This window comes from Psammomys obesus, unplaced genomic scaffold (genome assembly GCF_907164565.1).
Source record: "Psammomys obesus unplaced genomic scaffold, mPsaObe1.curated_primary_1811, whole genome shotgun sequence".
Taxonomy (NCBI): domain Eukaryota; kingdom Metazoa; phylum Chordata; class Mammalia; order Rodentia; family Muridae; genus Psammomys; species Psammomys obesus.
Window position 1 is genome coordinate 17,842,243 of NW_026585895.1, and position 137,670 is coordinate 17,979,912.

Sequence of the window (137,670 nt, forward strand, 5' to 3'; positions counted from 1 at the left end):
ATCTTTCTAATTAATAGCCTTAGCATGATGCTTAAAGTTTGTTATTTAAAAATAGGTGTTGAATGGGTAGGTAGTGTGAGTTTTTTAGGGTATACATGGAAAATATCATACTCTATTTTAAGTACCAAATAGGGTCATGGATGCTTTCATTGCCAATAAACTCTAAGTGTCTAACACTTTCTTGGTTTTTAGTGCACCTTACTTGGCTAAGTCATCAAATGTATTAATTACTCTTACCCAAATTTGAAGACCAACATGCCGTCTTTACAAAGAATACTCAGAACTAACTTCTATCTTGGAATAAGTTGTTATTTTCTGCTGCTTGTAACACCTTTGTCTCCTGAGAAGCCAAAGAGAGAACCATGTTTCTGGTCACTATTGCCAAACTCTGAGTAATGCTGTTTCTATTTAATTAGCTTCACATGGGATATTAGTATGAACGTTACTTGTTGAGGAGAAAACTGACTTTCCCATGCTTTTATTGATCTGTCTCTGAAACACTTTAGGTTCTAAAATATTTTCCAATAATTGAGGCTATTTAATCAATAGTCTAAGTTTATTTGTTTATTGATGTATTTTTGTCATCTTTTCTCCAAAGGGCATATGGAATATAAAAATATGAATACTTTTGTAAGAAATTATTTTGATCTTCTGATCTACCTAACAATGAATATTATAAATATAAATGAAAGCAACAGGTCACATTTGCTCAGAAGTAAGACAGTGTTAAAGAAATATATGTAAATGTTTAAAGGCAAAATAACTTAATGACTGCTATTTTCTTTTAAGGTAGACATTCTCTTAGTTTCATTCCTTTTCTCTCTCCTCCATACTCCTACAAATCATTACATCCTCCCCTTTCTCCAGTCCATAGGGTAGAGGTTTCCTCACTACATGATGCTGATGGTCATCTGTAAAATCCCAACACAACACAGAAATCTTATTGGATGCAAAATTTTTGACAAAATGAATCAACACGAAGGTTTTACCATTCCTTCTTCTGAATCTCTGTTTTACTCTAAATTTACAGATTACGTTGCCTCAAGAAAAATACAAAATAAATTCGTGCTGACAATCCCTTGTTGGTATGCCACTCATCAGGGAATTAAATTAAAGGAATTTGCTTTCTCTGTCATTTTATGCACAGAAACTCAATGAAAGCAGCAGCTCCTCAGAAGGGAGCACGGTGGACATTGGAGCACCTGCAGAGGAACAACCTGTCATGGAACCTGAAGAAACCCTTGAGCCTGAAGCCTGCTTCACTGAAGGTAAAGATGAGGGGGTCCTTGCTCTCACTGTACCTGCAGAGTAGAGGCTTTTCAGCTGATGACCACGCACAGTGGGTTGATTAAATACAGTAAACCTTGGCGATAGGCCCATTTCTAGTGTTTCAAGAATCTGAAATCCCGTACTGCGCTCTGATTGTTTCCTTCCATGCTGTAGCAAATATTATGAGTCCGTAGAAAAATAGTTTCATTTCATCAAATATCATGATTGTTACAAGCAGATGTGAGAGACCTAGCTGACATATTTAGTGTTTATTATGGTTTCATGCCTTTGCGACTTGAGTTTGGTAATGTGAGTTGTGGTGGCAATTGTCTATTTGTTGCTCTTTTCTTTAGAGGCTTAAAATGTCATCAGTCTCCTTTTGTCCCTTATAGAAACTATGCACATCATCAGTGTAAACTTTTCTCTAAACTACCTTCATACTTCATTGAGATGTCTCTTGTGTGGCTGACCAGCTCTAACAAGAATACCCATTTAATTCACCTGGCAATTTGCTTATGAAAAACGTTCCTCTTTGGGTGTTGGCAACTTTCCTTCCTTTTCCTTTATTTCTCCATTCCTTCACTCTTTCCTGCAATCCTTTCTTCTGATCTTACCTTTTTTTTCTTTCTCTCTATTTTCTTCTGACATCCATCTTCTTTTCTTTCTTTTTTGTTTGCCTCAGGGCAGGGTTCCTGTGCTTATCTCTTTTCTTTAAAAATTTAATGTCAAGTGTGTAAGCACGAGAACATATGTAGTACCTTTCACATTCATCCCCCTTTAGTCTTCTTCCACCTGTGTGCTTCAGTAAATTAAAGCAATGAGAGGAAGTCAAAGACACCACAAAGCAGGAACATGCAAATCACCTGCTGGTGAGCTCAGCTAAATTAGAGAACCAAGTATACCCTTTCCGGAGCACCACAAAAATACACATGTGCTGATGCTACTCTACACACTCCTTAAGAGGGAACATTTCTCTCCAGTCATTAATTTCATTTTGAAGTTCTCTTCTAAAGTAGCTTCAGCATAATCCAGTAAATTCACATAGTTAAGCCAAACCACTTGCATCTACTTGTAATTTATAAAGTATTTTCTTTGAAGGCAACATTGTGTAAAAGAAAAGGCAAAACATGAAGCTGCTGCATGGTTCCTATGGATAGTGACTGCTCACAGACATATACTTGTTACTTTAAGCCTATAGTGTGATGGCAGCAAATTAGGGATAGCACCAGCAGTGGGAGGATGAACTTTGGCTTGACCAGACGTGCGGTGGAGGTGGCAGAGCTATTTTTTTTTTTATTCCTGTTGGAACCTTATGCTTGCAGGCTGTGTACAGAGATTCAAGTGCTGTCAAATAAGTGTGGAAGAAGGAAGAGGAAAACAGTGGTGGAACCTGCGCAGAACATGCTTCCGGATAGTTGAGCACAACTGGTTTGAGACCTTCATTGTGTTCATGATTCTCCTGAGTAGCGGCGCCCTGGTGAGTGCACATTAACGCAAAGAACTTCAGTAGCGCCTTTGAACATCTCCTCACCCCAGTGACTGGGGTCAAGCTTTAAAAATATACAAACAACAACAGAAAAAAAGTGTGTAGACTGAAAAAAAAATAATTGAGAGAGGAGTGTCTTATTCTTTTTCATTCCCTAAATGGTGATTATTTTTCCTCTTTCTTGTCTCACATGCTTACTCAGTATTTCTTGTGGGAGGTCTTTTTATATTATGTCTTACATCATCAGCTACAGTGATAAGAAACTTGGTCAGTGCACAGTTTTGTGCATCTGCTTTCCTAAGAGAAATCAGGCAACAATGTACAGTGGTGGGAACCTGTAGTTTAAGCCATTCTATTGCGCACTTATTTTTTAAGAAGTTAAAACTTGACCATAATCATCAGTTACCCTGAGCTTGAGAATCACCTTGAACATCTGATCACTCTTTATTAGACAGTAATGTCTACCCAAGTGAGTATTAAGATCAACATGAAATACAAAACCATGGCAAACAAAACGTAGTGCTTTTAGGTGCCTTGCGTCTGTACCCCACATGGCTATGACCAGGTCATGAGATATTTGCTGAGGGATCTTCATGGGCATCACAAACTTGTCCAACTCTTCCAGCCTGATCAAAGCCCACTCCCTCTTCTCCCAGTCCTACCCTTATGCTCCCCTCCTCCACTCTCCTCTTCTTCTCTGAGGAGATGAGGCTCCCCATGGGTACAAGTCCACCCTGCAACATCAAGTCAAAGGACTAAGCACATACTCTCCCACTGAAGCCTGACAAGGCAGCCCAGCTAGGGGGAAGGGATCCCAAGGCAGGCAACAGAATTGGAGACAGCCCCTACTCCCACTGTTAGAGGACCGAAATGATGACCAAGCTGCACATCTGCTACATATGTGTAGGGGCCCTAGTTCCAACCCATGCATGCTCTTTGGTTAGTGGCTCAGTCTCTGTGAGCCCCTATGGGCCCAGGTTAGTTTACTCTGCAGTAGTTTACTCTGTGGTGTCGGGACTCCAGGTGGATTCACTATTCTCAGGCTACTCAGGAGCAATGGACATTGGTAACAATAAACAGAGAGTACTGTGCCTGAGTGATTGTGTAAGGGCTGGATTTTCTTTACAGGAAGGTGTTCATTGCATCAGAATCTATTTAAATTTAGATAAAAATCATGTACATATGTGCAACTATATTGATAGCATTTTAGAATTTTAGATATAAAGACGTATTTATGCCATAAGATGTTTGATAGAAAGAGGATAGACAGATGTTAAATAGATATATAGTTACATAAATACAAAGGTGATATATACAGAGATAGATTTAGATAAATGATAGAATGTATACATTCATAAATAAATAAACACAAAGTACTTACCTGATTGAAACACAATTACAAGTTTTGAAATCAAGTATATATTTTCCTGTAAAACTCTTAATGGAATAAATGTCTTCTACATATCACGTTAGACAAAAAATACCTTTCCTCATAAAAGAAATATGTAGCAGAAGCAAAGAACCAGCTGATGTTTATATTAGAACAACACATAGTTAAATCTAACTCAAAAGTAAGGTCACATTCCTATTAAATAATGTCACACCATCTCTGCCACAAAGTAAATTATCAGCCAGGCATGATGGCACACATCCTTAATCCCAGCACTTGGAAAGCAGAGGCAGGCAGATCTCTGAGTTTGAGGCTAGCCTGATCTACAGAATGAGTTCCAGGAGAGCTAGAGCTACACAGAGAAACCTTGTCTGGAAACAATCAAATAAACAAAACATCCAGCAATCAGTTTGACAGGCAAAGTGTTCACACTTTTAATCCCAGCACTCAGGAGAAAGAAGTAGTAGGATTTCTGTGAGTTAAATGCCCGACTGATCTAGAAAGGAGGACAGCCAGTGCTGTTATACACAGTAACCCTATATCTTGAAACAAGAGAGAGAGACAGAGACAGATTTTCAACAAAACAACAAAAAGGCAGCTAACTAATAAAATTGGACAGTGTGTTGATAAACCATAATTTCTGCTTTATAAAAACAATTATTTATTTAATCTTTTTTCTATAGAAAAAGAACATAAGCAATAATGAGACAAGTTGATTTTTTCTTCTCATAGTGTGGAAGGTCAAACACCTGGTCTCACATGTCTTAGTCAACTACTCTAGCCACTGAGTGACACCCAGAGCAAACAAAAGAAAGGAAACACAATGGCTGTCATGCAAAATGACATTAAGAAATATTTCCTGGACCAGCCAACTGGCTAGGAAATTCTAATTTCACTTTAGGAATAGTGGAGTCATGAAAACCCCTCTCTGGTTTTAGTAAAGTATAGCTTTCCCTCTGGTTTATAAGGAAAAGACCCAGAATGTAACAGAACAATAATAACACCATGTCTCTGCTCGCCTGTCTTTCGGAAACACCATGTGCACATATAATCAGAAAAACCTACCTTTAAGACTACAGTGTCATTTGAAAGCTAAAATGTATAATGTTTTCTTTTTAGGCCTTTGAAGATATATACATTGATCAGCGAAAGACCATCAAAACCATGCTGGAGTATGCTGACAAGGTCTTCACTTACATCTTCATCCTGGAGATGCTTCTCAAATGGGTAGCCTACGGCTATCAAACATATTTCACCAATGCCTGGTGTTGGCTAGACTTTTTAATTGTTGATGTATGTATCTTTCATAGTGTGTCTTTTGTTTGATTGATTTGTCTTGTTTGTGTCCTAATTCTAAAATGGCAATACTCTGGCCACTGTTGTGATGACAGGATAGGCTTGCCCAGCCCTAAACTTTCTCACAGAATGATAGCATTGAACTTGCAAGTTCTGGACTAATTTATTGACTAAGTTAAAAGGGAGATAAAGTCTGTTAGAAAGAACATTTTTTAAAAAAAATCATATTGTAATATATAAAGTAAGTGATGGAAAAGGGGATTTAAAGGGTTTGGTGTTATGTGACATATTATGAACCACAAAGACTCTAGTTTGAATCTCCACCCATTCATTGATTGGTTCTCTTTCCCAATAGTAAAGAAAATCGATAAACAGGAGGAACAGTGAGTACGACTGTAATTTTTTAAACCTTTGTTGTCTACTGGAAGGTTTTATACAGAGATTTTTAACTACATTACAAATAAGATTGCAGAGGGTAAGGAAAGATTTGCTTACTTTATGACAGGGAGGAAATTTTCGTTTACATAAATGAGATTTACAGAAAGTCCTTGATATACCAAATATCCTTATAGAAAATTTTAGTTAATACTCAATATTTTATCTACTTAAAACAAGCAGCAAGACCACTCAGTGAGGTCAAAATGAATCAAGTGACTCAAAAGAAGCCTGAAAGAAATGTCACTTTTACAGTATATAGAAAAAAAATAATCATTAGAAATTAGCTCATGTTTTCATCACTCATAGTTTGGTTTAGGGTTTGGTATTTTGCAAAGTCTTTGCTTTTAATATTCCTGACAACTTCAGTTTTAAAAAAAAAAAAAAAAACAAGAAAAAAAAGAAAAAAGAAGATTATAAAAGTAAAAAAGAAACAAAAACAAAACAAAAACCCACCAAACTTTAACAAAAAAGCACACAAACAACAAAAACAATAAAACCTTAGTCCATTTTGTGTTGGTCTTGAGTACTGCCCTGGAGTGTGGTTCATATAGCCAATGTCAATCCATTGAAACAAACAAACAAACAACTGATTTTCTTTCTCCCAGTAGTATCAGTAGAAATAGCTTCTTGATTAGAGTAGGCAGGAAGGACTTTCTGCTCCTGCCTGCTCCTCCCTGCTGGGACTTAGTCTGGTTTAAATTTTCTGAAGGTCTTGTGCATGCTGTCACCATCTCAGTGAGTTCACATGTGCCTTGCTGTATCGGGAAGACACTATTTCCTTGAAGTCATTCGTCACCTGTGGCCCTTAAACTCTTTTATCCTCCTCATCCACAAAGCTCTCTAAGCCCGGGAGTGGGGGTAATGAAGACGCCCCGTTTTTTGGCTGAGTGTTCCAAGACCTCTCACTCAACATTGTGGGTCTCTGTGTTAACCCCAACTACTGCAAAAAGGAGGGTCTCTGATGAGGGTTGAATGAGGCGCTGATCTCTGCATACAGCAATACGTCATTAGACCCCAGTCTTGCTATCTGTTATATAAGCTGATAACTGCGTACTGAACGAAAACAGTCTCATTCATTTATTTTTATTTTCATTGCGCAGGTATCATTGGTCAGTTTAACAGCAAATGCCTTGGGTTACTCTGAACTCGGGGCCATCAAATCCCTAAGGACACTCAGAGCTCTGAGACCCCTAAGAGCCTTGTCACGATTTGAAGGGATGAGGGTAAGAAAATGAAAACTCTGGAGCGTTGTCTAGTGCCAAAGATAGACTGAATTCAATTTAACTAACAAAAAAATACCTGCATGCAAAAGGAATGGCAGCCCTTTGCAAAACTGCTACTTTAACCTTTTCTCTGTTGCATATTTACATCTTGGTGATATGCAAGAGAAAACAGGCCTCTCTGAAAATGATTTCTATCATTTACCTGCTTTGCTAATTAAAATGATCTTATTTTATAATCGATCCTGGGAGTTTCCTTATAATCCCTAATACATTTTTTTTTAAAAAGGCAGATACTCTCTTAGAGAACTAAATGGAGTTATGCAATAATTGCCTAAAGATGATTTTGTGTCATGTCGTTCTCCTCTGATGACCCATCTGTACTTAAGGAATCTTATGGAAAACAATGCGAATCACAAATGTGTATGAGTACAAAGGAAAAAGAAATGAAAAGGTGTTGAATGTTTTGTCTTTAGAATGCCAAAATTTTCATTATTTGAATATATTCAAGGACAGACTTTAACCACTGACTGAATTATACCTAACACGGCCTCAACTGTAATTGAATTAATCTTAATGAATAAGTAAGACACTAATTTAAATATTATATATACCTACACATCTTAGGACAATAAAATAAAGCCCTTAAGAATAAAGAAATAGAACATGTATTTTTTTATTCCATAGATGACTCACTAAAGAACCTTAACATAACTCTCATTTCTCAGTTACACAAAATTTGTTTCCCTCTTGAGCAAAACATAACTCCCTCTCCATAATTCATCAAAGGTTCGGATTTTTCATTTATTGGCTTATTGTTATTATGATTATTTTAAAGCATAAAACAATCATTTATATAAAATGCATAGTGTAGAAATTGATTCTCATTTGTAAGATCCAAAATTTATGTTTTCTAAACAAAGCTGATAAAATGTATAAACTAAAGAGTAAGCGTTGTCCTGTTAGTCTCTTGGGTTCACTTACACTTATAAACCACGTAACTACAGGTTCTCTCTGCAGCATGTAGATTAGAGGGCATATAGCATATCTTCCCTTGCAAATTAAAAAAAAACTTCTATAAATCTTGTTATACAATACTTTTTAAAATTTTTTTCTGATTATTATTTTTTAATTAACTGATTGATTAATTATTATAATTTATTCACTTTGTATACCAACTCCTCCCTCATGCCCTCCCATCCCGCCTTTCCTCTCATTTCTCTTCCCATGCCCTCCTCCAGTCCACTGATAGGGGAGGTCCTTCTCCCCTTCCCTCTGACCCAGGTCTCATTGTCTTCCTCTGTGGCCGGGTAAGGCTGCTCCCCTCTAAGGAGATGGTGATCAAAGAGCCTGCCGCTGAGTTCATGTCAGAGACAGTCCTTGTTCCCATTACTAGGGTACTTTTTGTAATTTTCTTTTTTACAGTTTATTCACTTTGTATCCTGGTTGTAGCCCCTCATCTCCTCTTGGTTCCACCCTCTCTCTTCCTCCCTTATGTCCCTCCCCTAGTCCCCTGATAGGGGAGGTCCTCCTCCTCTTCTACCTTATCCTAATCTATCAGGTCCCATCAGGACTGTCTGAATCCTCTTCCTCTATGGCCTAGCATTATACTGTACTTTAAGAAACTTAATAGTCATTTCTAATTTCTCTAACACATATGAAAACTTATCTTCATTAGTAAGCACAAAGAAGTTTTGATTTCTCACACAGGTATTCACATCTGTATTAAAAATACATCACGAATATGCTCCAGATTATGCAAAATTTAAGGGTTTTTTCCCAATTAAAAGAGCACTTTTATTTCAGAATAGCAATTTCAGCTGTCAAAGAAAACATCATTTTCATACATTTTATATCAAAATATGGTAGCCTAATTAAACTCCACATTTCAAAAGGCTCTCCAACTCTAAATAATACTAAACATGTAAGGTTGTTAGAAAGCATTTCAAATTTGACCTTTCAGGAAATTATTAAATCCACAGTCATTTATTTTTATATGTAACACTTACTTTCAAAAACAAATGGGACTATTTTACTTTCTTATAGAAATAACTTTCTCCATTATTATTAATAATGCTTTAAAAAAAAAACTAGAGTCATAGAAACAAAAATTCTGTATCGATGCCACGGAGTTGATTTCTGAATATAACACCTTGGCTCACAGTGAGGCCATCAATACCGTGCAGCCATGACAACACCTCACCATCAGTTTGGCATTGTAAAGTCAAAAATAACCTTTTGTTGATCATCTGTATATATATTTTAATTTCTAGTATGAGAATCCTTCTACTTTGTAAAACTGTAATTGGGAATGACGGTGAGGTTGGACGTGATGATGATTGTAATGAGAGTAGACTGTCTTCAGAAACTCTCATTTTACTCTCCTTGGCAGCATAGACTCGCATTAGCTGTGTCACAGCGTAAACCAGGCAGCCATTTTGTTTTGGGTTTTCTGTCACTCTTTCAAAGCATGTGCTTTTATGCGACACTACTGAGTAACGCATGCTGCATAGTGCCTGAGAAGGAGTTAGAAGGTACTAAATGAGTTATCATCACGTTGCAATTTGTGTTTTGCATGTTTTATGCACATTTTTGGCTGACAGCTTATGAACATTTATTGTATTTCAAATTTCCAGTCCAAATTTTTCAACTTGTGAAATTGAACTGAATGAACTGATGTCGTGAATACCTAGGGTCAAATAAAACTTGTATTTAAATTAGTGTTTTTAATTTCCTAATCTGGGAAATAGTAAATACCTTTTCAAAAGAACTCAAGTTTTAATTGCTAGGGAGACAGTGAGCATCATAGACAAAGAGTAAAACCAAATGTACTGTCATATCAGCTCTCTCTAACTAATAATAAACTATATATTTCTATTTTATATAGGATAATCTTGCTCCAACTTGGATGGGGTGGAGCGATGGTTCCTCCCCTCAGCCCTTTATTATGGGTACTGTATTACCCCTTTTGCTACCTTTAATCCTTGCACTGTGACTTATGTGTAGTGGGATGAGGGAGGGAATGGGAAGGGTATGATTGCACCACAGTAGAGACAATACAGTATTTACTACCAAATTCACTGCTTTCAATGAGCTTAAATTTCTTTTGGGAGAAAGAAAAAAAAAAAAAGAAAGAAAGAAAGATCTTTCTGGACTTACCTTCTGTGGATTTTAACCCCAGTAGTACATATCTTTATTTTCACTGAATATGATTTAGCTACTGTATACTTCATTGTCCATTTATGGGGAAATTACTTGATTGGTGAGGGTGGGGGACCCCGGTGTAGGGTGATTATGAAAACGTTTTAATTTGTCAAGCTGATGGTAGTGACTGAGACAGCTATCCCTTGCTTTTGAATACACTGCTCGGGCCCCTCAACAGACCAGCTACATTCCATCAGTTGATTGTTGATGTATGTGAGCAGAGACTAACTTGCAACATATCAGGTATCATAGGGTTGTTACTGATTATGATCATTCTCATTTTTTTTATTGCATAAAAATGTGTTATTTGCAAGAGGTAGCAAGGCAAGATAACCTGTGAAACAGTGGAATGAAAACAATGTTTTAAGTTAGAAAACCAAGAAATGTGAAAAATCAACTTCATTGAACTATATAGAATAGAGTATTTATGTAGAAACAAAATATCTTGAGAAGTAAGAAATCAGTGTATACACCAACTCCTTGTAAGCCACACCAATTAACTTCTCAGAATCTTAGAAGACATGACGGTGATCCCCAAAATAAAAACAAATCTGCATTTTTGTTTCCTCTTAAACTTTTGGAGTCTTATGTAAGAAGAAAAATTTTTATTATTTGGAAGAAGAAAAACTTGTTCTGATAATTGAAACATTCATCTATCAGAAATATTCATCTTAATATTTCATCTTAATAAGATTTACGTGTCAGTATTTTTTTAAAACCTTTTTGCTTTTCATATTCAAAACTCATGATATCTACTTTCCTATTTTTACTTTCATATTCACATAATTTTTCTGTATTTCTTAGAAAACCTATAGAACCCATGATTAATATTGACTTGAAAAAAATCAAAACGTCTCCACTTAATTATGATGGTTTCTAATGCATTGAAATTACTAATATCAATTAGCATTTTTTTATGTTTCTCACCTCATTTTTCATTGATTTAATCAGAAGTATGAACCTTAAAGAAGGAATAGACTCTAAGAGCTGGTTGTGTGTGCTACAACACAGAAAAACTACTGGGAGATTTTTTTTTTTTTAATGTTGTTAAAAGACACAACCTCTACTATCAACCCATTAAGTACGCTTCTTTCTTAGACATCTTTTTATGTACTTTGTAACATCAATTTGTTCTTTCCAATTTACTTAGAACCTCTCTTCCCAGTGCATCCTCACATGGGAGCCAATTACTGACTCTCCCTAGAGACTGCAAAGAATTAATACAACTCCCTTTCTGAAGAACCAAGGGATAGTTGGGCTCTTGGGAAAGGCAATCCTTTTGTAATCTTTTGTTCTGTACGTTAATTAAATCACAACTTTAAGAGGATTTTGAGTGGCAAATTTTCCAATGCAATGCCAAATGTTTTTCAATACAAAGTTTCTTGTAAACTGAAGTGTCTCATTGGCCCAGATTTATGGCAAATCTGTACATGTTCTCCTGAACTGCATTCTTATAATATTTGACATCATCACAAATAATGAGGATGAATTTTAACTCAAAGCCAGACCTCGTTTCTGAGGAAATCTTTCGCATCTGTTATATTATGCCTCCACGTATGTGCATGCTCACGTGCACCCATGTATGTTGTCACTTATAGACATACATAGTCACTCAATACATACACATTACAGCATCAAAATCTACCAGTGATATAGGAGCAGTCAGAGAAACCCATAAGTGGTTGAAACGCTTGAATAAATCCACAGGGTGAGCAGGAAAGAGTATGAGATGCTGATTCTGGTCCACTCTCTGAACCTAACTTGTTTTAACTTCATTTGTCTCATTTTCCAAATGAAACTCCTGCACTAAACTAAAGTTGTAACTCCCAAAATTCAGAGGAGAAAACACTCATCTTTGCTAAGGAGGCTGAACTGAGAGTTAGTCTCAAAGGCATGTTTATGTATGCTAAAGCCCAGAGAAGGGAGATTATTTCACAGGCAAATACAGATCAGTGAGTTGCCTGAGTCTCAAATCTCAGGCAAACACAGTAGCACTTGGTGCTCATAGAGGGGGAAGTTAGGGAACCAGTTAGAGAAGCAGAAAGGGGAACTGTCAAGTGATGCAAATAGCAAAGAGGGGAAAATGTTTACTAATGGCTTGAGATCCACAAAAGAAATTTTAAAATGGGACTTGGGGTAGATAAATTCTTTCTATCTATACTTAAAGAAGGGAAGAGAAAAATCTGGCAATAATGTAACCCCTAAGGTAACTGAATGCAGAAGCAAGAAGGAGATCCGGAAGGTGGACAAATGGCCAAGGTGGAAAGGTTTGAAGAAAGCAACATAAGACCTCCAGACTGGTGTTAAAATGTTCAGTGCCATGACTGTTAAAGGCCAAAGCTCAGACTTTAGTGTGGACTCTGTTCTCGGCAGACATAGCACCTCAGTGCAGAAGGGAGATGAAGTATTCAGAAGAAAAGAAGCGATTACTCAATTGCAGTGTTCATATCACGAATTCAATAAAATATAACTTTATGGGTACATTTAAAATTATATACAAAAGGATTTTTAAATCCATTTGCTATAAATAGTTTAAAAATTGAAGATAACTTTAAAAAAACAGATACAGGAAGTCTTACGAGGTAACTATTTTAGGTAGCTATAGAGGGAGACAGTTGCAATCTATCAGTTTCCACATAGACCTATCTTCTGCTTCTGCCTGGATAGCTTGATCTGAATTAAGCCTTTCATGTTCATGCCTCATCTTTATTATTACTGGTTTCATTATTTCCTTTTGCCCACTTAACACAGTATTTTACAGCCCACCTTGGATATTGTCTCTGACAGAGTTCAAACAGGGCTCAGGTGTACAAGGAGTTGGCTCTTATACTTCTGTCAGACAGGCAAAAAGTTTATTCTAAAATTATACTGTAGTCAAAAGCAAATAAAATATATTCTGAATCAGACTGACAAGAGTGGCAGGTGTTCCCGCATGAATGGAATTAGCCTCAGACATTCATGTTCAAGTCTGAGACACATCTGCCACTTAAGAGCATATTAGGGCCAGCCTTTACCTCCCTACTAACGTGCTGTTAGCTACTTATGTGCAGCTCAGTGGAGAGCTATGGAGAAGAACACCAGGGCTACAGTATGTCACATTTTTAATCTGTAGTCCTGAATTAAGAATAAGAGGGAGGCAAATAACTTTTTCGTAAAAAAAAAAAGGAGATAATACTTTAGGGCAGGACTTTACATAATCACGTCAGAGCTGACAAGCACAAATGGCATCCGTCCTTTTCTTATTTTCCCAAGAAAATGATCTCTCTAGTGTTTCATTTAAAGTAAGTTTATTGGATTAAACTCAGTAAATGAAACAACTGACATGACTGGAGCTTGAAATAAACGATGTGATGATCTACTGAAATACATGATGCTAAATTGTCTTGCTTCTTCTGCAAAAACTATTATTAGTTATAGCGATGCATGGATAATTAAGGCCAAAAATATATTAGGTGTTTAAAATAGTTTTATATTTATACATCTGAATTTTAATTTATTTTGAAGTATATTGGTCAAATCAATTCATGCCCAAATGTTTTAGTTCTATTCTTTGACATACTTTTTTTTTTTTTTTTTAATGAGCTAATCTGCCTAGGAGTTCCTATGTCTCTTTTCTTTTTCTAATAAATTACATATCTGTTTTCATCCAGTAGCTAATTCCTCTGATTTTCCTTTTTCTTTAATTTTTTTCTTATATTAAACTTCTTATTTTTCTCCATTCCTTTGTGTATTGCCTATATTTATTTTCTTAAGCATAATATTTGAAAAGAATGAGTTTTATTTTAAGATTTTTTTTTTGCTTTGCTCTTACACAAATAGGGTAAGCAATCTTGATAGAAAAATAAATAAATAAAAATCAAAGATTCTTAGGGGAATGTCTTTCTGCTTTTAATCAATAAGAACTCTGACTTTTCTTTCTCTCCATTTGTGTATTAGGTGGTTGTGAATGCCCTGTTAGGAGCAATTCCATCTATCATGAATGTGCTTCTGGTTTGTCTTATATTCTGGCTAATTTTCAGCATCATGGGCGTAAATTTGTTTGCTGGCAAATTCTACCACTGTATTAACACCACAACTGGTGACATGTTTGAGATCACCGAAGTGAATAATCATTCTGATTGCCTAAAGCTAATAGAAAGCAATGAGACAGCCCGATGGAGAAATGTGAAAGTAAACTTTGATAATGTAGGATTTGGGTATCTCTCTTTGCTGCAAGTTGTAAGTGAACACTATTTTCTCTGAAAATTTTATTGCTTGGAATGATAATGAAGTGATTGTTACAGGTGTTATTTGGTTAAGAAGAAACTTTGTCATATCTTTTGGAGTTATTTGTTAAGTACAAATTTGTGAGCCCAGATGAACAGAAACATTCTTACATGAACAGACAGTCAACAGAAGTCAGGCATTTGAATTTTTTCTAAAGGTCTTACTTTCTTTTTCTCTTGTTTTTTTTTTTTTTTTCAAGTTTGTGTCACTTATAAAAAAGTTTGTTAATACTTAAATAAGGTCACTGGTATTTTTTTTTTTTCCTATTTCAATTGAATGCTTGTTTTTTGCAGAGAGAGAGTGTCGTTCCACAATGCACATGCGCGCATGTATTCAGGGGAGAAATTTACTTTGTTTAGTAGAATAAGTCTTCAATTACTCAACCAGACTAAGCAAATAAGCCTATATTGTTCCCAAATTCATGCAGTTTTCACAGACGTCCTTATGATTATTTTATAAATTTACCTCATCTTTTTCTTGGAATCTTCCTTTCTCCCATAATCTGTATTCCACTCTGAATGTCTATAGCTTAATGTAATGATTTTTAATGCAGCAAGAACGATTTCTTAAGTATTTCACTAGATTTCACTACCTTTCCCTTGCCATTCACCCTAACCCTAGCTGATAATTGCAGTGATACATATCTCCAAAATGCATCACTCTATTTATAAAGCCAAGGAAATAAAAGTTGGACATTTTAATTGATCCTCTGAAATGCTAAATGTTTAGAAAGTGGAGAAGGGATTTTCTGCACACAGCCCTTAAACATGTGCCTCTACCCAGTAAGCAGATCCTAAAGTGCCATTTCATACTAGACTCACAGAAGCTCCTGTTTGTGGGTCATCCACAGCAATGGTTCAAATCGCCCTTTTGTTCCTGACTGAAGTGGGTGATACAGGTTCAGTAACTGACGTAAGCCACTGACACATGCTGCATCTTCCTCCTTGATATGAACAGTGTTTCTGTTTCCTGACTAAGATGCATTAGTCTCCCATCACACCGCCACTTCATCCATCATTCGACAAGAGTCAGTGAGGTATAAACAAAGATGTATCACCAAAATCATGCCTGGCTTCCTCATTGACTAAGGAGCATGCTTTTCAGGTCCCCTGGCCTCCAAGTTTGTGTTCTAAGATACATAGCAAATGACTGCAAGACATTACAGGAGAGATCCCTCCCTCTTCAATGTGTGAATGACAGATGTCAGTCCTTTTTTTCCACATTTTTATTATTTATATTAACTCATTCTCTTCTAGGATTACAACACAGAAAGTGAATGTAGGGTTATTTCTGAAATTTTCTTCAAAGGATAGCTTCAATATGGTTGATCGACGGTAAAGAAAAACCTTAAGTGTTGTCAGTTTGATCACCTGAAAGACAAGATTTCTGCAGAACATAATCACACCTAATTTGTCATTGCTGTAGATATTACCAAGTCCCCTTACATTCGTAGGACTCTACCAAATTACCATAGCATGTTAAATTTGAGGATTACTTTAGAGCTGGTTGTAAAGTAAGATACACTGAATAGCCATTTTGTTTACTTTCTATCTTCATTTAAACTCTTTGTTCTACCTTCATGGAAGATTTGTTTTGAAATGACTTTCAGATACTTTCTTAAATGTGTACAGTAGGAATATTTAGTAGGTATCAGTTTTGAATTTTAATCCAAAGTAACACATGCATGTCCTTTCCAATAGGCCACATTTAAGGGATGGATGGATATCATGTATGCAGCGGTTGATTCCAGAAATGTGAGTATTCTTTGTGTCTTACACCTTCCGGAAATATTGATCAGGTGCCAAAATTAGCCAAGTTAAATTGACTCTATTTTAGCTGAAAAAAAAAAAAATCAGGTAATAAGTATGTCGACCTTGTACTTAAGGACAGCAATGTTGATCAGAGAGATTGTATTGAGTCCAACCAAAACCTGAAGTCAAAGAAAAGAAAAGCAATTTCAAACCATTCATTTAATAGCCAACAGATATTCTCCTACGTGTTTTTTGTATTTGTTGTACAAGAGCAAATAGAAAAAGTATTTGACTGTCATCAATATGTGAAACATGTAGGCATCCTCCATACTGGGAAGCCTGGAAAGCTAGAGATACTGGCCTAGAAATCTTAGATATATGTCAATCTTTTTCAAATCCATCCTTTATATGAAGAACATCCATGCATTTGCTGGAGCCTGTATCAATGCTGTTACCACTTCTACGTTATTGGATTCCACACTTTTTCTGGACTCCCGATGTACCTAAAATCTCAGGCTTTCTCTAAGATTAACTCCAAACTGTAAAATTTAGTGGGGTTTTTTTTTGTTATTTTTTTTCCTTGTTCTTGTTTTACTTTTTTTTAGCTCACTTTGCGGCCAAAGATAATTGTGAAATCCTCCTGATCCTCTTCCACACATCTTGGTCACCTCTAGGATTGTGTCATTTCACTGTGTAGCATACAGTTTGCCTAATTTCAGCGGTTTTTGTTTTATTGTTTTTTGTTTTTATTGAGGCTATTTATACGGGAATCAAATCTACTGACTTGTTACTAAGAATACAATCCTCCACTCTTGTAAAGAGCCGCCAATGTGCTCTCAACACTTAAGCCCGCTCTGGCAGTAAACAAAATGCTCTCCTTGGCAGGTTGAACTACAACCTAAGTATGAGGAGAGCTTGTACATGTACCTTTACTTTGTCATCTTCATCATCTTTGGGTCCTTCTTCACCCTGAACCTGTTTATTGGTGTCATCATAGACAATTTCAACCAGCAAAAGAAGAAGATAAGTATTTTTAAAATATTTCCTAACATAAGGAAAAAGAGCAATTTGAATTTGAATTCAGGGTGAGATCTTGAATTCAGGAACCAAATAACTTACGGACTGTTCCCCAATGTTTTATCCTTAACAACTCCTTACTCACCCTTACAAGGTATTTGCAGCTGAAAGATCTTTAGAGGCTGGAAAAGCATGTGGGAAGATGAAGAAAGAGAGGTTGGGTCTGATTAAAGAACACTGTACATTTGTGTGTACTAAAATACCACACTAAATCCCATAAGTACACACAATCAATAAATATCCATCAAAAATTCAAAATTGGATTCGGTGTATATACTTCTTTACTACCCTTTTCCATCACTTTTATAATTTCTACTTCTTTTTTTTCTAGTTACTTAATTAAAAGCAATCATTTTTAGTTTTAATTTGAGAAAACTTTATTTTATCTGTTACCATTTATAAGGCATGTTTGACTATTCCAACCATATATGTGTATTTTTAAAAAAGCACATTATCAAGCCGTAGTAAGCATGGCCCACGTTTCATGTTTTTCTGCTCCAACTGTTTCCATGAGAATGCTCCTTTTTGAACTAGGTCTCATTTGTGTTCTTCTTCTCAGACAGCCTCACTTTACAACTCAAGCTGGCCTGGCCTCACGATATAGCCCTAAATGACCTAAAACCAGTAGCAATCTTGCATCAGTCTCAAAAATGCTGAGACTATAGGCACATATCACTCTGTCTGACCCTGAAATATTCTATTTGCATGTACAGCTGTGTGTGTGTGTGTGTGTGTGTGTGTGTCTGTTTGTGTAATGTATTGTATGTATGTGTGTGGGTGTGTGCAAGTGTCATGTAAAGGCCAGTGGTAGACATGTTATCTTCCTCAATCACTACCCACCATAATTTTTAAGACAGGGTCATGGAACCTGCAGCTCTTCAGTTCAGATAGATGGCTGTCCAGTGAGAGCACTGGATTCGCCTGTGTCTGCATCCCCAGCACCGTGATCATGAACACATGTTGCCATGCCCACACGAACACGGGTGCTGGGATCTGAGCTTTGACACTCATACCAACAGTCAACTGAAAGGAGTGTCTGAGCATGACCTGGTTCTCTTTGGTTTTTAATATTTGCCATTTGTGAGATGGAAACACAACTTAACTTTAATTTTTGTGCATTTCATGGCTAATAGAGATGAATGTGGTTTAACTGTTCACAGCCCATTGTGTTTCTTTGTGTCCCATGACTTTGTAGTATTTGTTCAGTATATTTACATATTGATGCTGAGGGTTTTTATACTACAAAGCATCATCCTTAATACTGATAAATGCTTATTATTAACAGTATCCCCTGCTCCATTTGCATTTATCAGCTGATGTTTAATTCTCTGCCTCCTGTCGTGTCTCACAACTGTCGTTATTCTGATGTTCACTCTTCTACATTCTCCAGGTTTTTTTTTTTTCAGTCCCTTCCCTGACCCACTTAAGGAAACATTTTATAGGCAACTTAAATATATGTATTTGTCCTTCAAATACAGTACATGTGTGTGCACGTGTGCTAGTGTATCTATGTGTGTGTGTGTGTGTGTGTGTGTGTGTGTGTGTGTGTGGTATTCAATTCTTTTCTACATCTGAATAGAAAGATCAATGGATTGCACTCAGAAACATAACTTGCACTCAGAAAGGTAACTTGCTTAATGAAAAGAACCAAATATTCAGTGCTCTAATGAGCCAAGTTTCACTACTCATGTATATGGTCTTAAGTAACCACTTAAGAGTTTCTGGGCTTCTTTTTCTCAAAATAATAATAACAGTAATTTTGATTTATCTTAAAAATTAAATATGACTACAATGAACTTTTAACTTTTTAAATTAAAAAATCACAGGAATAATCATGTTAATTTCTTGAAATCTGTTGTTATAATATAGAGAACATATGTAGGAATGGACACAATTTTAACCAGTTTTAATTTTTCTTTTCTATACTTTGGAGGTCAAGACATTTTTATGACAGAAGAACAGAAGAAATATTATAATGCCATGAAGAAGTTAGGATCAAAAAAGCCACAAAAGCCCATCCCTCGACCTGGAGTAAGGAATATCAAACAAAAATCATATAAAGCAACAACCTTAAATGAATTTTGTTACACATGGAAAATCAACTATCATTTTCAGCATGCATACACAGGGACACACACACAAAACCTATGCACTTTTTGGGTATCTTTATTCTATATCTTTCTAATAGTTTTCTTTAAATATCAAAAAGAATAAGAATATACAGGAAATGAAAATTTGTCTTCAAATGACCTAAAACTATACAACTAGAAAACAAAATACATAGCAAAATGTGGTCCTCACAATAGTTGTGTCTTTGCAGTAGCTGCTGTACAATGTTAAGAAAGGCAGAAGTATTGGGTGGGGTTAGCATCCATTTGGCTTTCTTCCAGAGATAAAGAGGTAGACTCATAGGCAAATTTTGGGCCCAGTACAGGGATTCTTATGAAAGAAGGGAGAGCTAGAAAGACCTGGTGGAGATAGGAACTCCACAAGGAGAGCAACAGAACAAAATAATCTGGGCATAGGGGTCTTTTCTGAGACTGATACTCCAACCAAGGACCATGCATGGAAACAACCTAGAACCCCTTCACAGATGTAGCCCATGGCAGCTCAGTCTCCAAGTGGGTTTCCTAATGGGAACAGGGACTGTCTCTGACTGAACTCAGTGGCTGGCTCTTTGATCACCTGCCTCTGATGGTGGAGCAACCTTACCAGGCCACAGAGGAAGACAATGCAGACAGTCCTGATGAGACCTGATATGCCAGGGAGGGGAGGAGGACCTCCCCTATCAGTGGATTTGGAGAGAGGCATGGGAGGAGATGAAGGAGGGAGGGAAGGAAGGTGGGATTGGGAAGGGATGAGGGAGGGAGCTAAATTGGGATACAAATCTGAAATTAATATAAAAATAAAAATTTAAATTTAAAATAAAAGAGGTAGACAAAATGTTCAATGGAATACCACATCCATTTGTACTTATTGTTTAATTAGTAGAAATACAAAGCATTTTAGAAGAGGTAAGACTTCCAGAAACTAATATATTTATTTATGGCTCTAAACCCAGAAATTACTGCTGTAAGAGTGATTACATTTTGTGATAACAAATAGCCATCCTCATATTTCTAGGATGAATTCTACAAACAGTAAAAAAGAAGCTTATCTTATCATGGTGTTTTTTACGGCAGTGATCTTTAAGCTTAAAGTGTTTCCAAAATTTAATCAGAGAAGAGAATCTTAGTAAATATTTCTATTATGTTAGCCAAGCATTTTGTTTGTTTGTTTGCTAGGTTGGTTTGGTTTGGTTTTGGTTTTTTGAGACAGCGTTTCTGTACATATCCCTGGCTATAGACTCACTCTGTAGACCAAGTTGGCCTTGAACTCAGAGATCCACTTGCTTCAGCCTCCCAAGTGCTAGGATTAAAGGCATGCAAAACCAAGGCCCAGCTCAAGCAGCTGACTAGAGATCAGAACCAAAAATGGGTAGGAAAGTTCATGTGTTCACTTTGTCATAACGTAACAAGAAATATCTTCTAGTCTGATTATCCCTGTAGAAACTCATCATTGTGTATCTGGCAATATCAGCAAAGACCATTTGCTGGGGACAAATTAATTTTGCCAAGGTGGGATATAAATGTTTCAGATGTATCCTTGAAGTCACAAGATTCTTTGATAATTCTCTAGGAATAAAGGAATGTTAATATTAATTTTGCTACATTTTAAATTGCCACAAGGTCTATCTGATCAACTGGAAAGTACTGCAGCCAGTGAAGCTAAAGTTTGGTGACACCAAATCTAACAGGTTTCATACGCTCCTGTAACCTTGATGGGTTAAAATTCACTATGTTTTTTTGTATAGACTATACAGAGAGAAACCCTTCAGCAAGGGATTGCTCTTCTCAGGAATACACATGCTTAAAGACAATTTAAATAACTAGGTATAAAAATACACCACAAGGCATCTATTACAAATAGTTGGGCCAATGGGTAGGTACTATGTACAATACCAGAGAGTAGGTAATATTGGAAGTACTTAGCATACATGCCATGTCTACCAGGAAATTTCTCCATTGCTCAAAGTGTCTTTGTTTCTCTGCAGAACAAATTTCAAGGGATGGTCTTTGACTTCGTAACCAGACAAGTGTTTGACATCAGCATCATGATCCTGATCTGTCTGAACATGGTCACCATGATGGTGGAAACAGATGACCAGAGTGATTATGTGACTATCATTTTGTCACGTATCAACCTGGTATTCATCGTGCTATTTACTGGCGAGTGTGTCCTGAAGCTCATCTCCCTCCGCCATTATTATTTTACCATTGGATGGAATATTTTCGATTTTGTGGTTGTCATTCTCTCCATTGTAGGTAAGTGTGGCCCTTTTAAAACTATTTTATTTTCATTTCTTATATCTCTGCCTCCCTTCTCCACCCGAATCCCTTCCAACTTCCTAACACCAGTTCATAGAGAAAGAAGGTAAGTAAGAAAAAGCGGTGTAAGTCTCTTAGCTACTTCGTGCTGGTTACAGTCATTGGGTTCCTTGGGGCAAGTCCAATCTTCATTTCAGGATATTGCCAACTTCTCACTAAACTGCAACAATGGCAACCAGGAACATCAGGGAGGAGGCAACAACATTCTTCTTTCTCAGAACCGCCTTTCTCTCTCTGGGCCCTGACATATATTCCCTTTCCTGAGTCCTCAGATTTAAACTATCTGCAGCTTGCAAAGAGCCCCTCTCAGAGCCTGCACAAGGCAAACAGTTTGCTGCTGTGGACTATTTGAACCAGGCCTATATCCCACATCTAGGATTAAAACAAAAACATGTTTATATAACATAACTGAGTTTTTAAAGACACCAAAACTTTCCACTACATGTAAGAATTGTGCAAATTCTGCCAAATTCCACCTGATAAAGGAGGGAGTTGGAACCACAAATTTAGAATGGAAGTCACTTCACTATTCAAAGTGAATATGATGATGATATGATGAATATGATGATAGATTTTTTTTCATGGTGTATTTATTTTTCTTCCAAAATTGGGCTTCTAACATCAATATGTCTCTCACTGCTTCTATTTGAAAACTAAGTATTTATTTGTCAATTAGTAAAATCTTCTTTATTAAGATATATTATCTTATGTAGAATTATGCTATGAACCAAAATAAAAAGCATGTTTAGGTAGTTGAGATTGAATACTTTATGCCCTATCTAGATCATCAGTTTTCAATCTGTGGGTTGTAACCTTATGGGGGTTGAACAGCTCATTCACAGGGCTCACCTAAGACCATTGGAAATCACAGATATTTACATTACTATTCATGGCAGTATCAAAATTCCAGTTATGAAGCAGAAACAAAATTTTATGGTTGGGGGTTACCACAATATGAAGAAATGTATTAAAGGGCTGCAGCATTAGGAATGTTGAGAACCACTGATCTAGTTGATTCTGGTGGAAAGAGCATGAGAAATCTGGTTGAATGGTTAGAAAGACATTGTATTAGAGATTGGGTTATGGAGTCTCCAGCATGAGGACTCAAATGTGGATACAAAGTAATGGGAAAAGAAAATAAGGGATAAGAACCAAGTGTTCACCTTACTAGGGAACTGACTTGGATACTGAGCTGCCATAGGTTACATCTGTGCAGGGGTTCTAGGTTATTTCCATGCATGGTCCTTGGTTGGAGTATCAGTCTCAGAAAAGACCCCTGGGCCCAGATTTCTTGGTTCTGTTGCTCTCCTTGTGGAGCTATCTCTGACATGAACTCAGTGGCTGGTTCTTTGATCACCTCCCCCTGAGAGGGGAGCAGCCTTGCCAGGCCACAGAGGAAGACAATGCAGCTACTCCTCATTAGACCTGATAGGCTACAGTCAGATGGAAGGAGAGGACCTCCCCTATCAGTGGACTTGGAGAGGGGCTTGGGAGGAGATAAGGGAAGGAGGGTGGGGTTGGGAGGAAATGAAGGCGGGAGCTACAGCTGGGATAAACTGATAAAGTGAATAAACTGTAACTAATATTAAAAAAATAAAAATTTAAGAGAAAGAACCAAGTGTTAACAAAGACTAACAGTAGTTTCTTGTGGTTGTCTTACAGTAACTTTAAATATTTCGGTCTTTTAATTTTTTTTTTATTTGTTACAGTTTATTTACTTTGTACCCCAGCTATAGTCCTCTCCCTCGGCCCCACCCTCGCTCTCTCTTTTCCTCCCAGGCCCCTTTCTCAGTCCACTGATAGGGGAGGTCCTCCTCCCCTTCCATCTGACCCTAACCTGTCAGGTCTCATCAGGACAGTTTGCATAATCTTCCTCTACCATTCACGGAGATAACCTAGAACCCCTGCACAGATGTAGCCCATGGCAGTTCATTCTCCAAGTGGATTCCCTAGCAAGAGGAACAGGGGCATTCAATATCCACAAATTCAAACACATTTTTATGAACCCTGATCCTCTACTGACCATACGGAGATTTTTTTGCTGTTATTTTCTATATGATAAAAGGTAGAAACTCCTTAAGTGATGGTGTTTTCATTGTTAAATATGATAAACATTTTAAAGGTAATTTAAAACTTTCAGAAGGCTGTAGATAGGTTATATGCAAATGTGAAGCCATGTGTGCTAGGAGAGGCTTTAGATCCTTGAATGTTGATGTTTTCGAAAGGGCGTGTTCACCGTGTCACATATCTGCTGCAGATACTGATTGTATTATATGTGTGCCATTCCCAAGATTACACAATTGAATCTCAATACTCTGAACTTGATCTTAGAATTTTAATAAATCAACTATTTTAATGGATGACTTTTTCACTGATTGACATTCTAATTATTTTCCCACAGGAATGTTTCTCGCGGAGCTGATAGAGAAGTATTTTGTGTCCCCTACCCTGTTCCGAGTCATCCGCTTGGCCAGGATTGGCCGAATCCTCCGCCTCATCAAAGGCGCCAAGGGGATCCGCACGCTGCTCTTTGCTCTGATGATGTCTCTTCCTGCTCTGTTCAACATCGGCCTCCTGCTTTTCCTGGTCATGTTCATCTACGCCATCTTTGGGATGTCCAACTTTGCCTATGTTAAGAGAGAAGTTGGGATTGATGACATGTTCAACTTTGAGACCTTCGGCAACAGCATGATCTGCCTGTTCCAAATCACCACCTCTGCAGGCTGGGATGGACTGCTGGCCCCTATACTAAACAGTGGGCCTCCCGACTGTGACCCTGATAAAGTTAACCCTGGAAGCTCAGTGAAGGGAGACTGTGGGAACCCATCGGTGGGGATTTTCTTTTTTGTCAGCTACATCATCATATCCTTCCTGGTTGTGGTGAACATGTACATCGCCGTCATCCTGGAGAACTTCAGCGTTGCCACTGAAGAAAGCGCAGAGCCCCTGAGCGAGGACGACTTTGAGATGTTCTACGAGGTCTGGGAGAAGTTCGACCCGGATGCCACTCAGTTCATGGAATTCGAAAAATTGTCTCAGTTTGCAGCTGCTCTTGAACCCCCTCTCAATTTGCCACAACCAAACAAACTTCAGCTCATTGCCATGGATCTGCCCATGGTGAGTGGAGACCGCATCCACTGCCTGGACATCTTATTTGCTTTTACAAAGCGGGTCTTGGGTGAGAGTGGAGAGATGGATGCCCTTCGAATCCAGATGGAAGAGCGGTTCATGGCTTCCAACCCCTCCAAGGTCTCCTATCAGCCAATCACTACTACTTTAAAACGAAAACAAGAGGAGGTATCAGCTGTTATCATTCAGCGTGCTTACAGGCGCCACCTTTTGAAGCGAACAGTAAAACAAGCTTCATTTGCATACAATAAGAACAAACTCAAAGGTGGGGCTAATCTTCTTGTAAAAGAAGACATGCTCATTGACAGGATAAATGAAAACTCTATTACAGAGAAAACCGACCTGACAATGTCCACTGCAGCTTGTCCGCCCTCCTACGATCGGGTGACAAAGCCGATTGTGGAAAAACACGAGCAGGAAGGAAAGGATGAAAAAGCCAAAGGAAAATAAACTAAAGCAAACAAAAAAATAATAAATTCGGTGACAACTTGTTTACAGCCTGCGAAGGTGAAGTCAAAAGGACTCCTCTAGGAGGTCAATGCCAAACTGACTGTTTTTACACAAATTCACTTTAAGGTCAGTGCCTCAATAAGACAGTGACCCCCTTGTCAGCAAACTCTGTGACTCTGGGTAAAGGGGAGACGGCCTTGACAGGAGGGTACTGTTCTCACTACCAGCTGACACTGCTGAAGACCAGAGACAAATGGCTATGCAAACTGTAGGGACCAGTCCAAAGGGGTGCAGAGCTGTAATTTGGGGGTTAATGTGAAACACTTTAGTGTAGTTACTGTATCCACCGTTTGCATTTCAACTGCCACGTTTGTCACGTTTTTTACAAACTCTGCTAGTGGATTCATCTTTTTTTTTTTTTTTTTAATCCATAAGTTGTTTGTTACATGTGACTATATTTTGTAAACAGGGTTTCTGTTGGGAAATAGACAAAAGGAACCCTTCTCCAGGTGTGTCACCTGGAGGTGTTGGCATCTATCATGGCCCTCCCCTCTGCACACCGATGTGGTTTTTGCATGAAGGCATGTCGCACCTTAGGATCATGCATCAGAAAAAGTCAGGAGGAAAGCAAAGACAGTTCTTCAACAGTTCTTTATCACCTGTGTTTCTGGGGTGGGGGAATATGGGGGGTACTGAGGTGACCACATCATGGGCTTTGCTGAGCTGGTTTTGTCAAATCTAGCAATTAGTCCAAGGAGATTGTTCAGATAGGTCATTAAGTCTTAGTAGGTGCAAACTTCATTCAAAATATCTGGAGTCATGTTATGTTTCTGTTCGTTGTCTCGTATGACTCTCTAAATAATGAGTAGGACTCCCTACCCGCAACCCCAGAAGAGCGAATTGACCAAAAGAACCCTTTATAAATTCCCGCTTAAGCCTGCACTTTGTTTAGCCATCTTCAGCTCTCAGCGAGGTTGACACATGTATGTGTTAATGAAATGCTATTTATTATGTAAATAGTCATTTTACTCTGTGGTGCACGTTTGAGCAAACAAATAATGACCTAAGCACAGTATTTATTGCATCAAATATGTACCACAAGAACTGTAGAGTGCAAGCTTTCCACAGGTAATATGCTGTACTCTGTACCATTGTAGATAGTATGGATGCTGTCCGTGCATGTTGATAATCCCACGTTGCGGTATCTAGTTCCTCCCACCACTCAGAATTTCATTCACGACAAACCACAGGTCAGTGGCTAAGTCAAGGAAACCATTCAGCAGATTTCATTTCTTTAAGTTATGAAGCAATAGTTTGCAGCACTTTTAACAGTGTTTGGGTTTGGTTTGGTTTGGTTTTCAGTTTTAAGTGGGTAACATTCAGTGTCTAGCCAGGCTGTACATACTTGTTTGAATAAACCAACAACCCTGCTTAAAACATGTTTAGAATTTTATAAGCAAATATAAATACTGTACAAAGTCACTTTATTTTATTTTTCAGCATTATGTACATACGAAGAGGAAATTATCTTCAGGTTGATATCACAATCACTTTTCTTACTTTCTGTCCATAACAGTTTTTCATGGAAGATATTTGCTAACTAAGAAATGAAAACATGACTGGGTAGTGGTAGATCACTGCTTTTTTTATTACATTTGTTAATTTTAGATTGTTTTATAATTTGAAGGGGCAAACTACACTCACAACTTCACATTCAAATTATGATTTGCAGTTAGAAAGGGTATAACATGTGATTTATATTCATTGCAGTGTCAGGCTAACTGTGGACCACAGTGCTTGCTCATCGTTTTTGTTCTTTATTCTCTAAGTTCGTTTAATCATTTCTCTTTGCTTTGGAAACATGCTTCTCTAGACTGTTCTAAATATAAATGTGGGCTTTGTCATTTCTTTTCTTCAAAACATAGAGAGAATTACACTTCTATAGTCAATGACATCACGCATTTTGTGTTTCTTACAGAAGCAGACCATAGGCACCTCTTTTTCTTAAAAAAAAAAAATATTTAGATGAACCGTATTCATGAACTGCATGTTGGAAAATGCTACTATTACCCAAAATGATGCTAATCACAATTACAAATGTGCAAAACTAATAAAAAATAATTTTTTATTTTATTTGTTTGTCCAATTACTTTTTGTTAACAGAATTTTATGACATCATGGAGAAGCTTTTATCTACTTATGGTAAGGAGAGCTGTACACACACATGCAGGAACACACACACTCACACAACACACTCATGCATGCACTGTATGGATCAGGAGTAAAAATGTGACTTTCTAGAATGACCCCTCAGCAGCTAGCAGCAGCAAAATGTGATCTCTGTGGGAACAGAGAGCCAATGCCAATACATAAACTGGAATGCATAGGAGGGAAACAGTAATGCAAGCCAAAGCAATGGTGATGGCCGCGTGAGATACAAAAAGAAGCCTTTAAAGCCTTATTGGGCAACTCAACGTTGCTAGGAGTGGGCTTCTGTGCTCCTCTGTCTTTCCTGCACCCTCTCTGTATTTCTTCTGCGAGAAGCAACCTTTGCAAGAATGCATATGTTTCCCTGTCCTTTAGTTTCCAGTTTCTTTGGCCAGCTGCAAGCCTAGGCTGGTCATCAATACAAAAGTGTGAGACAGGAATATTTAGCCACCTGTTCCTTCCTTGCAGGCCTCACCCATTTGAGATCAGAGCAGTCCCTCCTACAACTAGAGCAACTTCTTGTGGATCCTAATAAACCTTCTTCTTTGGATCTGGGGTTGTTTCCTTGTTCCTTATGACTTTCCCCTAAAGTTACTGATACCCTACTAAATTGTTTCTTTATGAAACCCTGTCTGCACCTCATTTTAACATGCCATGTGTTCCCTGCCAGGCTGATACAAAACGATGAACTAGTTCCTCAAAGTCAGCAAGACGCAATGACTTGCCTTAGGTTGGCTTAGACATGTCAGATAACTGACTTTCGTAAACACAGATCCTGTCACTGAGAAAAAGACAACATGGTCAAGCTTAGAATTCACAGAAGTTATTAAAGTGGTTCAGGGAGCAAAACTGATCATGGGAATTATCTGCATCTCTGAGGAAAGAGAAACTTTCATTTAACTTCAGCAGTGTACCACCTTAGTCTTGAAACCAGAAAGGGCAACAAGAGGTTTGGCTAGAAAAGAAAGAGTAGCCCATCTTTCTACACGTTATTGACCATGTTTGTTTGCAAGACAATATCCAACTTAATAGGGTGGTCTCATTTTAGAAGTGGCTGAAAAAAAATTTCATTTCCAAAGAAAGACAATTAGGACAATGAGCTTACACCAGGCATCACCAGTACTTTTCCAACAGAAAAAAAGAAGGAAAGAAGGAAAGAAAGAAAGAAAGAAAGAAAGAAAGAAAGAAAGGAAGGAAGGAAGGAAGGAAGGAAGGAAGGAAGGAAGGAAGGAAGGAAGGAAGGAAGGAAGGAAAAGAAATGTAATCTTATAAATCCTCCTTCTTTGGTATAGTTTTTTGTAATATATGCTAAAATGTAATTTATGTGCAGAGAATTATGAGGTTTATCAATAGGATAGAAGAGGCACCTAGAATATTCATGTCATAGGCAAAATCTGGGCCATGCTGAGCACCCAAATATATACTAATAGAACATAACACATGAAACAAATATAAATACCAATGTATGTAATGAATATATATATATATATATATATATTACTAATATATATATATATATTAGTAAAGAAAAAGAAAAACATCTTCCTTATAGTAGGACATTAGTGAATAAATGTAGAAAAATTAGAAAATTGCCATTGGACATCCATTACAATTACTTCACCCAAGAGTCATCAAAGAATTCTAGGATTCATACATATACATTTGGAGAGGAGCAAAAATTTTGCATTTCTTCAAACTATCTCTTTTTTATTAATTAAAAAAATTGGGGCTGGAGAGACGGCTCAGAGGTTAAGAGCACTGGCTGCTCTTCCAGAGGTCCTGAGTTCAATTTCCAGCAACGGCTCACAACCATCTATAATGTGATCTGATGCCCTCTTCTGGCATGCAGGCATACATGCAGATAGAGCACTCATATGTTAAATAAATAAAATTTTAAAAAATTAAAGAAGAAAATCAGCAGTGGATAAATTCAGCATATACAACCATCAAAAGCAGTGTCAGCTTTGAGAAAAAAAAATGATACTATATATCATTTAAACCAAGTTAAACCAAGAAAGCCACATCACTTCACAGTCACCATTAAGATTTCATAACCATAGTCTTAAATATTTGCAAAATAAAATAAAAGACATTCTATTAAAGAAGTGGGTTTACTCTTAAAACATCAGTGTCATGGGAAAAAATTCTCAAGGAAATGCTTGAGGATGAAGGACTATGGAAGCTACACACCATGGAATAATAGACTAGGAAAAGATAGAGATAAAGATTATCATTAGATGCTGGCTAAATCTGAGTATAAACCACTAATTAGGTATTGGTACTTTAACAGGGTTAAATGTCTTAGTTTTTAAGGCTAGTATTCCCATTACAAATAAGTAAAGAATTCCATTATTCTTCCTTCTTTTTCCTCCTCATTTCTCTCTCCTTTCTTTAACTCTTAATTCATCTGCCTCACCTCTCACTTGGGTTCATTTTTCCTTCATTCCCTTTTGTCTCATTGTCTTCATCTTTTGCAATGGAGATTCATTTCCCCAGTCATTTCACATTCTCTTTTATCATTGTTTCTTACATCTTCATTCTTTCCCTTTTGACTGATCCTTTTTTGTCTGACTTTGGGCTTTCTAAGTATAAATTTCTTATTCAGAAAAATGGTTCTATTTGACCCTGATTCGTCTTTATCCACTCTCTCATTTTTTAAATTGAAAACTTGGTTGCTTACTTATCCCCTCACTTGCTTATAATTAAAAGAAATAAGATGAGAAAATTTGTCTGAGAATTATCTTGTTGATATAACCACTTTAAGCTTATCAAATGTTATGCCACATGTTATACTTCCTATACTCTTTTTTTAAAATGTTTTATTGACTCTTTGTGAGTTTCCCATCATGCACCCCAGTTGCATTTATCTCCCTGTCCCCTCATATCTGCCCTTCACACACACACACACACACACACACACACACACACACACACACACTCAGAAAACAATTTAATCTCAGAAGCTATAGTGTGTCACAGCATGTCCCACAGTATATTTTTCCAGTCCACACATCTTCACTTGCAAATGTTCATTGCAATGAGTCACTGGTCTGGTTCAAGGTCTCTGGTCTCTGTGACACCATCAATACTGGATCCTCACTGGGTCTCTTCCTGGTTATCCTGTTGTTGCCCTGTGTCATGGAGATCCTGCAGCTTTGGACCAGCAGGACTAGCCTTTTCACATGTCCCAACTGAGCTGTTCAGCTTGCCAGCTTTCCCTTATCTACACCACTAAGACAGGGCACACTCACCCCAGTGCTGCAGCCTGTAAGGACAGCTCTCCTGCTCTCACACCCTCGTGGCTGGCTCACTCATACCTTCGCCATCAGGGCCAGCCCAACTATGCTGGCCTGGCGAAGTGTAAGTGTAGGGTCTGCTCCCCCAAGTGCTATCGCTGGTGAGAGGTGGAGTCAGTTCTCCAGAGCAGAGCACGGTAGCCAGTGGGGGGAGGCGGGGCCAGTTCTGCACAGATCTGGAACATCCGTGTGGTCCCTGGTGGCTGCCCCCGGCTGGGGAAGTCCCCATGTTCTCTAGAGATAATATGACCCACGGATATCAACCCCGACCCCTTCCACTGTGTAGCCAAGGACCCAGACATGTCCCTCAGTGGCATCTTGGGTTGGGACCTTGCCATGGCCCCAGGTGGCAGAGCTGGTCACTCTCAAAAGGCTTCTCCTCTCCACCTCTCTTCATAATGCTTAAGCGGTTCCACTTCTCTTTCCCATCTGACCACTGAATACTTGCACATTGTGGTGGCCCAGCTGCAGGCTGGCCACACAGCTGGCAGGGCCCTGTGTGACATCCCCCAGATGTCTCTAGCCCTCCTGTGCTGTGCAATGGAGGGACGGCCTGGGGGTGGCATGGTGGTCCACAGGTCTCTCTCTCTCTCTCTCTCTCTCTCTCTCTCTCTCTCTCTTCCTCCTCCCGTACTGTGCTGCCTGGATCTGACTTGATTTGATTTGATTTTTATGTGTCCTGGGCATAAAACAGCTTTGGCCACCAAACCAGGCATCAAGCTAAGATGAGCAAAAGGTTGCCATCTTCTCTGCCCCGATTGGTATAAGAACACCACCACCACCAAGGCGTTTTTTTTTTCTTTTTTTTTTTTTTTTTTTTTTGCCCATTGCCCTGGGTGGGGAATGGTTGGAGGTGGAGTCTATCCTCTTCCACTGTTAGCATGAGGTAAGGAGCTGGAAAGCACAACGGATGTGGACCCAGGAACAAGGAATGATAGACTTATGAGGAAAGGCTGTACAATTTCAGCTTCTAATTGTGAATTACATTTCTTCTATTCAATGTTCACTAGGAAATGAACAATGCAGGGCTGGAGAAATAGCTCACTGTTCAAGAACTTGCTTAGAAAGACATAATTTTACCAGATTGATCCAACTGTTAGCTGTAGGGAGTTGGTACTGTTTTTATTTTTCACAGGCCTTTAACCCCTATTTTGACAGTATAAATAAAACTGTATAGGAAAGAATAACTTAGTGGTAAATACCTCATGCGAATGTTGCTATAGAAAAAAACAGATTTTCCTACCAACATGCTAATTAACTTGTTTCCCTCACACTAAACTTGCCATTGTGTGTATGTCTTAAACACTAAGACAAGTGTTATCTTCCTCCTTTGAGTTATTGGAAATGAATTTGAAGCCAGGCAATTTGACTGTGGTAGCAGACAGTTTAATATATCCTCAAGTGAAAAATGAATATTGCCAGTAGCTATGAAACAAGCCAAGGGTCCTGCGATATATTGAAGGCCATAGCTGCACAGCATGAGCTCTGCATCTGAAATTGCACACAATGGAAACTAAAATGTTAACATATTGCTAAACTTTGCTTTTCTAAAGTAACCTTTTTTTTTTCCTCTTTTTAATGCTCTAGTGTATGACTTCTGTTCTCCTGGTTTGTAGTCAGGTAGATTCAATGATCTTTATTCAGTCTTAAATGAATATAAGATGTTTCTGAGAACTTGATGGTCATGATTATTCCCATCTCTTTCTTTAAATTGTGTCTTTATTATCTTTCAGAAAACCAGAGCACCGTAGGGTTCTTCCCACGTGTCTGCTTATTTGTTTTCGCCCTCAGCTTTTTCTCTTTAGATTTATAGTGCAGTCAGGATTGGCCATTTCGCTGTAATTCCAACTGTCTGCTGGTGTTTTGTGCTAATATATTCAGCTGCCGTGTTCAGTTTAGCAGGTCCTGCAAGAGTTTCTTCACATTAAAGCCCTGTCAGTCTCCAAGAAGACTATCTAGGAGCTGGCAAAATGGCTTAGATGGTAAACATGCTTGCTGCCAAACCCAATAACCTGAGTTCAATCTCCAGGTCCCACAGTGTTCTGAATGTCCCACATTCAGAACAACATTCGACAGCTGAATGTTGTTCTCTGGCCTCCACATGATTGTCATGGTTCATGTGCGCACGCACACACACACACACACACACACACACACACACACACATATCCATCACCACCCCTACCACCACCATCACCAGCAACAGCTAAACGGGTATATAAATAAGTAAATAAACAAACAACCGTAAGTAAACCTGCTTTCCTAACAGCTGTTATGGGGTTACTGTTCTAGTTCAGAAAAAGGAAAAGGAAGAAGAAAAATTATAAATTATAGTATCTAAGGAATAGAAGAGCAACTCAAAGCCAGGCTGTCTAGTAACTTCTGGATTCTACTGAATAAAGAGGGTAGGAATTAAAACATAAAACAGATGCAATCATGATCAAAATCATACTGTCTAGTGTTAGACCACCTGAATTCAAGTTTCAGCTGTACAAAACTGCTTGCTGCCTGGCTTCTGAAGTTCCCTTAATGTCTCCTTGATTCAATTTTACCACCAATAGAACATTAATGATTACTCTCATGAAGATGACTCAGTACAAGTGTTCATTACAATCATTTTATCTTCATGTGAGAGACCAAGAGCAGAACTAACTCCATCTTGTTTCTCAGACACCATTTTGAATGGACCTCTCCTTTAGGTGACCCAAGTTCTCCCACCAGGAACTTGGGCAAGTAAAAACCCCACAGAAGGAAACTAGCAAGTGAAAAACCACAGGAGGAACTTGGCTAGAGCAAATTGGCCCATTGGAGGAACTTGGCAAGAATAATTATGCCCTGTATCTGTAGCTAACCAGTGAAATAAAAGTATATACATAGTTCTGGGCATTGCCCAGGTCAAGTTGTTCCTTTTTCAATAGCCTGTTTCCCCCTGACCATTTGGCCAGTTGGCCTGAACCAATCAGCTTAAAGGGACAATCTACCTCAATCTTCTCCCTCCCTTCTTACCCAATCCTGTAATGCCAAGGCTTGGAATTCCCTGCTTGTAGTTTTTCCCTCTAAAAACTGTACCCTCCTTAGGCCGGGGCCATTCTTTTTGAACTGCTACAAAGGGTAAGATTGCTGGCCCAAGCTCAAGCTTGAATAAAGACCCTTGTGTGTTTGCATTGGACTCATGTTCCTGGTGGTCTGTTGGGGGTCTTGTGATCTAGGCATAACTGTACAATGATGTATACTCATTACTGTAGACATTTTCAATCAGATGCAAAGATAAGGTGCAGTGTGGTGCAGTGGTAGTATTTACAAAATGTTCACACTCACTAAATAAAAAATGAATACTGTCAGTGACTGAGAGACAAGCAGGGGTCACAAAATAAAAGAATTTAACTGCATGCTGTAGAGGAATTTTAATCCAGCAACATGGCTGCTCTGGCAAGGGGTAACATCTGTGTGATCCTGCTGGAATGCAGACATGCTACCCACCTTTAATCCCTCTGGCTAGAATACAGACACGCCCTTAGTACACACCTTTAACCCCAAACAATACAGGTAAGGTTAGTTTGTAGAAGGAAGCAGCCATGTTTGAAAGTGGTGTTTAATTGAGGGGCAAATCAGAGAAGTATTTGACAGAGTGAATTAGAGGTAGGATATATCCAACTCTCAGAACAGGCATGATTTAGAGAGTGCAGGAAAGAAAGAGGAGAGAGGCAATATGGTAGAGTAAGGTACAGTAGAGTGTTCAGTAGAGAAGACAGTAGAGGAGTTGAGTACAGTGCAGAACAGTACAGAACAGGCAGTTTGGTGCAGTTCTTTAGAGTGTAGTTGAGTTTGTGCAGTTTGGTACAGTTCAGTTCATGGAGTTCAGAAACAGAACAATTCAGGAGGAGATGAAAGAAGCTAGTTTGAATCAGTCAGCTTGGAGAGGCATTTGGAGCCAGAACAGCTGAGATGAACCAGCCAGCCAGAGTTCCGAAAGAACTAGAAAGGATGACCATATTCAGCAGTAAATTTCAGTAAGCTTCTGAGATGACAATTACATTAGGAGAATAAAAGTTACTTTTATGCCATGTACGAGTGCTAGTAATGATGACGTAGATCTGTTAATGTAATGTGGGCAGGTCAGGAACAATCAGGTTTTAACCTTAAGACAGAAAGAAAAGGGGAAACAGAAACATAATTGAAGAAGCTCCTTGGAGACTAAATACAGTCAGGAAGTAGTAAGACATAAGCTTGAGTGCCTTCTCTGTCATGATTCTGTGGTTTGTTTGCCTGTGTGGAAGAAGTTTGGGTTTTATAAAAGAAAATGGATACTCAGATTTAATGTTGAGTGGTGCCTAAGGCACCATATACTGTGGCGAAAAGGAGCCTAGTTTGTGAGACCAATTATTTCGAAATAAGTGACGTTAGGTATTGTTTCTAAATGATAAGTAGAAATAGGGAAAATAGGAGTTGTGAGAAACCTGATAACATATAAAATGAGCAAAGACTAGATAGTTACTTTTTATTTCACCTGCACTCAATCATTGTTAAAGTTTTAATAAAGATTATAGAGATACATATAATATATCAACCACATAGAGAAATGTTGGTAGAGTTGTTTATTCAAACAGACAAATGCTTTTTCTTCAAATACTTTCTTAAGCACTCTTTCTACCAAATGGAACCAAGTCTATTTGTCAAGAACAAGTAATGTTACTTAAAGTTGGAAAACAAGTGTTTCTCTCCGCAGATTTCCTGTGATAGCTTGTGAACATGCCCAACCCATCCCCTGTGAAAAAGAAGGCAGTACTAATGACCATGCTACCACAGCGTATGCTGGGGCTAGTCTGGCAGACCACGACACAAGTTTGGTCTCCACATATACGTGTGCAAAAGAACATATATTATCATCACCTGTACAGAAACTCAGATAAAAGTATATATATATACATGTTTTTCAAGACATTAGTCCCAGGACCTTGGACTATACTGTATACTGATGAGTAAATTGGTATCCAGAGAGCCTGAATGTACCAAGTCTCCAGGGCCAGTGTATAACATCTGCCACCTTTCAGTATCCTTTACCTCTTCCTTTAGTAAGTACACCTAGAGTTTACCGAGAGAAACCAAGCTGTAACAGCAGGAGCATGGCGAACTGTTACAGGGCTTTGGGAAACTGGGAAAATGTGTCCGTTTCCTCTGTGAGAAATGGCTAAGCACAGGACAAAAGAATCTACACCAGGCGCAAGTACAGGACATCTGGACCGCTCTGAGGACTTAAGATGAAACTGCCAGGAACAAAGAAACGCAGGAAAGGGCACCACCTCAATCACTGTTGTGATAATTTAAGGACCGAGAGTCTTTTATTTTATTTTTTCAATGACAGAAATGTATCCTATGATAAACACAAAATATAAACATCACTTACTGGGAATGGGGCCAGCATTCACAACGATTGTGCCAGGTCTGTAGACTTTATTAAAAATTTATATTATTTCCTGATTAAGCTGCAAAAATAATGCATATAAATAATTTACGGGGGGAAAAGAAATCACCCCAAAATAGTGCAGACAAGCAGAAATACTATTATCTTACTCTTGAATAATTATCAATATAAGATAAGTGCGTGTATTTTTAAGGCTTTTATTATAAATACAATAAGACTTTTATGCTTTGCTGCATTACCATTTCAATGACATTTTTTTTTCACGTGACCCATATATGAGGCTCATTCTCCTTGAAAGGTGAAAAATATATATTACATAATTTAATAATCATTTATTGATGGACCTTGAAAGTAGGTTTGTATCAGTTTTTCTTTATAGTTAGTAAGAATGCAGGAAATATTTTTATTCCTGTTTCCTAGAGATACGTGAGCTTTTATGTTGAATAAATTTCTGTGTGCAGTTCTCCTGGAAGCAAGGCCATCACACCACTCTATAACTTTTTGTTGCCAAATATCTCTTTTAGGACAAATAATTCTGCAAATTCAATGTCTATGAAGTCAGATCTGTACAGTACAGAATGTACCCTGCCTTATACTATTGAAAAATTGAATAAGATAAGCAGTGACAGAGTGGAACACCAATATCTTCCTTTGATCTACACACACACACACACACACACACTCACACACACACACACACACACACAAACATTTTTTTAATTAAAAAGAAATATTTTTTTTAAGAAAATATACACAGGTTCAGGCAACAGCTCAGTTGGAAAAGGGTTTGCTGTCCTGTCTGTGTACCTGAGTTCAAGTACCCAGCAGCCAGGTAGGAAGCCAGGTGTTGTGGTATCCATCTGAAACCCCAGTGTTAAAGGATGAGGTGGGTAGCTCTGGAGCTTGGTAGCAAATCAGTAAAATCTCCAAGTTCAGTAAGAGACACAATCTCAAAAGAATAAGGTGGAGACTGACTGAGGAAGACACCTACTGTGATGCCTGGCTGTTACACATACGCTCACACATATATGTACTCATAATCATACATATATGTACAAACACATACAACACAGAGAGAAAGAGAAAGGAAGGGAAGGTGAAAGGGAGGAAGGGAAGGCCTAAGGGAAGAAGGAACATAGGAAGGAAAAAAGAAAGAATGAAAGAAAGGAAGGAAGGAAGAAAAGAAAGAAACAAAGAAAGAGAAAGAAAAAAGGAAAGGTTTCTTCTGAGGAAAAAAAAGTAAAACTATTCCGTACATGTGTACATGTTGGTTTTGGAACAGCCATTTGGGGGGAAGAAAGTACCAAATTTTTAAACTGTCTTCTAGGTCTTAGAAATTGGTAGAAGATGGCATTTTTCGACACTTATCTGGGAGGCTGTGTATTACCAAAACATTCGAGTCTTAGTGTTCAATTCATTCCTCAAATTGAATCAAACTCTGGATTCCCCCGGAAAATATAGTCTCTCAATATTATCTAGATTTTTACTTGGAAATGAATGATTTATTCTATAGTATTTTCCATATTCAAGGACAAACCATTAATTTTTTTTTCCTATACCTATAGTCTGGGGACCTGGCTGTGAACTGAAGCCAGTTCAGTTTTAGAAGTCATTAAAGTTTCTGGGATCCACAAGTTGGTTCAGTAGGTAAGGGGTTTCCCATGAAAGTGATGACCTGTATTTAATCTTGCCTCAAAAACAGAAGGTTGGAATACAACTCCACATAGCTGCCCTCTGATTTCTTCATTGTGGCACATACACATACACATGATAAAAAAAAAAAAAATCGCTGTACATCATCCACACACATTTTCTCTTCATCCGTATAGAAATTGTGACTTTATGTATTCTCTCACTATTGACATACAAAATCTTTTACAAACACAACCCCTTGCCAGGCAAAAGACGACACTGATGTGTGTGCCCACTGAAATGATCTTATGATGGAGCAATGTTGATCAGTATATGGGGATAATACGACACTTACACAGAAATGCTGGTTCTCAAGGTGTGATCCTCAGACAGGAAGCAGCAGCAGCACTTGGAACTGTGTTATAAATATGTGCTTTGCCTACCTGGCTATGCCCACTAATCCAGACTCCCATCAGTGGCTAAGCAAGCCCCTCCCCACCCTGAGAACACTAAGTGATTCTTACTCAAGCCCAAGCTTGACAGTCATTGTTCATAAAGCCTTCTTTGCCTTACCCATGGGACAACAATGTCCTCCAGGGGCCAAAAACATGTATACTGTTCTAAGTGAATCTATCCGTATATCATATTTTAAATGATGTACAAATCAATAGACAATAATCACTATGTTTGTAAATGAGCATGAATCTCTGTCTTAGAATTAATGTATATACAAGAACTTTTTATTTCTTTTTCTTCCTAATTTAATTAAATTAAAGAGTCATCACTAGTCGTAACATTTTTTTTTTTAAGATGGTGTGTTTTTCTAGTTGCCTGTCTTGAACTCATGGGCTCAAGTGGTCATCCAGCCTCAGTTTCACCTCTATCTGGGACTACAGACATGTACCATAGCTCTTGGCTCGGGACCCTAATCCCTATGTAGTATCGTGATATCCTTTCTTTCCCAAGACTCCAGTAAAACCCAAAAGGTTTATATAATGCTCAGAAAAAGAGAACATTGATAACTGTGCAATGCGGCACAATGTGATATTTCAGGGTACACATATGGTGTGCAATGTGCAGTGATCATATTGGGGTGATTAGCATTCCTATCACTTTATCATGAGTTTGCGTTCCTCTCTTCTTGATTTGATAGAGCTCCACAACTTTCTACCGCTTTCTGCCTGTTTTTTTTTTAATAGATTCTTCTCTCATACAGTACATGCCAACCAGAGTTTCCCCTCCCTCTGCTCTTCCTAAATTTCTCCCACACCTCCCCTCTCCCATAGATCCATCCACCTCCCCCACTTTGCTTCTTCTGAAAAGAGCAGGCTTCCAAGAGTTAACAGCCAAATAGGATAAAACAAGATACAATAAGACAAGGCAAAAGTCCTCATATCAAGGCTAGACAAAGGAACCCAATAGAAGAAAAAGAGTCCCAAGAGCAGGAAAAAGTCACAGATATACCCACTCCCACTACTAGGAGTCCCACAAAAACACCAAGCTAACAGCTACAACATATACACGGAGAACCAGGAGCAGACCCACACTTGCCACTTTAGTCTCTCTGAGCTTATGTGAGCTGACTCAGTGGGCCATGTTCTCCTACTGTCCTCCATCCTCTCTGCCTCCTACAGTCTTGCTCTCTCCCACACATTTCCTGATCTCTGAGGGAGGAGACCCAGCGGAGATTTCCAATGTAAACTCTCCATGTGTAATGCCTGTCTGTGGGACTGTATCTATGCTGCCAGAGGAAGCCTCTGAAGACAACTAGACATGGCACTGATGTGAGTAAAGCAGAATATCATTAAGAATCAATTCATTGATTCACCACCACCACCGTTTATTTTGGTGGTGGTGGGGTTAGAGGTGGAGATAGTCACGGTTGGTTCTACCCTAGGTCTCTGGGCCATCCAGTCTCTGGTTCCTGGCCATTCGGCCAATGCATGGTATGGGATTCCTCTTGTGGGGTGAGCCTCAAGTTAAACCAGATATTGGTTGGCCCCTCTCACAAGCTCTGCTCCATTGCCCCAGCACAGCTTGCAGGTAGGACAGATTGTAGGTGGGAGGTTTTATGGCTGGCTTGGTGTCTAGCATTCTCTTTCTATAACTTGCAGAGTACCTTCTCTCACCACAGAGCCTAAAACTTGGAGTGAAGGGCCCGAGCTCACACCAGTTTGCCCTCTCTTTGTTCAGTGGGCTATGTGGAAATTGTCCTTGGCAATGGAGCCCAACTGTCAGTTTTAAGAGAGTGACTTTCAGTCCTAGCATCGGCCTCTGATGTTTAGGGATCTTCAAGGGACCTCCTCATTTCTGCCCATTGTTTGTTTGCTTGTTTTGGATTTTTTGTACATCCTGCATCCAGTCTTCCTCTATTTACTCCCACCCTTCACAGCCTCTGGTAATAAGCATTCCACATTCAAGGTAGTTTAATGCTGCTTGCAGTAAGAACTCATAAAGCCACCTTCATCTTTGGGTGCCTCATTTTCTCAGTCTGGGACTGTGAGTCCCCAAACTAACATATATGTGCGTTCTATCCATCTCCTATAACCTAACCTCAGGTAGATGATAGAAAATGTACTAAGACAATCGGTTGCTTTTTAAAAGTTAAATGTAAATTCAAACAATTTAGATAGTCTCATGTTGCTAGTGACAACATTATTATGTGACACAATTCTAAAAGCTCTTGCTTCCACCTTGCTGCAGGAATACTAATGGTCTCAGCTGAGCTTGGGAGACAGAAGATGGAGATTTCAGAAGTCAAAGTCAGGGGTCACATAGCAAGCTCCATCCTAGCCTGGTCTATAGCTTATGTCTCTGTTCAAATGAAGCAGAGCAACAAGGAATAACATACAAATAGTCTTAATTGTGTACTTGAAACAATAAAAATAAGGAATACTCAGAAAGATACAAAATAGCATTTTAAAGTGTTCTCTAGTGATGAATAGTGGGGTAGTCATTTTCCGTGTGATTAGCAGTTTTGGTAACAAAAGTTTGAGATGGCAGAGGGAACCATACTGTCACATATTAAAATTTGGTTGCAAATAGCTTCATGAACAAATACGCTGAGCTGTTTTCATTCAGCCACGTAGACAGTGGGGAGGCTGTGAAAGGGGGTCTTCACATATGAGGAGGAACTACAAGTGAAATGTGAAGAAGGAAAGCATGCACATTTAAGGGTGAGGAAAGAGTCCTAGCTTTTGAATGGGAGGAATCTACTTTGCCATGGATGGAAAGGCTCTTGTCCTGAGGGAGTCTGAGCAACAAAGTAGAGAACAATGCACACATCGCGGTACAGGGATACAGAGCATTCAGACTTGCAAAATAGTAAGGGTTGTTCTCCAGCAAACTGTAAAAACAAGCTACAAAGAGACATGAAGGGCATCAGAGAGTGTCACGCCATAGCATGCCACTTGGACACAAGCATAATTTTGAGCTAACCCTTTCAGAACAGCTGATGACAGAAGGATATGCTAATTCCTGCTCTTCTTCCAGAAAAATAGTCAGATATCCTCCCTGTACGGGCAGATAATGCACACTTTCCCAACAGAAGCAGTAACTACAAGAATTGTGTACAAACAGATTTTATTATGATAATGCTGTTTTCCTTAATCCTCCTTGGATAGATTAATTTCTCTTCTGTGACGCTTTTACTTCTGTCTTCACGGAACCATTCACATTTCCTCCACTTTTTTTTTTTAATCTGATGCATGATGATGCAGTTCAAATATAGTTGGTCAATATAAGAATCGCAGAGGGAAAAAAAAGCCGAATAGACATGATTGAATGTACTGATTGCTGCTACCCATCACATATGCTATATGCTTATGGGATCAATAGGATTACCATACACCGGAGACCACGTCCCAGGAAATTCTCTTTGCAAGTCACAGAAGTTCAGTACATAGAGCAGCTCTACCTCAGGCCTGGAGACCAGATACCCCACCCCCTGTGTTTTTTCTCAGACCCATCCAATTATGGCAATCTTCACAGATGTCACAGAGAATGGATTAGAGCTCTCTCTGAAGAGACAGTAAGTTTTGGTTGGTGGTAAAAAGAGCTTGGATCATGGAAGAAGGCATTCAACAAAACAACAATCACAAGAAAAGAATCCTTCCTCTTGAATGGGGTAAAGACTCTCTGAAGGGGAGGCCAGACAAGACATGGAGGTAGTCTTAGCCGCCGGGCTCAGACATTTGTAGCTAACAATAGAGAATCGAGAGAAGTATTTGTGTTAGAGAACAGACCAGTGTTTCAAGACAGATGCAGTTTTAAGGAACTCCCTGCACAAGACTATCTGTAATATCAAGTCACTATCAGTAACTAATGTTTGGTGTTAAATGACTTACCGTCTAGAAACTCGACCCGGATCTAAGTTAATATGCTCCAGTGTGCAGCTCCCCACTGGTCTTCACTCACTTGAGGTTTAAAGATTTCAGGCTGATCAGCTATCACTGTAACTGTGATCCTCGGACAGACTTTCCCCTTGTATTCAAGTTCGCAATCTCAAGATTACAAACACCATAGCCCGAGGTTTTCTGTGCTGCATACATTAAGAACCAAATCAGTAGGCATAACCAATTGCCTGTCACCAGAGCAATTAGCAACAATCCCCATGACCACAGTATGTGCCCCATTGGGTATAATGCACTTCAAAGGAAAACTAATAAATAAATAAATAAATAAATAAATAAATAAATAAATAAATAAATAAATTCTTGCTTCGTTTTAAAGCCTGCAGTCAGCGCTATCCCCCTCTAAAGAATGTCCTGACATAATCTACAAACAGAAACAAGTTAATGTGTCCTGACTCTTATGTTAGTCAGCTTGCTGGCTCTCATGATGAATGTTTGTGAACATCTTCTGAAGAAGAGAAACCCTTGACGAGTCAGTCTCCATTTAGGCCTGTGATGTCACAGAACAACATGTGGTAACTCACTGTGGAGGGGACCCACTCTGGTGCTGCCAGGAAGCAAACTGAAAGGGACACAGGGTCATGGTCTCAATATAGTCTTCAAGGGAACTCAAGAATCTTCTAAAGTCCTTTCACTAGGCCTCATATATCAAAAATTCCACTGCTTCCAATTACACCACAGGCTGTGGAATGAAGCATTTAGCACATGGGTCTTTGAGGGACAGTTTAGATACCAAATATAGGAAACCCTTAAGAAATGAAAATCTCCCCATGGCAGCTCAGTCTCCAAGTGGGTTTCCTAGTAAAGGGAGCAGGGGCTGTCTTTGACATGAACTCAGTGGCAGGTTCTTTGATCACCTTCCCCTGCGGGGAGTGCAGCTGTACCAGGCCACAGAGGAAGACAATGCAGACAGTCATGATGAGACCTGATAGGCTAGGATCAGATGGAAGGGGAGGAGGACCTCCCCATCAGTAGACTCGGGAAGGGGCATGGGAGGAGAGGAGGAAGGGAGGGTGACATTGGGAGGGCATGAGGGAGGAGACTACAGCTGGGATACAAAGTGAATAAATTGTAATAATAAAAAAATAAATAAATAGGGCTGGAGAGATGGCTCAACGATTAAGAGCACTGTCTGCTCTTCCAGAGGTCCTGAGTTCAATTCCCCTGTAACCACATGGTGGCTCACAACCATCTATAATGTGATCTGATGCCCTCTTCTGGCATGTAGGTATATATGCAAATAGTGTTCTCATATACATAAAATCAATAAATTTTTAAAAATAAATAATAAAAGAAAAAAAGAAGATCCTTGTGATCATCTCAATACACAAAGAAAAATAGTTTTAAAAATAACACCGGATCATAATAAAAGATTTAAGCTACTGAGGAAAAAAAAAAGAAATAAAAATTTCAATTTGGAAGTCAATCTGGTGCTTTCTAAGAAAATTGGGACTATCTCAAGACCCAGTTATACCACTCCTGGGCTTATACCTGAAAGATGCTCCACCATACATCAAGGACATTTATTCAACTATGTTCATAAGCAGCTTTATTTGTAATAGCCAGAATCTGGAAACAACCTAGATGCCCCTCAACCGAAGAATAGATACAGAAATTGTGGTACATCTATCTACACAATGGAATACTACTTAGCCATTAAAAACAAGGAAATCATGAAATTTTCAGGTAAATGGATGGAACTAGAAAAGATCATCTTGAGTGAGGTAACCCAGAACTAGAGAGATATGCATGGCATATACTCACTTATAAGGAGATATTAGCCATATAATATAGGATAAACATACTAAAATGTACAGACCTAAAGAAGCTAAACAACAAGGAGGTCCCTAGGGATGATGCTTTATTCTCTTTCAGAAGGCAAACAGAATAGACACCAGAAGCGGCGGAAGGGAGGGAATAGGATGGGAGCCTACCATAGATGTCCTCTGAAAGGCTCCACCCAGCAGGAGGAGATCGAAGCAGATGCAGAGACTCACAGCCACACTTTGGGCAGAGCACAGGCAGTCTTATAAAATAAGGGGGTGGGGAGGCATCGGCACATAGACGTACCTGGAGGAGACGGGAGTTCCACAAGGAGACCAACAAAACCAAAAATTCTGGGCCCAGGGATTCCTGCAGAAACTGATACTCCAAACAAGGACCATGCATGAAGAGGACTGCTCAGATGTAGCCCATAGGTAGCACAGTCTCCATGTGGGTACCCCAGTAAGGGGAGCAGGGTCTCTCTCTGACATGAACTCGGTTGACCGCTCTTTTATCAGTTCCCTCTGATGGGGCGACCTTGCCAGCCCATAAAGGAAGAGGATCCAGGCAGTCCTGATGAGACTTGATAGGCTAGGGTCAGATAGTAGGGGAGGAGGCCCTTCCCTTTTAGTGGACTAGGGGAGGGAGATAGGGGGAACAGGGAGGGTGGAACCCGGAGGAGATGAAGGAGGGAGCTACAATCAGGATATAAAGTGAATAAATTGCAAATAAATAAATGAAACCTGAAAGAGGTAACTACACGTTCCAAGTAAGACTTTAGGGTGGAAATCTGGTGGGCCAGTTTAATAAGTACTAGAAGAACAAAATGACAGCAATGTCTGAAAAGATTTAAAACAAGCCCAAGCCAGCCTTCACTTTTATGCCAAACTGTGATTTTTCTGCGCCACTTTGTGGCCTCGACACGATTACTACACGGGTCAGGTAAATCCTTTTCCCTAGTCAAGCGTGCCACTAAGCTGCATTGCGCAAATCGGCTTCCCCAAAAGTATGCTGAGAAAATGGAGTCTGTCTTTGTTTGCAGGGATGAAAAACAGCATTGCCCTTCCTCCTATTTTCCTTCTTCATCCTCTTTATTTTTTAACCTCCCACCTCTAGCTCCACCCACCCCCCTCCTCCTCGCGATGTTTTTCTTAGCTGGACCTTCCTCCAGCCGCCCCACAACTCAGTCACACTCGTTGCACAGCGGGTTCCAGCCTTAGCCGCCCTCGCAGTCCTCCCTCGGGCTTCCCTCTGCGCCTGCTCCGGGGACCCCCTCCCTCCTGGTCCTGAGGCCGGCCCCGCCCCCTCACGCCGATAGCCAATGGAGACAGGGCCACGCCCCTCACACCGCCTACCGCGTCCCTTAGGGTTTGAGGGCCCGGGCAGCGGGTCTGAGCCCCTGACCCTGCAGCGGGTGGTGATTGTCCACGCGCCGGGTAGCCGGCGGCCATGGACTCCCACGGGCTGAAGGTGAGCGGGGGCGCGGGGCGTGGGCAGGGCGAGCGGACACTGAGTGGTGGTTGGTACCCGGGCAGGATGGCATGTGCAGCGGCCACTGATGGTGAGGGCCTGCGGCCTTGGCCGGGATGCCGCGCCCCCGTGGAGGATCCCGAGGCCAGGGCGCAGCCCCTGCCTCGCCGTTAACGGCCAGGCCCCAGCCCGTTGCTTGTAATGGCTTTGGACTTCTGGGGAAGCTTGCTTGGTCTCCAGGTGTGATTTTTTTTTTTTAAGGGACTTGACAGCCATCCTAATGTCTGACCTGCGTTCTCCTGTAAAGGAGCGGGACAAGCTATGCAAGTCGATAAAGACAGGCTTTAAAAAAAAAGAGAGAGAGAGGATATTTAGTTTACAAAAATGGTTTCTGATTGACGCATTCAGCCAATATCTCAGAAATGGATAAACAAGGACGAGGCTTGGACATGCAAGAACTTTCCTTTTCAGATGATGGATTTTGTTTGTTTTTGTTTTTTTTCTCTCTGTTCACTCCGGGACTTGTTCGGTATTTGTGGAACACGTCTTCCAGGATGACTCCTGGAAGTTGGAGCTAACAGAACCAACTCTTGGATTCGTCCATTTGCAATCTAATGCTGGAAAAATCCCTAGTGCATTTAACAGGCATTGGTTGACTGCCTTCTGTGTGGCTTGCACTGTTGTCTAAGTACTTAAGATGTTGCAGTAGAACATGCCTGATCTTGCGGCTCACACTTGATTTAGGAGGGCTGAACACACAAGCTGCTAAATGCATGCATACCATGTGAACTGCCAATAGTAGACGAGAAAAAAAATTAGGCTCTGAAGGTTAGGGAAGACTGAAATGTTTGGCTTTTTTTTTTTTTTTAATAAATTTCCACATTACCTTTCAAGTTTTTCCTCCAACTCTTTTACATTTTTCATCCCTTCAGATTTGTTCTTCAGGTTGCCCGGTTGAGTTCTGCAATAAAACCGCTTTACGGACAAAACCACTCTTCCATTTCTCATCACTTACCAGAGGAGTAAGCCGTGTCTTTAAAATGGGAATGTTGACCCTGCCTTCCCTTTCCAGCTTCACCAGTCCAATCTTTACCTAGAACAGGATTCTTGAACGAGGGGTCGCAAGATGGTACCTATCTTAGGATCTCTGTCCATCAACAGTGTAGTTGGGAATCAGCTGTGGATGTACTTAAATGGACAAAAACCTTTATGAGCTGTAAAATTCATCCATGAAATGTTTGTCCTGGCCCTTCCTCCCTAACCATCTATTTTTTAAGCTCACTAGCCATACAAAACCAAGTTGGAACACTGTGGTTCCCCACCATGTTGTAGAATAAGGATTGGCTTTTAGCTCTGCCCTTCACCTTACCCATCCCAGGTCCCACTCACCCTTATCTCCACGTGCCTGTTCCTTTTCTGTATACACACCTGGGCCTTTCTCAAGAATCATCAGAGCGAAATGTAGTGGTAGATGTGGGAGAAGAAGGAATAATGGACTTACTAATTGAAGAATCAGCTCTAAGACCCTTTGCAGGAGTGGGTTCTTGGTCACCCACAGTTATCAAGCTGTGTGCAGTACTCTATATTCCTAATGTACTGGCCTCTTCCCTACATGAATTACAATGTTGTGTCTCTGCTGGTATTCAGATTACAGTTTCACCAGGGCAGTGACCACTATTACTAACATTTCTTGGACTCTTATTTACAGTTACTCTCTTCCCCGCATCTCAGCCGGTACCTAGTACTAGAAAGTAGAAAGTCGGCAAATGTTTTCATGACTGCTGAGCAGGGGGATCCATGACTAGTCTTGGCATTCTGGAAACAGTGGCAGGAAGAGAGCAAGTTTGAGCCAGCCAAGGCTACCTAATGGGTTCCTATCTCAGAAATCCAAGTTTGTTGGACTGAATGCTGTAACTGGAACCACATGAGTAACGATAGGTGTAGAGAGTAATAGGAAAGCCAGAGAAATGGGTGCATTTAACAACTGCTTTGGTTAACAGGGCTGAGTAAATGGGAAGGGAGGGTCATGGGTGATTTGATGGTTTAGGCGGCAGGTTATAAAATATCAGTGTGGTGTTGAGGAGAGAGATACTGGCAGGACAGCAGTATTTGGCAGAACTTACTCCTATTTTGTCAGACTATGACGTTGACCAAAGTGTCAAGTAGGCCTCACAACCACCTCTACGTTTGCTTTAATAGCTGTAACTTACATATGAGAAAAAGCGTAACATAGACTAGACTTGAGGCCGTGTCTTCACACCTTTATGCCCATGTCCTCTGCGACGCCACACCACTGCAGTTAGTGAATGGTTTAGAGTGCAGCGTAGACATCAAGAAGGATCATGTTGTTACCAAAAATGTCCATTTGTGACCCTTGAGGAACTTGGAGAAAACAAACTGAACTTTGCTGAGGTGTGTTGTAGATGTCTATGATATGAAATATGGGTCACCCTCTCCAGAAATGAGGTGGAGAAGGAGCATGGAGCAGTAACCACAGAAGAGGAGCAGAACAGAAGTTCTAGAGAACATTGCGTGAATGTGATCTAAAAAAGGCAAAGTGTAGCCAGAACCCAGACTGAAAGAGCTGTCTGCACACACATAGGAGCTTCCTGGTTTTTGTTTGTTTGTTTGTTTGTTTAATGGTGTGTATTTGATGCAGGCAGACACTGGCACAGAATTCCTCACCTTTGTTTATGAAATAAGGGACTCGGGTGAGAATATGGCTTCTCTCTTTAAGTAGGTCAGCAGCTAAACCTAAGATACATTTCTAAGAAAAGTAGACCCAACTAGTCACAGCTTGTGTCCTGTCTATGAAGATTTGACACACCTGGGGTCATCTGTGAATAGGAACATCCGGTGAGAAAACATCTCATTAGATTGCCTGTAGTCAAGTCTCCCAAGGATTTTCTTGATACATGATTGTTGTAGAAGGGCCCTTCTCCCTGTGGGCGTGCCCTCCTGGGCTGGTGCTTCTCTGTGACATAAGAAAGCAGGTTGAGAGAGCCAGTAAGCTACACTCCTTCATGGCCTTCTGACCTCCCTGCACTACAAGCTGTAAGATGAAATAAACCATACCCTCCCTAAGTTCTTTTGGTCATTGTGTGTTATCAGTGTAGAAACTTGAGAAAACATTCTGGACATAGGAACTGAAGCAGACACCTTGGTTGTCTGAGTTAATTTTCTATTGCTGTGAAGAGACACAATGACTAAGGCAACTTTTATAGAAGTGTTTATTGGAGGCTTGCTTATACTTTGAGAGGGTTAGAGCCCAAGACCATCATGGCCAGGAACATGACAGTAGCTGAGAGTTTGCATCCTAATAAGAATGTAAGGATGAGAACAGGTAGAGAGACAGGGTGGGTGGGAAGCAGAAAGAGAGCTAAAGACAGGCAAAAGCTGCCATGGACTTTTGAAACCCGGAAGCCTCCAGAGACACACCTCCTCCCCCAAGGCCAAACCTAATCTTTCCCAAACAGTTTCACTGACTAGGGAGCAAGAATTAAAATATGTGAGATTATGGGGGCCATCTAATTTATCCTACCACAGTGGAGGAATACTGCTTCCTAGGTTGCTTTTCATTGCATATTATATATAAAATCCATGACTACCTGCCAGGGTTGGCACTATCCAGAGTGGGCTGGACCCACACTCATTAACCATTTAGTCAGGGAAATGCCCCACAGACTTGCCTACGGGCCAATATGATGTAAGGATTTTGTCAACTGAGGGTCCCCCTTCCCAATGACCCTAGTTTGTGTCAAGTTGACAAATCCAAACCAAAAATAGCAAAACACTAAACAACTAACCAGCCATAGACTCTTCATTTTCTTGGTCCACATTTTTTTTTTTGTTTTTCTTTTTTTAAATCTTTAAGAAAATGTAGCCAAAGGCAGAAAAATGTAAAACTAAATTGATTCCAATATTGTTTTAGAGAAAAAGAAAAAAATTACATTGAAAAAAAAAAAAAAACACTGAGTTTTCAGTAATTCCATGATCATTCTGTTTCATTCTTACTAGTGCGTGTCACTTTCAAATGGTTTTTATGGAGTAAATAGAAAATTATTAAGTTCTAGGTTATCCAAGATTTTAGATTGATGTCTGCTTCTGAATATTTTTCAGAATAAAAGACTGTTAACCATTATTTCCTTTTAGACACTGATTAATTACTATTGTCAAGAGAGATATTATCACCATGTGCTACTTGTTGCCAGTGAAGGAATGAAGAAGTATGGCAGTGACCCCATCTTCCGGTTTTACCATGCCTATGGCACACTGATGGAAGGTATGTGCTAATCATCCAACATCTTCCTTGTTCTCTGAAGCCTGGATTTGAATTAAGAACATTTTTTTTTCACGTCTTAATTTTGATTTCCAGGTAAAGCTCAAGAAGCCCTTCGGGAATTTGAGGCCATTAAAAACAAACAAGATGTGTCACTGTGTTCTCTGATTGCACTGATGTACGTCCATAAAATGAGCCCCAATCCAGGTATATAGTATTTAAATTAAACGTGGAGTTGAGATAGATTTTCTGTATCCATCTCATTTAGACTTAATGATTTTTAGTTTTCTATCCATGGTGCTGCTTATATAATGTTTTTCTCTTCCTGACCAGAGTATAAATTCATGTCTCATGCCGCTTTCTTATGTCCTATGGCAGATATTTCAATGGTGCTTAACAATGATGTGAGTTAACAAAGGGCTCAGACAGTTGCACTTCTGTGGCTCTGCCACTTCCGAGCACAGGCTCAGCCCAGCTTCCCCTGCTGCTCTTCCTGGTTTTCATCTCATGGCACTGTTATCTCCAAAATGCTGGGGCCTTCACTACACCTAAGCTGCATCTTCACCAATAGGCTCTCCCGGGCTCACTTCAGGGACTCTGACCTTGCCACATGGTGGCAAGCCTCAGCTTCGCTCCATGACCCTTTCATGCCTTCAAAACCATTGCCACCTGGGAGACTTACAGAGTACCAAGTTCATCTGCCAGCACAGGTAAAACTGCGGCCTCCCTGGACCACAGTTTTCTGTGTGCTGACTCCGAGGAAACATGTCCCAGGAGGTCTTGCCGCAGTGATGCTGGGCTCTTCTTACTTAATCATCAAAAATTTCCATGGTCCAGCCAACCAGCAGCTACTGTCGCAGTAAAACTAACATTTAAGTTGACTGGTGCTCAGCTACTGTCAATCATGTCTCATTTATTTCAGCCCCAGCTGACCAGAACCACAGATTCTTAGTTTAAAATATCAAGCTGTCATGATGGAGTCTTTGAGGGACTCTCTAAGTTCCCTCTGAAATTTCACAAATGAGGCCTTCGTCGTCTGCACTGCTCTCGGCATCATCTTTAAGTTACCATAGAACAGCTCACTGAGCTCTGAGTACTGAGCACTCAGTGGTTTTTCCAGCCCAAAGTTCCAAAGACCCTGTACAGTCCTCCTGTAAACACCGTGGTCTCGTCTCTTACAGTAATACTTCATGACCTGTTCTGTCACACCTCAGTTTCTATTCCAGCTAGGGTTTTCATTGCTATGACAAAACACCATTTCCCAAAGCAACTTTGGGAGAAAAGGGTTTGTTACATCTTACATTTTATAGTCCATTATCCGAGGGAATCAGGGCAGAAACCTGGAGGCAGGAACAGATACAGAGGCCATGTCCAGGGAGTTGGGAGTGAGGAGAGGGTGCTGCTTACCGGCTTGCTCCTCATGGTTTGCTCAGCCTGCTTCATCAGAGCATATGGAACCACCAGCCCAGATTTGGGCCCTAGACATAAGAGACATGGCCCTCCCATATCAATAATTAATCCAGAAAATGGCCCATAGGCTAATCTTGTAGGGACATTTTTGTCAATTGAGGTCCCAAAAGACTCTACTTTGTCACATTGGCCTTCAACAAAGCAGCCCAGTCTGTCCCCCATCTCACTTCACTGAGTACATGCACGCCACCACATCTAGCCTTTGACATGGGTTTGTGGAACAAACCTGTGATAGCAGGCTTATGCTGAAAACTCTTTTACACACTGAGCCAGCTTAACCAGCCCAAATGTTAGTTTTCTTTTTAAATTTTAATCTAACACATGATCCCGTTAGAGACAAATTATGTATGGAACAGGTTGAGTGTACTCATCTGCTTTTCAGTTCTGTTTGATGACGTGCGCATTTTTTTTCTCAGCATTAGAAGTTCATTTCAAAGATTGAGTTTAAAAACCCAGCAAACTCATTACGTATATCCACTTTCCATTTCTGATGCGATCAGTATTTAGATAGCATGTGTGGCGTGTGTTTTGTTTCTAATTGTGCTGCCCTGGAGAGAAAAAGTAAATTCCATACCCGGTTAGTCATCTGAACTGTCATAAGCACTTGATCTAGAACTTAAGTTTAACATCATTTCCCTCTCTCAGATAGAGAAGCGATCCTGGAATTAGATACCAAAATGAAGGAGCAACGGAAGGAAGCGGGACGCAAAGCCTTGTACTATGCAGGCCTGTTTCTATGGCACATTGGCCGCCATGATAAGGCGAGAGAATATATTGACAGGATGTCAAAAATGCCACATGATAGCAATGAGGTGACCACTTTTCTTATTTTATGTTACCTTTATCTGCACTTATTTTATACTGAATTTATTCCTGTGCCATCAGTTTTTGTTTCTTCAGTTTCTCCTGGGATAAGTTTTTCTTCTGTGCAACCTCTTCTGGCTTTTGAACAACGTGTTCCTTTTCAGTGAGGATCATCTCCATGAGGCAGGGAGAGCTCCTGTATGGGTTAATCTAGCCATGAGCTCTTTAAGTTCGACAGTGCTTCTTAGGTTGGATGCCTAGAGAATCAACATCTAAACCGTTAAGTTCGGCATTTCTCTCTGCATTTTTAAGCATGTGCAGCAAAAATTCAGGACACTTTTTTTTTCCACCAACCCTGAGTCCAGGCCCACTGTTTGGCCTGTGCACACCTCCCGACTCCACCATGATACTGCCAGAATGGCACACACTGCTTCTTTAAAGTAATATCTTTTAGATACTTGGTGGCTTTTCAGATATGCATACCCTTGGTGCACTGGGTAGTTTTCCGGATGTTCTTAAAATGAACACGAAGACTTGAATCTCTTGATTTGCATGCTTTTATAGGGTTTTGGGGTCAAGAAAGTAGCGAACCATCTCAATGGGTCACCTCTGGCCGTTTTGAGGAAGAGCCATTTTTCTTAATTTAAAACAGTGATATTAAAGGAAGGAAAGTTTGTGTTATTATGTAGTACTATCCTTTGTTTAACCAACAAATTACACTATCTGAAGTATTCATAAATAGCATGGTTGGACCAAGGATTCTTGTACCCGTACTGTAAAGAGAGTGCAGGCTTTGTTCTCTTGGTGAATCAGCGTGGAGCACATGCCTAACTTACCTTCTGAGAAGAATCTGAAGGAGTATGAAGAGATATGATTGAAGCACACAGGGAGATAAGGGTAGCATTTATTGCTTGCCTGCTGTGTATTAGCCATTCCTTTCATAAAAGCTTCATATGTAAGGGCAAGTGATTGAGGGGAAATAGTTAAAAAGGAAACAGCATGTCAGCTAAAACCACCAAAACAAATCCTCAAATCTGCCCCCGGTGCAACCAGTTTCTCCAGTAAACCAGGAAATGGGGTGTAGTTACCCCCACGTTGGAAATAATAAGTAGAGATGAAGATAACGAGGTTTCTGCTTACCTTGAGAACTGTAAATTTAATGGGACATGACTAAGTGAAAGTAAAGTATAAGTGAATGTGATAAAACCATGGTGCAATAGAAGGATCATGCTTGCTAGGTATAAGCATCTATAGATAATTTGATAGACATTAAGAATCCTTAAGTCATGGAAGTTACCTTATTATAGTGAAGATCAAGAAGACTGTTTTAATAGTTTCTGGGATGAACAGATTCAGACGGAAACTTAAATTTGGAGAAAGGACTATATTCTGGCAGAAGGTTTTGAGAGTACAAATAAGAAATATTAAAGACCAACCAGGATTTGTCCGCTGATACACAAAATGAGAGAAAGAAGGAGGCATGAGCTCAAGGGTGTGTCAGTGTCCCCGCATCTAGTGATAACCTGGTTTACATGAGAAAGTGTTGACACTGACCATAGATGGAGATGACCTGTTTGTCTTTACACGTGCTGAGGTTCAAGGCCTGGCAAAACAGAAAAGCAGATGAGCTTTGGAAAAAGGAATGTCAGATGCTAAGGTTTAGAAGGTTTGGGTCCAGAACGATAGATTACCAATTACTCCACAGAAGTAGCCTTTGAACACCATCCAGATGGTAAAGTGGCTCCTTAGTTGAAAGGGTTACTGGTTGAGTGTCTCAGCCATATTTCCAGGTGAATATGCAGAGAGGCAAGAATAACCTTTATTAAATGCCTATATGTTAATCTAAAAAACATTACTAGAATATATCCACTTTTATTTATTTTTCTCTCATACCATATCCCATTTCTTATTTGACATTAAAAAGAAAGCATCTGCCTTGCAATCCTACAGACATTCCAATCCATTGGAAACATCCACGACTTCAGTTTTTCATTTCCCAAGACTTTCTCTGCTTCACTAGACTATTGCATTGCTTGTGATGGCAGCTGTGTATTTGTCTTGGTCTTTATCCTGTGGGAAGTAAGGTTCATCTCTGTTCCTAACCCTAGATCTCTGGGACTGTATTCAAAGAGAAGTAACACATTCTCACAGAGTGAGCTATTATGACATGGTAACTATTACAATGATGGTGATGATTTCTTAACAAGGGCTCAGGGAAGGACAGCAGTAATATACCTGCTGACAAACTTCTTGCTCTTCATAATAACCACAGCAGTAACTTTCTTTTCCAGGGGCCAATTTTGAAAGCATGGCTTGATATTACAAGAGGGAAGGAACCTTATGCCAAAAAAGCCCTAAGGTATTTTGAAGAGGGATTACAAGATGGAAATGATATTTTTGCTTTGCTGGGTAAGGTGAGTGGCAATCACAGTGAAGAAATCATGTTTTAAAACTTAAAAGGCCTTTACTCTAATAAAAGTAAGTCAATCACAGAGGGTGACATGGTGGTCCTGTTGTCAGCTGTTGGAGGGACTTACATCTGTGTAGGACACAAAGAAATTACTTTTCTACCAAAGGGGCTTGATTTCTGGATTAGTGTCATGTCTGTCGTTGCTGGTTCTTGAATTGGTTGCTGCACAATGTTTCCCTTACATCTGTTCTGTGTGAGGCACCACTGGGGGAGAAACATGACCCAGATAAGGCAGATGCCATGTTGTGGGGCTTCTCTTCTAGAAGAGAGATGAACAATGAGTACAATGGTAAGTTAATTGCCTAGTGTATAACTAGATGGTAGGTGATGAGTCCAACAAAAAGTAAAGCCGGGATGGGAGCCGGGAGCTGAGGCATGGATTTGCTCAGAGGGTAAAGGGACTTGCTGTAAAGCCCCAAAACCTGAGTTTGATCCCCACAACCCACATAGTGGGAAGGGAGAACCCTGCAAACACCTCAAAGCTGTTCTCTGACCTCGATTGGTATGCCCTTGTACTCACCTGCAGGCACACACATGCATAATAGACAGACAGATTAGATAGATAGATAGATAGATAGATAGATAGATAGATAGATAGATAGATAGATAGATAAAATAAAAATTATTGAGACTGGTGAGATGGAAGAATGGGTAAAAATGCTTTCCATGCAAGCATAATAACTTGAAGTTTATCTCATAAAGCCACACAAAAAAATTAGATACAATGACCGAGACCCATAATCCCAGCACTCTCTGGTAAGATTTGGAGAGACGACAGGAGAGTCATGAAGAAGCACCCATGCCAGGAGACCCACAACTTCCTGGGACTTCAACTCCGACAACACTGCTCATGTGTACATACTTCGACAAAGACATACACACATACACAGTTAAAAATAAATCTTAAAACAACAGCAGTTTTGGTTTATTTGTTTGTTTGTTTGTTTTAACAGTGCTTTGAGCCTCAAACAAACCCAGGGCTCTACAACTGAGCTATATGCCTAGCAGTTTCTTTCTTTCCTTCCTTCCTTCCTTCCTTTCTTTTCTTTCTTTCTTTCTTTCTTTCTTTCTTTCTTTCTTTCCTTCCTTTTTATTTTTTTCTTGGCGAGCATGGCATGGTGGCAGACTCTTGTAATCTGAGCAACTGGAAGGCAGAGATGGGAGATCAAGGCTAGCATAGGCTAAATAGTGAGATTGTCTAAATAATGTCTATTTGAAAGGCTTTATTATTTATGAGAAAGAAGAAAAAGAGGCAAGGGCTACTGTTTGTTTCTTGTTAGGACCCCCATGTGTCTCCTGGCTGGTTTTGAAAGATGATGTGTATGTTCAAATTTTAATCAACCTGTAAACTAGTATTCAAGAATGAGTTTGGGTGGTCTTTCTCTGTATGCTGTTATAGGAGATGGGCATTGTTGAGTTTTTAAAATTTTCTTGATTGTTTTTCTTTGCTCTAGTCTTTAAAGGAACCTGAGTTTGTACTCTTCCAAGGTTAGGCCATTATAGGTGATAATATGAAGTACTTTAGACTTTTACTATGATGCCTGTGATTGGATTAAATTATTTCTGTAAGTTATCATGGTGTGATCTGTTTTGTGTTGTTATGACAAAGACCCCGAGACATTACAGTCATGATAATCCCAGTACTTGGGAGGTCAGAAGACTTGTGAGTTCAAGGTCAGTCTAGGTCACACAGAAAGCTGTTTTAGAACACCACCCCCATGAAAGGAAACTAAAACAATTAAGTCTGAGGTTAAGTACTTTATATGGAACAGATAATTATTTCTCACTGTTCTGATGAAAGTTGAGGCTCCAGCAAGTGTGATATCCGGTAAGGGAGCTGTGTCTGCAAGATGGCCCCTTCAACAGTCTTTCCTAATGGAGACGTTCTGTGCCCACATGGCAGAAGAGCAGAATAGCGGGCACCATCACTACAGGCCCTTTTAGAGTGGCATTGTGTTTTCCTGATGGGACTGCCTCCAGTCAGACCACCCCTCCCAGCACTGTTAGTGTGGGAATTTGGTTTCAATGTCAATTTTCAAAGTTAGAAAATTGAAGATCTGGCAGATCCACTGTTAGTATGTACTTACTTTTCTATTAATTCAGTAGAAGGGCCACATTGACATTTCAACTAGGAGTATATACAGGCCTGTTTAATGTGGCTGACGATTCTGCTTTGTGCTCCTCTGGGAGGGGCAAAGGAGCAGAGCACAGATCTTGACACATCAGCTCTGTGGAGGGCTTCATTACTTTCAGTACTAGCTATGTAGGTAGATTCAAGAGAAAATGTGTACTGAAATTTATCCTAGTCTTTCTTTTATTGTCAATTATATGAAAGTTTATATATTTTATTTGGGCATAATGGATTTCTGGGTGACTATACTTTCCTACAGCTATATGAAAATATGTGTTCATACCATATATATTGCACTTTTATATTAAATATTGAGACAAAAATGTTAGCTTTTCATTGAGACAGATTGAGGCAAAAAGAAAGATAATCTAGAAGGAAAACTTAAGATTTGTGAATGTGCCTTACTTTAGTGTCTGTGTGTGTTTGTGCACACACATGTATATGGAGGTCAGAGGACAAGGTACAGGAGTCAGTCCTCTCCTTCTACCATGTGGGTCCTGGACTTTGAACTCAGGTCATCAGGCGTGCTGGCGTATGCCTCACTGTGTGGAGTCATCTTTCAGGTGCCGTTGTGTATTTTCATTACATTAATTACACTCACAGCTTATTTTCCCCTGGCAGTAGCACGTACAATACACAGACATTTTAAAACTATTTCCAGAAAGAAAAATAGTAACATTTGAATAAGAAAATAACTATCTCTGCCTCACTAAGCCAACTCTCCTATACAAAATGTATTCTTTGTCTGTGAGTAGAAGTTGCACCTTTCTGCAGTCCTTCTAAAGAGCACCTGAATGTCTGTTAAATAAATGTGCTCTTAGTTAATGACTCATTTGTGCACATCGTGGGTTATTTTTATTTATCTCTCACACACCTGCAGTTGGGCAATAACCATCATCGGTGGGCCTTTCTGTGGTGTCTTTCTTTCAGTTACTTCCTTTCTGATAATTCCTAGAACTGACGTGGGCTCGTGACAGTTGGTGGAACTTTATTTTGCGTATTATTAACCTAAAGTAGCATTTTCAAATATAGTGCAAAATACGTAAAATCTCTTTAGTTTTATATGCTATTTAACAATCTCTCAGGGATATTTGAGTCTGTAAAGATAATTTTCGAATTCTAAGTAGCAATATTCTTTGTATTAAAAAAAAAAAACACTTTTCTTTTACTTGCTTGAATGAAGACCTTACTCTGCACGCTATCTAGCCAGTCTTCACCATGTAAATGCAGACTGACCTTACATGTTGGCCATCTTCCCATCTCAGTTTCCTAAGTACTGTGCGTATTATTTTAAGTCTTATCCTGTTATCAGGTTGAGCAGTACGCTGGGTCTATTTTAGAGCAAAATTGCTGGTGTAACGAGTTAATTTTTCTGTAGCATTTTAAGATGTTTTGATAAAAACTGTATTTTATCTACAATAAAAATTACGTGCTCCCTGTTGAAAACAATGTCAAAAAAAGTTAGGCGCCACAGCCTGCGCTGCTCTGGACCTTACTCTGTAGCCCAGGCTAGCCTTGAGGGCGTGCTGTACAAGGCCATAGTTTTGATGTCACTTTCTCCTCCTATTAGGTACTGTGCCTTGAGATGCGCCAGAATTACTCTGGAGCCCTGGAGACCGTGAGCCAGATAATTGCAAACTTCCCAAGCTTCCTTCCTGCTTTTGAGAAGAAAATGAAATTACAGCTGGCCTTACAGGATTGGGATCAGACAGTGGAGACAGCACAAAGGTCACTAGAAAATGATACCACAGCCTCTTTGGATCTGGTTATCCATGAGAGAAAAAAGAAAATCTGGTTTTGTTCTGTCTGTTACAAGATTTTCATGATCAGCTTAAAATTTAATTTTAAATTAATTAAATTTAATATAGAGTGATTTTTATTCCAAACAGCATAGAATTAAAGCACTTTAAGTTGTATAGCTTTTTTAAAACAAACGTAGGGCTGGAGAGATGGCTCAGTGCCTAAAGAGCTAGCTGTTAAACCTGATGAATCTGAGCTCCTTGTTAAAGCTGGGTGGGTGCTTTGCCCCAGTTATAATCTTCATGTGTGGGAGCACAGACAGGGAGTCCCCAGAGCAAAAGACACTTTCTCAGCAGATAGGTGAAGAGAGATTGGGGAAGACCCAGGATGTCAACTTTGGGCCTCCACATGCCTGAGCACATATACATGGCTAACACACATACATGTGCTAACACACATAGCATGCAACACACACCTACGTAAACCATCCTGGGTTTGTTGATTTATGTCAATGTCTGAGCATCTAAGCTAGATTCGTATAATCAAGAAGTCTGTCTACCGTTGGGACGCTAATGTTAAAGTGAGAGGAACCGTATGCTCAGCGGCACAGTCATGCTATTAGGAGGTGGCCCGGAGGGCTTCGTGGAGGAATGGTGTTTGAGCAGAAACCCAGAGAAGGTTGTAGAAGCAAGCCACACAGATATTCAAGAGCAGGTCTTGCACAAGGAGGAGCCTGAGGCCATACCACCTTTCATCTGTGAGGAACAGAAAGGGGTTAAGAGAAGAAGGGACCCTGTGAGAAGGTAATGGGGAAGGAGTGGGTGCTGAGCCATGAAGGAGCTTGTGGACCAGTGGAAGGCTTCAACATTTTTTTTTCTGACATGCAAAGGTCATGAGCATTTTTAATAAAGGAGTATTATGGTCTGAATTACATTTAATAGAATACTTGCTATTTTGAGAAGTGTATGTGAGGAAGGGAGCAAGGGCCAAAGCAGAGAGACCATTTTCCTGCCATTGCCATAATCTGAAAGAGAAGTGCTGGTGAGGGAACCAGGACAGTTACTCTTAGGATGTTTTGGGAAGTGACTGGAATTTGGATATGTTTTAGCTAGGAAGGCAAGAGTCTGCGGGTAGATGACCCCAGACTGTTTGGTCTGCACATCTTGAGTGAAAATAAGTTATGGGTGGCCTGTTAGAAACTGCTCAGAGCAGCTGGCCAATGGAAAGGTAGCTTATACCCATGTTGTAGTCAAATTAAAAAATGGCTGTTGGGCTATATAATGTTTATTATTAGCCCTATGATTTATCACAGCAGTATTATCTAACCTGCTATCACAAATAATAAGACACAGATACCTGTTCGATTTTATAATTGCCTCATTTACCTTAGGCCAGGCAAATATTCCTACCTAAGCTGTCTGAATCACCTCACCATCCATCTCCCAGCCCCCATCTAGTGCCATCCTCCTTAACTATCCAATCTTCCATCCATAATCTTATATATACTTGCTTTTATTCATCATCTGGGCCTTTCACACCATTATTTGAGTACTTCCTCCCGGCCCCGTGTGATTTCTTCTCCAGGCTAACCCAGGAGTCCTTCTTCCTCTCTTCCTGTTTGTCCTCTCCAAGCCCAGGAACCTTAGCCACGCTTACTCCATTCTGCCCTGCCCAGGTATAGGCCGTTTGATCAGCCAATCAGGTAGGTTTACACAACAGGATTAGATGTGCCCAGATCTTGAGGGCTAGTAACAGGCACCAGACCAAGCTCCAACATACCTGAGAGGTAGATACTATTAGTATCCCCACTTTGCACATGAACAAAGAAAGGTACAAACTTGTTAACGTTTCATACAACATTACCAAGAGATTATTTGGGGAAACTTTTTTAACCCGAACTGAGCAGTATCATATCAGACAGCAATTGTTGTAAAACAAGCAACTGTACATCTCAAGGAGTAAACTGCATTGGTTTCTCATTTGAGTATCAGTAATCTACATTGGCTGATCTCAGGCATAATTTGATTTGCTGGGACACTGCTTTAAAGTTTCACACCCCACTAGCCAACCGTAACTGTACAGACACAAGAGATAAGACAGAAATACAGACTGTCTGTCCTGCCATCATCCCATTGACTGATCCAGGAATGTAGCCCGGTCTGTAGCCACAGTGCCACAGAGCACACTCCACCTTCAGGGAGGAACTGCACGGTTGCATGGCAGCAGACATGTTTAGAAGGGAGGAAAGGTGAATCAGAAGTGCTTAGTTCCGTTCACTCATGAGGGGATGCCTTTGTGTGAACAGTTGCTCAGAATGACCGTCAGTAAAATTTCCTAAGAATTCTTCTTAGCGCATAGAACATGTCTTTCTATATTTATGCCTTTTGTTCTTTTCTGGCGATTCATGAACGTTTGCAGGCTTTCCAGCTTGTATTTTATCAATAGGAGTCTATTTTAAATATTATTAATACATATTTAAATACTTCACTCATTTTGGCATTCTTAGAATCCCTTTAATAAAAACCTGCTTGAGGTAAATTCACTTCTTAAAATTTGTGTTTATTTGCTTATTTTTACTTTATGTGTCTGAATAAAAACATTGTAAGTGCCCCACATGCATGTGTTCCCATGGAGACCACGTGGAAGTGTTAGATCTCCCCTGGGACTGCTGGGAACTTAGAACTGAACCCAAGTCCTCAGCATGAGCAGCAAGTGCTCTTAAACACTGAGCCATGTCCTCAGCTCAGGAACTCACCTTTTAACAAACTGTTAAGTATTGCTAATTTTTTAATCCTTCAAGTAGCAGTGCCACAGTATTAAATGAGGCAGGTACAACTTCTGTTCATATTTGAAGACATTAAAAATTATGTTCCAGATAAGTTTTTAACTTTAAGTAATCATTGTGGGGTTTTTTTAATGAAAATTTCTTATCTCATTGGAGTAGAAGAACCAAACATTTAAGCTCTTGAAACAACAACAAAATCAAATTTATTTTATTATTAACTGGCATGTTTTCCCTGCAGATTGCTGCTTCAGGACAGTCACAATGTGGAGGCGCTCAGAATGCTGGCTCTATATTATCTGTGTAGGGAAGGGGACATAGAGAAGGTGAGTTGTATTGTGTGGTTTGTTGCCTATATCAAGATAAATGTCATCACACATCATTATACATGCATATGTGAGTATCATTAGAAGCTTGAAGTTCTAGCTTAGAATGTTTAATATAGTTATTTATTGGTTGCCAGAAATACAAAGACTTTAGCTTCTTATACTAACTAGTAAAGCAAAAGCATGGAGGGAAATTTCTCTCAAATGTTTTTAGTTTGTTTATGGAGTATGTTCATTTTTAAATAGATAGGAATGTTCATATGCAAAGTATAATTGAGAGTATATCTGCAACTTAGGTGGGTTTAAATGAGTTAGAAGAGCTCAGGATGAAATCCTCATATGAAGGTACACCTGTTTCAGTAGTACTACGCCCACTCATTAGACACTGGCAAAGGAGTGCAAAATCTGTTCTGCTGCCACCCATGCTATAAGAGGGCTATGTGTTTAACTGGGGTAATGTGACAGTACCTAAAAAGTAATTTAGGTCAGTGGTTCTCAACCTTTCTAATGCTACAACCTTTGAATACAGTTCCTCATGTTGTAGTGACCCCAAACATAAAATTATTTTCATTGCTACTTCATAACTGTAGTTTTTCTAGTGTTATGAATCATAATATAAATATCTTGATGGTTTTTTGATGGTTTTGGATGACCACTGTGGAAGGGTCATTTGACCCCCAAATGTCACAACCCACAGGCTGAAAAACACTGCTTTAGAAGACACTTAGAAGAACCTCAGTAGATCAAATAGTCTGTGAACTTTCCATTTATTACTGGGAGCTGAGGCTATAGCTGAAAGGGAGGGATGTTTGCCTAGCATGTGCAAGGCTCAATCTCAGCCCCAAAAGTAACAAACAGACCAGAAACAACCACAAAAATTACTAACCATGTTCATGATTTTTCTATTGCGGAAACCATTTCAAACATAAGTTCGGCCATCTATGCAGTTCGAAGGCTCATGTAATGTTTTTGTAAATGTATTATCATTCAAACAGCCTTTGTGGCATGACTTGATTATGACTATCTTTACCTCTCCAGAGGCTTCTGTTCAATGATGGGTATTAACAAGAAATTATGTATAATTACTGGAGATTTTTAAAAAACAACAGAAGCTTTCAATAGATTTTAAGTTATCTTTCAATATATAAGATTCCATTAGGGGACCTGAAAATACTCAGTATTCAGAGTGTTTTCTGCACAAAGATGAGGATGCGAGTTTGGATCTCCAGTATGCATAAAACATCAGGCATGGTGACCCAGGCTTATGTTCTAGCACTGAGGAGGTACACACAGGAGGGTGCCTGAGCTCACTTAGCAGCTGGTCTTGCAGAGGTGATAAGCTCCAGATTCAGAGACTCAGTCTCAAAGGTAAGGGAACAGTAGATACCCAACTCTGGCTTGCCCACACTCACATGCACACAAGCATTTGCTCATGCCTACCCCACACGACAGCACACATGCACACATGCTGGAAAGGAGAAATGTGTCAAAATCAAGGTCTCTTAAAATACTAGAAATAAGAGGCTGGAGAGATGGCTCAGATAAGTACATGTTGCCCTTGCAGAAGACTGGGTTCAGTTTCCAGCATCCTCATGGTAGCTTACAACCATCTGTAACTCCAGTTCCAGGGGATCTAACACCTTCTTCTAGCTTGCACAGGCAGCAGACACAAACAGTGTGCATACATGTAAGCACTCACACATACACATGAAATAAGTAAATCTTATCAGTGTGTGTATATGATATACATATATCAGTAATAGCACATTAGAATATATTTTTATGTATTAGTTTGTTTTTTCTTAATCTATTTTAATATTAATTCTGTTTATGTTGTTTTAGGCTGCTTCCCAGCTGGAAAATTTAGGAAATGCATTGGATGTGATGGAACCACAGAATGCTCAGCTTTTTTATAAGATTACAATAGCTTTCAGCAGAACCGTAAGTCTGCCTACTAGCCAGACTCTATCATTACGATTCACAGTTAGTCAGTGGGTGGAGCTCCGAGGAACATATGACCTGGTGGGAAACTGATATGATCTAAGTATGTCATCTGTTCCCAAGAAAGGAGACCCAGGAGATTCTAGCTGCTACTTTCCATCCTTCAGGGACCGTGAGGAAGAGGGGCTCTTGGAACTAGAGGGTGCCTTCCAGGCAGAGGGAGCCAGAGTGCAGTGTTTGGAGTTAGGGTGGTCTGTGCTTCTGTTCTATTAGAAACCCTTCAGGAAAATCCATTCAAATGGATAACAGAGGGTTTCAATGGAGAAAAGGGCCAGTGTCTTGTGTTTTTTGTTGGTATAATAAAGGCATGCTTTTATTATGAGCATTCAGTAAAGGCAAAATGACAGGATGGAAGAAAAAATAAAACAGAATGACAAAGCCAGTAAAAGGAACTAGAGCTTTGAAAGTTCAATGAACTATCAAAAAAATATATGGGAGAAAATAAGCATAAGTAAAGGAGTTTTCAAGTTAACTTGAAATGAAAAAAATAAGAATGTTAATTGCTAAACTGTATAAATTATCTTATTTTAAAACATGTAGGATGTATGAAATTTAGAGAAAAAAAATTCTGAAATTATAAATTAAAGTGGTTTTTTTTTTGTTTTTATATGTGTTACTACCAGACACAAGTTCATTCTTCTTAGAACGATTATAGAATTGAGTTTATTGAAATATTCAGAGGAATGTTTTACTCTTAAAAGTCAGTATGTTCAACTGTTATTTTACAACATTGGCATAAATAAATTTTTGTTGATGTTTTTTCCAAAAAGATGTAAGCCATGTCTTTTAAAAATATTTTCCCTGTTGGTACAGGCAGTCTTTAAGGGGAAAGGGGATATTTAGTTAATTACACACACACACACACACACACACACACACACACACACATATATATAAACCTTAAAATAAATATTTTCTTATCTAATTTGTAAAAGAATCGTAAAAGTCATGTTTTGTACAATGAAATCATGTGTGGCAAGATGGTGCTATCATGAAACAGTATTAAAATATACAACTTGTAGCAGATCATATACTGGTTCTTGATGCAGTGTCTAGATGACAGAAGGCCCTTTCCTTCTTAAATAGTTTTTAATTCCCTTGTCTTCCATCCTGTGCATTTCAAGCTCTATGTAAGTGTAGGGAAAAGTAGATCATTTATTCTGAGTGCAGCTGGACTTTTTGTCTAAATTGCTTTGTTTTGTTTTTGTTTTCTTCTTTTCAGTGTGGACGCAATCAACTCATCCTACAAAAAGTTCAAAGTTTCCTAGAAAAAGCATTCAGTTTAACCCCCCAGCAAGCAGAAATTGCTACAGAGCTTGGCTTCCAAATGATTCTCCAAGGCAAAGTTAAGGAGGCCTGGAAGTGGTACAGGACCGCCATGACGCTGAATGAGAGCAACATCTCTGCAATCACCGGTAAGCAGACGCAGACGACGCACTGACAGTTCCTCTAGGGAACCCCCTCTAAGGGCCTGCCCACAGAAACAGAGACTCTGTATCCAGTTTTTATAAACTGAACTATCTCTATTATGCACAAAAGGAAAGGTTGTATATCTTTAAAAATAACGATTTACATCACAAATACCATCTTGAAGGAATGGATTCTAGTCAGTTGCTTCTATCAAGTTGTGAAGTGTGCAGGAAAGGATTTAGTTTCAGGCTACCAGTCTTCTTCCCCATTCCTACACCTGCTGGGTTCTTATTTTAGTTTTTCCAGTCTAAAACAGGATTGTTGGGATGGGAGAAAATGTTAACTTGTTTAGTTGGTTGGAGTAAACCTTGATGGTTTCTGTTTGATTCCAGGACTTATCCGATGTCAGCTAATAGATGGGCAGTTGCAGGATGCCGACCAGCAGCTAGAGTTCTTCAGTGAATTCCAGCAGTCAATGGGGAAGTCTGCGGTACGTACGGCATTTTAGACCAGAGCTGTTACTTATAAAACATGAAACTTTAAGTGACTGTTCATTCACCCTTAGCTCTAAGTAGTGAATGAGCATTAACTTTAATGTCTAATTACCTCTGTGCATCTCGACTTTAAATGTTTCCTTCAATGATCCTAAAATTACATTCAGCTAATACATAGATTTGAATAATTTTGTATGAAATGTTTGCATGGTTTATTATAAATAATACTTTATATACACACTTGAAATCTAAACAGAAATGAGTATCTTATAGACAAAAGGAATAACCTATTTCTTATTTTTCAGGAATTAATGTATTTGCATGCAGTTCTTGCTACAAAAAAACATATCCAACAAGAAGAAGTTATCAACTTGTTAAATGATGTTGTGAAGACTCACTTCTCACACTTAGACGATTTGCCTCTCGGTGTACAGTATTTTGAAAAGCTAAATCCTGACTTCTTACTAGAAGTTGTTACGGAGTATCTAAATTTCTGTTCGATTCAAGTAGGTAATTCTGCTTTTTAACCCCAGGGTTGCATCAGCGTGCCCCAAAGACAATGCTAACAAGAGAGTCCTTCTCTTTACTGTGTTCAACCTTCTCTGCAGCAGTAGTTAGCATTGGCGATTCTGTTATCTATCAATTTAGCAGAATCATGTAAATCAGCCTTTATAGAAAGGATGACTTCCAAGTAATGAAAATATTGATTTGTAAAAATTTGTTTACAATTTTTTTAAACTCAGTTTAGAAGTATTTGAGGAGCTTAATTCTCATGCTTGCTACATATTTGAGCCTGATGGATAACATCACCACGTGCCATCTCACCTTGGGCAAAACTGGAGTTCCTTTGTAAAACTAATGAAAAATTTCCCGTGTGAAATCAAACTGCTCTGTGTTAAATATGGACCACTGACTCTTCTTCCTGCTCCTGGGAATGGCACAGAGAGCATCTAGTTATTTAGTTCAAAGAAAAATCATGTCTCCTTCATAAGGTAGATGTTTACTTTTAGATTAGACCCTTCTGGTGTGAGAAGTTCCCTGTGCTTGTTCTGGATGCACACTTATATGTGATAATAATTATATATATAGATTATATGTAATGTATAATACATAATATGTATATATAATAATATATAATATATATGCCCTGAGTGAACGGTTAGCAAATACCATGATCCACCACTCACACCTTTGAGTCCAAGAGTAGGACTCCACATTTATTTCTTGCCAGTTTATCTTCTCATTCCACTGTGTAGTGTTGTTATCATGTTCCTTTTAGCTCTTGTCCTCTGTTCTATATGGAGCCTTATTTTCAGCTGCCATCTGCTTTCTCTAGCTTGGAGATAATGACGGTCTTTTGTAAGCATTAGTATTTTTGAGTGGCAGCACTAAAACCCGTGAGGCACAACCCGGGCACCCCTTCCTAGGTGACATGACACATGCACTAGGCAGCGTCCCTTTGGTACTGGAACTAAGCACATTTCAACACAGGTTTTTCGCATGGGGCCCTCCAATATTCATTGCTAAAACCAGGGACTTGGGGAGTGGCATGCATGCAGAAAGGGGAGGGAGGGTGGGATCGGCAGGGGAGGAGGGAGGGGCTTATGGGGGGATACAAAATGAATAAAGTGTAATTAATAAAAAAAAATTTAAAAAAAATTAAAAAAAAAAAACAAAACCAAAGTTATTAGCATGCCCCTGATTTACAGCCTTAGGTGCCATGTTAACAGTGTAAATAAGAAAAATGGTCTTCCTTTGTGGAGATGCCATTCCTGGCTCCATTTCCCCACCAGTAAGAGTGTGACCACCTGCCCACCATCACAGTCAGTGGGAGGGGGAGCAAGGCAAGACCGGCCAGGGATTGAGACCTGCTCAAGCAGCAAGTGAGCATGGATGAAAACAGACTCTCAGGAGACAGGCTTCAGTGAGACAGCTCATATAATAAACCTTTGGGGAGTGGGTAAGGGTTTTTAGGGAGACTGTACATCATTAGGAGGGCCATGGAACCTCATCGCATAGGGAGGCATTTCAGACATTGCTGGACATAGCCTTGTAAGGAGAGGAAGTCCACCCTGGCTGCCAGGCCAAATAACTTCCAAGGGGCAAGGCTGTAGGTGCAGGGCTGTGTGGGCTGGGATATGCAGGCCCAGGGTGGGGTGGGGGAGTGATCCTCCTGAGAATCTCAGGACGGGATTTCTGGGGTTTGGACATGTCTTCACCCCATTCTTGCTGTAGACTGGCTCCCCAGGTTTTATGGCACCCTGGGAGCTCTGGGTCATACCATTTCCCAAACTGTGCTCTCCTAGAATCATATTTAATGATTAATTCAGGCTAATGGAGCTCAGTCTCCCAAGTCAGCATCCATGCAAGTTGCTTGGTAGTTTGAATGCATATTTCAATATTCATTCAGCATGTAGCCTTTCTGCAGCTGGGAGAATGTGCTTGGGGAAAAACAAGTTATAACTGTTGCTCCAAGACCTTTATTCTAAAAGCATGAGGCAGATATCATAAAAAGCCTGGGTAGTCTAGTAGTGTGTGGCGTAAGGAAATAATAGAACCGGGTAGAGTTGATAAAACATTTATGGGGAACGGTCAAAGTAGGCCTTACTATAAAAAGGAACTGAAGGTGACCTGTGGAAACAGCTTGTTTCAGACAAAGGAAACGATTGATGGAGGTGCTCGTAGGGGTACAAGAGAAGGAGTGGACTAGACTGTGAGTGGGAGGGGAGAAGTCACAGAGGAGAAAATCACACGGGAAACCAGGACGGGCGAGGTTTCAGTCCTTGAGTACTTCAAAGGATTTCTTTGTTAACTGTGCTAAGAATGAACCAAACCATAGGGAGTTCACAAAATAACATATTACTTGGTAGCTAGATCTGTAATCCAACTATACATCCTGTTTTCCCCATAATAGAATTTTTATCTGCATATTATAACTTGGTCAGCTTCATAATGCTGTTTCCATTTGACAAAAGTATCACTGGCCTCAGCAAGAGTCCTTGTTTCTTGGCATCTTTCACATACAGTCTTCTTTTAATTTTTAACCTAACAAGTATTATCTCAAAGAGTGTCTCTAGACTTTAGTTTTTAATCTTTGACTGTATGGGGAAATCCTAGTAGAACAATGGCTATTTTTATATGGGTGATACGGGCTGCACCTTAATTCTAGCTCTTAAGTAGCAGCAGCATGAGGACTGTGAGGTTGAGGCCAGCCTGGGCTGCACAGTGAGGTGTACTCTCAAAACATAGCAAACCACATAAAATAGAATAAAAAAGTGAGAGTTGTTCTTGGTATTTCTTAACAAATGGCAAGGTCACTATTGGATACTTACCGTTATTTTACTTTAACTATTGTTCTGGTGAGGAATATTTGTGTTAACAACTTGTATTGTTGCTGTAACAAAATACCCAAAAAAAATCAACTGAAGGGAGGGATTGAAAGAGGGAGGATTTCTTTTGGCCCACAATTTGTGGGTGCAGTTCAACCTGATAGAGAAGATATGGCAACAGGAATGAGAAGTTCCGTTTACATCACATCCACTCAGGAGGCGGAGAGAGATGAGTGCTCGCACTCAGCTCCTTTTCCCTTTGTGTTCAGCCCAGGAGTCCAGTTCATAGAATGAACTCACCCACATTTCCCACCTCAGTGAACCCACTCTAGAGACTCCTGCACAGGAATGCCAGAGGCCTCTCCCGGGTGGATCCCAGCAAGTGAACAGTCAATATTAACCATTGAAACTGTTAAAGAACTTATCAGCTGGGCATGCTGGCATGTCTGTAATCCCAGCACTCTAGAGGCAGAGGCAGGTGGACCTCTCTGAGTTCGAGGTCAGCCTAGTCTACAAAGTGAGTCCAAGACAGCCAAGGCTACACAGAGAAACCCTGTCTCAAAACAAACAAACAAACAAAAAATTACAAAAGAAATTACCTAGCTTCAATCCAGAGAAGTATAAAATTCTGACCTTGAAAAAAAAAAGACCCTAAACTCCATATGCTGGAGTCTAGCTCCAGTGGGTTCAAAGACCCCAAGGACAGAGATGTGACATTGGCTCAGTGAAGGAGATAACCACCAGCTTGCTGTTGCCGAGATGGTCCCAAATAGCTCTAGCCTCTCTGTATTTATTTCACGTCAAAGTCACAAGGCGTGCACTTTCAGTTTTATTTCCTCAAATAACTAGATAGTTTTATTTCCAAGAAACTTAGACAATGATTCTCTGAATGTTTTTTCATAAATATCTTTCTCATACACTTTTTTTCCTAGACAGATATTAAACCTATAGCCTCTTAATTTAAGTACATCTCCATGATCATTCTGTTCAGCACACTGTTTATTAAACACCTAGTACAAGTTTTATCTAAATCTACTCAAAAAATATCTGTGTTTGTGTCCTGTACAACCATAGCCAAGATAGATAAGGACATTTATTCTGTTGGCATATGAGCTGTTTGACTTTCCTGTTTTCTAACTGCTTGAGGTCCTGGCACCTGTACAGATGAGTTTCTTCTGGACTACTGAACTCATGTTTATATGTACTCATTAACTTCTTTAAACCATTCTTTTCGAGAGCTGTTTTCTGAATCAGAGTAGACTGTGCTTTTTCTGAGAATAATTATATACCTCAAGAAACTGTATGATTTCTATTTCGTCTTTCTCAAAGTGTTTCAGGGGTCTGAATTACTGCAGGAATCATCATCTCAATCCTGTCACGTGCCTTTAATACATCCACTGTAGAATTGTTAGGAGATTTCTGTTGTGTTATCGCTGTACCCAGTGCAGACAAAGTGAAAGGAAAAGCTGTCAAGAACATACAAAATGTTGTGCTTGAGAAAAGGGATGACCATGGCCAGTCCAGGAAAAACATCAGAGGATGCAGATTCTGTCACACCACTGCTTGCCAGGCATGCAGAGGCTTCTCCTCAGGTGCTTTCCACAAGGACAGCCATCTGAAAAGCACGCAGATACCATTCCCTGGATCAGAGCCATGGTTTCCACCATCCACAAAAGAAGCAGCACTTTTAAGAACTACTAAGAACTACTAAGCACATGTGCTGTGGAGATCTGAGGAAGTTGGGATGGTTTAGGTAATAATTATATCTTGAGTATCTGTGCCTCAGCATAGGGCAGGAGATGCAGGACTTGATTGTTAGCTACATGGTGCCTATGCAGAGTGATCTTCTGTAGGAGCATACAGTCATCCACCTGAGGGAAAAAAGAGACTGTACATCAGGTGAAGGGAATGGAGATGGTGGTCCTTCAGGCCAAAGGAAATGCATCTGTGAAGCAATGCAGGGAATTCAAGCAAGTAGTATCTCTCAGTTGTCTTTTCTTTCAACAGATGTTTACTTGATAAATTTTGAACTGATAACTGTTTGCATGTGTTATTAAAATAATGATTAAATAACAATTCCCTAATTATCTAATGGCACAAAACCCAACAATAGTTTCTAAGTCTATTCATAGACGGCTAGGGAGATAATTTAGAATTTGTCCAATTATATAGCAAAGGTAATGTGGAAAAAAAGCAAAAGAATTTTTATAGAAAGTACTAGTTCCTTCTAGTCACACTAAAATTAATGTGTGTTTAATCCTGGCTAAAGGTGGTTATACACTTAGAAAATGATCTGATTCACTTTGTTTAGCCTGCAGGCCCCGGGCAGCCTCTTTCTCCGATTCTCAGGCATTGTTCTTCTGTTCTGGAGACGATTATAAGAAGTGTACCAGGTCTTCCACAAGCTGTCTACTTAATGGCCAAAGTGAAATATTTGTCAGGTAATACATACCTTAGTACTTAACATAATGTAGGAGTTTTGATTGTGGTGTTGGTAATGACAGGGGTAAATAGGTTCTGGACTCCACTCTAGGGAGAACAATCACAGAGAATGCATATTTTGTCTGTGAATATATATGTTTAATCTGAGACTGAAACAGAAATGCAAAACCTATTATTTTAGGTTCATTTCATGCCCATGGTCATGCAAGTGACCCTAATTACTTTGCTGTTAGTCTTTCTTTTTCTATTAGGTTTTCACTTGAAAAACCTATAAAATAAAAGAAACTGTCCAAAATTTAAGAAGATATTTGAGAATAAATAGAAACATCAAAGTGTAGGATGTATGTGCTTTAGGGAACCAAGTACATATTGGAAGCTCCTTGAGCAGAGGCTTGGTATGAAGCCGCAGTTTCGCAGATCTCTTGCAGCAGTGACTGTTCAGAGCTGGACCGTGTACTAGGACCCATTAGAGAGGGGAATAGTTTACAGCATCCATGCTACACATGAAAGCCTTCCTTTACCACTCACCTCTTGTATGTTGTTAAATTTTGTTTTTACAGTTTATTGGGAGTGGGGGTTTCAAAACTGTATAACAACTGCATTTTGAGTGTGGCTTAGCATTTTAATTCTGTTTTGCCTTCATAGTTCTCAGCATCAGACATTATAATTATAAAGACCCCAAAGATAACGATTTTGCTGATGGGTGGAAATATGTTTAGTAAGTTACTGTACTATCTCTGCCAATAATTTTCCCATTAATTCTATACCTATTTTCTATACCTATTTAGTTCTATATCTATTTTCCCATAATTCTATATTGTGGGAGGTCAGTGAGTAGGCTGAGCTCTTATAAACTAAGAAACTGAATTCAACCCTGTTTTTTTTTACTGACAACAGGTAAAAATGAGGTGCATTTAAACAGAAAATAACTTAGGACCCTCTTCTCCCCCCTTGTAGAAAGACTGGGTGGGAAGTGGGCCTTGTTATATCTGCTTAAGCCAGTATTTGGGAATGCCGTGTACAATTCCACGTGGATTGCATCCCAAGAAGTGGTGGTATGTGGTCTGTGCTGATGATGCCAGAAGAAGTCTCTTTCCAGCCCAAGAGAGAGGCTTACCCTCTGGACCCTCAGCGTTCTTATCACACTAATCTTAACCAACGTTGTAAGGTGAAGTAGATTTTTAAGATTTCCAGATTTTTTTAAGATTTTTAAGGAGAGCCAGGTGGGGTGGCACACGCCTTTAATCCCAGCACTCAGGGAGGCGGAGGCAAGCGGATTGCTGTGAGTTTGAGCACATTCCAGGACAACCAAGGCTACACAGAGAAAACCTGTCCCAAAAATAAATAAATAAATAGATAGATAGATAGATAGATAGATAGATAGATAGATAGATAGATAGATAGATAAATGCATAAATAAGTAAATAAATGGCAACAAAAAACAACAACAAACAAGATTTCCAGATACTTAGCAGATGGCAGGTGTTTTTGTTTGTTTGTTTTGTTATTTGGGGGTTTGTTTTTGTTTTTGATATTTCAGTTGGTGTTTAAGGCATTTAAATCTATATCTTATGTCTTAAAATTTCAGTAGTGTATCCTTGACCTTTTTTTTTTTTAAATTTTACACACCGTTATGTAGCCCAGATTTAGAACATGTCCTCTTTGTTAGTGTAAATGGCACTGCAGCATTCTAGGTTTATAAATGTGTCTTTGTCCTAGTCACTTCTGTTTCTGTGATAAAACAAGAGCAATGGTGATTTATAGAAACGGGAGTTTATGTGGGCTCTTGGTTCCAGAGGGGTAAGTCTGTCTCCTGGCAGGGAAGCATGGCAGCAAGTGCAGGCACGGTGGCTGAAAAAGAAGCAGAGATCTACGTCTCCAAATGAACTAGAAGTGGACTGAGGTTCAAGACTCTAAGGACCCACCCCCAGTGACATATTTTCTGCAGGAAGGCCATCACTTCTAAACCTCTCCAAACAGCACTGCCAACTAGCTACCAAGACTTCAGATGCTCAAGCCTGGGGGAGACAATGCTCATGGAAACAAACACAGTGTCAAAAGCCATTTTAATGCTCTTATAAACAACACTTCTTTAGAAGGAACATAAATATAGATTCTTACTCCTGCCAATACACTGGGGACTAGCTGTCACCCTTTACATTTCCCTGGTTTGCTGTGACCAAGGGTTGTCCTGACAAATAGGCCTATTGTGACTACAAGGAAGCTAGCTAGTGCAAGTAGGAACGGAGGCCTGGCTTCATGAACAGAGGAGTTAAAGCTCGGAACTATAACTGCTTGTCCTCCGGGTCCTTTGTGGGGCTTCTGCCTCTGAGCGCTGAAGCCTCACCGGCGTTGTTTCCCTCATCAGGTGACACTGAAGCGGCCTACAACAACCTGCAGCGCTGCCTGGAGCACAGCCCCTCCTATGCCGAGGCGCACCTCCTGATGGCACAGGTGTACTTGTCGCAGGACAAAGTCAAACTGTGCTCCCAGTCGCTTGAGCTTTGTCTGAGCTATAATTTCAATGTAAGTATTCCAGATCAACAGGGCTAAGGCATAACGTGCTCCTTGAACTTTTAATGAAGGTGTATATGGTCAATTATTTTACGTGTGAATCTTGCCAATACTTTATTAGAATGTTGAAGTAACAAGAAATAGGAGAAAAACTTGAGATGTCTTTCATATACATGAAAATCATGTGAGTTTCCTCAACACAACCACAATATCAAACTACCTAGGCAGTAGGTGCCTGTAATACTAGCTACTTAGGAGGCCATCTGGAAACTCCAGGCCAGCTTGGACAATATAGAAAGCCCATCACAATACACACACACACACACACACACACACACACACAAAACATATACGTATATACACAACACAAAACACATACACAAGAAACACACGCACACACACCAGTTCAACAAAATAAATTGGTATGAATCTGGTAATGAAAGTTCAAGGATCAATATCTAGACTTTGTACTTATCTATAAGCCTCAGTTTCCTTTTCTATATAACTTATAGATTAGCAGTTGTTATAATGAGAATTAAATGCAACAATTATGTATATATATATTCAATAATTTTAAGTCATCAAGGAATGTGCCAAATGTCTTTATGAATAAGGTTAGTAAGTGTTATTACCCACTTTCTTCTTGGACTTAATTTTTCTTTCTTTTTTCTTCCTTTTCTTCTTTTTTGAGGCTGTATCTTTCTTTGTAGGTCAGGGTGGCCTATAATTCACTTTGTAGACCAGGCTATCAGCCAACTTAAAGCAATCCTCCTGCCTCAGCCTCTTTTTACATTCATTGCCAAAGAATACACAGTAATTTTGAAAATGAATATTACATACTTTGAAGCTATAAAGACACTTGTTACTATCTAGGAAATCTCAGTTATTTTTCCCTGAACATGAGTTGCTTCTGATACTTCTTAAGGTTCGTGGAAGGGAACCTCAAACGGTTGGTTCACTTGAGTTCTCCTAGGAAAACCATTAAATGAGATAGAGAAATCAGGTGTCAAGTAAGTGTTGTAGAGCTACCCCTGCTCTTACTTAGGACAGTAGATCTCTAGATTAGAGAGGCGGGACGCCATGCTTTGCCCAGGGAGAGAAGTAAGGCACAGGAATGTTCACCCCAGGTCCCCAGGTGCAGAGCTCCCAACACATGGAGAACTGAGGTCCTTCCTTCTCTGGTGGCTTCCACCCCACCTTACCGAGGGACATCTCCTTTGGCTTCTCTTTATTTACCATTCTATTATTCTCCTTCATGTTCTCTATGTACTGTTCCCAGCTGAGATATGAATAGAAGATTCTTTACTCTGGGTTTTGGGGTAACATGAAAAGAGGAAGCCAGTGTTTAATGAAAACACCTTAAAACTTTTATTATTAAAAGTTAAAAGATAGAAATGCAAAACCTTTTTTTTTCTAGAAATCTAAGAGGCATATCAGTACTAGAGGAGGCCCAGATAAAGACATCCCGTTACTGAAAATTCAAATTTCAGGATGGATTTTTCTGAATATATATAAAAAAAAAAATCAGTGTTTGACCTCTTTGACATCCAAGACATTCAGTTTCCCTGAATGTTAGTGTTAATATGCTTCATTGAAATATATAATATTTGAGTCTGGTTAATTTCAGTATGTGAGTATTTTTTTTTCTTTTCTTTTAATTTGCAAGTCCCTCTAATACAATTTAACTTAACATTGTAATTAAGAAGTGAAACGAGTGAAGAGGTCAGAAACAGACTTGGAGGATAGGATCACAGATGAGCTGTACTCATCATAAATTTTGGTTTTCCATTGTGTACACTCCAAAGAAGCACTGCTGCTTTATTTCTCAGGTGAGAGACTACCCGTTATATCATTTAATCAAAGCACAGTCACAGAAGAAGATGGGAGAAGTAGCAGAAGCAATTAAGACTCTGCACATGGCAATGAACCTGCCAGGAATGAGGAGAAGTAGAGCCGCCTCCAAGTCGAAGCACAGGACTGAGGTGGACGCAAGCCACCGGTTATCCATCTTTCTTGAGTTGGTGGAGGTTCACCGCTTAAATGGAGAACAGGTAACTTTACTCAGATTGGAACTTTGTTGTTTGTGTGTGTGCCAATTTCCTACTCTTCTGTGTAATATGGAATATATAGATACGAATTTCTAACTGAATAATTTTCTACAAGTATGTGTGTAATATACATGTAGAAAATTTGTTAAAAACTGAAAGTAGTCCCTTGACCAACTGTCAAATGTTAACAACTTAATTTTTTTCTAACTTTTCAGTAAAACATGTGTATTCTGCAAGTGCCTGGAAATTAGTTGTAATATCCCCTGAATGTCGTTCTCAGCGGGTCTATGTTAGCTACCATGAAATGCAATCATGTGATTTATGATTCTGTTCCAGAATAGTAGCAGGGACTCAATCTAGCAATGGTTATTGTCCTGGTTGTAGAAAAAAAAAATCAGCCACTTAACTAGTGTTAGGGCTTTAACTGGTTTGGGTCTCTTTAAATTTGCAGACTTTTCATAAAAATCTATCAGTTTATTTGGTAAAAACCATGGAGGTACTGACATGTATTAGTCACTGTGTATTGGTAAATGAGTATCCTTTCTGGGGTCATTTGTTGCCATTTATTTATTTACTTATCTATCTATTTATTTTTACAGCATGAGGCAGCAAAGGTTTTGCAAGATGCCATCCATGAGTTTTCTGGAACGTGTGAAGAATTGCGTGTCACTATTGCTAATGCAGACTTGGCTCTGGCACAAGGAGATACGGAGCGTGCATTAAGCATGCTTCGAAATGTCACAACTGAACAGCCTTATTATATAGAGGCCAAAGAAAAAATGGCAGATATTTATCTGAAGCATAGAAAAGAGAAAATGTTATATATTACTTGTTACAGGTAAATAGTTACTTGAATCTCACATTTCCCTTCTGAAATGAACACTCACATTTACTGTCTATCTTTGACACGTATTTCACAGACTCTTTACAGATATTTTCCTGGGGTTGGTCATCTTTCTTTTGCCCAGGACCACTCTCATCAAGGTGTTTATCCTAAAACAGAACTGTGGTTGCTTCCATGTGTGGCCTGATAGTTTCTCAAATCTCCTCATTAAATGTTCCTTTTAGATCCAACTCTTGTTTAGGGAAAGAAAAAGCAAGAGTTAGATGTACTCTGATAACAACATGATGCAGCAGCAATCCAGGGAATAGAGAGGCATATTTAATACATGGTATATCTGTTGTAGAAGAGGAAAATTATACATTGATGGCTGCAAACTCCAAGGTGTGGATTCACCTTTTCTCTTGTGAATGAGCAGCAGTTTTAATAGCTTTGTTACACTGAGGCCCTGAAAGGTACTGAGACACATGCAAACACATTTTCATTCTTCAACACTCTGTGACTTTGAGAGCATCCTGCCCTATGTAAGAGTTCAGGCCAGCGGGGCTACATAGCAATACTGTCTCCCAAAAGCAAAACAAGGGCTGTGGTGGTACACAGGTTTATTCCCAGCACTTGGGAGACAGGGGCAGGTAGATCTCCAAGTTCAAAGCCAGCCTGTTCTCTAGAGTCAGTTCCAGGACAGGTTGTATAGAAGGACAATACAGTGTATGCCTCCTGTTAAGGAGTCCTCTGGGCAATGAGAGTTTGTATGTTTACTGACTCCCTTTACTCTGCTCCATGCATGTCAGAAAATGGAAGAGTCAGTGAAAAGTTTATTTTGATATAGCATAAAGTGTCCGCATGTCCTATCTGTGGTTTTTCACAAGATTAAGCTGATGGCTCTACTCTGAGGGATACTGTATACTTGAGGTAAATGAGCCAACCTTTTATCTTAGTGGTTTGTAAACATTACCTGTATTCAGCATATTAAGTGGAGTTGGTCTAATTCCAGAGAAATTGCTGAAAGAATGCCCAGTCCCCGGTCTTTCTTGCTCCTTGGTGATGCATACATGAACATTCAAGAGGTAAAATTGAGATTTAATGATCTTCTTATCTGCAGTAGAGATGGTGGTAGAAAAAATGCTGGGTGTCTCCTCTCAACAGAAAGGTGGAGAGAAAGCTACTGATGATTAGAATGACTGCCAGCAAGGAAAAGTTGATACAGTTCAGAGTGTAATGATTGTGGGTGTGGTCACAGTGTTGAGTATCTGGCCTATTTTTAGTCATCTCTTTGGGATTGTTTACTTTTATGTTCTTCAAGATATACTTTGTTAGAACAAAGTATTCCAAGTTGGGAGGGGCTAAATTATGGGAATGTTGCTCTTTAATGGATTCACTTAAGCTGTTTGTTAAGTTTGCCACTTGTGTCTGATGATGTTAGCCTGAAGAAGCCATAGTGGCCTATGAGCAAGCATTAAATCAGAACCCAAAAGATGGAACACTGGCAAGAAAAATTGGGAAAGCACTTGTCAAGACTCACAATTACTCAAAGGTAAGTGCTTCATAGTGTCAGCTCCATCTATTGGATCAAGTTGATCCAGACCTGTTGTAGCCATCTGCCGCATCTCCGCTGGTTTATGCTCACCTTTGCGTGAGCAAACTGATGTCTGTGTCATGGCAGCCTTTCTCAGTGACCCACTTTCTTCAGTGCTACATTTTATGGAGACTGACATTAGAATTACTTTAAGCTTCTTAGATTTCAGTCTTCGCAACCAAATAATGGGCATAAAGTCACTAACATCACATTCCGTTTTTATATAATGTAGCATAATCATTTTCCATTTTTCTGTACCAGTCTGGCCAAGCTATGGGCTTCAAAGCGGTTGTTTTGATTTTGTTGTTTCTAATAGTATAAAGGGTTTTCTTTAGCTCTACACAGAATACTGAAGTATTCTTATGCTAATCTTGGTTGTTGTTAAGTATATGTGCACCAACTAGGAAAGCAGATGCATTTGGGAAGGTTTGCTGACCTTAAAGTAATGTCTACAAAAATATTGCTGCCAAGTACTGTTCATTACCCCTTTATTGTAAAAATAAAAATAAGAAAAGTTCGTTGCTGTGTGATCAATTCTTCTCTAAGAGGAATGGCATACTTCACTGATGACACAGATGTATGCCTAAAATTATTTATCTATTATTTCTAGTTATAGATATGCTCAGTGCCTTGGATTATGAGATCTCTATGCTTTTGAAAGACTAACTGAAATGAACTTTATGTAGGCAATCACCTATTATGAAGCTGCTCTGAAAAGTGGACAGCAGAATTGCCTTTGCTATGACCTGGCTGAGCTCCTACTGAGACTGAAGCTGTATGAGAAAGCAGAGAAAGTTCTCCAGCATTCTCTAGCTCATGAGCCCGGTATGGATGTCTTTCTGACTGGGAAAAACATTCACTTGATAAATCTGGTCTATTTATTTTTATAATGCATAATTGTATATTTACTTTTCTCAAATATTTATATGTGGTTGGTTATTTGAATTCATGTGTATTTTTCTTCTTTCAGAACTCAACTCTACCAAATGGGTGTGTTTTAAAGCTAATAACAGGTTTAATAAATAGTTCATTGTGCTATAAAAGAACTTAATCCCCAAAATGATACAAATAAGTTACATATAAATCACAATTAATGGTATTCAAGCACATCAACACTTTTGTAATTCTTACCTTTTAAAAATATTACATTTTTTAAAAGAACTCAAGCATCTTGAGTGGCTACCGAGGTAGCTCCATTGGTAAAGTGCTTCCTTGAAAACCTGGATTTGGATCCCCAGCACTGACATTAAACATGTTTTAAGAAGCCCAGCACACTGTGTGCCTGTAATCTCCGAGATGGGGAAGCAGAGGCAGCATTTCTGTTTGATGCTGGCTAGACTCTGGCCAAGTTACTCAGCCCCAGTTCAGTGAGACCCTGTCTCAAAGGTAGGGTGGGCTTGACATTGACTATGGCCTCTACATCATATACACATTCACCCACACAGAATCTCAGGTATTGTGAAACTACATATCAGCAATTTTCTATGCTGTTACCAGTACTTTCATACCATTTGATCAGGTAGCAATAATGTTTTATAATTTGATAATATTTTTAATTTTATTGAGCACTTATTTTGCTTTCTTATATTGGTACCATAAACCCCATTACAACTAATATGCTTGTATCTTAATCCTTGCCGTACACTTGGTTTTAAAAGTTTTGGATTTATTACTTTGGGGGTTTATAGTGTGTGTTGTGGGTGCCCACACATGCAGTTGGCTAGGTGTTGAGGTCAGGGAACAGCTTAAGGAAGTATGTCCCAGGGGTTGAACTCAGCTTGTCGAGCTTGGCAACATCTTTACCATCGACCATCTCTCCCAGTTCTTGTTTACATTTCTTCAGAATAAAGTGCTGGGAAAATGTTTGTGCATTTATATTTTTTTCAGTATTTTCACACTTCCTTTTTCTACATGTACAGGGTTTATTTTTTAAAATTCTTATTTTTTAGTAAGATGTGGTGCTTGCTCATCTCAGAATTTAAAGATTGCTGAAGTAAGTGAACGCCTTGCTTGCTCCCACTCACCAAAGAAAACTCCATGTAAACACCCACATATTTTCCTCAGCAAGCCTAGTGCTGTCTTCATTGCACACACAGCTACAGTCGATGTTCTGGAATCCACAGACCCAGCCACCATGGATCATCAAAATCTCAAAGAAAAGCTGTTCCTGTTCTGAACATGTAGGGGTATTTTTTTCTTATCATTATTTCCCAGCTAGCTCAGTAGAAGAGCTTTTTGTGTAACGTTACACTGTGTTGGGTGCTATTAGTGACCTAGGGATGACTTAAGTGATATCGGAGGACATGTGCATGTTGTGGGCAAATACTGCACCATTTATGTAACAGACTTGCACACCCATGAATTTGTGTTTTGGCTGATGTGCTCAAAACCAGTCCCCCGGGAAACTGAGGAATGGCTGTGCATGCTAGGCCATCTATAATAGGTTTTACAGATATATATATATATGTATATATATATATATGTATATATATATACATATATATAATATGTATATAATACTTGTATATATATTATATATATAATATGTATAATAGTATATAATACTTATATACTATAAGTATTATATATATATAATACTTATAGTATATATGTAATTCTGTAGGGCTGAGTTTTCATCTTATAATTTCTTTCTTTATTTACAAATACAGCCCCATTTCAGACATACGCATGCTAGTGTGTCTTAATATCACAGAATATTATGTGTTACCCATTGATTAGTATTTGAAGAAAAATAAGAAGAAAAAAAAAAACCTGAGATAAGATTTTGGTTTATATAGCCCTTGTGTACTTACTGGAATCGAATATTGCTTCCTTCTTTTGTGTTGTTTTGCTCTGTGGGAAGGATGATCTCACGATCTCACTCTGGATGAAGGCTGGCCTAGAATTCATGCCAGTCCTCCTTTCTCAGCTGCCCAAACTCATGGGCCACCATACCTAAAAGATTATACTTTCTTAAGGATACAGCTGTCCATGCTTCTTGTAGTATTCACTGTGGAGAATAAAACTTTAATCTGTATCTCATTGATCACTGAGGTTAGACTTACTGTTCATGAATCACAATCTGTTTTTAATAGGTCCCCTTTGTCCTTAATCCATTGCATATTTTTCTTTTAGATGGCCTTTGTGGGCTGGCATTTCTTTACCAAATTTATTTGTCTTATCACATATTGTATGTGACCATCTTGTTTGATTTCTGAATTACTTCATTTGAAAAACTTTTTCTAATCAGTGTTATAAAAGTCTTTTGAGATGTTACCTAGCCTTTTTGTTTTAATTTTTTAAATTGTGAACTTTAAACTATATATAGGGGTTTTTTTGTAGCATCTTCAAAATGGATAGTGAATCTTAATTTATTTTTTTTTCAAATGCCGCCTTTAGTTTATAATAAATCCCACATATGTGACTCTATAAGAAAATTAATTTCATTCCATTGATTTTCTTTTGCTTACACCATGAGTGTTTTCATCTGTCAGAGGAATCTACCCTAAGCATTCTCATACTGCCAAATGGTCTTAGTTTAGCTTTAATGAAGTTGACCCATAAAGCCTCCCAATTAGGGATACATTTACTATGAGATTTCTTACTCCTACTAAACACTCTTCATGGGTCTGTTAGATATCACTATTAAACACGAAAGGGCTTAATATTGCAGGAGAAGATACAAGTATGTATTTTTGTTTAAACCAGCTGTGCTGTGTTTGTGCTTACTGAATGCTTGCACAACACAGCCTGGGGCGTGCGGAGATACCATCACACACGTTTCATGTACTATGACATTAATCAGCTTTAAACTGTCCCTGTTTTTTAAATCAGCATTCTGCAGCTCACTTTCTTCGCATATACAGGTTTCTACAGCTAGTAAATACTAGTACCTGGCATCTCACATACTTTAACTTACTCTGGCTAAATCTAAGTTCTTAATGCACCTCCCCAGTGTGTTCTGCAGGGAACCTTCCTCTCATTCGTTACCATTTTATTCTCCCTTGTAGTTGATAGAAACCAAAACTTTGGCTTCTGTCTTCTTGTTACATTTAAATAATTGATGACTCATTTCTGATTCTCACAGTTCCAACTACTCAGTTTCTTCTACTTTCCATTCTCCTTGCCTCTCTGTTCTCTCTAATCTCTCCATTGCATAGCATTAGCTGGTTGTTTAATTGAAAACACAGAGAACAAATGGTGACCAGTTTACACAAACTTGAGACCGGTGATGCTTAGAATAAACATCACAGTGCAATGGATTGAAACCAGGTAGTGGGGTAGAGAAAGCAGCATCTGAATGAGCAAGGGTAAATTGTATACATTCCACAAGAACATCATACCAACACCTCTCCTGGATTAGGATGGTAGGTGGCTGGCCTGCCTGATTCCATCATCCCTAATTCCATCCTCAACTACACCCCTGCTACAGCCTCTGAATCCGGAAGTGATGTGACGCTGCTCAGTATACGTCCAGCCACGTTACATTTACCTCCCCACCCACTCTGTCCCTCTAACTGGCTTACATGGGCTATCACACTGTCTCCAACTCCTTGTTACTTATGCCCAGTGCACAACTTTCCTTACCTGTAGTGTAACCATGGCAAAACCTGCCTCTTTTGGAAACTTACTCATGCTGAGTTTCTGTTACCTGGATTTGTTCATTAAGCAAATTATAAAACAAAACACTGCTTTGCAAGTTGAAATGTTAAGCAGTGACTGAACTAGCAAAATGGCTCCGCTGTTAAATGTGCTTGATGCTAAGCCTGACAATATAAGATTGAACCCCAGGACCCGTATGAAAAAATGAGAGAACCAACTCCTTCAAGTAGAGCTTTGAACTCCACAGTCAGGTGCTAGGCGCACATGCAAGCTTGTGGCCGAACGTGGCCTGGATTGTACATTCCATAAATGGTGCAAGATCACCAGATGCCACTGTGTTTGGATTACTTAACACAGGCTGACTGATTTGAAGTTTTACCTTAAGCATGCTAGGTAGGTAGTGTTATTCTAGAAAGGAGAGATGATATAGCTAGCTAGAGGTGAGCCTAGCTTAGACACCTGACTTGTTGCCATTGCAATTTGTGATGTTAATTTATTAAAGATTATTTAAAAAGCAATTTCCTTCTTAATCGTATGCAGATACTATTCTATTTTAATGGCTTCAACAGAATCTTAAAAATGACAACTGCAATCTTAATGAAAGCGATGAGATTACCTGCTAATAAGTGCCTAAAAACAAACCCTAGTTACTGCTCAGTTCTATACATTTTCCTCCCATCAATTACTGTCCTAAACCCTTTAATCCTTTTTTTTAAGATTTTGCTATACTTTAACTATCTAAAAATTTAAGCTGTTATTCGCTGTCAAAATTTTTTAAAGACCTTTTTTATTATGTAGAGAAATACATTTATTTAAGATGACATTCTCTCCTTTGCATTCCATTCTTAGTAAATGAATTGTCAGCTCTCATGGAGGATGGGCGTTCCCAAGTCCTTCTAGCAAAAGTTTACTCTAAAATGGAAAGACCGGGAGATGCGATCGCCGCGTTACAGCAGGTACAATGTGTGACTGTGTGCAGAGGGTTTGGAGAACGGCTGAAAATACTCTGGACCCAGTAGTTTCAGAACATTGGTCAAAACAAATAACAGTTCAGTGCCTAAAGATGGTGAATATTGGGAACACTGTAGTTTTGAAACCACTGAAGCCTCAACACTTCCTGTATAGTAACTATTTTTTTAAATCAACAACTTTAATAGGTTTCACACTGATCATTTTTTATTTCCTCCTTGTCAGTTTAGGTGGCCATGTTTTTAAAAATAATTTGTTCAGTTGTCAAGCACAATACATCTTCTGAATGCCTGTATCTACTATAAAAATGTATCTTTCATAGTCGATATTTTCAAACTTATTTGCCTTTTTAATAACCATGCAGGAGCTTTTTCTTGTTAATATTATTAATAAATCACCCCTTTTCTCTTTTGCTTCCTTCAGTGCTTGCTTTTTACCACATGATGGTACTTTATTAGGAATAAAAGAAGCAGTTTCCTTCTTAATTGTATGCGCCTATTTTAAATGGCTTTAATAAACATAAATTTTTATAGACCTATAAAAAAACCGAAATGCCAATCTTTGGAACTGCTGGGTTTGGGGATAATTTTCCTGTCTTGTAGTCACACAGTGCCTGTACTTTGAGTGGTTCGATCCTTTGAGCCTTGTTGAAGTTTGTTTTATGTTCTACATGATTCATCAGTTTGGGAACTAGGGTCTGTATTCACTGGTGATGTGTTTCTGGGGTTGTGAAGTGCCACTGTGGCCTGTCAGCTGACGTGGCTTACATGTGACAGTCAGGGGGGAAATTGTGGAGCAATTTCTTTTTCTTTTTCTTTCTTTCTTTTTTTTTTTTTTTTTTTTTTTTTTTTTTTTTTTTTTTTTTTTTTTTATCTTAATGTGGGTTAAAAGACTCAAACTCAGCCCGGCAGTTGCTCAGCAAGCACTTTAGCATGACGACATCTCTCTGCCTGACTCTGGCTTCCTCTTTGTTAGTGTTTTCAGAATACGTTTTTTACTTTCAACATTTTAATTCCTTATAATGAGGATCTGATAGCCTATAATGAATACTTTTTATCTGCTCTGACTGTTAGTCTGTTCATTAAAACATTTAATTTATTGCCAGGCTAGTAATTTGTAATCCTGGGTATTTGTGAGACTGGGGAAAAGAGAAAACCCAAGTTTAAGGCCTGCTTGGGGTACAGAGTAAGATCGAGACCAGGCTGAACAACATACTGAGACGTTCTCAAGTTGAAAAATAAAAAGAAGGCCGAGTGCATGTAGTCCATTCCCCACTACAGTTTTTAAAAGGTGACATATCCTCTGGTGGTGACTTACGCCTTTAATCCCAGCCCTCAGAGGCAGAGACAGATGGATCTCTGTGAGTTTGAGGCCCACCTGGTTGCAGTACAGCCAGGGCTCTCAAAAACACAAAAAAGTGGATATTTTGTTTGCTTGCGAGCAGCATAATTGTGGATTATATTTGGATTTACAATTTGTTTTTATTTCAAACTTTTAATACTTCATGTTCTGATTTCGTGACTTTTTTAAGCTTTATTTTCAGTTCATTGTTCCTCCGTTGGACTGTTATGTGTGCCTGGGTTTAGAATGCTGTGGGTGTTGTGTGGACTGCAGTGCATGCTTTTGGCTCTTCACTCCAGCTTTGCCTGCCCCATCTGGTTCTCACCCCTTTCAAACTGGCTGCTTAAAATTTTATTTATAATTAGCACTATTAAATGATGATTTCCCTATAACGCCAAACAAAACCTTGGTACAATTAGGTAATTATATATTAACTCAGCATGCCATATAAACACTACAGTGCACACATGCTTTCTAGCACCTGTCCTTTTATTTAGAATTTTATAGTTTATTTCATATTCTACCCATTGTTCACTTCTCCCTCTAACTCTAATTATTTCTTAGTTAATTGTTTTCTATGTATGTACATGTGCCTGCTTGTCTATATATGCACCATGAGCGTGCAGGTTTCACACATGGAGACTAGTGGAAAGGTATTTGATCTCCTGGAACTGAAGTCAGCTGATATGTGTCCTATGAAGTGAACCCAGGTGCTCTGCCAGAGCAACAAGTGCTCTTAACCACTGAACCTTGTCTTCAGCCCCTGATTTATATATATATATATATATATATATATATATATATATATATATATATATTTGTGTGTATACTTATATACATATTTGTATATTATTACAATATTATCATAAGAAGAGGCTTAAATTTTGCAAAGCCCATCGCTGTTAAGCATGCCATTTGCTTGTATGACCTGATGTAATCTGGCATTGAGAACAATGCAGCGATAGCTTCCTCCTTGCTCAGGTCCTGTTGTAGCTACCTTACCTGGCATTTATCCACAGCCATGGAGTCTCAAAACCTTAAGCTTCTAATTGGCTCAGATAATCGAAGTATCATGACAGAGGTCTTCTGGAATACCAGTTTATGACTTGACAGCGATTAAGCAAATGGCATCCTCCATGATGTGACCATCTGCTCCTGACAGGATACTGCAAAATCGAATGGCTAGAGAAGTAGAGTCAAGAAACTGCAGGTGGTTTAGCCAGTGAGTAAAGGCACTTTGCAATCACAGAACAAACTCCCACATGTGCACCCTCCCTCCACCCCAAGAAAATGAATCAATGTACGAAAACAAATTAGATGTGCTAAAACAAATTTTAAGAAATGTCTGAGACGTAGCCACTTATAAGGCCTGAGTACTTTTCTTCTGTATGTCAGCCTAGAGAAATACACAGGGCATCTCATGTTCCTAGTTCATTTTTCCTTCGCTGCTGATAGACTTGAACAGCTATCTGTTTCCATCCTTCCTTCCCTGATGCTTTCTAGTCTGTTTATGAATCAACCATTTGTTTCTAAAGGGTTAACAAATCTCAATTTTCAGAGTGTATTGGCCCAGTGGGTTCTTCTTTTACTGACCTTTGCTTCTCTCTCTAGTATGTGTTGATTTCATAGCTTAATTCTGGATGAGATTTTCTAATAAGTGATTATATTTGTTTATATTTCCTACATTCAACATTTGTATTTCTACAATGTGTATAGTTTCTCCGTGTATAATTTTCTAAGGTATATAGATTTGTATTTAACATGTAAAAAATATTATTACATTCAGTTAATGGTGTATTTTATTTTGAAGCAATCATGAGATACACAACATAATGCCACAAAAACAGAAGGAAAAATTAGAAGCCATAGAAACAGCCCCACCTGACCCCCAAAATTGAACCACTGTCCTATTTTCTACTCCCATGGGAACCATTATGTAATTGGAGTTGGTTGGATGGACATATAGATAAAAGGCAATTCTATTTAATTATATTTATACTCTTGAATAAATATAAAATGTTTGTATTTGTACGATTTTCCAGCCAAGAAGTTGAAAAAATTTACAGTTGTATATTAGATAAATGCAAAAGAAGGATTAAAATCTAAATGCTAGCCATCAATGCTTATGTAGTTATTGAAACATTAATTTAGCTTTAATCCTTCTGAAAACTAAGGGGAAACATAATATAATACTAATTTTTCTTAATGTGTTTTGGAGCTGTAGAGATGTCTCAGTGGTTAAGAGCAAATGCTGCTCCTCCATAGGACCCAAGTTTGGATTAAAGCACCCATGTCAGGCAACTTACAACCATGTACCTCCAGCTCCAGGCAATGATTGGGTGCCTCTGGCCTCTGAGGCATCCTTTCCATTTACTGACACATCTACACATACTTTAAAATAAATAAAAATACATCTTTAAAAGAAATGTGTTCTGTTCAGGAAGTTGTTTCCTGTACCAAAGAGTTCAAGGCTCTTCCCCACCTTGTCTTCGAACAGATTGAGTGTGTCTGGTTTTTTGTTGAGGTCTTTGATCCACTTGGACTTTGGTTTTGTGCAGGGTGATAAATATGGCTCTATTTGCATTTTTCTACATGTAGACATCCAGTTAGACCAGCACCATTTGTTGAAGATGCTGTCTTTTTACCATTGTATGCTTTTGGCTTCTTTGTCAAAAATCAAGTATCTGTAGGTGTGTGGGTTTATTTCTGGGTCTTCTAATCCGATTCCATTGAACCACCATTCTGTTTCTATGCCAGTATCATGCGGTTTTTATTACTATTGCTCTATAGTACAGCTTGAGATCAGGGATGGAGATACCTCCAGAGGATCTGTTGTTGTACAGGATCGTTTTGGCAATTCTGAGTTTTTTGTTCTTCCATATGAAGTTGAGAATTGTTCTTTCAAGGTATGTAAAGAATTGTGTTGGTATTTTGATGGGAATTGCAGTGAATCTGTAGATTGCTTTTGGCAGGATGGCCATTTTCACTGTGTTAATCCTACTGATCCTTGAGCATGGGAGATTTCCATCTTCTGATATCTTTTTCATTTTCTTTTTTCAGAGACTTGAAATTTTTTTCGTACAGGTCTTTGACTTGCTTGGTTAGGGTTACACGAAGGTACTTTATGTCATTTGTGGCTATTGTGAAGGGTGTTGTTTCTCTAATTTCTTTCTCAGCCCTTTTGTCTTTTGTATACAGGAGTGCTACTGATTTTTTTTGAGTTAATTTTGTATCCAGCCACTTTGCTGAAGGTGTTTATCAGCTGTAGGAGTTCCCTGGCAGAGTTTTGGGGGGTCACTCAAGTATACTATCATATCATCTGCAAATAGTGATAATTTGACTTCTTCCTTTCCCATCTGTATCCCCTTGATCTCCTTCAACTGTCTTATTGCTCTAGCAAGGACTTCCAGAACTATGTTGAAGAGATATGGAGAGAGTGGGCAGCCTTGTATTGTCCCTGATTTCAGTGGGATTGCTTTAAGTTTCTCTGCGTTCAGTTTGATGTTGGCTATAGGCTTGCTGTATATCGCCTCTACTATGTTTAGATACGTGCCTTGTATCCCTGATCTCTCCAAGACTTTAAACATGAATGGATGTTGGATTTTGTCAAATGCTTTTTCAGCAAAACTTCCTGTCCTCTGGCTCCTCCCCTCTCCTGCCTACTCCTTCCTCTCCATTGCTCAACATTGTGGCTGGTTGTTTTATTTTGGCAAGTTTACACAAAGTTGATAGACTTTAACAACTATCTGTTTTGTTTTGTTTTTTTCAAACAGGTCTTTTACTTGCTTGATTAGAGTCACACCAAGATACTTTATGTTGTTAGTGACTATTTTGAAGGGTTTTGTTTCCCTAATTTCTTTCTCAGCCCTTTTGTTACTAATATAAGTTCTATACAAAATATTTCTTAATAATGATTGTACTTATTCTCACAGCAACTTAACATCTTTATGACATGTTTTAAATACAAAATTATTTTTCAAATTTATTTTATGCAAATATCACCTAGGTATTTTTCTCATGAAAATAGCAAGTCTGTCTTTCTCATATATCTGTGTGTCTCCATCTCCATCTCTATCTCATACACACATACACACACACACACACACACACACACACAAATTTATAAATGTGTTTTTCTGGAGAACTAAGAAAATGACATGCACACCAACACACAAAGCTTCTAGAAGCTTAGCTGATGCAAAGTTTGCAAATCTTTTACAAATCTTTTAGTTCATAAAATTTCTCATTCAAATCACAGAGCTTCTGAACACGGAACCACTCTAAAATGAATCAACAGGCTGTATTTTTATATTTGTGTGTTTTTACATGTGTGTAACAATAATAATGACAGAAGAAGCCACCAGTGTGAGAGGGATTGGGTCACAGAAGGAACTGAGGGAGGAAAAGGAAAGGGAGGTGTTGTAATCATATTTTAATTTTAAACATTTTAATAAAATAAATAGATGTACAAGATATACTCCCTAGTTATTTCACAATAAAATCAAGATAGAAGAGTGACTAGTAACTGACTGTGCTGGGTTTTGCAGTTAATAAAAGAGAGCTAAAATAGTAATAATTATTGAGTGTGTCCATATACCCAGCTCTGAACTGACAGCTTTGCATTCATAATCTCATTTAGCATTTAGACCACTGTTTGGTATGAAGTGTGTCTCAAAACCACCAGTAACTCAGGTGACTTGCTATGCTCCACACCTGTGTTGGTTCCCTTCTCTCTAACATATAGCAGTGGGCACTGTGACGGCTAGAAAGCTTGAGGGCTAGCTGGCCATATCCAGGCATGGCTCTGTTGGTATCAATATCACCTGGGAATTTAAAAATAAACATTTTCACACTCAGCTGGCCTACTGAATAAGGAAATCTTGAGTTGGCCTCCACAGTTCTCATGTTCAAGCTTTCTCCTGGTGACTCTGATACTAAAGCTTTCAAAGTATGTCTTCAGAGTAGAACTTTTACAAGTATAAAGTAGAAGCTTCTAGACTATCACATGCTATCCAAATCATAAACCAACGCAATATTGCGTCATTATGTGTCAGTTATAGGAATCTTGGCCACCATCAAACCTGTTTGTTTGGAAAAGTGGCTATGGTTTTATCTGCATCTTTCAGAAAGTATGTGTTTGGAATCTAATTCTCAATAAACAGAGTTGGGAGTTCTACCTATGAAGAGTATTTTACATACTCACCCTCATGACTGGATTGATGAGGAAGAACTGAGAGGTCCATATCAGCCTCCTGTTCTTTGACCCTCTCAGCCTCTGCTGAGAGGGGAACCAAGAGAGAAGGCCCTTACTTGATGCTGCACCTTGGCAGTAAGCTTCCCAGCCTCTGCAACGTAGATGAATTCCTTTTTAAAAAAATAAAAAGAGGGCAACGTTGATAATAAGATGGGTAAGCAACCATAAACTGAGGCCATCTCCAAGGTTCTAGTCATTTTACTTCTTACCTTGATGGGTAAATACAGAGATAGCTTCAGGCAGGTACCATGAGCCCCTGTTACACGTACTGTTTGTACTTTTTTTTTTTTTCATTTTTCCTTTTTTACTGTGGGCAAAATAGGGTAAGGCCAGAAAGATGGAACAGGTTTCAGCACAGTAAAAAATAAAAACATATATCTATTTCATATATGTGTATATAAAACATGTATGATATACACACATACATACCCAGGTGTATAACAAAAATCAGAAACATATACATAAATGCATAGATACATATTTATGTAATCAAAATTAAAATTTTATGAAAGAGAATTAATTTTTGCTGTATATGATGTATATTCATGTTTTATCATCCTTTCATTTCCAAAAGACTGTTACAACGCTCCAAACGGATGACTCAAAAATGAAAAATTTTAAATGTTGTAAGTCATATTCATCAACTATAAATTGTCAACTGTTGTATTGTTGATTAATATTTACTGTTGATCTATCTTTTAGTAACACTGTTGATAATCCTAAGCCAGCTGTATATCCAAATCACCACACAGAGACTGGGATTTATTTAATTAACCTAGAACACAATTCTGGGCAATAGTTACTCCATCCTAAACCTCCAAGCCCGCATAGTCTCATACCATTCAGATTCACCCATTTTACTTGCTGTTAGTGATATATTAGGTTCGGTTCATTTCTCCATGTCATTCCAAGACCTCTTCTCCAGCCTCTGCTCTCCCAGTCTCTGCTCTTCTTCCTCCTTCTCCTCCTCCTTTACCTCCCATTCCTTCCTGTCCTCTGGCTCCTCCCCTCTCCTGCCTACTCCTTCCTCTCCATTGCTCAACATTGTGGCTGGTTGTTTTATTTTGGCATGTTTACACAAAGTTGAGACAGGTGATGCTTAGAATAAGTATCACAATACAATGTCCAGATTGAAACCAGAGAGTGGGGGAGAGAGATCAGCATTTGAATGAACAAGGGTAAGGTGTTTACATTTCAAAAGAACATTATACCAACAGTCAACTAACATTTTGGCAGGCGCCCTTGAAACCATGCCTAATGTGTGGGGTATGGCAGGTCCTCACTATTTGCTAAGTCAGTGAATGACTGTCAATAACTCATGGTTAGATTTTACTTGTTAAGCACTACAAAAGGCATTCTATCTCACTCATGAATGTCCTACAAGCCAGAAGTATGGATAAAAGACACCTTTCCAATCTAACAATCTGTTTAATATGCTTATGCAGAGCAGGACACCTCAGACTAGCATGCTTGTGTATAATAACACAGCTCAGTGTTTATGTACTCTGTCAGCTGATTACCCATCAGTAGACCGTTAGGTTGCCTTAAGGGGTTTTGGGTTGTTGCCATCATTTCTGTGTTAATGTTTGTGTCTTGTAACACTGAGTTTTCTTCTTTACAATGGACAGCTAGCTGTCATGTTTTGTTTCCATCCCTTCTGAATAAATTTTTGATACCTTCCCAAGATTGGAAAAGATAAGTTCAACAGCCTGCTTGTGTTTCGGTAGTGCTATGTTTTACTAAAATACTTGATTAATTCATAATTTATCAATATAGAATGTACTTGTTGCTTGTAATCTACCAATGTCTGGCTTTATTATCCCATTACATTTAGCATTTCTAATTATTTATCAATAGAGTCAAGTGCTCTTCCTAAATGTTCCATCACTGTGTTTCCTTTGTAGTGATTTTTTTTTAATTCATCCCTATAACATAGAAAGACTCAATCTTGCAGTACATTGGTTAGACAGGTACTGCCTGCTGACTTATTTGCATGCAGCTGCATGTTTGAGGTCTTAATATGGCTGTCTTTGTGTGGGTGTTTAGTCTGTTATATCACGATCATCCACACTCCTCTAACTCTTACAGTAAAATTATACTGTCATACAAACTTGAAAATTACTTCTTTCCCTTTCCTGACTCTTGCTCATTTTTTGCATTTGCTTTTCTCTAGGCTCGAGAACTGCAGACTCGGATACTGAAGCGAGTTCAGATGGAGCAGCCAGATGCCGTTCCCTCCCAGAAACACTTCGCAGCTGAAATTTGTGCAGAGATTGCAAAACACTCCGCTGCTCAGCGAGACTACGAAAAGGCAATTACTTTTTATAGAGAGGCCTTGGTTCACTGCGAAACAGACAGTAAGGTCAGTACTGGAGTACCAGTAGTGAGTACCTTTATTCCAGGTACCATCTGACTTGATCAGGTGGAGAAGCCTTATTAGATTATTTATAAAACAGATTTGAAAATAAATGTAGCAAAAAAATAAAACAAGTTTAAAAAAATCAATATGTTTTCTGGAAAACTCTGAGAATGGGAGTTCTCATTGGGGCTGGGAGCAGAGCCTCACAGTACACAGCCCAGCACATGCCAGGCTCCGAGCACAGTCCCCAGGAATGCCAAATCAAAGAAAGAAAGCTGGTGAAGCCTTACGCTGGAGGAACTGTGGAGTTGGCGCGGTCGGTGAAGTGCTTGCCACACAAGGGTAAGGACCCCAGCTTGATTTCCTGCCGTCACCAAGAAGCTGTGTAAAATACCAACACGCACCTTAGTGTCAGCACTAGGGAGTCAGAGACGGGAGGATCACTGGGGATTGCTGCACAGCCAGCCTCTGAACTGGTGAGCTCCGGAGTCAGTGAAATTCCCTGTCTCAGGCCATGTGATGGGGAGTGGCAGGGTACACACCTGATGCTGGCCTCTGAGCCTACCCCCAAACACACATACATACACACGCATGCACACACACACACACACACACACACACACACACAAAACACATGCACGCACGCACACACACTCACGAACATACACAAATTGTAGTGGAATAAATAATGGAAACAAAATCTGCAATTTCTTTATTTTAAATATCCATCTAAGTTTTAATAGTCAGCCTAAAGCTATTTTTCAGTCACAGTTAACCTCAGTGTAGGTGGTTTGATTCAGGTAATGAGCAATGCTGTACACTTGAGCACCTGTATTTCAGTGGCTCCTTGGTGCTAGAACTGTGAACGTGACGTTAATGGCTCTGGTCACTGATGGAAGACCCTTTGCTAAAGCATCACAAGCAGGAGCCTTTTCAGTGGTGGCCAAGAGTCGAAACAGTGGTTCTGCTCAGAAGAGTAGGTTAGCAAGTCTACCTGCTTCAGCCTTTTTCATTTCACTAATGAGAAAACGTTTAAAGAGTTTTGCCTTAGGCCTTTCAGAGAAGTTTGTATTGAAACCTCATATCCTGCTTTAAACTCAGTGGTGCCTTTTGTCTCTGTATTTATCAAGTGAGTTATCACTGCCTTTCTGTCTTTTCCTGAAAAGACAGCGGAGATGAATGCACCTATCATTTAGCTTGTCTGTTGTGCTGCATTTTTATTATGATTACTTTTAGACAGTGACATTTAATCTCATCCATTGATGAGATTAACATTGTACTCATTTTATTTTGAAACCGGTTTCTGACTAGTCTTGACTTTGCTGCCTAGATCATGTTGGAGCTGGCACAGCTTTACCTGGCCCAGGAAGACCTTGATGCTTCTCTGCGTCACTGCGCACTGCTTCTCCAGAGGGACCGGGACAATGAACCTGCCACCATGGTCAGTCTAGGCTTCTCTGCTGCTCAGGCAGTTGAGTTTTATTCTCCATGAGGAATGTTCAGATTTTATTTATAGAACTGTTAGTAGATGGTGCAGCATTGTGCTCATTTGCTTTTGGAAGAATAATCCATTTCTAACATGGGTCCGTTTGCCAATAAGAAGCAAAGATTATTAATCATGCAGTTATAGGAAAGGAAACAATTCTAGATTACACTGTGCTTTCCCTTTGGAGCTGCTTAACTTTTGTCTGGGCCTAAGGGGCATGTGAGACAGGTGTTGGGCCGTGGTCAACCGTCACATGATTTGCTAAACCCTGACTTTGACATCCTCACACAGACATCATGGACTAAGGTAAGATATCAGGAGAACACCCGGAGTCACAGGGAACAACAAAACCAAACAAAATGAAGCAACCAGAAAAACACCTCCCTAGATCCCTGCATGGCCTGTTTCACAGAGCTTTTGTTGTCTACATGGTTTTCGTAGGTTTTAAGTTATCTTACACGGATGACATTGCATGAGGCTCATTCAAGCTTAGCATATAACTAAGCACACTGTAAGTCCTCTTGCCTTTAAACACATGGAAAATCTCAGCAGGTCTTGGATGTTTTACATGTGACATGTGTGTGACTTATGTTTGTTTTCAATCCTTTCATTGTCTCTCTAGTACAGAAACTTGTTTCTATAGTAGTACAATGGAATAGTAAATGAGCCTCACATTATTTTTAAAGATTTATGTTTAATACTTGTGTTCATGTTGTGAAGGGAATAGGGGTGTGCGCCTACAATGCAGTGCCACCTCAGAGGTCCGAGGCAGTGGATCTCCCTTGAACTGGAGTTACAAGTCATTGTAAGCTGCCTGTCTATGGTGGGTGCTGGAAATTGAACTTGGGTCCTCTGTGAAAGCTGTCCATGCTTAAAAATACTGAGCCATCTCTCCAGTCCCCCATACTTGTTTTTCTGCCACCACTTAAAACTTTTTCTTTTCTTTTCTTTTCTTTTTTTCTAAATATCTGTGAACAGAGAATCTGGTTAGCATGCTTGATTAATTTTTGTAAATTTCTGTCCCTCCTGTTTTTCATAAATATTATTATAGTGCTAAATCTTCATTAAAAGAACATGCTTTGTAAAAATGTGTGGTACTGTTTTTAGAACCAACTTATCTTTACAGTTGATGGCTGACCTCATGTTCAGAAAACAGGACTATGAACAAGCAGTGTTTCATTTGCAGCAGCTTTTAGAACGGAAACCAGGTAAATGCACTCTGACTGATTTTGTTCAAATACGATCATCTTCCTGTTTCTTCAGGTTGTGTGTGTTCGTTTTGCTTTGTTAGCTTTTAAACTGTCGGGAAAGGGGTAGTTGATTAACCCTGACTCCGCTAATCCCATGCTTGGGTCTTTGTAGCTCGGGAGTCTATCAGGAAAAACCCCCACCAGGTCTATGTAATGAGCATGGTAGGTCTCTGTAAATGAGCGTGGCACGGCTGGGCTATCTTGCAATGCCCCCGTGTCACTGCATTGTTTTTTTAAGGTTTATTTTTATTACTTTTAACTATGTGTAGGTTGTGTGCCTGCACGTGGGAGTGTGCTCATGAGTGCAGGTGCATTCTGAGGCCGAGGTGTCAGATCCTCTGGAGCTGGAGTTACAGACAGTTATGAGCCACCCGATGGGGGTTCTAGGAACCAAACGAGTCCCAACAAGTGCTCTGTTTTGTTTGTTTTGTTTTTTTCTAGACAGGATTTCTCTGTGTAGCTTTGGCTGTCCTGGAACTCACTCTGTAGCCCAGGCTGGCCTCAAACTGAGAGATCCACCTGCCTCCCAAGTGCTGGGACTAAAGGTGTGTGCCGCTATCACCACCACCCCTGTGTCACTTTAGTGACTTCAGTCCTGGAACTGCTTCTCACACTTTCTGGCTCCTCAAACCTCTAGCACTCCTGCCTCCTTCATCCCCTCACCTAAAACCTTGCCATTGCTAGATAGAGAAAGCAACAGAAATTGAGAGAGAATTCCATTCCCAGTCACCAACAACTCTTCACAGCCCCCATCCTTCCTAGTTCTGATTCCACTTGTTGCCCACTCTTCCCAGGGTGCACTGCACACAGTCTCCCAGGCCGCAGAAGGGCTCAGCTCTGTGGTTTCTTCTCTCTGTTATCATTTTCCCTAATCAGCACACAGCCCTGCAGTGATAACTCCCAGACATAAATTACGTCAAATCCTCCCTACTCACTTTGACTGCCTAGACCTACCTTTATTTTCTGTAGGCCTCCATCATAGTTTTCCAATCCTTGCTATTTCCCGTTTCAAATTCTGTGTTTATTCAACCTCAAGCTCTTCCCATTTTTGTTGTTCTTTTTTAATTTATATTTTTATTTATTACAATTTATTTATTCACTTTGTATACCCTCTGCAGCCCCCTCCCTCGTCACCTCCCAATCCCGCCCTCCCATCCTCTTCTCCTCCCATGACCCTTCCCAAGTCCACCCATATGGGACCTCCCATATCAGTCTTCCTATTTCTTATGAAGGAATTATCTAACCTTATTTCCTTAGAATACAGACTTTTTTCCCCTCACGAGTAGCTTTAATCTGTTCTTGACCACATTTTCTCATACATTAGAGTTTTGTTTGCAAGCTTTAGAGCTGCCTTCTTCTCACATGTCATATGGGTTTCCTCTCTCCTCAGTTTCTGTTTCTCAGCACCAGCATTTCAGGAAAACAGCTAATAATTAATTGAGTTAGTCAACTTGCTGCTTTGGAGCATTTGTAAACAAGTGTGTTTTTTTCTTTTTTATGACTATATATTAATTGTACAAAGAAATAGGTGTACTTATGACATTTTTGTATATGTATATAATATGAGTGCATCATTTCAGTTATATTAACCTCTCCTGTCACTCTGACCCCTTCCTCTCTCAAATAGTACCACTTTTATTTTTATGATTTTTTTTTAACATTTTAAAATTGTTATTTATTACAATTTATTCACTTTGTATCCCAGCTGTGGCCCCCTTCCTCATCTCCCAATGCCACTTTCCCTCCCTCTTTTCTCATATGCCCCTCCCCTAGTCTTTCAATGCTGCTTGCCTGAGAAAGATAGGGACGAGGGGGTGTTGTGAGCACCAGAGAACAAGTCTGAGCATTAGTCTCAATGTGCCACTGCTCTCTTTAGCTGCAAGGTGTTTCATTGGGCTGGAACTCGTGAATCAGGATGAGTGACAGCCAGGAAGGCCTTGGGATCCTCCTGTCTGTCTCCCTTGCACTGAAGTTACAGGGCTCACTTCTTGCATTTTTATGTGGGTTTTAGAGATCAGCGATAACTCCCTGTCCCCTACTTTTGTGTCTTAAAGAAATTATTCATCATTCCAATGTAAGGACACTGTGCTCCAGCAATACTAAAAGAAGTGAACCCACACCCCAGAGGCTCTGTGTGGATTTTTCTCCTTCTTGCCTAGAATATATTTTGTCTTCCTTCCTTCTTTCTCTTTCTCACTATGTATCCTAAAATATATCACCCATGAGGGTTCATTGAGTGCCTTGATTTCTGCTTTGCAGAGGACTACAAGGGCTCTAGATCCAGAACTTTCAATGCTAAAGGAAATTCCAAGTCAAAATGGGATGAACTGATAACCCTAATCCATATGTTATTGTCAATAAGTACCTCTGTGTTACTAATATACATATGAATATATATTATCTATATATTTGTCTTCTCTGTTAGACTGTACAATTTTCAAGGTCAGGTAACAATGTGCTCATTGTAAATCCCTGGCAGACACATGTCAGTCACACAGTGCAAAGTCAGTGATTATTGATTGAATGGATCTGTGAATGACAGAACGGGAGTAGACAGGGAACAGAGTTTTCTACTGGTTGCTCACATTTTCCTAATCAGGTAGTGGTGAGGTTTTTAGATGAGAATAAGGAATGTTGAAAGGGTATTGGAGATTGGAAAACTTAGAAGAAAATTTGCAAAGTAGTTTTAAAGATTGAATTTACTAGAGATTACACTGATTGCACCATTCATCTAGTAATCAATGGATCAGTATTACTACTTAACCTTACCAAATTTTAATTAAAATTTTTGTCCACATTACCCTTTTTTTCATAATGTGAGCTTTATTCCCGATAGGGCTTTACCTACTTATCTACAAATTTGTTTCATGTGATTTCTCCTAAGCCATACCTATTCACAGTGATTCTATGTGTACGCTGTTGCTCATGACCAGTAGCATGACTTAAGTTATGGCCGCCGTTAGCTTATTTTAGAAATACACTGTCCAAGAGCTGGAGCAATGGCAAAAGACATTTGGTTCCCAGAACCCGTGACACATAGCTAACCACCTGTCACTCCAGTTCCAAGGAATCTTATGCCTCTTGCCTGGAAGACCTGTGTCTTATGTGTGTATATTCATGTTAAATATACACGCACACACGCACAGTTAAAAGTAAAATCTTTTTTAGAAGATTGTATTGTCCAATTTTATTTCTAATTGGAAATACCAGTCATAGCTGTAAGTCTGCTCTCATATTGTATCTTGTCTCAATTTTCCCCAATCATCTTGAGTTTCCTGCTTTTCCATTTTAACTAATTAAGAAGCTCCCTACTCTGTCTTCTTAGTTGCTAAGCAACATCGTCTGTCATCTTCTTCTGACCTACTGCTGTACTTAACACCCATGTCACCTCACCTGTTCTTCTGGCCCTGGGCACTTGCTGCTGCCTGGTGGCACGTTGTCAGATCAAAATCATAAGCTATTCCTTTGCTCAAAGTAGGTTCATCCTTCAGAGTAAAGCCTAAAATTAAAGGATGCTTTGAATACTATCATGGCTGGGCTGGCCTTCTGCTTATATTTCATTCCTCTCCCTGCTCTTTAGTAGCATCAAGGTTGCCATACTCCCCAAGGCTGCACCCTGATCCGTGTGGTGTGTGCAGGTGCCATCAGCTACTGGGAATGCCTTTGTCAGTCTGGCAATGTCTGACCCATCCCTGAGGCTATTCAGAGGTCAGCTCTTTGAGGAAAGCATTTCTGACCTCTGGTGTGTTGTATTTTCACAGCACTGTACTCCTGCATTTCACATCTCATTGTTTTGATACCTTTGCACTGTCCATCAATAAAAATATACCAGCTGCTATTTTTACCTTATGAGATCTGCCATTTTCCAAAATGAAAACACCTCATTCTCTCAACTAGCATGGCTAGTGAAAAGATAAGACAATGTAGTTTAGTCTCTCTGTGATTAGTATTGCTTGAGCTAATAATGACTACATTTCAGCAGTACCAGAAGAAAAGAATTTTTCAATAAGCTGTATTCCCAGTGTTGAATGTAGATACTTGTAAATATGTCTTACACTTACTAGCAATAGCATACAGAAAGTTTGGCCAGATATTTTAACATTTAGTCCTTGCTTTGTTCAGTTCGGCTTTTAGCCTGTTTGGCTTTATGATGATTATACGCCCCAGTGCCTGAAGAATCAGAGGTGTAAATGTAGCCAATCATACTGGGAGCTTGTAAATCTCATTAATACCTTCATTTGATTTAACTTCTGCAATGCTCTGAAGGTTGACATTACAATCATTTTAAGAAAACTGAGTCATTCTGGGTAAGATAATTTAATTTACTTGTCTTCACAATGCTAAGAGAAATGGCCAATTATGATTTCTCTTTTTCTGAGTCCCTGTTCTTTGTAGTGACACTAAAAAAAGGATAAACAATCTATAGACTCCAAATCTCAAAATTAGGTTTTAGAGAGGACAAAGGATTTGGTTGTTTTCACCATATATAACTAATGGATGCAAACCTTCCCAAGTTCTCTTCATTTTTTTAGTCTGATAAAATGTGTAACGTAAAAGTTATCATCTTAGCCATTTCTGAGCATACAGTGCACTGGAGTTAAGTATGTTCATATGATTGTGCAAGCAATAGCAATCACTCCCCACAGCTTGTGTAATCTCTCTAAACTGTCACCCTGCACTCCAGCTCCCCTCCCCCTCTCTCCTCTGCTGACAATCTCTTGCTTTTTTGGTCTGAGTCATAGCAAGTCCAGGTGGCTAATGGCATAGCCTGCAGCCTTTGTTCATGTGTCTGGCTTATTTCACCTAGCATAGTCTTCACAGAGTTCATCCCTGTTGGTATCTTGAGTTTACTTACATTTTCAAGTAATGGTTTATGTGTATATGTATCACATTTATCCGTCATCTGTAATGGAGATACAGATAGTACCCCCTTCGTGATTTTGGTAACACTGCTAATGTGCACAAATATCTGGTAACACTGTGCACAAATATCTGGTTGATGTTTTTATTCATTGCTCTGGTCCTGGCCTCAGAAGTATACTAATGCATCATATACTAATTCTCTTTGTTTTTAAAAATTAGGATCAAGGATTTGTTTTGAAAATTGGAGCTATGTTTGTTTGCTCATGAAGATACTTTAACCCAATGAATTCATCCTAAGAAAGTCATCACAGTAGTGTAAGAGTTTCAACAAATTCTCTATGAGTTCTATGATAATTGATATACAAGAGCCCTAACACCTAAAAACAGACTCCCAGAGAAATTAGCTATTAATGTAATAGTCTGTTAGGCAGCTGCTACAATCATAGCATTGAGGGCTACAGAATGACACTTTGGAAATATTTATTGTTTAATATTAAATCAAATCAAAACCCATAGTGTCAGCCAGATCTTGTGTACAAGTAATTGACTATTAGTCACACAAATCTGACTTTACTAATCTCTGAGTTATGAAAATAGGTCATTTTTTTTCTTCTTCACACAAAATATTTTTTCTTCTTTTGGTGTTCATGAATCATGGTCAAAATCATGTTCATATCCTAATATGTTACTAATAAGGGAAAACAATAGAAAGTTACAATGGAAACCAGAGAACTGAACTATTGTCTGTAGGAAAAGGTGGAAGAAGACTAAAATCCTGGGACTGATGTGGTAAGGCTGCAGTATGGCCAGCTGATTCTAGTCTTTAAATTCACACATGTTAAAAAATAAATTCTGGAATAAAACTTGTGACTGCCCACTCGATTGCCATCATGCACTTGTATTACTTGCCCTCTCTCTGCACTAAGTGGGAAAGAGTCTCAGAAATAGTTGTCAGTACATCTTTCTGAGTTGTAGAGTTAGATGACCTGGATGAAGGGCATAGAAGGTCAGTCTTTACTAGACATGCCTTGTTACAGCATCTTCCACAGTAGCCAGCCCATTGAAATAGGGATCATTCAAAAGATGATCCAGGCCATAAACCTCCTTTGGAAGTTATTGTTCATAAAATAGTCCTGTGATTATATTTCTGTTGTGTTTCATTTTAAGTAAATTGTACATTAATAAAATAGAACGATAATCTCCAGAACAAATGTTTTAACATGTTATCTATATCTGAAGTATTACTTGTTTCTAGATAATTTTATGACTTTGTCTCGTTTGATTGATCTCCTGAGAAGATGTGGGAAACTTGAGGATGTTCCAAGATTTTTCTCAATGGCTGAGAAACACAACTCCAGAACAAAATTGGAGCCAGGATTTCAGTACTGTAAAGGATTGCATTTTTGGTAAATTCATTATCAAATAAATCCTACCTCATAATGATTTGCTCCTCTCATTGTGCAGAATGAAGAAAGACTTTTCTTCATATTAAAGAATCTGCACTTTGAAGTGTTTTAATAAATTTATTTATGGAGCATGTTATAATCTGGTATAATCAATGATTGAAATTTTTTTTCAATCGATAAGGTATACTGGAGAACCAAATGATGCCCTTCGACATTTTAATAAAGCTCGGAAAGATAGTGATTGGGGCCAAAATGCACTTTATAACATGATAGAAATCTGCTTGAATCCAGACAACGACACTATTGGAGGCGAAGTGTTTGAAAACCTGGATGAGGACCTGGGGTAAGGAGCATTTGACACATTTCTTTTGGAACAGTTTTTAAAACTTACGTTGGGGACAATAAGCAGGAAAGAGAGAGAAAACCATCTTCTAGTATAATGCTTAGGGAAAGGTGGGTTGAGCATGTGTATGTGTGTGTGTGTGTGTGTGTGTGTATACAGCCCCTCTGGCATATGAATGCTGGCACTGACGTATACATCATACACATCTATAATAATATTTAAAATTAGCATGTCATAGACTCATATATTTGAATATTTGGTCCTTAGTTGGTAGAACTTTTTGGGAAGGATTAGGAGGTACAGCCTTGTTGGGCATTTCAGAAGACTTGGGAGATTCCCAGATTTCGCTCTCCTTTGTGGTTGTATATGAAGATGTGTGCTCCCAGCCTTCCTTTGCTGTGTCATTATAGACTCACACAGTCTGAAAACATAAGCCAAATTAAACTATTTTATTTTTTTATGTTGCTCCAGTCATGGTGTTTAATCACAACAACAACAGCAGAAATAACTAAAACAATTAGGCATGAAATGCTTTCCATTTCCTAAATCATAATAGATAGATTACGAAGGCATTCCCCTAATTATCAAAAATAAAATAAAGAATTTGACAACCATAATAAAGTCCTCATGACAGTACTAATGATTGCCACTGGGGAAATGCCTCAGTAGATAGAGTGCTTGCCACACAAGTATGAGTGCCTGAGTTCCAGTCTCCATATCCTGCATATATGTTAACTGCTCTTGATGGCTGGACTGTAATTCAGTCCACTCAGTAGCCAGAGACAGAGGATCTGCACAGCAGGTGGCAGGTGACTAGCTAAACTGGCAAACTCTGGGTTGAGAGACCTTTCCTTAATAAATACAGTAGAGAATGACTCAAGAACACTGCTGATGTCAACCTCAGTCTTCACATGAGCACACACAGACTGTACATAGAAACATGCACGCCACATACACTGCAAAATCAAAGCAAAGGAAAATAGAATAGTACCAACTTAGCACATCGTAGCTTCATGCCAGCCCTGTGCTCTGTTCTTTATATGCATTATCTCACATGTCTGCAACAGCATTGTGAAGTAAGCTTAGAGTCCCGTATCTGAAGCCGTGACCCAAAAGGACAGAACAAGGCCCAGGCAGAGTGGTGGCTGAATCCACAGCTTTGCAGCATTCACTGTGGGTTACTGCTGGAAAATGGTGGCATCCGCTCAAGCTGAGTCTGCTGTTTCGCTCTCAGAAAGAGTGGAAATGGATAAAGATATAATGGTTGCGTGACTGGCAGTGGCTGCCTTCGCTGCCTTTCGTTGGCATGCAATCTGTTTTTAATACAAGACAGTACCTGAGACCATTTGCCGGCACCACACAGGATGCTGACGTTCAGTGCTGCTGGAGGGCATAGAGCCATGCACTGCATAGCTCTCAGCAGATGGTGTATGAGGAGTGGAGGAAATTAGAACAAGGAAGGACAAGTCTCAAGATTAGATTAGAGAGACTAGTGAAACTTTAAAGTAGAGAAGTGACTTGCCTGTTTAGGAAAGTTAAGGTAATGAATAGACTGTTACAGACCTGTAGGCACCTACGTGCAGACCGTCAAACAGTTGAAAATACAAACTAGAACTCAGAGGAGCTGCTGCTAGTGCACACAGAGCTGTGAGAGACACCTGGAGGGCTGCGTGTGTGTGAAGGGCACACACAAGTTATTGCATACAGCCACAGGAAACAGACTAGATTTTGGGCATGCTGAGGCTCGCAGTCTCGAGGTCAAAACCAAAAACCAGATTGTACAGTTATGAAAGCCAAAGCATAGGAACTGCAGAGGAGATGGCAAGAACAGGAGATGGTTTCAGTGAGATTAAAATCACTAGGGCCGGCTGGGCATGGGGGTGCACACCTTCAATCCCAGCACTCAGGGAGGCAGAGGCAGGGGGATGGCTGTGACTTTGAGGCCAGCCTGGTCTACAAAGCAAGTTCAGGACAGCCAAAGCTACACAGAGAAACCCTGTCTTGTAAAACAAGACAAACAAAACAAAAAATTGCTAGGGCCTGTGCTGGAGAGATGACTCAGTGGTTAAGAACATGTATTTGCAAAGGATCTAAGTTTGGCTCATAATACCCGACTTGTCTGACTCACAACTGCCCGTCACTCCAGATCCAATGGGGCATCTAACACCTCTTTACTGTACTTACACACACACACACACACACACACACACACAAACACACACACACACACACAGTACACTAAAAGACTTCTGTATATAAGAAAAAGCTCAAGCATAAAGATGAGTGGTTTGACTGATGTATGCGTGGGGGCTTTGCTCTCAAATGCTTGAATCGTTACTATGCCTGAAATGTGCTACCTTTTGTCACGCATTCCTTTCTGATAGGTAACAAGATGAAGAGTGATTTTGTATGTTTGATAAACTTAGACTCAAGTGGAAGTTTTACCATTTGTGGTCTTTGAGGAATTCTCCTACTTTCCGAGTCTCAGTTTCCCCAAATATAAGATACATTGAGCATATACTGAAGGAACAGTACTGAAGGAACATTTACTGAATGAAATCATACAGCATCTGACCCTTTTCCTTATCTTGCTCTTCCTTCTGAGTACAAAACACCATTGGAAAATATGATTTTCTGTAGGACGTTTTTGTGTGTGGTGCCTGGGACTGAACCAGGACATCACCTATGAAGATTCTCTCTTTTTGTGAAGATTCTCTTTTTATTCTAGTTAGATATTAGCTAAAATTAACATTTTACCATGTATAGCTAGTGTTTAATTTTCATTTTAGAGGGACTCAGGATTTAATGGTGTCTAACTGAGGACATACTAATTAATTTTGGTAAAAATTCATTTATACTGCATTCCTTGGTATTAGAAAAAAATGAATGATGCACAAATTCTTTAAATGCATGATAAAGAAGAGCCAGTGCCTTGAGTTCTAACATCAGTCAGTTTTGTGTAACAGACATATGTAATTTATTCTTCGTGTCTACAGTACTTCAACTGAGAAGCAGGAGTCTGTGCAATTAGCAGTGAGGACAGCAGAAAAGCTCCTTAAAGAACTAAAGCCTCAGACCCTCCAGGGCCGCTTGCAACTCCGCATAATGGAAAACTGCTGCTTAATGGCCACCAAACAGAAGTCCAGCGTGGAGCAGGCCCTGAACACCTTCACTGAAATAGCAGCGTCTGAGGTCAGTGGCTTTCCTTTTTGACTTAGTCTGCCTTGTCTTGGTAAGACAAAGTGCTGTTTTGGATAGCTGACTGTTTCTTGAACATCACCTACTAGCTCACTCTTAATAAAAAGTAGATACATACTTACGTATATAAGCTTACGTGGTGTGCCATCATTTTGGTGTGTTACTCTCTGAGGGAACATGGAATTAATTTTACAGAAAAGAAATGTTTCAGAAGAGCACAAGATAGTTCTAAAAAAAAAGAGCTGAGTGTTCTGGAGGATTTTCATGCTTTATGCATGGCCAAGGCTCACTTACTAAGGGAACATGAACGCCTGCATGGCTCACCTTTTTGCTCAGTTTTCTTGGCATTTCTCCATCTGGAGAGCTGAATCTCTGGGGTCAGTACTGACAGCATTTGTCTTAGTCATGCAAGCCATGATTTCTTTGTAGCAACACTGAAATGACCTCCTGGAATCTTTTTATTGTTGGCATTTGCTTTATCTTTTTTCACCCCACTCAAATCTAGTCTCTCTCACTCTCTGAATGTTCAGCTAGACTTTCCCATACACAATCCTACTAAGGAAGGGATAGTTACAGATAGTAATACCGACTTCTAACCATCATCACTGATCATCATCATTTTCTCTTCAACTGAGCAATGCTCTAGGCCACTGAAAACTCACAATTATGTGCTTCTCAAAGGATACTGAAAATTTTCTATTTTGTTTGTCTTGGAGGTAATGATGGTAGATAAGCTACCAAAACCCTCTTACTGTGGCCCCATTGCTCACTTTCAGGACTCTGAAGAACAGAATGTCATGGATGGGTGTAGAGCTGCTTTAGATGGCAGCTTCAGCTCACTGTAAGCCACTGTGAGTCAAAACAGCAAGCTAGCCTGAGCATCAGCACCACCCAGAGCAGAGCCCTTCTGCAAACACTAAGATGATGCTCTCATCCCTGCAGGGTGGAATAGGAGATAAAGTCAGATATGCCTTCCAGGATTGCTTCAGTTTCCTTTGCAGAGTAAGAATGAGATATCGTTCGTGTCAGGCCTGGCTCAAAACCCAGGAAAAGACATCCGTGAAAGCTCCCTCAAATGAAGTGCTGATTTGTATAGATTTTCTCATTAAAAATAAATTATAAAAACAAAAATAGTCCAGAGAACTCCTGTGATGTGATGTTAAATGATTCTGTCAATAAAGGTAGAGAATTATCCTTTGGTACCTTAAGGCATTCAGTGGAAGTGAAGTAAGTACCAAGGATTCTTTACCCAATTTCTGTATTATAAACCAGATTAAACCCTTTCTGGAAGGGCATAATATTCATATATTGCTGTAGAATTTATAAGACATTCTAAAATACAGCTTAGTTTTTAAAACATGACTCCTGGGGGTGTTAATGATTATTGTTCCATCTTAAAGATGAGAGGCCTGACTTCAAAGTCTATAATATATTTACTGAGTCATCTTATGTACCTTTTATAAAGAAATATATATTCAAATGCTGTTTCTGTGATGTGTTTAAAAAAAAGAAAGAAAGAAAGAAAGAAAGAAGAGAGTAGGGCCCTCCCGAATTGGCATTCTGTAACAGATAGATGTCAGCTACTGAAAGAAGGGAAGTGGAATGCTCATGTAAGTCTAATAAATGTTAAAGGTACAGTCTGCAGCAAGGGTCACAGCCACCAACTGCTGAGGGTTGGAATTGTATCACATAGTTTAGAATTTATGCCGAGTAAATCCATTATTTCTGCCATAAAGTTTAAAAGAATAAAAGTCAGATACAGTGAATGGCATTGCAGCTCTCCCCTAGAAAGACTAAGCAAGGTTTTCCGTGAAGATGCCTTTCTGTGCAGCTCAGGCACCACCCTCAAGCTGCTTTCTATCAGTCAAGTGATGATGATGGGTGTTGGTTTGTTTCACTTAACTCATAGAATGAATGTGTTTAATGCAATGAATATTCATTAGCCAGCCAGTATTTATTCAGTATGATGGGAATCAAGAAATAATGTATCCTTTCTTTTTTCAAATTTCTCAGTCTTAAGAAAAAAGAGATAAGTGTATATATGTGAATATAATCGTTATCTGAACTAAAAAAAAAAAAATCAATTCCTTCTATTCTTCCCCGGAATTGCCAATGGAACTGTAGGTGATGGTTGGCTTAGGCTCAGGTGTGGGCAACAAAGGGCCATTGTCATCTCAGTACATGGTTCAGGTGGTGCCGTGAAAGCCAGTGCGACAGTGCAGCCACCGCACGTGTTTCCTCCATGACTCCTGTCACATTCCCCGAGTGACTTGGACTCTAAAGAGAGTTGGGAGACTCTTGTAAAGAAGCTGTGATTCTAGAAACAGGTGTGACTGGAGAGCTAGGAAAGCTTGCATTTTACAAACAGAAGGGTAAGTGTCTCAGAGTGAAGGGGAGAACCAAAATTCACTAAGGCAGAGAAATTTATCTAATTCAAAACACGGTGTCACTCAGGAATGTGACAGGAGTCATGGGGGAAAGGGCGCACGGTGGCTGCGCGGGGGCGCGCTTCTCTGACCCACTTGCTTTTACGGCACCACCTGAACCATGTACACAGATTACAGTGGCACTCTGTTGGCCACACCTGAGTTTTGTCCTCTGTGGTGACTGAGAATAAAAGAACTTCACTTCAAAGGCCGTACCAGGAAAGTGTGACGTCCACACTGAGGGGCATAAGCAGGCCTGGTGAGCTAGTGCTGAGATTCCAACTCGGTTTTCTGTTCCAGGGAGTCTTCGCTTCTGGAGAAGGGGGAGATGGCTGTGTAGGTAAAGTGAGTGTCTGACAAGCTTGAGCTCAGATTCCCCAGTGCTCACGTAAAAAGCCAGAAACAGAGGTGCATCTCTGTAGTCCCGGCACTGGGGAAGCTGAGAGGCCTCAGATCCCTGGAGCTATTTACCAGATAGCCTTCGCCGAATCATGAACTCCATGTTCAGTTTGTGACCCTGATTCAGAAAATAACATTGGGAAAGTGACTGAGGGAGATACCTGGCATCTACATAGTTTGTGATTTCATTTGGGCCACACACTTACTGATTTCCTCATAGTAGCTCCAGATTACTTCTGTGCCAAATAGTAATAATCCCACTTACCCAGCATGGAGCCAGACAGAAGGCACAGGTGAGTGTTTGTGTGGTGCACCCTGTGTTCTAAAGTTTAGTTTTCCCACAGAAGGATCATATCCCAGCTCTCTTGGGAATGGCAACAGCTTATATGATCTTGAAACAGACGCCAAAAGCCAGAAACCAGCTGAAGCGGATTGCAAAAATGACTTGGAATCCTATTGAAGCCGAGGATCTGGAGAAGAGCTGGCTGCTGCTTGCTGACATTTATATTCAGTCAGCAAAATATGACATGGCAGAAGAATTACTAAAACGGTGCCTGTGCCACAACCGGGTAGGTGACTGGGAAACAATGGTTAGCTGTGTTACCTAAGCTTCCTAGAGCAGAGCCAGGGGTCCATCTCTGATGTTTCTCCTTTGTGCCTTGACTTAAATGTTTACTCATACTGTAATCAGGAAATCCACATTATGATAAAAAAGAAGTTGTGTTCCCTTGAAGGTAATGGGAAGATAGATTTATGCAGTTCCAGCTTTCAGCTGGCCATGTCCTACTTGCAGAAAATGCTTTTGGAATGCCAAGCATTCACTATAATTACTCCTCTCATCCCAGAACTAATGAAAATTGCAGAGTATTAATTGTGGCCGTCTGTCCATCCCTTTAAGGGGTTTTCTCGAGGACCTTACCGCAGCTGCATGTCATTTCTAATTTAATTTAATAAAAGTCCTTATCTTTAGGTATAAAATGGAAAAAATCTTCAGCTCTGTACAATGTAAGCCCTTTTTACTTACAGTCCATTGTTCAGACACATAAAGAAGATATCTTATTATGAACATTTTTTAAAGGTCAGGTGTGAATTAGTATTTGCTGAGAAATAATTATATTTGACTTAGAAAGTTGAGGCTATTTATATTCACAGCTTCATACCAATTAGCTAAAAATGTTAATCACAGTAAATCTGTTTTTATTCTCTTTAAGTAAATTAGATTATAAAATGCATTATGTGCTTTTTAAGAAAGAGTTATGATTACCTAAAAGTATTAAGATGATTTCTTAGTAATTAAAAACCTAACATTCATGTTCTTTATCATTTGGTAGACTACTTAAAATGACCGGTTTCAGCAATTTTAACTTTATTGGCCTTGAAAACAAATTACTCATGATAAGCTTTAAAATCTAAACTACTGTATAGTTGAACAGTATTTATGCCCAGTCTGAGGTTAAGTGACATTGAATGGGAATTAAGGCTTTGACACAGATAGAATCCCAGCTTTGGTCGGCATCTTGTATGATCAAGTTTGCTTGCTCCTTCAGAACCTTCATTCAGCCCAGTTTCTTTGTAATTTCCATTTGGAAGCATAAGACTCAGGAATCAAAGCTTAGGAACCTTGAGTTATATAATTTTAAAATGAAAACCACTGATATTTGGGCCAAGAAAGCATCAAACGACACTAGAGCATCTTGCCATACCAGATGGTAAAAAAGCTATCAGAGACGGTAAGAGTCATAGCAGGCACTCAGGAGCCACATTGAAGACAGCCCAACAGCCAGAGTTGGGACACCAAGTACCAAAAGGAATGAGAAATGCAATAGATTAAAACTCATCCAATATGTTAAACAGATGACTGCCTAAAAATACAAAAAAAAAAAAAAACAGAATTAGTCAACACTGCAGTATGCTAATCAGCTGGCTGTTTTTGTCAGACGAAGGAGAAGAATACAACACCTGTCCTGGGTTTTCCGTATAAGCTGCACTGTTAAGTAGCCAATTCTTTGACAAGACATCTCAATGTAGAGATTTTTTTTTCAAATAATAAATAAACAATAATAAGTATCACTATTTTCCAAGATTGATGAGTTTGTGAATGGACAGAATATTATGAAAAGGGAGAAAATCAAACATCCTGTGCGTTGTCATTGAAAAACAAAATGTCTATGACAGAGATGGAGCTGGGATGAAAAAATGCACAAGATAAATACAACAGTGCACTATATTGTCAATCAAGTGAACTAAAAAATAAAATCAAATCAGAACATTGAAGACTACTGTGCTGAGCTTTGGGGCATCTGAGTGGTAAATAGGGGCTCTTTAGATTCAGATTTTTGTCTGTGTTTTAATGAAAACTGATTTTAGTGAAAATACTGATAAAATTTCTTAGAATAAGCAAATATGTTATAATAAACTTTGTTGGCATGTAAGGAAAATATTCAGACTGAGTTTCGAACACAGTGGTTCTCAACCTGAGGGTTGTGACCCTGTAGGGTTCAAATATCAGATAACCTGCATATAAGATATTTATATATATTATGATTAATAACAGTAGCAAAATTATGGTTATGAAGTAGCAACAAAAATCATTGTATGGTTGAGGGTCACCACAACATGAGGAACTGAATTAAAGGGTCACAGCATTAGGGAGGTTGATCACCACTGCAAAAAGCAGGGAATGTCAGTGATATTGGCTAAGTTGTAGAAATACTACAAAGACACAGTCAACTAAATCTGTGTGGATAAAAATGCTATTGTAAAGCTCCCTTATACTACTTTTAATTAAGGTAATAGAGACAGACGAAAAATTCTCTAGATCAAAACAGATGAGCTATTTCAAACTATTCACAGTCTGTGACATGGATCAGATCCTCAGTCTAACAAACTCTTTAAAAATAAATTGTTTCAACAATTTGAAATATACCTAATGTCTGAATGGGTGATTAAGAAGTTGGCATGTTCTCTGTGCCATGAATTTGGGTTATATTTAAGGAAGTCTTTACCCTTTGGATAAGCATTCTAGCATATGTATGGTTAAAATTATACCATATCTGAGGATATTTTTCTTGGTGGTATGAAAGTGTAAGTGTGTGTCAGGAGCCAGTTCAGTAGTTAATTTTTTAAGGAAAGTTATGTGTCTTTGGTTTTCATTATACTATTAACCCTATATGTATGTTTTAATTAGTAATAATATATTGGGTATACCTGTATACGAGCAAAATATGCATACCATTATGTGTATTTCTGGTTCTGTGAAAAGAACTTCTACTTCTGAAAGGTATGGGCTGGCTTTTAGTATCAGAATCATTCACCACATCCTGTACATACTTTGGTGGTATACTCAAGTTTGCAAACCATTTCTTTATACACCATTTAGAGGGCTTAATATGAATGATGTGCATGTTATGCAAATCCCATAAAATTGTATCGGTATTGAGTTTAATCTAGTCATGTCTTCCATTTCTCCTCAGTCCTGCTGCAAAGCTTATGAATACATGGGCTACATTATGGAGAAAGAGCAAGCATATACAGATGCGGCCTTCAACTATGAGATGGCGTGGAAACATAGTAATCAGACAAATCCTGCAGTGGGTGAGTTTGGCAAACTGGGCCCAGTGTGTTAACAAGCAATGGTATATTATCTGTAAATCTGAAGCCTTGGGTGACGTCAGCAGTGCATCAGTGACTAACCTCAGCCTCCTGGTGATGGGACTTCCCCCGCTGAGTATGTCTGACTCACAGAAGCAGTGAGAGAATGGCCCTTCAGTGGAAAATTCCTTCTGGGATGACCCCCCAGGTATTTCTTGTACTTGGCACTGTCCTTTGAAACCACTAAACATGGTTTAAACTTCCCTTTGAACATTTTTATAATTGAGATAGAGATGGAGAGTTTCCATGGTCACAATGCATGAAACGTTACTATGTTTGCATGTGTTAACCACATTTATTTGTAAATATGGCTTGGCTCATTATGAATATAAAAGTGTTAATGTTTTTATTACATTAGGTGATTTCAAGCTATTAACTTAGCCTAAGATGGCACCAGTCTTTAACAGCTGTGTCATAATGTTTGATTGCAGTCAGACCATCCTCCTTACACTCAATGCCATCTGTTCAGATTGGCCCCTAATTTGTGCTTCTTTAGGATCTGTTAAATTACTATATTAGATAAAGCACAGGAACTTATGATTGTTTATACATTTTAATTCCCAGCTATTATGCATCATATGAAATAGTCACCTTGTAAGGTGGACATTTCTTAAATACCCATAAAATATAAATAATTTTGACAATTTATTCTGGCAGACTAATGTGCTTCAAAGTTACTTATATACTGTGTTCATCTGAAAACACAGAGACTCCAACTCACCAGCTTTTTTCCTTATATTATTTTAGTTTACAAATGATCTTGGCAGCTCTCCCCGTGTTCATTTCATAGGTGTTTCTCTGACAGTTTCAATTATTTGGTTTCTCCCTTAAGATTGTCACTATATCCACTACTCCAATCTGGCTGGCCAAATTAGCAGTGCATTGCACTTGTCAAGAAACCCTTAAACTCCACATACTGTTTCCATAGAGTTCCAAATAGGGTGCTGTCACTTCAAATGGCACCAAGATAGATATGCCAGTGATAGGTAGATAAATAGGTAGATAGATAGATAGATATAATTTACATAAAATATATATAGTTACATTCCTTGTATAAATATGCATATGCATAAGAACACATTTAAAATGAAAAAAAGCATTTAATTAGAGGAGTACTCGGAATGAGAGCCAGTGAGGGAAGCACCCAGTCACACCTATACTTAGGTGACATGGCAGTCACTAGACTTCTTGATTTACTTTCTCTGTGTCCCCGCTTGATCTATAACTGAGCGTGCACACTTTTGACAGACCTTTCTTTCCTTTCGCATTTTACTTTGTTCGAGATGGCCTTATTGACTTTATCCAACATTAAAGGTATGATTCTAATAATGTTTTCTTAACCAGGAAAATTACTATTATACTATTATAATTGGTACTCCAAAAGTTTTTTTAAACCATTTCATCATAAGACTATTGTTTGATGTCTAAAGTTGTAGTGAGAGGAACTAGAGAGATGGCTCAGCAGGTAAGGGCACTGGCTGAACTTCCAGAGGACCCACATTGCATTCCAAGTACCCACATGATGGTTCACAGCCATCTGTAACTCCAGGTTGCAGGGATCTGACTTTCTCTTCTGGCCTCTACCAGCACCAGACATACAATGATGCATATCTGCAAACAAATCACCCATAGACATAAATAAAAATGAATACAATTTTACTATAAGAGGTAAGAATTGTTTCCATAACAGTTAAGGAAACTGAAAAGCAAAAATTCAGACAATGTCCTAATGTTCCAAAGACAGTCAGCAAGCCAGAAATCCACACTTATACATTGAAAAGCTTTGAGTAGTTTGAGGAGGAATGATACAATTTTACCCAGCTGTGAAACCTGTGAGATACAATAACGGTTTGCCTGGAAGACATATCCATTGGTGTGATGGTGGCACAAACGTCACGGGAGTAACCACCCACTTTCTAATTGGATTTAATTCCTGCTACATGAGATGAAACACAAACTTTGCAGCATTGTTGGACCAAGAACCTGTGGTTAGACATTTCTTAGTCCCAGAGGAGAATGTATTAGTATTATTCTGCTAATTGGACAAGTACTAAACTGACTCCTAATGGATGACTTATTGTTATCCCATAGATTAATGCAGCTTTGAACCCTCATCTGAGAAGTTTCTGTTTGCAGCATTAACAGAGACAATCACAAGTGGCCAAGGTGCAGAGAATAAGAGCATGAACAGTGCTCAACTCTAAGTGGGTATCTATACTGTACCCTCTGCCCCCAAGAGTTCATTGTGGAAGAGGAGGTGGAAAGACTATAATCTTTTCTTATTCTTGGAGTAGTCTTCTAGGAGAGCAACAATCATTTTGATTGTCTTAAAACTTCTAATCCTCAACACTAGAAGAGTGGCAGTCCTGTATGCGTAATTGTGACAGTCTTACTGTTCACTGAGTAAGATTTCTGAAGCCTAATCTAACCACCTGCGCTGCTCTCTCAATTGCTGTCTTCTCATCGAGGACTCTGAAGTGGTTTGGTTTCTTACATGCCTTACCATTAGTCTTGACATATGCAGTTCCCACTACCTGAAGAGAAAGGGTTTTGGTTCCCAGCCTGGCTCAGCTTAGGCCTTATCCTTTCCTTTCCAGTAACCCAGCACCCTCTTCCTGTGGTTTAGGTTCCTTCTGTAACATTGTTAGATTGGATTTTTATATTGATCTTTCTCTCATAGACTTTATCTGTGCTTGAAATTATTCATTTATTCATGTAAGTACTTAAATATTCACTTCCTCTACTACTAAGAGTATTGGCTACAGGAATCAAGTTTTCCTAATAGGTACTAAATGAACCTATACTGTCTAGATCAGTGGGCATGTTGTTTACTGCCTTGTGATGACTTTTTACTGTAACCTGAAATCAACGTGACCTTTTTTAGTAAGTTAAAGAAACCGCATGTGCGGAATAGCAATCCTCGCACCCAACAGTTATTCACTGTGGTCCTTTCTTCCAGTTTTGTTCTTTTCTCTTTGATCTTCCTAATTTTCACTTTGCTGTTTATTGCCGTGTCACTTTTCTCTGTACTCGTTTTGCCAACAGTTTTCCTTAGGGCTTCTCTAATGAGTCACCAGAAGAGGAAGAAAAAAACCATGTACCACTGTGTCCATCTTTTTTGTCTTAACAGGGTACAAATTGGCATTTAATTACCTAAAAGCAAAACGATATGTGGATGCAATTGATGTATGTCACCAGGTAAAAACTTAAATTACAGTTGCTTAAAACCAAATATATCTGGGCACAGGGGTCTTTTCTGAGACTGGCACTCTACCAAGGACCATGTATGGCTATAACCTAGAACCTCTGCTCGGATGTAGCCCATGGTAGCTCAGTAACCAATTGGTTTCCCATAGTAAGGGGAACAGGGACTATTTCTGACAGGAACTCAATGGCAGGACCTTTGACCTCTCCACCCCCAAGAGAGGAGCAGTCCTGCTAGGCCACAGAGGAGGACTTTGCAGCCAGTCCTGAAGATACCTGATAAAACAGGGTCAGATGAAAGGGAAGAAGGTCCTCCCCTGTCAGTGCACTTGGAAAGGGGCAGGGAGGAAATGAAGGAGGAAGGGTGGGATTGGGAGGAAATGAGGGAGCGGGATACAGCTGGGATACAGAATTAATAAAATGTAACTAATAATAAAAAAAATTTAAAAAAAATTGTACAGATGGAGGCTGGAAAGATGTCTCAGCTCTTAAAGGCTAAGGCTCATAACCAAAAGTATGGATGCACAATTTTCTTTTACTCTCAAGACATCATTGAATAGAAAGGAGTAGAAGATAAGTCTTTAAATAGTTTATTAAATAAATTGTGAGGAAATTTTCTGTGTTTAGTTAAAAATTAGAAAATAAATTTAAAACAAGGATTTGTTTTTTATTTAAAATTGGGGTTCAGTGTTTGATCAGTTTAAAGACACAGGCTAGTAGGAAAAAATGTTAAACCAAACCCAGTTTGGAAGGTGTCTGAAGGCCTGGGGAGATGGTTCAACAGTTAGGAGCATTTGCTGCTCTTGCAGAGGACCTGGAATTGGTTGCCAGCACCAATGTGCAGCTCTCAACCATCTCTTTTTCTGGCCTCTGCAGGCACTAGGGACACATTTGATTTCCTAGGTCATTATTTTAAGTGGAACCTTTTATGAATGTATCTAAATAAGTTTATTAGAGAATTTTGATTTTTAAATTATAGAAATATTCCATACTTTAGAAAGTGTTTCTACATTTTATCTCATTAAAACCCTGCGATTCAAATGGCTTATTTAAGTTCCTTCCAGCTTTAGAATTTCTACAGTTCTTTATATTTGCCATGTCCCAGTGGTCCTTCATGCAAGGCAATAGTTTCAGAATGAGCGTCTTACAATTTTTCATAGCCCTTACCCCAGATAGTTCTGTACAGACATTATGGAGGTAAATAACCTGGCTAGGGGATTGCTATTGATTGCTTAATTCCGAAAGGTAGTGTTTCTCTCCAAGGTAAGGATGAACACAAAGCAAGGCTTATGCATTAGAATCACTTGTGAAGTTCTATCTTTTTAAATGAATAGCTACTCACTCTTTAGACATAGTATTCCTGGGAATTGGAATGTTCTAAAATCAGTGTAGCTAAATCTGATGTCGCTCCCAGTTATTATCACTCTCCCAGAGTGTATTAGAAGTTGTCCTCTATGCTGTCTGTTAAGGAAGCTTGTATGGGATGTTTCCACGTGTGGTTCCATATTCTGATGTTCTTATCCTCTTGTCTAAATGAGTCACCACTTTACAGCTGAGATTATCACCCTGCTCAGATGTAGCCCATAGGCAGTTCGGTCTCAGTCTCCATAGGGGTTCCGTAATAAGGGGAGCAGGAGCTATCTCTGACGTAGACACTGTTGCGGGCTCCTTGATCACTTCCCCCTGAGAGGGTGGCCTTGCCAGGCCACAGAGGAAGAGGATCCACACAGTCCTGATGAGACTTGAAAGGCTAGGGTCAGATGGCAGGGGAGGAGGGCTCCCGCTTTCTGAGAACTAGGGAATGGGGAAGGGAGAGGAGGGAGGAGCGAGGGCCAGAGGGTGGGACCAGGAGGACAAGATGGGGATGTAAAATGAATAAATTAAGAAGGAAGGAAGGAAGGAAGGAAGGAAGGAAGGAAGGAAGGAAGGAAGGAAGGAAGGAAGGAAGGAAGGAAAGTGTAATAGTTACCATGTTAATACAGTTGAGGTCTTGGCCACAATGCACATTATAGAATAGTCATGGCTCACTTGTTCTCAACTGTCCATTACAAGTTATTTTGGCTTTGTTTCCCAGGTTCTTGAATCACATCCAACTTACCCCAAAATCAGAAAGGAAATACTTGATAAGGCCCGTGCGTCTTTAAGACCTTGAAAATGATGGTGTTAACTGAAGTGTTGAACAAACGAAGGGATCCGACAGCCCCTCAGCATTTGCCGGTCACACAGGCTCCAGCTGACAGTGTCACAGAAGTGTGGCCCGCCTTCTCCAGCAGAGGCTGCTGCTGTCCACAGACGAACGCTGGTGTGCGGTGTCACCCAGGCAGGGCTGGCTGAGAGCTGATCTTTCTCTCTGCCAGTAGGCACAGATATGGTAACTCCATTGTAAAGGCTAGCTCATTTCTACAGAAAATATTTTCGTTAAAGTCTAGGTGATATATCTTTTCTGAAGATCATTAGATTTTTCAACAGTCCTATTTAAAGTCTACTGTTATATGTTAATTTTTTATTATAGTTTGGGATATACTCTCATGTAATTTATGAAAAAAATAATCAATATTTTAATAAAGATTTTCTGAATATCTCGTTTACATTTTTCTCAGAACTCAAAAGACACACTGTTTTGTCAAATAAAAGTAAGCTCACAGGGCAGTCAGTAGTGTTAGGTAATAATATTAAGGGAAATAACATTTATTAGAAAAATCTTTCCGGAAAGGTATCAAAGTGTGTTTTGCCTGTCTTTGTTATGTTCATGCTTCCTCCTGTCACGGCAAGAATGATCTTAAGAAATGATCATTTTCTAAAACCCATTTAAGTAGGTAAATCCTAAATCCCCATAGCAGTATTTAACCAAAAGTCACTAGAGTGAGTCTAATATATCCCAGACAGTGGTCTGGTGAAAAAATGTGAAAATTGCTCTCAGTCATCAGGGACTCACAAAGCATAGAATGGGAGGGTGGCTGCCCCGGTAAATAGAACTCAATAGCCAGCCTCAGCCTTTTTACACTACATTACCTAATCTCAACAAGCTTGGTATTTAGCATTCCTTTCAATGTCTTATCTACATCTTCTTAGTTCTTTAAAAATGCAATAGTCTTCAGTTTTATTTTCACTTGCAATAAAATATTTTTAATAATTTGTTTTTCTTTAAAATAGATTACTTTGGGGATGACATCTCCATAATTTTAGTGTCCTTTTATTTCCAATTATGTGCTATAAAATTCTAATCATTCTTCACCAAAATTGCATTTATATAATTTCATAAAACTCTGATAATAACATTTAGGAACTATTTTGTATCTAATAAAACACTTTTATGTTCATCGCATTTGTTCATCACAAGGCTAGGAAAAAATGTAATATTCCTATCCTACAGATTCCAAGCTGTCCAATCCCTAGGTGAAGAGCTATAGGCAATTAACAACGGCTAAGAGAAACACAATTATTTTTCCTCAGTGGTGAGACTCCTAATTAGCTCTTCTGCATCACCCCCAACTTCCAGATCCTGCCTATTCCTTCCATAACAAAGAATGAGCATGTGCATGTGGTGATTTGAATGAGAAATGTCCCCACCACAGGCTTATGTATTTAATACTTTGTCCCCAGTTGGTATTGCTGTTTGGGAACATTATGAAACCTTTAGGAGGTATAGCCTCGCTGGAGGAACTCCATCACTCAGGGTGGAATTTCAGGTTTACAGTCCCCTGGGTGGCTTACTCCTTTCATTGAGTATTTTTGTTATCACTTTAGAAAAGCCATTATTGGGGCTGGAGAAATGGCTCAGAGGTTAAGACACTAGCTGTTCTTCCAAAGGTCCTGAGTTCAATTTCCAGCAACCACATGGTGGCTCACAACCACCTCTTCTGGTGCCCTCTTCTGGTGTGCAGGCATATGTGCAGGCAGAACACTGTGTAAATAATAAATAATATAAATATAAATATAAAAAAAGAAAAACCATTGTCCTATCCAGGCTCAGTTCAATGTAACCATCCTGCCATTCTGGCTCTTGCTACCTTATCTATACTCTACAGAATTGGCTGTCCCAGAGGTTTTGTTTTTGTTTTGTTTGTTTGTTTGTTTGTTTCACTGAGAATTGATTTTTGTGACATCTCTAAATCAGAAATATGTGAAGTTTGGAGCTTAGGTCAAGCAGTTACAACTCCAAATAGCAGCTTAAACGACCACAGTGCACCAAATTCATGCCTGCTTCAGGATGGAGAAGACTCAGAAAACCTAGTGGAAAAAGTTCCCTTAGAGCCTGGATCTGAATAAATGCCCTCGGGATCTAAGGAAGAGGTTGGAAGTTTAGTGTGCTCTGACTTTTACAAATGTGGTCACATCTAGTGTGATAAGTGGAGATGCCCTGGAGGCAATAGCCTTCTTCCCCCAAAGTCAGGACAACCCAGAACAGACCTGGGATGGCCTTCCTGCAGGACCGGTGGAGAAACTGAGGTCGAACTTTGGACTAGGGTTCAAGTAGATGGGACTCCTGGGACCAATTATGATGCCGAGAGGAGCCATCCTACTTTGGGACCAGAGAAGATCAGTAATTTTCAAACGGGGTCATGTGGTTCTATTGGTGCTGATTGAGCACCAACGCATGGGCAGGAAAGTGCTACACCCATTCACTGTCAATAAGGCAGCCTGAGTGAGAGGCTGTCCCTTGACCAACTGTCCGATTTAGAGAAACACCATTAGGAATACTCAGGAATGGGGGTAGGGGAGCAGCATGTTTTTGTTTTGTTTTGTTTTGTTTTTTTCTGGTGTCACTGAACTTAAAAAAAAAAAAGGTAGCCAAATGTGTTCACATTTGTCTAATGATGAATTTCTATGTAGCTATTAAGTATTTTCAAACTCAGTGTTTTCCAAGTGTATTTAATTGTCAAAGTTCTAAAACTGGAGAAGTGTTATTATTGATGTTATATGGCCATTTACAAGAAACATAGGCCCATATATAACAGTCACCACATACATACAAACCTGAACATACAATTATTAACAGAATTATATTTTTTGCAATGATGAAAGTTAACTATAATAAACATTTTACATTAAAAAATAGGACATTTAAAATGTAACTTTTAGAGGGCAACCTTTGCAATCTTCTTTTTCAGTGTCTGCAGATCTTTTCTTGGCAAAGATGAGTAGGGAAAAAAAAAAGCTGATGTTCAATTCTTAACTCAAATTTTTCTAATCGTTCCTACAAAATATTTTCTAATTTCATTTGATTGCCAGACATCCAGAGTGAGAATGTAGAAAAGAGACTTTCAGAAAATGGCACTGAGAGCAATAACAACTGAGTGACAGAATATAAGCGCCCTTGCAGGGCTACACAGAGAATACCTCAGTAAAGGAGCAGAGAGCACATCTTCAGGAATCCAGAAGGACCTCTGAGCAAAACATCAGGAAATGGTGAATGCCAAGGTGGCTAGAGGAGCCCTATGCTAATGGGCTTTTTCATCTGTTTTATAATGAATAAGATAGTCTTGGGCCAAAGGGCAGCCCCTTGTCCTGCAGAGCCATGGCCTCTGTGTGGCTTGGACTTGAGGAATTTTTCATTTATATCCACCCTTCTGGTTGTGGTTGCTGAAAGTTGGCCTGCCAGATTTGAACTGGGGCCAGGGAGGGTGTGGCATTGTGACATGATAAGTCATAGTTATGAGCAAATAAATAAATAAATAAATAAATAAATAAATAAATAAATGAATAAATGAATAATGCCATCTACCTTCTCATACTTTTCTTCAGCTCCAGATAGATTGTGGGTTTTTTTGTTTTTTTTTAGAGAAACGCTTACCGTGCTCGTCAGTGAATCTGGCACAGTGCCCGTGAATGCAATCCGAGCCCATAAATGAGAAAAGCTGAGTAATGAGAGGATTTCTGAATCCTCCTTCCAAACAGATAACCTTTGGAGAGAAGGCAGCCCGCTTTCAGATAGTGTGTGTTATTTTTATCTTCCCTCAAGCAAATTCTCTTGGCAATCTTAAACTGTTTTTAAGAAAACAAGGATATTTTGAGAAGGTAATTACTACTTCCGTTTCCACCCAAGGCAGCCTAGTTGTATTTTTAGGGGGGGAAGTGATGGAAGAGCCTGAGAAAACTCTTAGAGCAGGACAGATGCTGTGGCTAGCCAATAGCATCACACTCAGATCCAGCTCCTGGTGGAAGGCTCACTAAGCTTACCTGCTTTCAAGAAAACAAGTGCAGAAGTGTTCTTTTCATGCGGTTACAGTGGGTCTCTGTAACCCTGGCTGTGCTGCACTCACTCTGTAGACCAGACTAGCCTCAAATTACGTGCCTCTGCTGCCATTAAAGGTGTGCATCACGATGCCTGGCTCAATAATGTACAATTTTAAAAAGAGTGAACTCATGCTACAAGAGCTAGGACACAGGTATGTATCCTGAACTCATTTCTCTGTAATCAAAACATAAATCTCATAAAGCATTATGGCTTGTTGAATGTTACCTATTCGCATATTTCTCCATTTCTGTCTATTCGTGTGTGTGTGTGTGTGTGTGCGTGCGCGTGCGTGCGCGCGCACGCACATGGGTATTGAATATGTGTACATGTGTGTACATGTGCCTATGTGTGTTCAGGCACATATAGCCAGAAGAAAAACATTGGTTGTCATGCCTAAAGACCATCCACATTGTTTGTTTGTTTGTTTGTTTGTTTGTTTGTTTGTTTTAGGCAGGCTGTCTCATTGGACTGGAACTTGCCAAATTACTAGAATAGTCAACCAGCTCACGAACCCACCTGTCTCATCCTCCTCAGGACTGGGTAACCAGGGTGATGTGAAGCCTCTCTTTATGTGGATTCTGGGGAATGGAGCTCAGGTCCAGATGCTTCATAAATACATGCTCACTGGGCTATCGTTCCATCCATTTATAAGTTTCCAAAAATGTTAAGCACCCATTTGCATTCCGGTAGAAAATTTTTTCCACAGATAAGAAATTTGTTTTTTTGTTTTTCCATAGTGAACATTTCGTTTACAAATCAATTCAAATTTGCAGAAAGTTATGTGGATAAGAAGATTTCAGAGGGCCCACATGCCAAAAGAGGTATTTACCCAGATACTTATTAAAGTATATCTACTGTTTTATCTTTCTGCACAAATACAAATTTTATATACATTTACAATTCATATATAAAATCAAACACATGGTTCTTGTGAGCATCCTGAGAATGGGTTAAGCAGCATGTGAGGGGCACAGGCTACATACTGCCCTTAATTATTTCAGTGCTATTTCTTCCCTAAGAAGATAATCTCCTATGTTGTCAGACTGCTGTTGCCAAACATAGAAAATTAGAATAGATACAACATCTTCTCACCTCTTATTGCTGATTGACCCAATAGGCTCCTTCTCTAACTCCACCCCTGGGGTCAGGATCCTCCCTCTGGTCCGACATTACATTTGCAACTCAGGTCTTTTTAGCCTTGTTTAAATTTCAGACTTTCTCGTCTTTTTTTTACTATACATATTATAGGCAACTATAGTCCTCCATTACACCCTGAACTTTTATGCTGTCATAGTTCTTATTTGGGGCTTGTCTGATAATTCCATTTGAGCTCATAAGCATCCATGGCCATAATACAATATGACTGATGTGTCCTCAGGGACTCACACCTCGAAACACACATGTCCATTTGCCCTGCAGGTGAATTAGCTTGATTACTCTGAGTTCTCCGTGTGTAGCTTTATTTCTCCTTGCAGCTAGCCATCTATGAAGAGACACTTTGAGATTACATGGACATCCTACTCTTCTTCCAAAATGCCCATTTGCTGTAGTGTGAGTCTTGCCTGACCCTGTTTTCCTCATGATGATGACAGAAGATAGAATTTATAAAGCATTTTCTACCAAACCCAATGACGTGAGTTTGATCCTTAGGACCAACAGAATGGAAGGAGAGACCTGACTCCCACAAATCCTCCATTTTCCACACACTCATAGAAAAACCCTGTACTCAAACACAAATATGTGAAAAATAAATAAATGTAAACATTATTGAAATTTGGATAGAAAAGTCTGTTCATTAATCCTAAGTTATAGCATTGTGTCCTTTCCGAAGTTAGTACACATGTGTGCATGCATGAACACACACACACATGGGTCACAGAGGTGTACTTCTTTACGTATCTATACATGCATATTTTAAGCATCACAAAAATCACACCAATTCCAAATCATTCAACAGAGCTCCTTCTTCCCTCCTCTGGAATTATTTGCCTTGAGTCTTCAACACTGAAATCCTGCTCCTAACATATTTATTTCTCATCAGTGCAACTAACTAATGTGTTTCAGAATTACCTCACCCAAACATCCATAACAAACACAGACACACCCATGCCCATGTGGTGTGGCAGTCTTGCCTGCCCACCACAAACATGCTACCAACTTTTATTTCCAGTACTGTTAAATGCAACCTATCTTAAAATGTCCCCATAACCATATCTTACTGGCATGAAGCATTTAAAAAGTCGCACTGAAGAATTTCTTGCAGATAGGAATGTGTGCTGTGCTTCATAGAGCAGCTTTGCCTTTTCCTTCTAAATGTTTCTCTCCTTGGGAAATAAATTGCATCTCTTCTCACGGCACCAGTGTCATATTAGCAAGGTAGTGACAGAAAGGCGAGCAGGAAACCCTGGAGCTTTAAACAAACCACCATGTGGTGAAGAACAAGAGTTGAGCATTTTTGCTGAAAATGTGTAGAAAACAGCAATATTAGAAACCGATTTATCTTTCCATGGACCCTAAATATCTCAGATTCTGCTGTGGTGCTCTGCATGGCAGTTATAAATATCTACAAAAGAACACTGAGGAAAATACTATCTTCCTATATTATTAAAAACTATGAATTTCTGATTCATAGCAGCCAACACTACTTCCCCCCTCAACCTATGCTTTCAGGCTGCTCCCTAGTTCATTGAGTGAATCTTGGTCTTTACTTGAAAAGGATTTATTCCCTCTATTCTTTATTTTGTATTTACATTTTTTTTTTTTTTTTTTTTTTTTTTTTTTTTTTTTTTTTTTTTTTTAATCTTTTATTTATTTTTTATTAATTACACTTTATTCATTTTGTATCCCCCCATAAGCCCCTCCCTCCTCCCCTGCCGATCCCACCCTCCCTCCCCTTTCTGCATGCATGCCACTCCCCAAGTCCACTGATAGGGGAGGTCCTCCTCTCCTTCTTTCTGATCTTAGTCTATCAGTTCTCATCAAAAGTGGCTGCATTGTCCTCTACTGTGGCCTGGTAAGGCTGCTCCCCCCCCAGGGGGAAGTGATCAAAGAGCAGGCCAATCAGATTATGTCAGAGGCAGTCCCTCTTCCCATTACTATGTAACCCACTTGGACACTGAACTGCCATGGGCTACACCTGTGCAGGGGTTCCAGGTCATCTCCACAAATAGTCCTTGGTTGGAGTATGAGTCTCTGGGAAGTTCCCTGTGTTCAAATTATCTTGTTCTGTTGCTCTGCTTGTGGAGTTCCCGTTCCCTCCAGCTCTTACTATTTCCCACTTCTTACATAAAATTCCATTCACTCTGCCCATCAGTTGGCCATCAGGCTCAGCATCTGCTTTGACAGTCTATACTGCAGAAGCTTTCAGAGGCCCTCTGTGGCAGGTTTCAAGGTGGTTTCCTGTTTTCTTCTGGCTTTCAGAGGCCCTCTGTAGCGGGTTCCGAGGTTGTTTCCTATTTTCGTTTTCTTCTGATGTACATCCTCTTTGCCTTTCAGGATGGGGATTGAACATTTTAGTTAGGGTCCTCTCTTTTGCTTAGTTTGTTTAGATGTACAGCTTTTAGTGGGTTTATTCTATATTGTATGTTTATATGAGTGAGTATATACCGTGAGTGTCTTTTTGCTTCTGGGTCAACTCACTCAGGATGATCCTTTCCAGGTCCCACCATTTACCTGCAAATTTCATGATTTCCTTATTTTTCATTGCTGAGTAATACTCCATTGTATAGATGTACCACAGTTTCTGCATCCATTCTTCAGTTGAGGGGCATCTGGGTTGTTTCCAGCTTCTGGCTATTACAAATAAAGCTGCTACAAACATGGTTGAACAAATGTCCTTGTTGTGTACTTGCGCCTCTTTTGGGTATATGCCTAGGAGTGGTATGGCTGGATCTTGAGGAAGCACTATTCCTAGTTGTCTGAGAAAGCGCCAGATTGATTTCCAGAGTGGTTGTACCAGTTTACATTCCCACCAGCAGTGGAGAAGGGTTCCCCTTTCTCCACAACCTCTCCAGCATGTGTTGTCCCTTGAGATTTTCATCTTGGCCATTCTGATGGGTGTAAGGTGAAATCTCAGGGTTGTTTTGATTTGCATTTCCCTAATGGCTAATGAGGTTGAGCATTTCTTTAAGTGCTTCTCTGCCATTCGATATTCCTCTGCAGAGAATTCTCTCTTTAGCTCTGTTCCCCATTTTTTAAGTGGATTACTTGGTTTGTTGCTTTTCAGCTTGTTTAGTTCTTTATATATATTGGATATGAGTCCTCTGTCAGATAGAGGGTTGGTGATGATTCTTTCCCAATCTGTAGGCAGTCGCTTTGTTTTGATGACGGTGTCCTTTGCTTTACAGAAGCTTTTCAATTTCATGAGGTCCCATTTATTGATTGTTGCTCTTAGAGCCTGTGCTGTTGGTGTTCTGTTCAGGAAGTTTTCTCCTGTACCAATGAGTTCTAGGGTATTCCCCACTTTTTTTTCTAGCCGATTTAATGTGTCTGGTTTTATGTTGAGGTCTTTGATCCACTTGGACTTCAGTTTTGTGCAGGGTGATAAGTATGGATCTATTTTCATTTTTCTACATGTAGACATCCAGTTGGACCAGCACCATTTGTTGAAGATGCTATCATTTTTCCATTGTATGGTTTTGGCATCTTTGTCAAAAATCAGGTGTCCGTAAGTGTGTGGGTTTATTTCTGGGTCTTCTGTTCGATTCCATTGATCCACCATTCTGTTTCTATGCCAGTACCATGCAGTTTTTATAACTGTTGCTCTATAGTACAGCTTGAGATCAGGGATGGAGATACCTCCAGAAGATCTTTTATTGTAGAGGATTGTTTTAGCAATTCTCGGTTTCTTGTTATTCCATACAAAGTTGAGAATTTTTCTTTCCAGGTCTGTAAAGAATTGTGTTGGCAATTTGATGGGAATTGCATTAAATCTGTAGATTGCTTTTGGTAAGATGGCCATTTTTACTATGTTAATCCTGCCAAGCCATGAGCATGGGAGATCTTTCCATCTTCTCATATCTTCCTCTAATTCTTTCTTCAGAGACTTGAAATTTTTTTCATACAAGTCTTTGACTTCCTTGGTTAGGGTTACGCCAAGGTACTTTATGTCATTTGTGGCTATTGTGAATGGTGTATTTACATTTTATATCTACTTTTTTGATGCCTACAGACTCATAAAATGGTTTTGAATAGCATAGCTGCAGAGATGATGGGGAGGTCAGCTATGTTAATTTCAAAGCGCCCCAGACTTCGGTGTGAGGTTGCCTAGCAACCCATCTCTCAGGCCTCCTTTGTGGGCGAGAGAAGAGAAAGCAATTCTTCTGTATACTCTCAAGCTGAGATGGCTTTATAAAGTGAAAAATCCTTTGCAAAGGGGTCCGCTATAACCCCCGTTTCTCTTCTCCTGCCCACTTTGTGCACTTCACACATGATGAGAGAAAGATCCTGTTCTTTGATGATTGAGATCTGATACAGACATAAAATAGAAGTAAGTGCAATACGGTCAAACAGTGCAAGTGACCTGTTTCCTTACATTAGATTGAGACACATTAATTAAACTGCTCAGCTTTTCCATTCTCTTATATGAAAGTGTACTTTCCCCTCAAGTTCTTAAAGCCAGTAATGTTAAATGAAACAGCAATTGCCTGCTGAGCATTGGTTACCATAGCGACCTGAGCCAGGAGTGGTGTTTTTCTCCTTAGGCACAGGATGGCTGAAATATGTTCAACCAGGGGACCCAAGGGGCATGCTGAGTAGAAATCAGCATCTGGGCGGAAGCTGCCCTGTTCGCTCTTAGCCACACTAACTTGAAAAAATAATGAACCCCTCTGCTGTTCCCTCAACAGCTGAGAACTGAACTTCAGTGGGTGGCAGAAGTGCCCTACTAAAGGCATACAGGAGAACGGCGAAAGATACAGACTAGGAAAACCCACATCAATGGCTTAGACATCTAGACAAGATATGCTGCCCTTTCAAACAGCGCTAAGAACACCGAATGAAAGGGGCCAGCTGGAAATCCCCATTGTCGAGATACTGATGTACAAATTTTAAAACCATTTCTAATCCATCCTCTATCGTTATTTTCTAAGCAGACAGCACAATAGAGGAGCACATTTTGGTTCAGATCAATAGAATTTTAATAGACAGTCTCTCTCACTTAGAACGGTGCGAGCCACGCTGCTTTGTACTCTGACCTGCCTCTAATAGTGGATGAGAACAGAGAGGCCATGTAGCATCTTGGGCTTTGGATCAGACGACCTGGATTTTCATCCTCAACCGCTTCTTAGCAGTGTGACTCGGGGCAAACTCTCTGGGCTTTTGAAGTTGATGTTCAGTGGTGTTTAAGATGGTGCTTAAGAGGAGATTGTTGACATGCAAACAAGCCATGTTTGTGAAGCAGCTGATTCAACACTGACCCCGTGTTAGGAATTTGGCTGGAGCAGGAAGTGCTCACACAGCAGGTGGTAAATGCCCTGCTTTGTGCTTAACGTGGGAGTAAAAATGCAATCCCAGCATCAAGGACACACCTGCGTAACAACCTGACTGCATATTGCTCACCCTTTCATACCTTGGTTGCTGCTTCAACCTCTGTGCATACTGACGGGGCACTCCTTGAGGTCAACCTCCAGGGCCATTTCAAAGAAAAGGCTTCTTGCTTATATTTTACAGCCCAGGGTTGTTTCTGTGCCCAAATGAGTGTTCCCAGCATGGCTGTCAACATACGGTACTGAATAACTTGCCTTTATGGATGTAGTGATAAGAATGGACAACCACAGCCAAATGCAGCCCACTAGTGGAATGCCATACAGGGCTGCCATTAATATAAAAGGCAACATATATCAATTCCTCGAGCGCTTTTTCTGGGCACTCATTTTCAATAGCAGTATGTGTTCTGGTGATTAGCGATTCATATGGCTCTTAACATTTCAGATTATTGAACCCAGTTCTTTGGTGTCAGAGGGGCAGAGCTCAGATTATGATTGATTTACCACATCCAATAGCTGACGTGCATATATTTACAGATGTATATACACGCAAACAGTTTTATGTAGAGTGACCCAAACCCCAAGAACTCGTGTGCTCAAGGCATGTTTTCTAGTGTGCTGGCACTAAAAAGCAGTGGAAACTTGAAGATGTGAGGCCTAGTGAAAAGTGATTGAGTCACCTAACCACACCCCTCTTATGCCATTAGTGTAGGTCCCCCAAGACTCCAGGTAGCACCTCCAAGACTAGATTATTATTTAAAAGGGAGAACATCCTTCCCTGGCCTGAGGCTTCCTGTTTTACTCTGTAATCTCTCCTTCCATTATATTATATTATATTATATTATATTATATTATATTATATTATATTATATTATATTATATTATATTATATATTATATTATATATGTTATATACATTTATATATATATATTATATATGCTATCCAACCATAAGACCATACTGAAGGCCAGATCAATGGGGCTGCCCACAACAGACCACAAAGCTTCCAACATTATATGCTGAATAAGCCTTGTTTGTTCATAAGCTATTCATCCTTAGGTATCTCATTATAGCAACAGAAAACAGACTAATGCATATATAAGTATGCATATACACCTACATAAACATAAACTTCCAAATAAATGGAAAATCAGGTCTGCAGATTCATAAAGTTTTTCGCTGTTATCTCAAAGTAGACTCAAAGCTCCCCCAAACTAGATGTGGACAGGGCTGCATTTTTCTTACATTCATGCGTGTTTGTATTCATTCACCTGTTTAGCCATTTATCAATTTAGGTGAAGCCCTCTCCCGTGCTAAGCACTCTGCCAAGCAGCGGCCCTCACACATGGCAGAGCCATCCTCTCCACTGCCTACAGATAAGGCCATTGCTTTCTTGTTGCAAAGTTAGCAACTGTACCATATGTAGCCTATGGGTTTCCAGTCCCCATCAATGTAGGCAGGAGCAAGGGAAGCAATTTACATAGGTCTAAAGTAATAGATAAGAAAGTTCCAGGTCCCAAGGTGTCCTATAGGTGATATAGCTGGTCACCTACATTTTTTATTATTTTTTTATTCTTTTACAATTTATTCACTTTATATCCCAATTGTAGCCCACTCCCTCATCTCCTTCCAGTTCCCCCCTTCTTCCCTCTTGCCCCATCCCCATTCTCTAGTCCACTGAAAGGCAAAGTCCTCCTCCTCCACTATCTGACCCTGGCCAGAAGAAGACACCAGATCCCTTGGATCTGAAGTTATCAATGGCTTGTGTGCTGCCCTGTGGGTACTGGGAATTGAACCTGCTTAACTCTACAAGAGCAGCTATTGTTCTTAACTGCTGAACGATCTCTCTGACCCTTATCATTTTTTTGAGGCAGCATGCTATTAAATAGCTCAAGATGGCCTCGAGTATATATGATCTTCTTGCCATAACCCCCCACATGAACCACTACGCCTGCCTCAACATCATAATCGCATTTATTTTCTTTCTACTAGAAGTCTGTTTTCTACTGGGGCTACTGAAAGGCTTTCTTTCCACTCTCCACTTTCCGACATAAAGGTCATAAAGACAGTCATAAAGATCCATGTGCCTGCATTTTGATACTGTACCAATATAGAGTTAAGTGTTTTGATTTTATAATGCTCTTTCTATGTTATGAGTTTTATATTTATTTATTCATTGTTTAATCAACCTGTAAAAGTGTACCTTAACTACCATCTCAACTGTTTTGAAAACTAAGGAGAAACTGGGAAGAAAGATCAAAGCAGGCTGGCTCCCTTGAGCCCAGAGGATTTCCTATATCATTCACCAAGTGTGTATAACACTTCCATCTTCTTGAGCTCATATGTCTGTCCTGGGGCATTGTAAGCTAGCATCAGTCAAACAAGGACTGATAGTTCAAGGAGATAGATGAGCATCACTCCTTCAGGTCATCACAAACACGATGCTATCTGGTGAAGTGAACTTATCAGGAGAGGCAGAAGTGAAGATGCTGAGCCTTTAGGGGGTAAGATGATCCTCTGGATAGATTCTAGGGCTCTGCCTGGTAATGGCTCCACTGTGCCTTGCTGCCACATGCTTAGGGCAAAAAAATATCACTGCAAGGTTATTCAAGATCCGATCCACTTAACTATAAAACTATGACCGCCACTGTTTTTCCCCCTTAACTCATATACACAGGGTACTATCCTCTCTCCTCACCTGTTTCCATGAAAGAACCCCTTACTTTATTGAAGTGAAGTCAACTCTCTTCCATTTATGTTTATGATATTTTTGTTAAGCCTCCAAATTTTCCTATTGTAGCTCTTATGCAATAAATTATATCATTTTTATAACAACTAATATAAAAATTCTTCAACATCCAGCTTTTGTGTAATAAACCTTGATGTCATTTAGACTGAAATACCTAAAAGCATGAAATGCCAGTCTTTTATTGCTTGACTACGAGAGAATCTGACACTAGACTTTTTCCAGTGCAGCAAGGAACAAGAGAAAAACAGAACTACTGGTTCCATATAAAAATAATAGGAATGTTTGTCTTCCACTACCACACACTGAGTAGTTCTAGAGAATCCATATTCTCAGTACTAGAAAAAAAAATTACAGAATCAGAACAGTAAAAAAAAAAATATGCTTGTAAAATATTACTTAAAAAATCAGGATAGTATGACTGACAAAGGAAAAAAATATTACTGAGAAATCGGAAAAGTACAAAAGTGCCCTTGTATAAAGAGCTTCTGGACTGTGCCTGCCTTTCTATGTCAATCATCCCTCTGCCTCCGTGTAGATGGCCCGCCTATCCTAGACATCCATCTGTTGACAGAACATGGCCATCTGTACCAGTACTGATAATCAATCCTTCCACACAGCCAAGCTCTTTTTTAAAATGTCTAATATAGTGTAACGGAGAAGACTTTGTTAAACTTGTCTCTGGTTCTTCTTACATTGGGTTCCCCTTAAATTAAGGATCAAGTCAGAGTGACATGAAGAGAGAATCCTGACATGAGGATGAAAAGCACTATCCTAAGGGGGTCTGTGCTATTTTCCTATGGCACAGTGGCTGCCTCCCAACAGCACAAATGTATTTTCCTCTATTCTAGGTCAGAAGTCTGAAATGGCTCTTATCTGTCTAAAATCAGGCTGATGCCAAGCTGTATTCCTTTGGGAGATCTAGGGAAGAGTTTGTTCTTTTAAGTCTGCAGGTTCTAGAATCCTCCTGCATTTGTTTTTATTTTCTTTTTTACTTTTTTGGCTTATTATTTTCTTTCACTTGTGTAGGGAGTACCGTGCCCATGCAGAGTGAAGGGCCTGGGCTGGGGGAAGGTACATGAGGAACTGGCCTCTTCAGCTGAATGGTAAAAGTCAGAATCTGAGATGATCAAAATATCACAGGTCTATATAACAATCCCACCAATACGGACAAGCTTTTCTTTTGTTGGATATGTCTCCATCTAACATTGACCTCACATTTATTTACAGATTTCAATACCTCTTACATTGTTATTTTTCATTATTTTATACTGATAACACATTCACTATTTTGGCTACTGAATATTTGGGTGGATCTAAATTTAGCCTCCGAGCAAATGGCTCACTCACCCACTTTGACCTAGCCCTACCGGGTTGGCTTCATCAGGGAAAAAGAGCTGACTTAGAAAGGCCAGCTTTGAAAGGACACCCTAGTAGCAGGGCGCCTGACCATAGGCACATCACTACAGCTCACTTCTGCCATCATATCTTGTCTTAACTGGACAGAGCAAGGTGTTCTCCCCATTACCTAACACAGTCACAGCTGCAGTCTCTCTTGCCCTGTGTTGGAACACCCTCCTGTTCTAGAGATTAGGATGTGGGCATCTCTAGGAAAGAGCATTACTCTGCTTCTCATAAGGTTGAAAATCATCGCAGGCCTACAGCCTGGAAATCACAGACACTCCCTAGCAGTGCATTGGGATGGTGTGTGAGGATTGCTGAGGTCTTTACTTTTGACTTCTTGGACAGTGCCCACTCTTCTGGTCCTTGACAATAGGCCAGTATGATGACTGTAAATCAGACAAGTCTGGCTCCCCAGGCCATAGGGACTGTAGGAACTTGGACAGTTTCTCAGACCCTCAGAGCCTCCATATTAGTTTCTCTTGTCTGGCACCATCTAGGGCTAACAGGCAGATGTTCACCTGAAGAAGCAACTTTGGGAATAACACTGATGAGAGAAAGAGGGGAGAGGAACAGGGTTAGACTGTGAAGCAAGTTTCTCATGATCCCCATCAGGTGCCCTGCTGCTAGGGTGGCTTTTCAAAGCTGGCTTTTTAAGTCAAAGGAGGCAGGCTTTTGTCCCTGATGAAGCCAACCTGGTAGGGCTAGGTCAAAGTGCATGAGTGAGCCACTTGCCTGGAGGCTAAGTTTAGACCCATCCAAATATTCAGTAGCCAAAACAGTGAATGTGTTAACAGCATAAAAATAATGAAAAATAACAGTATAAGAAGTATTAAGATCTGTACATAAACGTGAGATCAGTGTTATGTAAAGACATATCCAAGTCTCAGGCAAAACAAGAAAACCTTATCCATATTGGTGGTGGTGTTATGTAGACCTGTGATATTTTGATCATCACAAAATCTGACTTTTACCATTCAGATGAGGAGGCCAGTTCCTCATGTACCTTCCCCCAGCCCTGGCCTTTCACTGTGCATGGCCAGGGTGTTCCCTACACAAGTGGGAGAAAGTAATCTCATGCCAAGGACAAGAGAGGTTTGGCGGTGAGCCAAGGGCAGCCAACACTTCTGGCACCTGGTGGAGGATGGCCTTGATCCTTCCCTAAGGCATGATGGGGGAGCACCACGGCATCCACATTGGAATGAAGCTTCCCTCCCAGAAGGATACCCTTATGCCATAAAGTCATTTACATTTTGAGGTGGATGAAGGAGTTGCAGACTCCTGCAGCCCCCAAGGCTGATTGTTTCAGTGCTTGGGAATGTAGTCTCAGCCCAGCAGGAACCTGACCTCTCCTTTCCCTTTTCCTGACAGCCCTAGTGAATGAAAGGTCCGGGTCACTGACTCAGAACCTGAAGCTGCCATTAATATTGCTGACGAAACACTGCTTTGATCACTCACTGACCACTCACTGGCTTTGGCTAGAATTCCTAAGCAAATAATCCAAAGAGAAGCATCATGCTAGTCCTGGCCTTTTAATCTCAAATCTTCTGGGGGTGAGCACAACCAGGCTGCTCACCAGATGTAAATCCTTTATTGCTGTAAAGATGCAAAAAAAGTTAAGTGTGAGCTCCCCTAGATGCTAGTGCATTTTTCCATGCCTCTAGAACACACAAATATCCTAGAACATCAGCATGAAGAAAAACTGTACAGTGTCTGTCTTCAGTCAAAGATGAGAGAGTCTCAAAGGGAGAGGGAGTTCATGATACTTGAGATTGTGGGTGACGTTCAAAAGAGGGAAAGGTTTACAAAGCAGTGTAGAGGGGCACATATCTGAATCTCCAGAGAAAGATGTTCACCTGAGGCAGGGTCTATCAGGGGAGTTTGAAAACATCATCTCCTCCAGACAGCGTCCTCCTTACTGCTGCAGATCTTGTAACTGCTGGGAGAGTAATGCTGCATCAGATAAGCCCAGACAAACGGGAGGGAACCTGTTCTGAGCTGGAGCGGATGCAATTAGTGCACAGGAAAGAAGAAAGTGAGCTCTTACACCGGTCACTGAAACGCAGGCAACTGTACTTTTGTCATGAGTCATACTCAACAGTAGCTGATGAATAGGATTAGCAGTATATAATTTGTTGAAAAAAAAAAAAACCTTTTTCAGTAACATTGGGATTTTTTTTCATTTTAATGTGAAGCATAAATGAACAGAAGGAAAAGGGCGGCACTTGATTATCTTCCACGGAGCCTCCTTGGAAGTGAAGCTGGTTGACACTACTGTTCATTTCTTGGCTTGACACACGACAGTTCTCTGGCTGTTTCCTCTTCTGTAGATGACGCCATCCACACTGCTGCCAACCTCACACCGATTCCCACGAGGGAAGCCACAGACCCCTTTGGGTGCTCTTCTGTTTACACAGCGCGTTTCCACATTGAATAGGTTTCCTTTTCTAACTTTCAGATCCCCGAGCAAAATGTTTGTCCTAAAGTGGTAGTGTAAATGCTTTTGTTTTGTGTATGTGTGTATCTTATTTCCCTTGGAACTTTTTCTTTGTGATTGAACTTCTTTTGGGCCAGTAGTTCATGCTATAGGTATATAATTTAATTTCTCTCTGGCGGCCTTTTAAAATTCCACACTCGCTTTCCTTTCCTTGTGATAATCATTTCTTCACAGTCTGAAAGTCCTCCCCCACGCTGCATCCTAGTAGATTTTATAATTTCTGCATTGATGCGCAGTCAGTTGATATCATTGTGCCTTGGCTGCTATGCCACAGTGATGAGCTCCAGCCAGGCCTACAGGACCTCAGGCTTTCTGGCTGGGCTTTTGAACAACCCACGTTACCTCCTCTTTATTCCAAAGTTTGCTCCCACAGCGAGTTGACAAAGTAGTGGTTACAATTTAGAGTGACTCACCGGAAATACCAACAACTCAATTTCTTGCCCTCCGTGAAGACAATTTAGATGAATTATCTGAACCACCTGATGACAAGGAGTGATCTTGTGCCTGTCTCTCCTCCAGCCCTTCCTATTTTCTAAGCTAGGAAAAAAAAATGTAGGGATTCCCACTCAGGTTTCAAAGAGTGTGTTGAAGAAATATGTCTTCACACTCATCAATAGGAAGAAAAGGCCCATAGTTTTCAAAGCCTCAGGGGGAATTTTTGTCCCCTGATGTTAAAGGAAAGTTGTAGATGAGTTAAGCATAGAAGTATGCCATTAATTTTTGATAGATGTCCAAAGAATTGTGACACCAAAGAACTGCAGACTGTGAAGGTAGAAAGTGTAACAATTATATATATATATATATTTTTAATTTATTTATTTTTATTAATTACATTTTATTCACTTTGTCAATTATATATTTTTAATGTCTATTAATGCACACTAGCTACATCAAATAGTAGGGTTTTATTTGTAACTTTTCACACATGTAAATAACACAATTTCATCATATTCTTTTTTAATTTCATGAATTTTGAATGTTTTGATTATTGTAGCAAGTCCAAAAGCACCTTTCCAATGAGTACTCTTTTTTTTTGCTTTTTTAAATTTTTAAAATTTAATTTTACTTATATATTTATTTATTATACTTTATTCACTTTGCAGTCCCCCTGAAGCCCCCTCCCTTGTCTCCTTCTAGTCCCATCCACCCTCCCTCTTCTCCCCCTATGCTCTTTCCCTAGTCTTCTGATAGGGGAGGACCTCCTACCCTTCTATCTGATTCTAGCTTATTGGGTCTCATCAGCTGAACCCCCCAGGGGGAAGTGAACAAAAAGCCAACCACTGAATTCATGTCAGAGACAGTCCCAGTACCCCTTACTAGGGAACCCACTTGGAAACTGAGCAGCCAATGCACTTCCTCTCTATGAGTGGTCCTTAGTTGGAATATCGGTCTCTGTAGGCTCCCCTGGGCCCAGGTATTTTGGCTCTGTTGTTCTTCTTGTGGGATTCCTGTCTCCTCCAGGTCTTTCTATCTCCCTCTTATCCAATAAGGATTCCAGCACTCTACCCAAAGTTTGGCTATGAGTCTCAGTATCTTCTTCGATATCCTGATGGGTAGAATCTTTCAAAGGTCCTGTAAGAAAGGCTACTGTCCTATTCCTTGTCTTCTACTTCCGATGTCTATCCTGTTTGCCCTTCTGAGTAAAGATTAAGCATCTTCCCTAGGGTCCTCCTTGTTGTTTAGCTTCTTTAGGGCTATGTAACCTTGTAAAACCACTTTGGAAATCAATTGAGCTTCCTCAGAAAATTAAGAATATGCTACCTCAAGATGCAGCTATACCACTCCTAGGCATATACCCAAATGATGTCCCACCATTCAATAAGAACATTTGCTCAACCATGTTCGTAGCAGTTTTATTCGTAATAGCCAGAATCTGGAAACAACCTAGATGTCCCTTAATGGAAGAATGGAAACAGAAAGTGTGGTACATTCACACAATTGAATACTACTCAGCAATTAAAAACAAAGAAATCATGAAATTTGCATGCAAATGGTGGGAACTAGAAAAGATCATCCTGAGTGAGGTAACCCAGAAGCAGAAAGACACAAATGATACATACTCACTTATAAGTGGATATTAGCTTTATAATATAGGGTAAACATACCAATGAGTACTCTTAAATCAGATTTAAATTACGTTAAACTTGAATTTATATTACATTTATTTATATAAATGTAATTTATATGTCTAGCAGCAATTTTAATATTTCTGCTAGCACTTGTATCACTGAACAGGAAAAAAGAAATATTATATTACAGAAGTAGTCAAGCCTGGAATTTCTTTTACTGTTTGTGAACTGATCAAATATTTTCTGAATTTTCCTCATCAAAGATGTTTATCACTTGGTGCCACATCCAGTCACTCCACCCAGCCAGCTCTCCAAATTCTTCTCCAGGGTCTGGCCTGGCAAATCTTCCTGGCATTCCCCACCCGTGCACTGTTCTCAACCCAGCAGCAGATATAGCACCTCAGCCTGGTCTGGCCACACTGCTTATAAAGCAATAAGTCTCTCAGCTTCTATCAGAACCCTCTCTACCTACTCCTAAGTCATAGGGCCCCAAGCCATACCAACAAGTTTCAGCCAGCTAGATCTACCCTAACACTCAGGCTTGGACCCGGAGACACCTGAACAGCACCAGCCCTTTCTACCCATGTGACTTCATCCCATCCAAGCCATTTCCATTCTCTAAGTCCAACCTAAGCATATATTGTCTTTCCTAACTCAGCCTGCTCTGTTCTTACCAGACTTAGAATTAACAAAAGACGTCACGCCCAGATCTCACTGCAAAAATGATAACAACATGAAAGATCAAGCCAATATCTTCTCTCTAGAATCTGCCAGTCCTACAGCAGCGTTTGTCAATAAGAACAACTTAGATGAGCTCCAGGATACAGAACTTAAAAGAATAATCCTAAATTTCATCAAAGAATTCAAGAAGACACAAAGAAGCAGCCCAATGAAATTAAGGAAAAAAGAACACAAGGAGAATAAATGCCTGAGTGATTCCCATGGAAACACAAACATCAGGCTGATGGAAATGAAAAAGACAATCCAGGACTTGAGAATGGAATTCAGAAAGCAGACAGAAACATTGAAGAAGACAGGTGGAAATGAGGATGGATTTGCAAAATCCAAAACTCAACTAGAAAACTCAAAGAAAAAGCCTGCCATGTAGAACTAATCAAGCATGTCAAAATGGAAGAGGGAAAGCCTACAAGCTACAAGCTCCCGGTCCTACACACACACACACACACACACACACACACACACACACACACACACACAC

General features: G+C 39.5%; 2 protein-coding genes and 1 pseudogene across 2 annotated transcripts in view; 2 read left to right on the plus strand and 1 right to left on the minus strand.

Moving 5' to 3' along the window:
- Positions 1 to 27,515, plus strand: part of Scn1a (sodium voltage-gated channel alpha subunit 1) — a 145,086-nt gene extending 117,571 nt beyond the window's left edge. Inside the window, exons 18-27 of the mRNA XM_055600183.1 lie at positions 1,148 to 1,268; positions 2,592 to 2,746; positions 5,265 to 5,438; positions 6,980 to 7,102; positions 14,240 to 14,521; positions 16,270 to 16,323; positions 17,206 to 17,343; positions 19,324 to 19,428; positions 21,491 to 21,761; positions 24,226 to 27,515. Of these exons, the coding sequence (XP_055456158.1) occupies positions 1,148 to 1,268; positions 2,592 to 2,746; positions 5,265 to 5,438; positions 6,980 to 7,102; positions 14,240 to 14,521; positions 16,270 to 16,323; positions 17,206 to 17,343; positions 19,324 to 19,428; positions 21,491 to 21,761; positions 24,226 to 25,403 (2,601 nt within the window). The 3' untranslated portion in view covers positions 25,404 to 27,515. The remainder of the gene's footprint in view (positions 1 to 1,147; positions 1,269 to 2,591; positions 2,747 to 5,264; positions 5,439 to 6,979; positions 7,103 to 14,239; positions 14,522 to 16,269; positions 16,324 to 17,205; positions 17,344 to 19,323; positions 19,429 to 21,490; positions 21,762 to 24,225) is intronic.
- A 17,992-nt stretch (positions 27,516 to 45,507) lies between these two features.
- Positions 45,508 to 117,556, plus strand: Ttc21b (tetratricopeptide repeat domain 21B). Its single transcript, XM_055600383.1, has 29 exons — positions 45,508 to 45,607; positions 49,760 to 49,889; positions 49,983 to 50,093; positions 52,002 to 52,168; positions 54,452 to 54,574; positions 58,332 to 58,489; positions 61,525 to 61,609; positions 63,452 to 63,550; positions 64,833 to 65,025; positions 65,413 to 65,510; positions 65,820 to 66,020; positions 71,155 to 71,284; positions 73,654 to 73,811; positions 75,629 to 75,850; positions 76,447 to 76,685; positions 77,683 to 77,755; positions 78,112 to 78,222; positions 78,951 to 79,089; positions 83,716 to 83,822; positions 92,604 to 92,792; positions 94,120 to 94,230; positions 95,402 to 95,483; positions 101,644 to 101,794; positions 101,976 to 102,137; positions 105,134 to 105,329; positions 108,505 to 108,729; positions 111,634 to 111,754; positions 114,942 to 115,009; positions 117,090 to 117,556. Exons 1-29 carry the CDS (start codon positions 45,587 to 45,589, stop codon positions 117,165 to 117,167), a joined length of 3,948 nt encoding a protein of 1,315 aa, XP_055456358.1. The 5' UTR covers positions 45,508 to 45,586; the 3' UTR covers positions 117,168 to 117,556.
- Positions 52,224 to 52,769, minus strand: LOC129671418 (60S ribosomal protein L17-like; annotated as a pseudogene).
- Positions 117,557 to 137,670: the final 20,114 nt, after the last annotated feature.

Bases quoted from the DNA above. Each gene is read 5' to 3' on its own strand.
- Ttc21b (XM_055600383.1), top strand. From the start codon at position 45,587: ATGGACTCCCACGGGCTGAAG. The intron at 83,823-92,603 runs GTACAATGTGTG...GCTTTTCTCTAG, and splicing joins CGATCGCCGCGTTACAGCAG to GCTCGAGAACTGCAGACTCG. The intron at 92,793-94,119 runs GTCAGTACTGGA...TTTGCTGCCTAG, and splicing joins ACTGCGAAACAGACAGTAAG to ATCATGTTGGAGCTGGCACA.